At 40.3% G+C, this 144,179-nt stretch overlaps 1 protein-coding gene across 2 annotated transcripts; it reads left to right on the top strand.

Annotated features, from left to right (window-relative positions):
- The first annotated feature begins 25,739 nt into the window (after positions 1 to 25,739).
- On the top strand, positions 25,740 to 136,733 carry plcb3.L (phospholipase C beta 3 L homeolog). 2 transcript variants are annotated; one of them, NM_001087700.2, is made up of 33 exons: positions 25,740 to 25,920; positions 67,138 to 67,215; positions 83,633 to 83,701; positions 94,348 to 94,488; positions 94,598 to 94,677; positions 95,510 to 95,563; positions 96,346 to 96,421; positions 98,077 to 98,177; positions 99,719 to 99,885; positions 100,166 to 100,312; positions 100,651 to 100,808; positions 101,500 to 101,582; positions 101,696 to 101,780; positions 103,598 to 103,778; positions 104,009 to 104,113; positions 104,905 to 104,969; positions 105,182 to 105,278; positions 106,743 to 106,827; positions 107,366 to 107,490; positions 109,928 to 110,082; positions 110,235 to 110,396; positions 110,910 to 111,009; positions 113,106 to 113,210; positions 113,476 to 113,567; positions 113,868 to 113,985; positions 121,012 to 121,047; positions 121,240 to 121,447; positions 122,705 to 122,828; positions 123,209 to 123,285; positions 132,562 to 132,651; positions 132,777 to 132,834; positions 134,243 to 134,329; positions 135,726 to 136,186. In NM_001087700.2, the coding sequence occupies exons 1-33, from the start codon at positions 25,822 to 25,824 to the stop codon at positions 135,948 to 135,950; spliced, it is 3,633 nt and encodes a 1,210-aa protein (NP_001081169.2). In that variant the 5' UTR covers positions 25,740 to 25,821; the 3' UTR covers positions 135,951 to 136,186. The 2 variants fall into 2 exon arrangements, with proteins under 2 accessions (NP_001081169.2, XP_041445109.1); XM_041589175.1 differs by lacking the exon at positions 25,740 to 25,920 and adding an exon at positions 41,935 to 42,121 and having other exon boundaries at positions 135,726 to 136,733.
- Positions 136,734 to 144,179: the final 7,446 nt, after the last annotated feature.

The raw sequence follows: 144,179 nt of genomic DNA, 5'->3' as shown, positions 1-144,179 counted from the left end.
AGAGTGATCCAACACTTCCTCAATTTGTTTTATTATGAAGTGAGAATTCTGGTACTTAAAGTCCCTCTGCTTACCAGAGAATCTGTGCACCACCCACTATACACACTATGGAAAGCAGAAGGATTTCAATCCGAGAATCCTCACAAATTGAGAAAGGAGCTGCATTACACTTAGGGGCACATTTATCAATATTCTAATTTCAAATTCATTTGAGTTTTTTTTAGCTTACATGAATTAGATTTTACTCGAAATTCAAATATTCCATTATTTATTATAAAAATGGAATATCTTAAACTCAGACAAATTTTACAGAGTCGAAAACTCACATCGAATTAGAATTGAATACGATCAAACTCAAATCGAGTTTTTTCTCTGAAAAAAACTTGAATGTCAGGAAGGCTACATCAATCTCCAAATTGCCCACTGGACCTAGGCACGTTTAAGAACTTCGAATAAGAACTTTTTAAAAAACTTGAATCGAGTTTGGATAATTCCCTAGTGGAATTTGACAGTTTTTACCGTTAAAAAAATTTGAAAATTCAATTTAGAATTTTTAATTGAATCCTTAATAAATCTGCCCCCCACGGGATGTTGACAAACGGTTTGTCAGAGTAAAATAGTTTCCTTTCGATATTTGGAATCAAGTATGAAGACCATGTAGTGTTTATGTATCTCTTCTATATAAGCACAACGTAAAGGAGAATTCAACCGTAAAGTAAAAAAACCCTACCGCCCTACCCAACAAAGACCCCCCTCTCTCCTCTCCCCCCAGCCAGCTGCTACCCCTGGGCAAAGGAATCCTGCTCTTTCCACCTGCCCTATGGCCATGGCTGGATACACTTACCCCTCAGTGCAGATTCAGGGCATCTGAGTTCACGCCAGCCATATTCTTCTCTTCAATAATCTTCAGGAAGTAAGTGCCGGGGGGGAGGAGGGAGGGGTTCTATGTAGGGTAGGTTTTTTTTTTTACTTTACTGTTGAATTCTCCTTTAATGAGCTCATATAAAAAATGGGAGCATATATTCCCTTTAAGTAGATGAAGTAAATTATCATAGAATCACAAGTGATACAGATTCTAAAGCTGTGCTGCAATGTTTAGCTGTATTCCATGCCAGTTTTCTATGTACCTATAAGGAATGCACAGATAAATTATGTATAATAGTAATGTACACCAACACAACATGTTGGGAATAAGGTGCACATAATTTACATGTGGCAATGTGGCTTAATCATGGGAAAATGTGGTTATGTCTTGTCCAATATAGAGTGTTTTACATGCGGTGAACCCCATTCTTCTGGATTGAAATGAATTTTGTGCTTTGTCTCACACAGGATAGGTGATTACCCATGGGTGACAAAGAAGTACTTTTGTCATTGCCCCAAATGGTAAATTGGCCTGCATTTGTCATTTTACCCCTTTATTAAATAGGGTGCAACTGTAGACATAAATGTTACCAAACCCTGGAATTAGTGCCATTCAATAGTTCGACTTGCTGGTTGCATCAAATGGACACTGCACAATTATTTATGCCCATTAAATTGTACTCTAATAAATTAAAATTGGGGCATGGCAAGTATTATGCAATTTTACTTGAACGGTCACCAGAACTTGCCCTTGCTTTGCTAAATGTTGAGTGTATATAATACCAAGGTGAGCAATTTGCGATTAACGCAACCCAACAGTGATACTGGAAATCTTGGAGAAATGCTTCATTATGAATAAAACACATGGCAGCTTTCCTCTGAAAATTACACTTTACGCAGTGTAGCATGATCATAAATGAGCCTTCAGAACTTTCAAAATACATTGGTTATTCTTGCAAGTTTATTAAATGCCAGAGTTTTATAGTTTTTACATAACCTACATGCCTCATTGGCCTCAAAGCTCCATGTGCTCAGTGATCACCTCCAAAAAATGTCATAGTTTTAGAGAAACCATTTGATTATCAATCATTAATATATCATAGAATTGTAGATGCCAAGCTTTGCCAGTGAAGGCGTGTCCCAGTGATATAGGAAGAAGGTAAGATGGTAGGGAAGTCCCAAGGAAGTTAATGTTGAATGCCATTTTGGTGGAGGTCCCCAAAACTTCTCCCTTCATCAGGGCCAGAACTAAGGTAGTCAGAGTAGGCATGTGCCTAGGGCGCAAAGCTGGGGAGCCGCCAAGGGTTGCCATCTGACCGGTATTTTACCGGCCTGGCTGGTAAAAATAATTATTGGGGCGCCAGGCACGTACCACTCTGTCACCTACCCCATGTCCGGTTCCCTCAATCCCTGGCTCCATTCTTTCTGCCTGGTGCACATGCGAGCAGTAATTATGAGCATGCGCATGTCCAGCCGGCACAGGGACCAGCCAGGTTGTCTAGGGAGCTTGGCTGGCCTGGCCCGGCTCTGCCCTTCATAGTGTTTTTGTACCATAACAAATGTGTGTTCGTTTTGGAGATCTCTCCCTGAGAAAAGGCTCCTGTGGAGGAGAATCTTCATGTAAAGTATAATGCATTGATCAGAAGGGGACACTTTTTCCAAGCAACCAAGCACAGAGGTACCAACCTATAAAAAATCTGACCAGAAGTAATTGTACAGCGTTTATACACATTTACTAGTTAGGCATGAGACAATGGAATGTTGATTGATCCATTCCCTTTTTAGTATGCATTTACCATAGGGCTATTGTTCTCAGAATAGGTGACTTTTATTCAGCATTGAAACATCTCAAAATTGTCTTGAGTCAGGTCCTGTCGGCTCTAGAACCATGGACCTTATCTTAACAAGCCTGTGCTCCTCCTGGTTTAGGTACAGGAGGCTTTTGTGGGTGCAGTATTGTAGTTAATAAGACTTTTTCCGCCTCTTCCTGCTTTTGCTCACAACTGAAAGCTCAACAGGTCCAGCTGCAGGCAATTACCGAGTTAAGAGGTTATTTAAGGCTGCCTCTTCCTGTTCCCAAGGGCTGGATTATTAAATTATTAGCTCTTGTTCCATTGAGTCTTGAGCCCTGGCCTAAGTGTATGATGAAATCTACCCGTGTGGCAGAGGGAATCAGATTCCAGTCCTGTCAATGTGCACAACAGGGAATCAAACCTATGCATTCTCCTGCAGTATTTTTTAGCTTACAGACAGAAAACATGGCTGTGTACTTATCCTGTTTTGGGGTTTGACCCCTGACCTCTTATTAGTTGCTATTTCTCCCTCCTGCCTGACTATTTCTCCCTCCTAGCCTGACTATTTATCTTGCTATTGTCTGTCACTTGCCCTAATCTCTTGCCTACATAACAAGCTTGCTATTGTCGGCCACCAACTTGACCTCCTGCCCGCCTAACAGACTCTATTGTCTGCCGCATGCTTTGATGTCCTGTTCTGATCTCCTGTCTGCCTAACCAACTTGTTGTTGTCTGCTGCCTTCCCTGAGCTCTTGCCTGCCTATCGGACTTGCTGTTGTCTGTTGCCTGCCCTGATCTTTTGAATAGCTAACCAACATGCTATTGTCTAACACCTGCCTAACTGATTTATTATTGTCTACCGCCTGCTCTGATCTCCTGTCGACCTAACTGACTTTCTATTGTCTACTGCCTGCCCTGATCTCTTTCTTGCCCAACTCACTTATTATTGCCAGCTGCCTCCCTGATCTCCTGCCTGTACAGACTATTTATTGCCTGGTGTCTAATTTTACCATTGGCCAATTTGCCTTCTAGTGCCATATCTTTATTGTGTTTATCATGTCTTAATCTGTTTGCCTATTTATTGCTTTTCTCTGGGTCTTCATCAAGCTCCAGATCCTCTCTGGGCAATACATGGGCAATACATGGCATAGTATCCTACCTACCAGTCCCACATCTGTTGTTCATCCTGACAAAGATGGTATAAAATCAGAGCCCTAATTAGAAGCATGGCCCTTCTCTTTATTCTACCATAAACACTATATGCAATGGGTTTGGCACTTACGGATTCATTAGTTCCAGACTAAACTGAATCATAGGTTAAAGAATAGGGGTTAAAGACATTCTAAATGCCATAGGACCTGGGAGTATAGTATATGTCATTGCTGCCTTGACAACTATGCAGTTTCAGTATATACCGTGGAACCAGTTGTCTTCTCAAAGTTCTATGGGTTCCCTAAAAATATTTTGTTGTGGGGCAGATTAACCTTTAATCACATTATTGATATGATAATGTGTGTGTGTGAATGAGTGTGTGAAGATAAAACCTGCACTACAATAGCTGATATTACAGTTACAGGCTTCTGACTTTGCTATTGGACTTTTGCCAGAATCTGCCTGTTCCCCAGTACCAGCTCCCTAATTCAACTGAACAGACTTGATTTAGCCATCAAATAGCTGGGGGCAATGTTGGGATCACCGGATTGTTTGGCCCCTGGGCCAATAACCTCATCATAATGGGGCCTACTGCAACCCGAGGGGAAGTGACTGATTCAACTATGTTTACAGGGGACCCAAATTTTTTTTTAAAATCCTATTTTATCACATTAGTCAAGCAAAATGAACTTTATTTACACTATATAAATTATTTGAATCTTGCTTCCTTCAGTCTGGGAATTCAAAATTTTAGCAAACAGGCAGGAGCCATTTTGTGCACAATGTTATTAAGGCAAGTCTTGTATCATCTCAGAATCTTGTTTGTGCACCACAATGGGGGACCTGATGTCCATCCCCATGCCCTGGCTACACAATTAAATGGTAAAGAGAACGGGGGAATGTGTGGAGAGCAGTGACATCTAGGAAGTGCTGAATGGAAAGTGAAAGTAATTGTCTGCCTCGCCTCTATGCCCAAGGCATAGAGAACTGGCAGACAATATTTGATTGACAGATGAGATTTTTAAATGATCTTACAACAGCTATGAATGCTTTAATAAAAAATAGAAATTGGATTTCATGTTTACTTTGAAAAGGACTTTTACTATACAGATTTTGGTGTCTGGGTGACAGGTCCACTTGAATGCCAATGCTCTATAAGGGTAGGGGCACACGGCGCGATTTCGCCGCGATTCTGCGCTAAGCGAGTTGTCGCTGCGTTTTTTAAGCCGAAATAGCTTTGCTAACTTTGGCGCTGGCGTCAATGCAAATCGCGGCGAAATCGCTGCGCTAATTCACACGCGGCGATTCGTTTTCTATTGTCGTCCGAAGTTGCCTCGCTGGGCGTTTCCGGGCGACAGTAGAAAAAGAATCGCCGCGTGTGAATTAGCGCAGCGATTTCGCCGCGATTTGCATTGACGCCAGCGCCAAAGTTAGCAAAGCTATTTCGGCTTAAAAAACGCAGCGACAACTCGCCCAGCGCAGAATCGCGGCGAAATCGCGCCGTGTGCCCCTAGCCTAAATAAAATGCCCATATTCAGCACCTGGGTTCTAGAGCCCTACAAAGCACTGCTTCAAGAGAAATAGCAACAGATGAATCTGCCATTTCTTACTCTGCTGTTTTATGGCTGAAGCGTAGCTGGGCTTTTTTCCAAGCCTCACAATGAATACATTTGATCTTTAACTAATTAAAGATGCAGCTCTAATTAAGTCCGTTGGTGCTGGCAATTAGATTTTTTTTCTTTGTCAAATTAAAATTCCTCATCTAATTTAGGGCAGCTGGCAGTTCAAGAAGAAGTGCCATGTTCATTTTTAGTGTGAACTAACAACGGAAATGGTTTCACAATAAATAAATATAATTGTATATCGCCAGAGACTGTCCCACTGGAGGCTGATGGGTATGTCTCCTACTGCATCACAGGATAGGTAAAACTCCATGACTATCTGTGCTTCAGTTGTACTGACTGAGTATCATAGTAATATGGATTCTGTTCAGGGGACAGTGATACAATAATATGGAGAGATGAGCAAGTAGTCACTAGAGGGGCTGGAGTAGAAAAGACTCAGTTGGAACCTTCTGGATTAAAACATCATTTTACTGAGATTTTTTAGACCTAAAAAGAAAAATCAGGGGAAAAAACCTACATGGGGGTTCTCAGCCTGCAAGCATCTAGATATTGTTAACTTTTTACCTAGGTCCCAACTATAAATAAATGACACAACTACAAAATAAAAAGCATTCTTCTTAGCACTGAATTATGCTGTCTGATTTAATTTGTTAATAAGGCTTTGTTGTTAAACTGTATTTCACCCTAGGGGCCTATTTTATGCTGGAAGCCCAGTGCAAATATAATACAGATCAAAATTCTGATTTTTTTTTGTCCTAAAGCTGAATTTAAACAAGCTGTAAAACAAAAAGGAGCCAATTAACCCGTCTGTTTTCAGAGTGTGTGATAAAACTGGAGAACTTGGAGGACACATGCACCATTTAAAAAAAATTCCCAGCTCAGGACCCCAGCACTGCAAGGCAGCAATGCTTACCAGTGAGAAACGTTGCAACCCCTTCCAGGTTCTCAAACCTGTCTTTAATCTTTCCATCTCCACCTTCACATAGTGACACGTGCCTTATATATATGCCGCCTTATCTAAGCTTGGTGTGTACTTCCTTTTACCTAAAAATATTTTTACCAAAGTGCCCCAGACTCCTTGCTTGTTTTCAGTTTTGATATTTTGAACTTATTCTGATAATTTATACTGATTTGTTTAATTTCTAATTGTCTGGATTTTCCTGGACAACTTTAATGAATATTGTATATTCAGCCAAATCCTGGGAACAGGTGAAGACCTGTGTGTGCATAATCTTTCCAACAGTTGCTTTCTAAATCTCAGCGGTAATATGTCGGAACTTTTTAACAGCACAGCAGATTATTTCTCTAAACAAAATTTAGGCATCTAAAAGTTTCTTTCCTTCATGTGACAAACATGAAATGTGTCCTTCAAAACATTTATTCTTTGGGGAATTTTCTGTGACAACAGCTCTTATGAGTAATTTTTACTTCTGGAACAAAAGAAGAAGTGACCATGCACAATGCCATTGCTTGAATGTAAAGGTGCAGTCCAGCCACACAATGAACAGAGGCAGAAAATTAGAACAGTGATCCCCAACCAGTAGCTTGTGAGCAACATGTTGCTCTCCAACCCCTTAGATGTTGCTCTCAGGGTCCTCAAAGCAGGTGCTTATTTTTGAATTCCAAGCTTGAAGTATAGTGCCAAGCAGAGCCTCTTGTAGGCTGCCTACAAGAGCAGGAGTGCCCATACTTTACTAATGCGAGGTCTACTTTAAGTGATTTTGTGCCATTATGATCTACATCCATAAAACCATAGTTAGCATTCTGTTCCATGGAAAATATTACTCAAATATTGATATATGAGAAAATGTAAATTGCTATATTTAACAAATAACTATTTCTCATGTAACCTTAAAGGGATTGTTCACCTTCAAACAACTAGTTGGTTTCAGATAGATCACCAGAAAAAATGACTTTTTCCAATTGCTTTCTATTTCCAATGTGTGACTGTTTTTCTAATATTGAAGTGTAAAATTTCATTTTTCACCTTCTAAAGCAGTTCTGGGGAGGGGGGGACGTTGACCCCCTAAACTGTACTAAAATGATACATTTACTTGATACATTTCTTATCTTTGTCCCTTCTGAGCAGAATGTTGATACAATAGTTGCTAACATTCCAGAGATACTGCTGAGAAATGTATCAATTAAATGTTGCAGAACTGTTACCGTTTAGAATCTGAACCTGAATTACTGAGCTGCCAGACTCAAACACCAGAGACAGGAACTTTAAACATTAAACTTAGATTTTGGAAAAAATAGTAAAAAATTAAATAATGGAAAGTAATTGAAAAAAAGTGTTTGGAAGGTGAACGACCCCCTTTAATGTAATAAATATCTGAATGAAAAGCATGAGACAGGAGGGTGATTTAGACAAGCCTTTTGTTGACAGTGTCTTGAAATCTACTGATCACCAGCTGAAGGTCTACTGGTAGATCCCGATGTACCTTTTGGGCACCCCTGACATAGGGGCTACCAAATAGCCAATCATAGACCTTATTTTGGCACCTTATTTTTCATGCTTGTGTTGCTTTAGTCCAGGGGTGTCCAAACTTTTGGCTCGCCGGGCCACATTGGAAAAAGAAAAATTGTCTGGGGCCACACATGAAATACACAAACATTTTTGATTTGTAAAAGTAAAGGAAATACACAGAAAATAACTACGTCAGTTGGATAACCAGATGGAGCTATACACTGGAATATGGGACACCTGGATATTAAATAGACATATTATTATATTATTATTACTAACTGGGCAATGGGCAGAGTCCCCCCTCCTCCTATTTCCTCGGGAACCAAGCGTTTCAAGCTGGGCCGCATTCATTTGCATCATGGGCCGCATGTGGCCCTCGGGCCGCAGTTTGGACACCCCTGCTTTAGTCTCTTCCTGTTTACGAGTATGTCATTTTGGCTTAATGATGTTTACAAGATTAGTATACATCAGAGAGAAAAGAACAAGGAATCATCAAAATTAGACAACAGGTTTGTTATTTTTTGCACTTTTCATATTTCTCAAAATCACCCCCTAACTTGCACATCACTCATATGCGTAGACTAAGGAGCACTTGGGGTATAGGACTACTATACTTACCAGCTGCCTGTGACAAGCATTAAAGGGATGGTTCACCTTTGATTTAATATTTAGAAGGTTTAGAATTTCCTATCCCTAGTAACGTTGTAATTGGTCTTTTTTTTATAGTTGTTGAATTGTTTGCCTTCATTTTATATCTTTTTCCAGCTTTCAAATGGGGTCGGTCACCCACCCTGGCAGCCAAAACACTATTGCACTGTGAGGTTACAATTTTAGTTAATTTAAAGGTGAACTACCTTTTTAAGTAAAGACAATTTTATTATGCCCCAGTGTGCTTATGTTAAATGCTGATATACTGTCAGAGACCCAGATGAATGAATCAAGGTGCATCTAGCATGCCTATCCCACCTCCAATGCACCCAGGCCACCCCCCAACCACATCCCTAATCTGCCCAGGACATGCCCTAAGGGTCCACACGAGCAGATTCAGGGAGATTAGTCACCCCAGCAACAAATCGTCTCTTCTTCGGGACGACAATCTCCCCAAACTGCCTTCCCCCTGCCCTCTACCGGCTAAAATGAAAATCGCCTGCGGCAATTCACACGCGGCGCTTCATTTTCCAAAGTTGCCCGAAGTTGCATCACGAGGAAGAATTTTCATTTTAGCCAACAGAGAGTAGGGGGAAGGCAGTTCGGGGAGATTGTTGCCCCGAAAAATAGGTGATTTGTTGCTGGGGCAACTGATCTCCCCGAACCTGCTTGTGTGGCCTGACCCTTATATGCTCTCTGCTCTGGATGTATTCCAGATTTTTGGAGAATTATTCAAAAATGTATTTTATACTGATACATCTTTGGATTTGTTTCACATAATGATGAAATTAACTCTAGTGTTTGAATGTGTTAATAATTGAAGAACAATTGCAAAACGTCCCAGGAAATTAGTATCCACAAGAATTTTTAGGGGGTTATTTAGCAAAAGTCAAATTTTAGCTCTCAAATGAACTTGAATTAATTCATAACTCGAATAGTTTCTAATTTAAGAAAAAACGTAAAAACTCAAATGTACAAAAACTAAATCTGTGTAGTCAGGACGAAAAGCTCAAATTGATTGTGTTTTCAGTTGGACAAAAACTCGAACCACTCAAATTTATCGAGCATCATGAAGGCTACAAATGATTCAAGGGACCTTTGCCATTAACTTCTACATGACCTTGACAGGTTTGAAATGGAGTATTTTTAGATTCAATTTATTTCCAGCTTCAGGGTAAAATACATCTTGAAAAATTCAAGATTTTTCCTCTAAAATGTGAGTTTTTATCGAAAAATACCTTGAAAACTAGATTTTTCGGGGGAAAAGACAACTCGACCTTTGATAAATCTGCCCCTTAATGTTAGGCACCGCACAATGTTAGGCACCTCTAAAATGTGAGTTTTTATCGAAAAATACCTTGAAAACTAGATTTTTCGGGGGAAAAGACAACTCGACCTTTGATAAATCTGCCCCTTAATGTTAGGCACCGCACAGTTTTTTTTGCATGTGCATTCAGCAGCGAAGAAGGAAGAAGCAGAAAGATTATTTTGTTTACTGGAAGCCAAGTAAAACCTCCAACCTAGAACTTGAGTACTAGAGTTGTTCAGTGACTTTCACAATATTTAATTATAGGGGGTAATGGCAGCAATATAGAGCTTCCATTCACAAGAAAAAATATATTTGATCATAACTGAAATTGTTTCGGGTGATTTCTGCTCATGGAAACATCTAAAATATCTATTAGAAGATGTGAAGGGCCTGGTGATTGGTCTTTCAGTGACTATTATGGCTGCTGCTATTATGATGTTGTTCATCCAAAAAGTGAAAAATGTACAGAAATTAATTCAGCACCATAAGAAAAAAAGAACCATGAAACTGATCCTGGTGTGTAGAGTAGCAAACTGATGTATTTCTTTGGTTCTTATGGTTGGTAAGAAAGGTTGACCGGACAAGTAGACAATATGCTATTCATTCAAATAATAAAATGTAATTTACCAGGAACTCCCTTTTGCCACCTTTTAAACTTTTCAATATTCCTTCGATATTTCATCTTTTCTCCCCTGCTCATATGTGCTATAGTGCAATAAAAAAATTAGTCCAATAAAAAACGATACGCGTGGAGCTGTCCTGATACAAATAATCATTCATGCATTTAATGGGGTCTTTGAGCTTTAAATTAACTTCTAGTATAATGTAGAGTAGAATTCTGAGACAATTTACCATTTGTCTCAAGTTTTAAGTAGTTTTTCAGTTATTTAGTTTTTTTTGTTCAACAGCTTGCCAGTTTGGATCTGGTTACAAAGATCCAATTTACCCTAGGAACCAGGCAGAGGTTTAATTGAGAGACTGGAATATGAATAGGACAGGGCCTGAATAGAAAGATAAATAGACAAAGTAACAATAACAAGCCTAAACTTATTGATGGTTTTCACTAGTCCTGTAATTGTTAATGACTTCAAGAAATATCACTTACAGTAACTTGCTCTGGCTTTTCCCATTTGGCACTTCCACTGTTTGTCTTTATTTAGCTCAACCACTGAACATTGCATCCAGCCGTCTGCTTTTTCTGTGCAGGTTCCAGCTGGGCCATTTTGACTTCATTTCGTTCTTCTGCTTCGGATCTTGACACAATTAAAATGGTCCTTATGTCCAGATTGTATTTTCTAGTTCAGCAAAGTCAGGCTTTTTCCATTTACTGGTTTTGTGCAAATTAGTATATTTAGCCACTGGGTCCAAAATATCCCTGTGAGGGCTGCATCAGGCCCAAGCTTCTCCAGGAGGATACCCCTGGTCAGTGGCGTAACTAGTTGTTACTGGGCCCCATAGCAAATTCAATTTAGGGCCCCAAAATATTTATAAATTGGCCTATTTTACCAAGATATATTAAAATTGCTAATTAATTAGGGTCTCACTGGGCCCCCTACACTCCTGGGCCCCTGCCCCTGGTCCTGCAGTGCTTCTAGTTTTCCATGTAGGGTTAGGTAGGAAGGCTTCAGGGTTGTATGCATTAAATATGGTGATATATTATGAAACCATTACAATTAGGGGCACATTCACCTAGGGTTGAATATCGAGGGTTAATTAACCCTCGATATTCGACCGTCGAAGTAAAATCCTTCTACCTCAAATATCGAAGTCGAAGGATTTTGCGCTATTCCTATGATCGAACGATCGAAGGGCTTTAATCCATCGATCGAAGGATATTCCTTCGATCAGGAAATTGTTAGGAAGCCTATGGGGACCTTCCCCATAGGCTAAAATTGGCCTCGGTAGGTTTTAGGTGGCGAACTAGGGGGTCGAAGAACTTTTAAAAGAATGGTCGAATAGTCGAACGATTTTTAGTTCGAAACGTTCGATTCGAAGTAGAAGGTCGTAGTCGAAGGTCAAAGTAGCCCATTCAATGGTCGAAGTAGCCATATTCGACCATTCAAAATTCAAACTTTTTTTCCTCTATTCCTTCACTCGAACTAAGTAAATGGGCCCCTGTGTATCTTCAACCTGTTGTTCTTCAGTTGTCCAACTAAAACTCCCAATATGCCCAGATACAACTACAGTTGTATGGGGTAAATACATTGGTGAATTTTTGAAAAAGGACCACAATTTATCACATTTCTCTTACAACAGTGTGTATTTACAATATTTAGTAAATATGAGATGTGTTGTGAAAATACACCTGATGAATTGACAAGAGCTTGCAGAACTGACAGAGTTAGACGAGGATAAAACATACACTTTAGTATATATGACCCATACTTGGAATTTACTACCTCAGATCTGGCTAATTCCTGTGACTCCTATAGGAGTATGAATAAATGTTTCAATTTCTAACCCCCATTTACGTAGGACAAAGGGTTGGGGCTAACCAGGAAGTAAGTGGGATTTCGGCAAGATGACAGAATCCGGACATAACTGTGACAGATCAGTAAAGTGGCCTGTTTTCTCTTATCTAATGTTGTAGGGTGTGCAATATAGTATTAGTAATTTTACTGCATACTATACAGACATGGGATCTATTATCCAGAAACGGTATCTCTGTAAACATGTGATAACTGTTCATTTGGTAGAAGATGAGATGGCCAGGCTCATTTTTCTAAATGGAGCTGTGTTTTTGTAGACAGAAGTGCCCGCTATGGCAACATTTAGCAACTAAATAGTATGTTATACTGGACATTTAGGTTTACTACTACCATGTTACAAATCCTCAATATATAATACTGCACATTTGTAGTTATCATAATTACAGTGTTGCAACCTACTCAGCATACTAATACTGTGTATGCTGTAGTTCATTATTTTTACAAGATGCAAGAAACTATTCAGTAAATACTGTTATAGAGTCTCAGCAAGTTTATACTATGCAATCTATAGTCTGCAACGACTCAGTATCTATCTTTGCGACTACTCCGTATATTTAATGTACATTAAGTATGCCATACTAAGACTATTCCCCATTTAATTTAAGTTATTCATTACTACCAGGTGCAATCACTCAGTGTGTAGGTATATGTGTATACAGGTATATATATATATATGCCAGTCCGAATATAAATAGATACCAAGGTGAGTTGACAGCACTCCAAGGAAGTTTTGAGGCAAAGGTTTCAGACAGTTTATTTGCTAAAAGCTTTGCCTCAAAACTTCCTTGGAGTGCTGTCAACTTACCTTGGTATCTATCTTGGTATATATATATATAGAAAGAGAGAGAGAGAGAGAGAGAGAGAGAGAGAGAGAGAGAGAGAGAGAGAGAGAGGAAGAGAGAGAGAGAGAGAGAGAGAGAGAGAGAGAGAGAGAGAGAGAGAGAGAGAGAGAGAGAGAGAGAGACTTAAAACACCAGTGTGCAGTTTGATTTCTGACAAAGTTCCCTGTGGGGGGCCGAAACGTTGAGCACCATGTGACAATTACTCATTATATGTACTCGTTATATGTACTGCATGAGTCGAATCATGAAGCATAAATGATATGTTTATGCAGTTATACGTCATTTTCTAAGGCTTATAAACACTGTACATGTGTAGGTACGAATTCACCAGCTCATTTTTACTGGGTGCAATGACTCAACTTTAAAACAATGTTCATATGGCAGTCCATCATTATTCCGGGTGCCCCTATTAATTGATAAAGGTGCACATGAAGTCATATTTTTACTAGATTGCAACCACTTAGTGCAACATGCATTCTGCAGTTAACAGGTCAATTTATGACAATTCTCAGTATGTACTGTGTAGAATAATTATGTGGCAACTACACAGTAGATTAATACTGTACATTTGCAGTTCTTCATTTTATCATGATGCAATGGCTCAATATAATGTACAGTCTATAAGCATGTTACTGGACATTCAGCAGTTATCATGGCAGATGTAACTATTCACTAATTTAAGCCATGCATTTTACTATACATTTACTATATATTACTACTGAACGCTGAATACATATATAAATTCTTGGCATATTAATTCCATGCAGGACCGCCATCAGAAATACGACAAAATTTCCTGGGCCCCCTGGGCTGCGCCCACCGCAAGCCTCACTTACAGGTCCGCCCTCCCCACCCAACAGGTTAGCCCCCCACCACACAGTAAAAAAACAAAAAAAAAAGTGGCTAGGGTTCCCACATGTTAATAAAAAATAAAAAGATATTGGTGGTCAGGGCCCCCATAAAAAAACATTTGTGGCCAGGGCCCCCCCAATAAAAAATATTTATGGCTAGGACCCTACATGAGAAAAAAAAATTGGTGGCCAGGCCCCCCCCCCACATTATAAGAAAATTGGTTGCCAGGGCCCCTTAAACGTCCAAGTCAGCAGCTCTCAGAAAGATGGGGGGCCTGGCTAATCAAGTAAGTGTGGCATGGCTGGGCCCCCTTACCCTCGGGCCCCCTACAACTCTCCCCCCTGTCCCCCCTGATGGCAGCCCTGATTCCATGCATTCATAGTTCTTGCACCATCTGATTATTATTAGGATTTTATTTCACAACTATCATTCTTAATACTGTAGTTCATTATTGCTGGTTTCTACAGTTTCACTAAATGCATTTCCCTTGTACTAGTACTGCATACTTGCAGCTCAGCATTATCATGTGTAACTAATTTAACAAAATTATTCATGTTTCTCCTTGATTCAGCATTCTCTGCAATGCATCCAACATGGTGCAGGTGACTTTTGTGCAGGAGAACTCTAATTGTGAACTATGCTGCTGTAAGTATCTATGCAAGGTGTTAATACTTTGGTATCTCTGCAATTAACTATTGTTACAGGTTGCATCTTGCACTTCGATGGTAAACACCATCAGTCATAATTCATTTTATAATGCTACAACTTAAGTAAACCAAGACATGGTAAATTCAGCATATTATTATGCGTTCTATTTCTGCAAGTAATCTCTTTCATATGCAGATTGCTATACCATGTAACAGTTCATTATAGATTCTGCTTGTAAGTTTAGCAGCTTGTTTCAGAAGCATATTCCAGTTTCAGCTGTTTAGTGTATCTGCTTAGAAGGTACTAAGAGTTGTAATATACAAGTCTATATTTCATGCAGGGTTCCCTGCATGGATTGATGGGGCATGTTACTACAATATTAAGGGTCATCATTAAACTCTGCTAACCCTGATAAAATAGCACAGATATCATATGTTTAGGCATTGCGAGTTAATTTACAAAAACAGTATCAATATTGTATATTGATCTTCTACATGTGTCTTCTGTGTTAGGTCTGATGTTTTTTTACAGTACCCTACTTAATATTGGGGTGTTGACATTACTTTACTGATTCTGCACATGTAAGCTACAGCTAATGTTCCAAACTAGTTTCTTCTCTTTTACCGTGGGTACCTCTATAAGCTCATTCAAAATGGTGCTGTAGGATAGCAAGTTATTTATCAGTATACCAGAAAAACTTCAATACCTTTAGTATGTATATTCTATCTTTTTACCTTTCAGCAGATTGATACTGAAGTATACATGCAAACGTGTCTTATTTTAGGCTACTTGCTTATGTTTTTTTGCCTTTATACTGTGCATTTTTTCTTTACAGCTCATTATTACAATTTTTCCAATGGGGCTGTACTCACACAGGCGTGTGTAGGTGCCAAACGCAGGTTGAGACGCAACATGCTGCATTTTTCCTGCGTTCGGCGCCTACACGCGCCTGTGTGAGTACAGCCCCATTGGAAAAAATGTAATGCGTCTATTCCTGCGCTCCCCTGCGGCTGAATGCAGAAAAACCGAACGCAGGGGAGCGCAGATAAAAACGCTTGTCAGTAAGAGCCCTAAAGTTCCTTTAACTAGCTCATCTACCCATTTCATTTAACTTGTAAGTATGGAAGGGTTCATCATCCATGCTACTAATAAGTATTTCAGATACTGAGTGGTGAGTATGTATTTGACCACAAAAATCTATAGACTGGTTGTTGTTAATAGGCAATGGTGTTGCTATGTACTGTAGGTCCTTTTTCTACAGTACAGCTGGTCTTTATTCTGGAATTATGCTGTTGATATTATGGTACAGTATAATTGTTACTGTGGGGTGTCATAGCCATGTTAGTATATCTCAGTGGTTGTAGAAATTAACTACTATAGATAATGGTGTTGCAGGTATTTCCCTCCCTAATATGTATACTGCTTGGGTATATCCCATTAGTACCCACTGCCATGTAAAGTACAGGAAAACGGAAAATCAAATCATACTTAATGAGATTTTTGTTTCCTGTACTCAAGCAAGGCAATGGGTACAAGTTTCCCAGCCCTAGTGGGGAGAGCTCTCTTGTTACAGCAAAAATAAGGATGGATAGGTGGGGCTGGAATTCAAATTTATGGACTGCTATGTCATTTTCTGTGACCAGGGACAAACCGATTAGTACCCACTGCCATGTGAAGTAACAGGAAAAGATCTTTCTGGAAAGTGGTTTTCTGGATAATATATCCCATGTCTGTATAGTATGCAGTCAGATTACTATATTGCATACCTTACAACATTAGATAAGAGAACACAGGCCACTTTACTGATCTGTCTGTTATGTCCAGATTTTGTCATCTTGACGGAATCCCACTTACTTCCTGGTTAGCCCCACCCCTATGTCCTACGTAAATTGGGGTAAGAAATTGAAAAATTTATTAATTCTCCTATAGGAGTTGGTGGAAAATTCCAAGTATGGGTCATATATACCAAAGTGTATGTTTTATCTTCGTCAGTTCTGCAAGCTCTTGTCAATTCATCAGGTGTATTTTCACAACACATCTCATATTTACTAAATATTGTAAATACACACTGTTGTAAGAGAAACGTGGTAAATTGTGGTACATTTTCAAAAAGTGTATTACCCCATACCAAAATCTAGTGATTTGATCGTATGATTTGATTTTCCATTTTATCTGTGCTCAAAGCTCTTCTGTGGGTACAGACCCATAGGAGAAACATGAATAGCATTTTAATTTACCATGACAGCGGAAATAATAAGGCTTTTTTCAAATGTCCAAATGATAAGTAAGTTGATAAACATCGCTGTTTGTGCAGAATAGCCAATGCCCATATATATATATATATATATATATATATATATATATATATATATATATATATATATATATATATATATATATATATATATATAACCAAAGGAATGGTGCACTCCGTAGACAAAATTAATACCTGGGTGCCAGCATGGGAAATAAGCAGTGAAAAAGGATTGCGGCACTCACAGGGTTTTAGTGAAAAAACAAAAAATGTTTTATTATTAAGCCTCAACGTTTCGATCCCCCACAGGGATCTTCGTCAGGAGATTGTTTTTGCTCCTGACGAAGATCCCTGTGGGGGATCGAAACGTTGAGGCTTAATAATAAAACATTTTTTGTTTTTTCACTAAAACCCTGTGAGTGCCGCAATCCTTTTTCACTATATATATATATATATATATATATATATATATATATATATATATATATTATATATATATATATTTTTTTTTTTTAAAGGGTAACTAAAACTCGGAATAAGCTTTTTTTTTTTCAAAAATCATTCATATTTTATAGCACAAAATGCAGCAAAATCTTACCTTCTGTGTTCCAATCGAATAGTTCTCCTTCTTCTTTTCTTTCCGGTGGGGTACGTGTGGAGGGCTTACCCTGTTGTACATTGCACCAGAGAACACGTAGACCACGTGCCTTGAAGAAAGATAACGGTGTCTGCTATAAATAGTGGACTTGTAAGAGGAAGGCCGGGTTGAAAGAACCCTGAAGGTAAGCAATTTGCTGCAAGGGGAACCTCTATCTTATGTGGCAAAAAGCTGCTGGCTGTGGAAAAGAGTACAATAGCCTGATACCATTATTTTCTTATATAGATAGATACAGCAGTTCTATACAAGAAAATAAATACGAGGCTTACAAGAAACTCACAAACAAGACTTTCACAATGAAACATGAGGATCTACAAAAAGAAAAGTCATTTAGAGCTCTAGTTGCCCTTTAAGGCGCATTTAGAAACAAAAAGAATGATAGAACAGTTAATCCTACTACTCAATTGGGAATCTGATTTATGAAATCTGAGGTTCGTGTACATGTGTCCATGTGTACACACAAAAACATATTCGTGTAAGCAAGGTGAGGCGAATTGTTCCCTTTTTAATGTGTATTCTCTATTTCACAATCGCTAACAAGGATAATTAATAGTGACTCACAAAGCATCCACCCACTCCTTGCAGCACCACTTCTACACCTCTGCTTTCTGGCCCCTCCTTCGGCCTATAAACCTTCTGATTAGCTGGCCAGATTTTGCAACATGTAGGCAGGCCCGAGCCTTGCAAGTGCTTCCCCTGTGTGACCAGGTTATAATGTGCATTAATGCACCCCTAGGGTCACACCCTCACCTCCTAATACTGTTGCTAAATAGGGGGGTGCTATGTTGAAGTGACTTTTTATCAACCCGCACATCACAAGTATGTTGCACTAAAAGGGCTACAAGTCTCTAACATTTCCCTAATGTCACACAAGGTGGCAGCACAAGAGCACAAGCCTGTTGTTTTTTTTCACCTGACTGCAAAACTACAACGTTTTTATTTTCTTCTTTTCAAGCCGCACCCAAGGTTCCCACCTGATCAGCATTTTTCTGGCCTAGACGGTAAAAATGATACAATAAAAAAAAAAAATGGTATCATAAGGAAAGAAAGATAATAAAAATGACAAGCATATACACACATCACTCTGCTTGCTAAATGTTTAGATAAAGAACATATTTATTCATTGAGTGCTTTCGAGGGATCTGGCAAGTTGGTGGCTTCATACCAAATTTACTGCAAATTCATCTATGTATGGAACCTGCCCCAAACTCATTGCTCAAAACTAGTCTCTTGTAACCGGCCATTTACTATTGGGTCACTATGATCAGCTGAGAGCCCCAAACCTTCCCAATGGGAGGCACATTTATCAAAGGTCAAATTTACGTGAGTTTTTAAAAACTCCCCTAAACTCCCATAAATTCAAAATTCGGGCCACTCGAAATGTATTAATAAAATCAAATTTTTAAAACTTGGATGAACTGAATCGACCCCAAAACTCGATTTGAGTTCTTTTCTCTGAAACAACTCGAATGTCAGGCTGCAAACAACTCCAAATCGATCCCTGGACCTTTCCCAATGACTTAAACAGCAATTCGGCAAGTTTTAGGTGGCGAATAGTCAAATTTGAGTTCTTAAAGGGCCAGAGTATGATAAATCTCGAAAATTTAATTCGAAGTTTTTATAAAAAAACTTGAATGAAATTTGAATAACTTCCTAGTTGAATTTGACAGTTGAACTGAGGTTGAACCTAATTAATCCATGCAATTTGGCTGCCCACGTGTGGTCAGCTTACACCAAGGAGTAAATCTTTGCTTGATCCTGTCACCCAGGTGGTGGGGTGAATCTGTCCTACCAGGCCTAGTGATCGGATTGCTTAAAGGGGTTGTTCACCTTTGAGGTAACTTTTAGTATGATAGTGATATTCTGAGACAATTTGCAAATTGTTTTTCATTTTTATTATTTGTGGTTTTCCAAGCTATTTAGCTTTTTATTCAACAGCTCTCCCAGTTTGCAATTTCAGAAGCTATCTGGTTGCTAGGGTTCAAAGTATCATAGCAAACATGCATTGATTTGAATAAGAGACTGGCTATCAATGGGAGAGGACCTGAGTAGAAAATGTAGCAATGACAATACATTTTTAGCTTTACAGAGCGTTTGTTTTTTAGATGGGATCAGCGACCCCCATTGGAAAGCTGTAAGGAGTCAGAAGAAGAAGGCAAATAATTAAAAAAACTATAAAAACATAATGGCCATTCTATAACATAGTAAAAGTTAACTTAAAGGTGAACCACCCCGTTAAGGGAGCCTAGGAATACCCATTGGAAGAGGACCGCATTCCAAGCCTGAAAATGTTCTTAGAGAAGTTTCCAGCCATACATGTACATACATACAAGCTGAAGAACACAGCAAATGGCATAGACCTCTGTCCCAGTCTCTCCTCTGACAATCAAACTATATGCCATAACAACAACACTCACACATATGTTTGTTAACATTTACATCAGGGCTGACCATAAGAGGCAATGCAGGGATTTTTTGATGCCTGCGTGTAGCCCCGGATATCATAATTTTAATATGATGTGTCACAGAACATGGCGTTTATTAGATATTTAGCCCACTATATGAAAACTCTATAACCAGGGAAATGTATAGCACACTCTACATAGTTGCCAGGCCAATAACAATTTCTAGAATGCTATAAAGCACCACCTTTGAAGTACATTGTGTAGGCAAAATGATCATGCCTGTCTCTAACTACAGATGTGCTGAGACAAGTTGAGGCAGAAGTTGAGTTGGATTTACTGTTGCCAGGTGCCTCTAGGTAACGGGGAGCAGGTTTAGCAAGTCCTGGATTCAGTTTAATAAAGGGTGACTTCCTGTTTCCTTATGTAAAGCTGCATTGCCCTAATGGCCCATTACATCTAATCTGGGTCCTCCAAATACATATGGAGGAGATGAATAACAGCTCGTTGTACACATTAGTGTTTTTCAGACAAACTTTTGTCAATGTTAAAGCAAAAATCAATATGGGAATGAACTGTAATACTGATGTATTACAGTACTCTGTACAACTGAGCAGGTAGTGCCTTGGTCCAGTGGGACAATCCTGGGCTAGGGGAATACCACTACCTCTAAACTGGGGCACTAACCTCATTAAAACTGGTTGTACATGGGTAGCTCCACTTGATAGCAACTCACCAAGTAAGCAGAAAGTTGTCCGGTTAGGCCACCCAAGTTCTAGGCCAAACCATACTGGCTCAATCGTAAGCCCCTGGATCACTTGGAGGAAGGGGTCTTTGCAGACCTGTTGACAGAGGACTAACCAATATGGTACGTTCTATACAAGATTTTCTACATTGCCATTATCTGCTGAGAGAGCCGAACCAGATACCGATACTGTATATGGTCTGGTTGAAGCTACGGTCTGCTCACTCACTAGCAATATACCTTGTGTTCTTATTGTGAACTCAATGGCTTTACTACTCCATGCTTTGATATGCATCCTCTAAAAGATGGATTTTCAACATTATGTGTTTTCACACAGTCACACAAGAGAAACACCATCCATACAGGTAAGTCCAATAAATCACAGAGGGCCAACAGGTCTGCAACTGTCGTCATAGTGGTGCTACTAAAGGATAGCTCTGTCCTGAATCTATCTGATTTATTGCCATTCTCTTGGGAACCTCTGACAGCTCTACTAGATACCCCACTCTTAAGGCTGGTGGCACACGCAAATAGGGTTGCCACCTTTCAATAAAATTTGCACCGGCCGGTGCTGGGGGAGGTAAAAAGGGTGGGGCTTGACGGGAAAGGGGCGGGATGTGACATCAAAAGGGACGGGTATGATGACAAAGGGGGCGGGGCCGCAGTGTGCGATTGGCCAAGCGGCGAAAAAAAGGTATGTTTTGAGCAGATTGGGCTGGGCCAAGGGCTTTAGTTAGGGATATTACAAATTTACCGGCAGCTACATTGCCGGTAAATTTGTAATACCAGCCCCGGCCTTGGCTGGTGTTTTACCGGCTAGGCCGGTAAAATACCGACCGGGTGGCAACCCTACACGCAAAGATTCGGGGGAGATTAGTCGCCCATCAACAAATCTTCTCTTCTTTGGGCAACTAATCTACCCATAATGCCTTCCCGTCGGCAAGAATACGAATCACCGGCAGGATGGCATACGAATCGTTTATTATCTCCGAAGTCGCTAAAAAGTTTCCTTGCGAGGCAACTTCAGGTGACTTCCGAAAACGAAGCGATATGTTTGCCATCCCGCTGGCAATTCAAATTCCAGACAAAACTTTGTATTTTTCCTAATATAAAGTGCTTAGTTAACTGTAAATTGTAAAGCTGGTTCATTCTGGCTACAAGAAGAGGGTTTTTTGGCTGTACAAGGTCAGACACAACCCATTGTTTATTTGTAGGTTTCTAGTTTACATACAATAGAGAAGAAATTCCTTGATAGTAGATAAAGAAAATGGGATGTGACAAAGGTGGAAACTTTGTGTCTAATTTACCAGACCCAGATTAGCAGAAACAAACTCCATGTTGTGATGAAATGCGCCCAGTTAATTATAGATTATTGGGCTGAATGATGGCACTGCATATGAGTTTAAAAGGGGAAGGCTATACACAGTCAGGCACTGACCATTTTGTATTTAAGGGCTGTGGCTATTTTGATAAATCTTACCAGATAACCTGAAAAAAGAGGGATGCTTTTAAAGATGGCCATACACAGGCTGATATAATCTGATGATCTGGCCCATGTATGGTGCCTTCCCAACTGCCTGCTGAAAATTAGGCAGATATATGTATGATAATTCTCAATAATGGGGTTGTTGATGGAGAGAATGATATTCTGAGATAAAGTGCAATTGGTTTTCATTGTTTATTAATTGTGGTTTTATATTTAGTTAACTTTTTATTCAGCTGCTTTCTTGTTTGGATTTTCAGAAATCTGGTTGCTAGGGTCCAAAATACCCTAGCAACCATGTATTGATTTGAATAAGAGACTAGAATATGAATAGGAGAGGACCTGAATAGAAAGATGAGCATTAAAAAGTAGCAATGACAATACACTTGTGGCCTTACAGAACATTTTTTTTTTAGTTGGGGGTCAGTGGCCCCCATTTGAAAGCTGGAAAGAGTCAGAAGAGGGCAAATAATTAAAAAACTATAGAAAAGAAAAAATGAAGGCCAACTAACTAAGTTGCTTAGAATTAGCCATTCTATAACATACTATAAACTACAGTAATTTGAGGATGAGCATGGCATAAAGCCAGCAGATCAGAAGAATAACTTGGTGAAATTCTAGAAAATCCAGCTAGAATTGATGAATTGTTGAACTCGTAGTGTTTCAGTAGGAAAAATAACATCAAATATGAAATTGTTTTAAAGTAATAAAAATATAATGCAGTGTTGCCCTGCATTGGTAAAACTGGTGTGTTTGCTTCAAAAACATTACTATTGTTTACATAAATAAGCTGCTGTGTAGCAATGGAGGCAGCCACTTAAAAGAGCAAAGGCTCAGGTTACACAGCAGATAAGCTCTATAGAACATAATGGTGTTATATGTTATCCACTATCTAACCAGTGCCATATATTCCTTTTTCAATTTTGCTGCACAGCATCTTGTTTATATGATTTATAGTAGTGTTTCTGAAGCAACCACATCAGTTTTACCAATGCAGGGTAGCACTACATGATATTTTCATTACTAAAACGCTTTCATTTTTTGTGTTACTGTTCCTTTAAATGCAATCACTGCAGCCGAATGGGAAGTACTATAGGTTGCCCTGATGCAATACGAGATTGTAGCTGGTTGCAAGTAACTCCTGAATATGAAGTGATCCCCGTCCTGGTAGCAGAATTAATGAATTGCAGCCAAAAGTATTAATGCTTAACCCGCCTATCAGGGTTGCCAGGTTGGATGATTTCTAGCCAAATTGGGCTACTAATTTAAAGTCCAGGTGGGTTTTGAAAGTACAAATTAGCCAAGGTGAGGATTTGGGCTACTTTTTGGGCCTTTGGCTGGTTTGACTTTGGAAACCAGCCAAAGTTTTTTCTTGCCCTAATGTGCCAAGCCTGTACCTCCCAATGCTTGTTGGGTAATGTAGTTTTTGTTTAACAATTTGCCGACTGTCAAGTTTAAAAAGACTACAATATCCAGCATGCAACGGGACAGACTTGTGTAAAAGTTGGGAGTTACCAGATTTTGGGCTCACATTTAATGGTAACTTTCTTCAATTTCAGACAATTTTGGGGTGGCCACCAAAATGTCTAGATGTTTAATTTTTTTACCAATATTTATTGTAATTGTATATGTATTTGGGCCTCATGGGGCCCCTATACCTAAAGGGCCCCCCCTCTGTAGTTATGCCCCTGGTAAAGGGGGCAAATCTTTTCCATTTTGCTCCATGGAAAATTGTGCCAATCGGAGAAAGTTTTGGGGTGGCCACCAAAATGTCTAGATGTTTAATTTTTTTACCAATATTTATTGTAATTGTATATGTATTTGGGCCTCATGGGGCCCCTATACCTAATGGGCCCCCCCTCTGTAGTTATGCCCCTGGTAAAGGGGGCAAATCTTTTCCATTTTGCTCCATGGAAAATTGTGCCAATCGGAGAAAGTTTTGGGGTGGCCACCAAAATGTCTAGATGTTTAATTTTTTTACCAATATTTATTGTAATTGTATATGTATTTGGGCCTCATGGAGCCCCTATACCTAATGGGCCCCCCTCTGTAGTTCTGCCCCTGGTAAAGGGGGCAAATCTTTTCCATTTTGCTCCATGGAAAATTGTGCCAATCGGAGAAAGTTGAAAACGGCGTATTTTCACATATATTTATTTATTTTTTAGACTTTTTTTTCATTGCACATGTGTTATTTTCAGTGTCGGACTGGCCCACCGGGATACCAGGAAAACTCCCGTGGGCCCAGGTGTCAGTGGGCCTCTTGCCTCTAACCATTTGGTCTATTTCATGGTCATTCCCTATTTATTTATGGGAAAAAAAAGAGGATTAATAATGGAAGAATAGAGTATAGTATGTAGAGGTAAAAGACTAGGAGAATAAAGAGTTTGAGTAAGGAGAGGAGGAACAGGCCCGGACTGGCAATCTGTGGTTTCTGGCAAATGCCAGAGGGGCTGCTATAATGTGCCAGAGAAAGACACTATTTAGTGGTCTGCTAGGACCTGTTTGGGTCTATTTGTACTTGGAATGTCAGGGGCATGGGTTCGGCCCACACATCATTACTGGTCAGGGCCTATTTTGACTCCCAGTTCAGACCTGAGGAGGAATAATTGTTTGGAAAGTGGGCCCATGGTCTAAGGTTTTCTGGTGGGCCCCTGGCATCCCAGTCCGACACTGGTTATTTTGGGCTACATTTTTGTAGCTGACTTTGGCTGGTTTTGAAAATAATACCTGGAACAGGGTTTGGGTGCTGGGAGTTGTAGCTGAAGGGCCCCTCAACTATTTCTTCCCTACAACTCCCACCACACCCTTCTTGGATGCCAAGTGTTAGAGCTTAACCAGTAAAAAAAAACTTATTTAGTAAACTAAAAGGGCATTTATCCTCAGAAACATTAAACTAAGAAGAGTAGGACATGAACAGGGCTGGCTTAATTGTAAATTCCACTGCCTATAATGGCTACAGGCAGAGGTCTGTGGAGGATCCATTGAGAATTAGGACACTGCTGGGTATACGTTACTTTGCACCCTGGTGTGTAGAGGTTGGTAGGTGCCTGGCATGGAGGCGCCCATTAATACGCATGACAGAGGGGGCACACATGTTACCTTGCACTGCTCATAGGGGTTGGTAGGTGCTGACGGGCTGGGAGGGGGCGTGGCCCGGGAGTGCGTAGGTAAGGAGCTGGTATGTGAGGAATGTGACAGGGCTGGATGCCGCCCGAGTCACTGGGCCTTACACAGGTGTGATGAGGGGAGGTGGCACTGCCGAGAGGCGCTAAATCTCAGCGCGGAGGATTGCTGTGTTACGGGACTCCGTCTGGAGCGGACAAGTTTATTTTGGGAGGGAGGGGGGTGGCTGGGTTTAACAGCTCCGGGCGCTCCTCTCTTCTCTTCATCCCACTTTACTATCCCTCCCTTCCCCTCCTTTAGCCGCCCATTCAGTCTCTCCTCCCTCACTGCCCTCCCCTTCTCACTCTCCTAGTTTCTCTCCACCCCCTCAGTCAGTCCCTGCTTCTCCCTCTCTCTCTTTCGCTGCCTCCTCCTCTTCCTCGTTATTTTGCCCCCCTAGTTGCCCCCTGCCCTGTTCCCCAAACATGGCGGGGGCACGGCCTGGGGTTCACTCTCTTCAACTGGAGCCCGTGAAAGTGCCGGAGACTCTTATCAAAGGGAGCAAGTTCATCAAGTGGGATGAGGTGAGACGAGGGGGGTAAAAGTTACAAAGTGGAGAGGGGAATGCTACTTATTGCTGGGGTGGGGATGGGGGGTTTCATTGACTCTCACTGACAAGAGATGGGCGCCGGAATGCTTATAGCTCTGTGGGGTATTTATAAGAGAGTGCCTGCAGTCTGAGCACAGACTGCTGGGTAATACATGAGCACAGACTGCTTGGTGGAATAGAGGCAATTGCTTAACCTAGGGGCTTCTGGGTATCTGCTGGCTGATACTTGTTCAGAAGCTGCAGATACTTCTTCTTGGGCTTCAGGGTATGTGCTGGGGAATTGTGGGGCTTTCTGTTGGGAAATGCATCTTTAGGGGCTTTCTATTGGGCTGTGCTTGTACAGAGGCTGCTGGGTAGAACTTGGTAGTTGGTTATCTGCAAGTTTTATAATTCAGAGGCTGCCTGGTATCTGTTTAGAAGGGGTGTGGGTATCTAGAGGGCAGTTTTGTTTCAGAGTGTTGTAGGTATCTGCCAGGCAAATCTTAAAAGGGGGTTGTTCACCTTTAAATTAACTTTTAGTATGATGCAGAAAGTGACATTTTGAAACAATTTGCAATTGACTTTCATTATTTAGCATGTGTGGTGTTTTGAGTTATTTAGCTTTTTTTATTCAGCAGCATTCCAGTTTGCAATTTCAGCAATCCAGTTGCTAGGGTGCAAATTACCCTAGCAACCACACACTGATTTGAATAAAAGAGGTCCTGAATAGAACGATGAGTAATAAAAAGTAGCAATAACAATAAATGTGTAGCCTTACAGGGCCTTTTTTTTTTTTTTTTTAAATAGGGTCAACGACCCCCATTTGAAAGCCGGAAAGAGTGAGAAGAAAAAGGCAAATTGAAAAAAAAGCTATACAAAATAAACAATGAAGACCAATTTAAAAGTTGCTTAGAACTGGTCATTCTATAACATACTAAAAGTTAAAGGAACAGTAACACCAAAAAAGGAAAGTTTTTTAAAGTAATGAAAATATCATGTAGTGTTGCCCTGCACTGGTAAAACCGATGTGTTTGCTTCAGAAACACTACTGTAGTTCATATAAACAAGCTGCTGTGTAGCAATGGTGGAAATTGAAAAAAGGCTATATGGCACAGGTTAAATAGTGGATAACAGATAACACCATTATGTTCTACAGAGCTTATCTGCTATCTGCTGTGTAACCTGAGCCTTTTCTCCTTTGAATGGCTGCCCCCGTTGCTACACATCAGCTTGTTTATATAAACAATAGTAGTGTTTCTGAAGCAAACACAGCAGTTTTACCAGTGCAGGGCTACACTGCATTATATTTTTATCACTTTAAAACAATTACATTTTTTGATGTTACTGGTCCTTTAACGTAAATGTGAACCGTCCATTTGAGGCTGTTGGCTATTAATGAAGGATTTATTTTAAGACTGCTGAATATCAGGGTAGTACTGGGATATTTTCTAGGTAATAATTGCTCAGATTGGTCTGGGTATCTGCAGGGCAGTACTTGTTTAGAGGCTCCTTGGTACCAGGGAAGTCATTTCTAGGTAATAACTTGCTCAGATTGATCTGGGTATCTACAGGGCAATACTTGTTTAGAGGCTGCTCTGTATCAGGGTAGTTCTGATGTTTTTTCTGGGTAATACTTTTTCAAAGGGTCTGGGAATCCACAGGACAGTGTTTGTTCAGAGTGTTATGGGTATCTGCATGGTAGTTCGTTTCTAGAGGGACCTGGGTCTCTATAGGGTAGTACTTTCCCAAAATGTTCTGGGTCAGGGCAATACTATATCTTTAGGGCACTGCTTGTCAACAGTGTTCTGGATATTGTCAAGGCAGCAAGGTAATTTTGCAGAGAGGTCTGAGTAATTGTCCTGGGGGTTCTGGGTATTGATAAGGCAGTATTTATACAGAGTGGAGAGGGCATCCACATTTTAGTACTTGTCCATAGTGTTCTAGGTATCTACAGGGCAGTATTTGTGCAGATGGTTCTGGGTATCTACAGGTTAATATTTGTGGAGAAGTTTCTAGGTATCTACAGGGTAGTATTTGTGCAGAGGTATCTGGGTATTTACAGGACAGTATTTGTGCAGAGGTATCTACAGGGTAATATTTGTGCAGAGGTATCTGGGTATCTACAGGGCAGTATTTGTGCAGAAGTTTCTGGGTATCTACAGGGTAATATTTGTGCAGAGGTATCTGGGTATCTACAGGGCAGTATTTGTGCAGCAGTTTCTGGGTATCTACAGGGCAGTATTTGTGCAGAGGTTTCTTTGTATCTATAGGGCAGTATTTGTGCAGAGGTATCTGGATATCTTTAGGGCAGTACTTGTCTGGAGGCTGCCAGGGTTCTGCTTGTTCAAAGGCTTCTGTGTATTATTTGCTCATTGGCTGCTGGGTATCTGCAGGTCGACACTTGTTTAGAGATTGCTGGGTATATGCAGGGTAACACTAAATCAATGTGCATGGTTAGGGGAATAAATTAGCAACTCTCTACTGGATAGCTCCAGGACAGTACTTAGTATCTGCAGGTTAGCAATGTTCAGGTGTATATACTTTAGTTCAGATTGAGTAGTTGCTGGGTATCTAATCGGCAGTACCTGACCTGATCATTGCCTACAGGCTATAATTGGGGTAGTACTTGGGTAGTACTTTTTGTGGTCCTGCAGAGTTAAAACAGGGCTGCCCACAGTAACCAGAAAGCAGATTAGTAGTGAGGCTAGATTTTTTTGTTACAGGTGAGGGATCTATTATCTGGAAAGGCACTACCCTCTACTTCATGTATATGCTTACAAGAAGCATTATTTGACGAGCTTATAGATACAGCTTTGAAAGTATTAGCATTTTGTTTGAAGGTACTTTGTCCAAAGGTGGCAGGAGTTCAAATCAGTTATGGAATTGGGCGTCCGTTAAAAATGTTTCAAACTATGTTGTAGATCTCTTTAATATACCTTAAAAATCATGGTTCTACGTTAAGTATACAGGTATGAGACCTGTTATCCAGAATAGTCAGGACCTGGGGTTTTCTGGATAACTGTATCTTCATACTTGGCCCTTGTTTAGTCAACCTTAATTGTATAAAAAAATCAGTGTGATCAAGTGATGATACAAGTGATGACTCCTGAAACACTGTTATAGCCTTTTTATAACCACACTTGATTTACAATATTTTAAAAATTAGATGTTTTATTTTGTACCAGTACTGGTTCCCATATTTTGTTACATGTTTATGTATTGTAAAAATGTGGTTATAACTCTATCTATGTTAGGCTTTCTTTCACTTTCATAGCTAAATCAGGCATTTCAATGTATTAATATACAGGTATAGGAGCCCTTATCCAGAAAGCGCCACATTACGGGAAGGCCATGTCCCATCAAATTCAAATAAATCAAATTTTTTTTAAAAAAGTTATCCTTTTCTCTGTAATAAAACAGTTCCTTGTATTTGTTGCTAACTAAAGGCTGGCCATAGACACAAAGATAAAGTTGTATAAAATAAAGGTTTGTACGATTTTTGGACCATGTGTGGATTCTCACGACATTTTCTGTACAATGGCGATTGGTCATTTAGTCGATCGGACAGGTTAGAAGCTTTCTGTCGGCTACTGATAAGATCTCTGCATGTATTGCCTATCTGACAATATCAATGGGTGACTCTCGCTACTATTTGAAATAACCTTCCTACTATTTCTGTCTGTCAATTCATGGCCAGAACATTGTCTGATATGTTCTTTTTACTACTTTATTTATTCTGAATGCTTAGTGGTAGGTCAGAAGATTTCAATGAACGATTGTTCGTCTGACTTTTGCATGTCTATAGCCATCTTTATAAATAATTAATCCTTATTGGAGGCAAACCAATCCTCTTGTGCTGCTTTAATGTTTAAACAACTTTTTAGTACACTTAAAGGGGTTGTTCACCTTCAATTCAGTTGTTTTTAGATTGTTCCCCAGGAAAAAATACTTTTTTCAATTAGTTTCCATTATTTATTTTTTAATGAAGTTTAATATCCCTGTCTCTGGTGATTGAGTCTGGCGGCTCAGTAATTCAGGTGCAGATTCCGAACTGTTACAATTTTGCAACATTTAGTTGATACATTTCTCAGCAGCATCTCTGGAGTATTAGCAACTATTGTATCAATTCTAACAACTGCCTATAAACTCAGAGATTCTGCTCAGCAGGGACAAAGAAAAGAAATGTAGCAACTAATTCTATCAATTTAGAACAGTTTACAGGGTCGGCGACACCCCCCAGAGTTGCTTCAGAAGTTGAACAATTACACTTAATACTTTAAAATTAGAAAAACGGTCACACATAGAAAATAGAAAGTCATTGGAAAAAGTAATTATTTCTGGTGATCTATCTGAAAACAACTAGTTGTTTGAAGGTGAACAACCACTTTAAGGTACTGTTTTATCGATACAGTAGTAAAAAAATTGAATAACTTCCTTAAAATGCAGTCTATGGGAGAAGTCCTTCCCGTAATTCTGAGCTTTATAAATAATGGGTTTTCGAATAATGCATCCCATACCAGTATTACCTTAATTGACCACCATACTGAGGTTCTAATCATATAAAGACCAAATTGACACATTTATTACTTCTGGATTGTAGAACCCTGGGCTGATTTATCTGAAGAGTAGCACTGGCCCAGAGAAAAATGCTAGCCAACCCTCCAGAAAAGGTTCTGGTAAATGGCAAACTAATTAAAATAGTTTGAGGTATGCAAAAAAAAAAATGTGATTATGAATCAAATATTGTTGACTTATATTGTTGAGAGCTTTGAAGTCACATGATTTTTTGGGTTCTGATTCACTTGATAAAGGGTTTTGAACCCGAAACATGTTGTGTTTACCACTGCCTGGAATAAAAAGTTGTTTGCAGTAATACTGCTGGAGTTCCTCTTCCTTCTCCTATACTTGGGTTCTGATTCTGTTTGCCGTATATAGTTCCTGCAAGAAGTGCTAGCAATCGGCCATATCCAGACCGAATCCTGCATTTGATACAATGAAAAACTAGTTAAATTTAAAAAAAAAAAAAAAAAAAAAAAAGTCATAAGCAGTCCTTTTGCGCAAGTTGCTTCCATTTGGCAGGTGAAGTTGCACTCAAAATCTGATATAGAATGGTGCACTGTGGGTTAAAAGAACTGTCGATGTGTTCATATATTATATATATATATATATATATATATATATATATATATATATATATATATATATACACATTGTATATATAAACTATTATCGTATATGTATACCAAGTGCACTATTCATTTAAATACCGTGTGAGTATATATAAATATTTATACAGTATAAAGTAGGGCTGAGGAACTGATGACTGCAGTCTTGATAGGAATATAATTCTAATATATCTTTGCACCCACAAACGTACACAAATGATGTGATGGACTCTTTTAAACGATGGACTGAATTGATCTTGTGCCTGTTTATACATGTCTGATATTTTAAGCACAAGGCATATGAGAACCAATGTTTATCACACTTTGCTGTGATGCATCTGCCAGAATCCCATCGCTCTTTTAAATACACCCAAAAGCCCAGCCCGAGGATCAACTTGGGTGATTTTCTTGGAAACATCAGTGTTTTTGGAGGTCTGTAAATTTATGACCAGCTAAGAAGGGCCCTGGCTAAATGTTGCTTCTCAAAGAGGGGCCTGAAATGAGAAATATTTAAAACCTCTGCTCTAGATAATAAATTCTTATACTAATGGCCACAGTAGATCTTGGTGTGCCGCAGGAAAAGCCATAGGGGGTTCATTTTGTGACCCCATTTTTTCTCTCGTTATCCCTGTGTCTCATATAATATAGAGATGGCTAGATACCTGTGGAAGACAGTGATCTGGGTTTCATATACTGTACATTTACACATATTTGAGCAGATAAGTTATGTTCCATTATTATTTTCTATAACTATAAACATCCTCTCGATCCAGTTCTCCTTCCTGTTCTGTCTTTAGCGAGTCCCTGTTCAGTACAAAGCTCAGCATGAGACCTGTTACAAAGGAGAAGTAAATGAGGTTGCTTTTTCATTTCATTCTTGAAACGGGTAGCCTATGAGCGAAAGTGTTATAAATCAGGGAAGCTGGACGACATTTAGGTGTAAATGACAGTCAGGCATGATTTGTTCTGCTCTGCCAGTGCCATAGAACCAAGCAACCTGTTTGTCAGTAACCTGCAAACTTCAGTCTTGTATTTCTTTAAAGGAGAAGAAAAATCCAAATCACTTGGGGAGGGGGGTGCCTGCCTCCATCGATTACAATAGCTTACCCGATAACCTGCGTTGGTGCACCTGTTTGCTGAACATTGCACCAGTCTGGGGTGTATCTGTAGGAGCCATCAATTAAGAAGTGGAAAAGGACCACTCCATGGTGCACCTACAGAAATACCCCAGGCCCATGCAGTTTTCAGCAAACAGGAGCACCTGCCAAGAGGATCAGGTAAGTGATTGTAATCACTGGGGCTTCCCAACATTTGGCACCCCCCCAGTGATTTTAACTTTTTTTTTATGATTGTGGTAATCTCTGCATCCCGCAGAAAAGGGAAGGAAGAAAACCAGGTAAAATTATGCAAGGAATGTGGGTCATGAAGATGTATGTTCTTTATGCATTCCTGCCAAATGGAGGATTGTATTCAGTGTTTAGATTATATACTCAGGCTAGCGGTAAACTGTCAGCATCAACAGATTTATATATCTGCTTTATTTGTAATCCTTTGTTGCAATTGTTTTTTTATATAAAATACGTAGCAATGATTTACTGCTGAATTTCATCATACATGTATACAATCAGTTTCTCTATGAAGGCAGGCTTGGCTTCTCAGTATGTTACATTCTTATATATGTTATGTATTTTTCTTTTTTAATGGAACTTTGGATACACTTTCTTTCTTCATTCTTTTGAGAGGCTTTTGCCCCCTGTTATTAAGACAGCACAATGGCTCAGTGGTCTACACTGCTACCTTTCAGCGCCGCCATCCTAGGTATATTGTTCTACCCCTGTCTCAACGCTGTTTACCAGGGACAGAAAAAAACTGCTCCAGGTAACTTAAGAGCCAAATTTCTGTTTTTAGAAGTTCCATTTCTTACTCATGTAATTGCTTTCTCATGTAGGGAGTCAGTTGTATTGTTGTTACCATTTAGAAGTGTGACTGACAAAGCTGGGTTTGCCAGATGCAAGGAAAACTCACTCTATCCAAATGGATAGTTTTGAATGTGAAGTTTTTGCCCCTTATATGCAGTGACAGCCATACTGCATTCAAGTGTGGCAGGGTCTTTGGCTGTTTTTTATGGGCTGGGTCCTTGGTTCCATTTAAAGCAAAACTTAACACTGGGACATACAGAAAATATTTGTCAATTACAAGCTTCTCATTTTGTGGCAGCAATTTGGGGAAAGTCCCAAGACAGAAAGTTAGGTCTTTACTGAATTGAATTGTTCAGATGGGAGTCCTGACCTCATCCCAACTGAGCCACTTGTTGGTTGAACTGGAACACAGACACAGAGCTAGGCCTGATTGCCAAAACTCACTAATGCTCTTGTGTCTAAATGGAAGCAAATCCCCCAAGAATGTTGAAGGCTATGGGCACACAGGCAGAAGGCTCTGGCTGTTGTCAGTCCACAATTTTTTCCAGGCTGAGCGAAGCAGATCTGCTCAATGCCACTTCCCCAATTGATTTGAATTCTATCAGCCTGGGTGCGCTCACACACAGCGGAGCTGAAGCTGAGATTAGCCCAAATATGCGAAAAGAGGCATCTCTGGTTGACCTCATCTTCAGCTCCACTGTGTGAGTACACCAGGGCTGCTTAGATTCAAATCAATGGAGTAGAGTTGCTTCTCTCAGCCTTCAAAAATACGCAGCCAGAACCTTCAGCCTGTGTGTCCATAGCCTTAACATCTGATGGAAAGCCTTCACATAGGAGTAGACACTATGGGGCAAATTCACTAACGTCTGAAAATCCGCCAGCGACAGCTTCGCTCACAGTGAAACACTTCACCAGGCATAGATTCGCCAGGACAATGCTAATTCACTAAAATCCAAAGTTGCGTCCAGGCACACTCTATTGCACTTCGCCTGGTCTGAGGTGGCGAAGACAAGTCTGGCGCAAGAGGTAACGTTCAGTAAAATCCGCATCTTAGTGAATTTGTGTAGTTACGTTCATTGGCCTGAGCGCAACTTTGCCAGGTGTAAGGGAGCGAATTACTGCTAGAGTCTATCTCCTTCGCCAGCGAAGTTACGCCTGCGACCGTTAGTAAATCAGCAAAGTCACACTGGTGAATTTTCGCCAGCGTTTGTCACTTCGTCCTTTAGTAAATTTGCTCCTATGATAGCAGTTAAGGAAGGTCAAACTTAGTATCATTCCTTATGGTTTCAGAATGAAGGCCACAGGTTGACAAGTCTGAATTATAGAATCATATTGCCCTTTGATTTGTGCCTCTGTCTTTCATTAATGTCCAGCTCCCCCTCTAGCTTTAACCCTGAGTCTTGGGAATCATTTTAATGGACATTAAACCCTTTCATGCAAAGATGTAGCAACACCACTGCTTAGTGACACTGTAATTATCTATTTAGTATGCATGTCAAATAAGTACGTTAGTGGTATATAGAACTTCTCGACCCGCACCCGACCCTAACCCGCACCTGTCCCGCCGTTCCCCTCTATTTAAAGACCCACAACCGACCCGCTGTAACATCATGAAAGGGGTGGGATGGGGGCAGGCACAGGTCTATAAATTTAGGGGCCAGACGCATGCAGTGCTAGGTTGCATGTGGGGAGAGCAGGCGAAGAGCTCAACCCAGACCCGCCCGCGACCTGAAGATTTTGTGCAGGAGCCGGCCCAAACCCGGCGGGTCCTGCAGGTTTCAGGCCGGCCTGCACATTACTACAGTACATCATATAAAGCCGTATAAAAACAAAAACACTCTTATCTTATGAAAAATTAATATCTAATGTTGTGCAGGAAATCCTCTCTATGTTCCAGGCAGCTTGCAGTCTATTTAGATATGACTGTTTGTTTTTACTTTGTTTGTTGTAGAGGTTATATTCGAGCCTTAATTGTGATGGGACGCAGGTAACTGCAAATGCAAGTAGGTCGATTTTAGTTCATCACTTTTTAATACACACATATACATATTTACAGAAGGCAGGGCAAGTCAAATTATGAATCTATTTGGAGCCAGATTTTTTAGGATCCTGTAAATTTTAACCTGTTCCTAAAAAATACTTTGAAGCTTTTGTTAATATATGGGATGTTGGAAGATGTAATTGAAAAACAATTGGTTTATCTCTGGTTCCAACTGTATATTTATAGTATAGTACTGTTATACTACTGATATACTATCCAGGAGCATGTTATCCTGAAAGCTCCAACATGCGGTGATTTTATTTCCCATAGAGTTCAATTTAAACATTGTTTTACTGATTTACTTTTTCTGATACGAACACTGTACGTCGTGCTTGGAGTTAAACAAGCTTGTATACTTGTGGGCTTTTAGCGAAACAATACTTTTTACTGTTAATGTTTTTACTAGCCCTAAGGTATTGTGCTACACCATTCTTATCTGGAAAACTGCAGGCCCTAATATTAATTTTGTTCCTGTTTCTGCTATATATTTGTAATGAGAGAGAAAACAAAACGGTCATTTATCCACAATGATTGCTCAGTCCGTGATTCGGACTTTCCTGCCCTTTGAACTTCCATATCTAGAAAAGCTGGTTCAAAGTCGAGAGCTAAGATTGCCATTCAGCTGGAAATCTCTAGGATATGTCAGATAAGTCAATAAGCCTGTGCTCGGCAACCTTATTCTCAGAGACTCGTCTGGTACCCCTACAGAAATTCACTCTCAAACTTTGCCTCTTGTGTTGACCTTCTTTTTCCAACATGCTAGAGAAATGTGTCCTTGCATCTCTGTTATTAGTATTATGGTTATTAAATGCGAATTATGGGAAGGCCAACTCCCAAATTATAAAAAAAAATAGCAAATTTTTAAAAATTATTTTCTTTTTCTCTATTTAAAAATAAAACATCAGCTTGTACTTGATCCCTAAAATGTAATTAATCCTTATTGGAGGCAAAACATTACTATTGGGTTAATTTGATATTTTAATTATTTTTAAGTCAAATTAAGATATGGAGATCCAGATTATGGAAAGATCCATTTTCTGGAACGCTCCAGGTCCCGGGAATTTTGGATTACATGTCCCATATCGCGTTATACAGAAAGCTCAGAATTACGGAAAAGCCATCTCCCATAGGCTCCATTTTATAGAAATATTCAAATATTCTCTGTAATAATAAAACAGCAGCTTGTACTTGATCGCTAAAATGTAATTAATCCTTATTGGAGGCAAAACATTACTATTGGGTTTATTTGATATTTCAATTATTTTTAAGTTAAATTATGATACGGAGATCCAGATTATGGAAAGATCCGTTATCTGGAACGCTCCAGGTCTCGGGAATTCTGGATAACATGTCCCATAACCCGTTTTCCAGAAAGCTCAGAATTAAAGAAGGGCTGTCTCCCATAGGCTCCATTTTGTACAAATAATCCAAAATTTTAAAAATATTTCCTTTTTCTCTGTAATAATAAAACAGTACCTTGTACTTGATCCAAACTAAGATATAATTGTTCCTTATTGGAAGCAGAACCAGCCTATTGGGTTTATTTAATAATTACATGATTTTCTAGTAGATTAAAGGTATGAAGATCCAAATTATGAAAAGATCCGTTATCCAGAAAACTCCAGGTCCCGAGCATTCTGGATAACAGGTCCCTACTAAATATTACCATAGTATACACAAGGATATGCAACTTATACATTTAGCTTGATTTTTTTAAATACTGTATTGAAGTTTTGGCATTTATATAAGTATAATTATACAGCACAACTGGTCACTCTGAAAAGAATGAATATAATGGATGTAACAAGACATGTGGATCAGAGCATTAGCCTGGTAGAGAACATAACATTATCCTCCTAATCTGATATTTAGCACAAAGACGGAACATTTGAGTGCTTTGAGGTACACTTGGTGGAAAAGTCAAACAAGCAGTGACATAGACAGAAACAATGTGTCTCTACTAATGCATATCTGAGAGTGTTTTTGGAGTGCTAACTGCATTTTAACCAAGCCAGATTGCATGGCATGACCTGCATCCATTGACGTTTATCGCAGCTGAATGCACGTTCTGGCTTGGGAGTGTTGGAACAATGTTGCGGCATATAATGGCTTTCTTCTGAAAAAACTGAGGTGGGACACATTGTCACATTCAACAGCAATGCAAATCACTTGCTATCTATTCCAGTCACTTCAATAGAAATATCCTCAAACTCTTATACGTTAAAGGGGTTGTTCACCTTTGAGTTAACTTTCAGTATGTATGTGGAGGGTGATATTCTGAGACAATTTGCAATTGTTTGCAATTTTTTATTATTTAAGGTTTTTGAGTTATTTCGCTTTTAATTCAGCAGCTCTTCAACTCCCATCCACGATTTTACCTTATTTACCAAAAAAATAACTCGAAAAAGTAATGTCGGTAAAAAACTGCATGAAATCAAAGGGAATTTTTCAAGCTTTACTCCTGAATTGCACAATTTTTTCCGTTTATCAGCCGAAAACCCCAAATTTTTCGGATTATTGGGCTAAACCCAGCGCAGACCACAATATCTTCAAATTGGGATAGGGACATATGACATTGACAGGTTTGAGATGCCGGGTTTTTGGATTCAGGCTTTTTGCAGCATCGGAGTATAATAAATCTCGAAAAATGCATGTTTTTTGTTTTCCACAAAAATTTTGAGTTTTTGCCCCAAAAAGCCCTACCAGAAAAAAATCAAGGTTTAGTAAATAACCCACTTAGTGTATCTTTGAGATGTTGGACAGGCGGAAGTCTGGATACATTTGGCCACAGTAGGTAGGGTACAGTATATGGTATATATTTAGATGGATTTTAGAGACACATAAAGACCTATGAATATATATATATATATATATACAGGTATGGGATCCATACCTGGAAACCCATTATCCAGAAAGTTACGGATTACGGAAAGGCTGTCTGCCATAGACTCCATTTTATCCAAATAATTCAGTTTTCTAAAAATAATTTCCTTTTTCTCTGTAATAGTAAAACAGTACCTTGTACTTGATCCCGACTGAGATATAATTAATCCCTATTGGAGCAAAAACCAGTCTATTCGGTTTATTTAATGTTTACATGATTTCCTAGTAGACTTAAGGTATAGAGATCCAAATTATGGAAAGATCTGTTATCCGGAAAACCCCAGGTCCCGAGCGTTCTGGATAACAGGTCCCAATCCTGTGTGTGTGTGTGTATACACACACACACACACGTACCCCCCCCCCCATATGTTCATATACCTGTGTGGAGAAACAGGATGTCTAATTGCAGGATTAAATTGTTTTTTATTGTTTTTGTATTGCTGTTGTCTGCAGGATTATTTCCTTTTGATTGTTGTGTTCATAAAAGTGTGTCAAATCGCTTCCTGCTCTGGAAAGATGCAAGTACACAAAATATTCACTTGCAAACACCAGAACTTGCCAACACCCAAACACTGAGATAAAAATGGAATTCTGCTTACACTATTCTCAGGAATAAATAAGTGAATGTGGGGTCAAGCATTAGGTCAAGTTAAGTTTTCCTCTGGACAATGACTAGGAAATAGCAATTTGAAATAAACCCAAATCCCAGAATATCCACAAAAGTTGTCATAGAAACCCTGATAGAGCAACCAGATGTGGCAATAAAAAAAAATAAAGCAAACAAACAAAAAAAGCATAATGAAAGGCTCAGCATTCAAGGCATGTACATGCAGGCATTCATAACCACAACTGAGACGCATTGTGATTGGTGACTATACTAATAAAAGCAACCATAGTGTTGCTCAAGTTAACTGCAGGTTCCTGTGTCAGATACGAAACCATTATGTTATATTTTTTCAATGTGGGATACAGGTAGATTGTGGTCGAGACATGCTGACCCACATTTAGCCCCCGCAAGCTGAACTGACATAAAGAAACTCATCATGCAACCCAAGAATATTTTTCTCTCCCTTTAGATAATGTAGGTGCCATTATGATGTCACTATAATTCAGAAGTGATGTCACTCTGATGGTACATAGACTCGGGATCAGAAAACAGTTTTCCACCCCATCCCCTTTTTTGATTAAATACTTGCCCTTTCCACATTCCTGTCATCACAAAAATTATACCCCTACCCCTAATATTTGATTAATGAGGAAACTGCTGGAAGGTAGTACAGGTATAGGATCTGTTATCCGGAAACCCATTATCCAGAAAGCTCCAAATTACGGAAAGACCATCTCCCATCGACTCCATTATAATCAAATGATTTCCTTTTTCCTTGAAGTAATGAAACAGTACCTTGTACTTATTCCCGATTAAGATATAATTAATCCTTATTGTATGCAAAAGAAACTTATTGGGTTTCATTTATGTTTAATTGGTGTTTTAGTAGACTTACAGTAAGTAAGTATGAAGGTCCAAATTATGGAAAGATCCCTTATTCGGAAAACCCCAGGTCTCGAGCATTCTGGATAACGGGTCCCATACCTATACTGGTATGGGACCTGTTATTCAGAATGCTTGGGAACCTGGAGTTTTTTGGATAATGGGTCCCTCCATAATTTGTATCTGCATACCTTAAAGGGGAACTATCGCAAAAATTAAAATGTAATATAGGCTTCAGCATACTGAAATAAGAAACTTTCTAAATACAAACAATTAAAAATTCTGTACCATTTCTGGAAGTTTATCTTCACTATCCCTCTCTCAGCATCTGTTTCTCTTCATTCTCTCTTCATGCAGGAGTTGGGTGTCTGATATTCATTGACAGTTATATCCAATATATCTTATAGGGGGTATCCCTTTCCTAGCAGATGAATTAGAGCTGACTCAAATAACTGATTCCAGTACAAACAATATCTAACAAAATAACTGCCTTTTGCACAGATTCTGCACGTAGAGAGACATGATGTCTGGTAATTTTAATAGAGTGAGCTCTACATCTAGGTAACTACAGAATTTTTAATTGATTGTGTTTACAAAGTTTCTTATTTCAGTATGCCGAAGCTTATATTACATTTTCATTTTAGCGATCGTTCCCCTTTAAGTTTACTAGAAAATTATGTAAACATTAAAGGGATACTGTCATGGGAAACATTTTTTTTTCTCAAAATTAATCAGTTAATAGCGCTGCTCCAGCAGAATTCTGCACTGAAATCCATTTCTCAAAAGAGCAAACAGATTTTTTTATATTCAATTTTTAAATCTGACATGGGGCTAGACATATAGTCAATTTCCCAACTGCCCCAAGTCATGTGACTTGTGCTCTGATAAACTTCAATCACTCTTTACTGCTGTACTGCAAGTTAGAGTGATATCACCCCCCTCCCTTTTCCACCCCAGCAGCCAAACAAAAGAACAATGGGAAGGTAACCAGATAGCAGCTCCCTAACACAAAATAACAGCTGCCTGGTAGATCTAAGAACAGCACTCAATAGTAAAAACCCATGTCCCACTGAGACACATTCAGTTACATTGAGAAGGAAAAACAGCCTGCCAGAAAGCATTTCTCTCCTAAAGTGCTGGCTATCTGGTTACCTTCCCATTGTTCTCCGATGACAGGATCCCTTTAAATAAAAACAATAGGCTGGTTTTGCTTTCAGTAAGGATTAATTATATCTTAGTTAAAGGCATACTGTCATGGGAAAAAAAAAATTTTTCAAAATGAATCAGTAAATAGTGCTGCTCCAGCAGAATTCTGCACTGAAATCCATTTCTCAAAAGAGCAAACAGATTTTTTTATATTCAATTTTGAAATCTGACATGGGGCTAAACATTTTGTCAATTTCCCAGCTGCCCCAGGTCATGTGACTTGTGCCTGCACTTTAGGAGAGAAATGCTTTTTGGCAGGCTGCTGTTTTTCCTTCTCAATGTAACTGAATGTGTCTCAGTGGGACATGAGATTTTACTATTGAGTGTTGTTCTTAGATCTACCAGGCAGCTGTTATCTTGTGTTAGGGAGCTGCTATCTGGTTACCTTCCCATTGTTCTTTTGTTTGGCTGCTGAGGGGGAAAAGGGAGGGGGTGATATCACTCCAACTTGCAGTACAGCAGTAAAGAGTGATTGAAGTTTATCAGAGCACAAGTTACATGACTTGGGGCAGCTGGGAAATTGACAATATGTCTAGCCCCATGTCAGATTTCAAAATTGAATATAAAAAAATCTGTTTGTTCTTTTGAGAAATGGATTGCAGTGCAGAATTCTGCTGGAGCAGCACTATTAACTGATTTATTTAGAAAAAAAATGTTTTTTCCCATGACAGTATCCCTTTAAGAGTACAAGGTTCTGTTTTATTATTACAGACAAAAAGGGAATTATTTTTTAAAATGTTGATTATTTGGATATATATTCTGAATAATAGGTTTCCTGCTAACTGATCCCATACGTGTATAGGCCAACTGTAGCTACAAATGCCCAACAGGTACTTTTAGCCTGTTCTTTAGGCAAACTTCTGTAACCTGGAGCTCTAAGGTGCTGGCATTTCTGGATGTTATAGTTCAGCAGCACGAGTAAAGCCTGAGATTGCAGATCCTTATATAAGATATGTTGAGAATAATTTGCAAGATATTCTGCTTTAACAAAGCACGCTGATGGAAAGGCATTCAATCAACTACAGAGTGACTGCTTTGTGTGTCTATATCTAATAGTTATAATATGCCAATGAGACACCTTACATTTTGATTCACTAAACTTTAGTGCATATTTTATAACTCGAGTTCACAAATGTTATTTTTTCCCAACACTAGTTATTTGTGAATTCCTTATCCTACCCTTATTATTCTACCTGCAAGAACAACACAACCATGCTGTGGGTCACAGACGGATTACTCCCGCTCCAACTAGTTGATTCCAGTGGAAGCGAGCAGTTTGCTATCCACCAATGAAGAAAACGAGACGGCTGAGTTGTTTGCAGGAGGCACACTCATAAACCACTCATATCTCAAAAACTGTTTTCACCTCTCTTTACAGGAATGATAAAGAATAAGAGGGCCTTTCATGGACCTTCTTGCTGCTGACAGGAAGTGAATTGTATGTGCTTGCTCAAAGAATGCATGAACAGCACATCTTTTGGTATCCTAAGGGGGTAAGAGAAGAGAATTCAGAAAGCTTGGCTTCTGCCTGTCAGTAAACCTTGCTCAGCTAGTTAACTGGGAAGGCTCTTTTTTAACATACTGCATTGTCAAGTGAAAAAACTACTGCACATGGATGTGCAAGTAATATGCCTTGGCTTTCTTTTTCTTAACAAGTCAAAATTTAGGGATTCCCTGTGTGTTTTGATAATTCCATGTGCACCAATATTCTTTACTTACGCGGGTTAGTATGCTATTGCCATAGCACTGGCATATACTATACCAAACTGCAGCAGAGACCACCCCACTACCCCAAGCTGAAACAGATACCATCCCGCCTTCTAAACAGTTATAAACTTTACAGTGAGCCAGTATCTATAAAAGTAGGATTCTGAAGCCAGTATGATTAAAGGAAGTAGCAAAAGAAACTCCAGTTCCAAATGGCTAACAGAGCCTGCACACCTGTTGGGGGAAAAAAAAATATATTCAACCTATGAGCACTAAGCCACCGGCACTGAGAAGGCGCTCCCGGCCTAGGCAGCCATGTTCAGTCACCAGGTGCCCCCTCACGGTTTAAAGAGTAACGACCAAACGATTGTTTCTCCCTATCCCTATACATTTTTTTAGCATTAGGTGCCCTTTAAACTGGGGAATCTATGAAATTAAAAGTAAATTCACATTCTATGTTCTGTCCCTATGAGCAAGGTCAAAATTAATCAGCAGTCCAATAAAAAAAATGAGCTGCTCCTGAATGCCTAGTAGGATGTAGTTGGTGGAAGGGAGGAGTTTGTTTACACAGAGGGCTTCTCAGTGTACAGCTGATTTATTTTGACATTGCTTGTAGGGACAGGAAGTAAAATGTGACTTCAGTTCCAGAATTTGCTTTTTTAATACAAGAGATAAAAAATAATACATTATAGCAATAGGCAAATATGTTCAGCCCAAGCTCTATTCATAAAACACAGGTATAAAGTTGCTTTAATAACATCATAAGAAAATGTCACCTAGTTGTCTTGCTGAGTAGCTTGCAGCATTTTGGTTGACTTCTCTCTGTCCTTAATTGCTACAAGAAATTGTGCACAAAGATTGTATGTGAGGGGATTGTGCTGGTGTGGTGAACCCGTATGATGACTAAGGGGGTTATTTATCAAAGGTCAAGTTTGTGAGGGTTTTTTTCTACCTCAAATAAACTGACAACTCGATTGCTTACTTATTTATGAAAAAACATAATGTAAAAAAACATCAATCAATGCAATCGGAGGAAAAATTTGAATAGCTCGAATCAATCGAGTTTTCCAGTGCAAACCACCGAAAAGCCCCCGAATCATGAAGGCTAAAAACATCTTCAAAATGGTTCAAAGGACCTCTGACATTGACTTCTACATGACCCCGACAGCTTCGGGGCATAGTAAATCTCAAAAAATTCGAGTTTTTTTTTTTATCCTGAAAAATTTGAGTTTTTACTGAAACAACCTTTTAAAAAATTTTTCTGGAAAAACACAACTCGAGCTTTAATAAATAACCCCTCAATGAAGCTCTTTCCCCGATATACCTACCTTGGTAGGTGGGAGGCTGATACGATCGTTTGGCCCTCATGCCAAATGATCGGATCACAACAACAATAAATGTAGGCTGTGAGATTTTTAAACCTGCCCCATCAATATTTGGCCAATATCGTTCGGTCTGATCCTTCAGGGAACCACATGCATGTCTCAATACGCTGCCAACTCGGCCCCTGTATTGCCACTTTTAGGGGCCGATTCACTAAGGGTCGAATATCGAGGGTTAATTAACCCTCGATATTCGACTAGGAATTAAAATACTTCGAATATCGAAGTCGAAGGATTTAGCGCAGATCGAAGGATAATTCCTTTGATCGAACGATAAAATCCGATTCGAAGGATTTTAAACCAATGATCGAAGGAATATCCTTCGATCAAAAAAAGTTAGCCAAGCCTATGGGGACCTTCCCCATAGGCTTACATTGACTTTGGTAGATTTTAGATTGCGAACTAGGGGGTCGAAGTTTTTTTTTTAAAGAGACAGTACTTCGACTATCGAATGGTCGAATAGTCGAACGATTTTTACTTCGAATCCTTCGATTCGTAGTCGAAGGTCGAAGTAGCCCATTCGATGGTCGAAGTAGCCCAAAAAAAACTTCGAAATTCAAAGTTTTTTACCTTCGAATCCTTCACTCGAAGTTAGTGAATCGGCCCCATAGTGTCTGTGCTCTAAAGGAAAGTCTGTCTTCTAGCTATATAATACCCAAATCGGGATACATTCTTTTTTGTAACTCCTACTGCATCTACAGAACATGGCTATTTTATATTTTATTGTATATTATTATTAATGTGCTCTCTTTATCTAATCTGCTTTGAGGTTTATGCAAGTGATGCACTGTTTTGCACTTGTGACATTAATTGTGCCACAGTTTAAATCCATTCCTTTAGCTTTTTTTTTTTCTTCTTTAACCATTAGCCATTTGGATTTTGTTCGCTGACAAACTTGACACTGTTATAAATATTTCCATTATCCTTTCATACACAATTTCTCTCAAAGTTCTCTGGTACGGGAAGGTGGATGACATACGTGAAGATGGTTTTCCTCTCAATGTTTGCAGCAATCATTCACATTGTTGTAAAGTATGTAACTGATACTAAGTAATGATATCTAGTGTATCTAAATGGCTTTACTTTATGTTGGAGATTATTTAAGGTCAAGTGCAGGATGCTGTGGTTGCACATAAGCTGAAAATGCAAGTACAGTCATGGGACCTGTTATCCAGAAAGCTGGGGTTTTCCAGATAAGGGATCTTCTTTCAATTTGGTTTCTCGAATATCTTAAGTCTATCTAAAATAATTTAAACATTAAATAAACCCAATAGGATTGTTTTGCCTCCATTAAGGATTAATTATATCTTAGTTGCGACCAAGTAAAAGCTACTGTTTATTTAATACAGAAAAAAAGGAAATAATTCAAAAATAAATTTGAGTTAATTGATTATAATGGAGTCTATGGGCAGAGCCGGGTCAAGCCAGGCAGGCGCCTAGGCAGCCTGCCTGGCAGAAACGGAACTAGAGGGGGGCGGGCCCTGGCGCAGGATGCGCAGGACGTGCAGCCGGGCCCCCGCCCCCCTCCGTACACCTGGAACTGGCCGGGAATATGCGCCGCAAAGCGGTGCGCGGACTCCGGGGGGCCCTGAGGGGGTGCGGGCCCTGGCCCGCTCGCACCCCCTGCTCCCCTGGTAGTTTCGACACTGCTACCTGGTTGCTGTGCCGTCTGGGTGCACGCATTTGTGCGAGCTAGGCAATTGTGGGCATGCACGAAAAGACATTCGTGCGCATGCGCAAAAAGACGTTCATGCGCGAATAGACGCTCGCGTGCATGCACAAATAGATCAAGTTCCGCAAATAGTGACCGGTCGGCAGAGAAGGGACCTGACTAAGGGTTGAAGTAAGTAGGTGCCTGGCGCCCCTCCACCTTTGCACCCTAGGCACGTGCCTACTCTGCCTAAGCATGGATAATGGATCCTGTAATTGTAACTGACACACAAGGGCCCATTTCAGATGGGAGAACCCCCTGCATTTATTGTGCCAATGTTTCGGTGTGTAAACCTTTCTCTGAGCAAAACAATACAGAAGGGGACAAGGTGTGCAGACGCATTGAATGTTTCAATTACAGGCAGTCCCTGGGTTACGTACGAGATAGGGTCTGTAGGTTTGTTCTTACGCTTAAGTTGTAAGTTGAAACGTATACATTTACTTATTGCATGCAACTTAAGGTGGCCATAGACGTAGAGATCTGCTTGTATGGCGATGTCGGTATTTTTTTCCAAAAAAGGTGGCAACCCTAGACACGGGCGGTCAGATTGTGGGACCGCATACACGCATAGATGCGGCCGCCATAAAACGGGTTTTCTTACCCTGCCCGATCGAGATCTGCCTGATTTTCGTGCAGATATCGATCGGGGAAGCCCGTGAGGTGGCCCCACACATGGGCCAATAAGCTGCAGACTGTCGACAGCTTTTATCGGCTCGTGTATGGGGGGCTTTAGACAGCTGTTTGTCGTAACATTGGGGGATTGAGGCAGGTGTTTTATTAAAGCTAAATGCTAATGAAGGCCAAGCAAACCACAGTACATTACTGTAATAGCCTTCGCTTGTAAGTGTAAGTTGTATGTAAGTTGGGTGTTTGTAACTCGAAGACTCCCTGTATCACATAAACGAGCATAGACTATTACAATCCCTTGTGGATGCAGCTCGCTGGACATTCTGGGTGGAAGTTGCAGTAATATCAAGCCAGAACCAAATAAGGGCTTATTTATAAACACTGGGCAAATTTTCTCCTGGGACACTAACAGCTCCCATTGTTCAACCTGCAGCTGAAAAAGGCCAATTGCTGATCGGTTGCTGTGAGTTACTGCCCAGGTGCAAATGTGCCCAGTATTTTTAAATGAGCCTTCATGAATAGTCATGGGTGAATTTGACCCGTTTCACTTCACTGAAACTTTGAGAAACTGTAAAAATTCAGAGAAATGCATTGGAGTCTGTGGGCAACAATTTTTTTTCACCCATTAGAGACTATGGGCGTCATTTTCGCTGCGAAACTTGGCGAAAATTTTTTGCTCATCACTACTTATGAGCTGGTACACCATTTGATTTGGTATATATATTAGATGACAGAGATAGACGAGCCAGTAGGTGAATTGCTCTAATGAAGTTTGTGGAACAATGTTAGTAATTACTGCTATACTTCCTTATGAGCCATCCTTGATGAATATTACCAGCAGCACTCAAAATCCATGAATTCCTCACCATGATAGTTAAACTTGAGATATCCAACCCAATGGCTTCCATCTGGTGCTGAAATATCAACCGTGTCCTGGTCATTATTGGCCCTTTAATAATGAATTGCAGAAATATACTCAATGTGTAAATTTTTAAGCGTTTGCAATTGCATGTGTTGTTGCTTATCTGTCTTATGCACGGTGGAACACTGTGTGGAACTGTACGTGGACTTCTGATGCATTGTTCCTACGTGTACATTCCTCCTGTATCTGTATTTCATTGTGAGTTTTGTGGCAGCACCAGTGAGTGTCTTGGTCAGAGTATTTTTGTAGATCTTGTTAAGTGACCTGCGCATTTCATAAATATTTTTTTCACATTATGAAAAACCAAATAAGGTAGTGAAGAAAGAGAGAGAGAGGGAGTGAACAGATAATAGGGAAGGGATTGTCAGAGGATGAGAGAGAAAAAGAGAAGTGAACAAAGGAGAAATTAAAGACTAAAGATAAGAGAATGAAGAGAACATAAAGAAATACTAGACAACAGCATCAGCGCATTCTCTATCCACGGAGAAACCATATAATGTGACATTAGCCAAATACTCGGCCAGTTTGGAAAGTCCTTGAAAAAGGACAAGATTTTTGTTAAGTTTAATGTAGTTCTGTTACACGGGCAACTTTCCAAATATGTGCACGTCCAAGTATTTTCTCCTTTTGAAACGGATGTCATGCCTCTAGGGAGCTTTCTCTGGGGGTTCCCGGAATTGATACACACCCGGTAGTCACTGTATCTAACACAGCAATTACAGTTAGGCCCATAAATCTTTGGTCAGAGACAATTTTTTTCTAATTTTGGTTCTGTACATTACCACAATTAATTTTAAATGAAACAACTCAGATGCAGTTGAACTGCAGACTTTCAGATTTAATTCAGTGGGCTGAACAAAAAGATTGCATAAAAATGTGAGGAACTAAAGCTTTTTTTTTTCCACTTCATTTCAGGGGCTCAAAAGTAATTAGACAAATTAAAAAACTGAAAATAAAATGTTCATTTCTAATACTTGGTTGAAAACCCTTTGCTGGCAATGGCAGCCTGAAGTCTTGAACTCATGGACATCACCAGATTCTGGTTTTCCTCCTTTTTAATGCCCTGCCAAGCCTTTATTGCAGCAACTTTCTGTTGCTGTTTGTTTGTGGGCCTTTCTGTCCGAAGTTTAGTCTTCAACAAGTGAAATGCAGCTCATTTGGGTTCAGATCAGGTGACTGACTTGTCCATTCAAGAATATTCCACTTATTTGCTTTAATAAACTCCTGGGTTGCTTTGGCTGTATGTTTTGGGTCATTGTCCATCTGTATTATGAAACGCCTCCCAATCAATTTGACTGCATTTAGCTGGATTTGAGCAGACAGTGTCTCTGAACACTGAATTAATTCGGCTGCTTCTGTCCTGTGTCACATCATGGATAAACACTAGTGTCCCAGCTCCACTGGCAGCCATGCACGCCCAAGCCATCACACTGCCTCCGCCATGTTTTATAGAGATGTGGTATGCTTTGGATCATGTGCTGTTCCACGTCTTCTCCACACTTTTTTCTTGCAATCATTCTGGTAGAGCTTGATCTTGGTTTCATCTGTCTAAAGAATGTTTGTGCCGGCTTTTTTATTTTTTTCAGCAAAGTCCAATCTAGCCTTTCTAGTCTTGATACTTATGAGTGGCTTGCACCTTGAAGTGCACCCTCTGTATTTCATGCAGTCTTCTCTTTATGGTAGACTTGGATATTGATACACCTACCTCCTGGAGTACGTTGTTCACTTGTTTGGCTGTTGTGAAGTGGTTTCTCTTCACCATGGAAATTATTCTGCGATCATCCACCACTGTTGTCTTCCGTGGACGTCCAGGTCTTTTTGCGTTGCTGAGTTCACCAGTGCTTTCTTTATTTCTCAGGATGTACCAAACTGTAGATTTTGCCATTCCTAATATTGTATCAATTTCTCGGATGGGTTTTTTCTGTTTTTCAGCTTAATGGAGAATTCAACCCCTCCTCCCTCCCCAGTGTTGCCCCTCCCCCCGACCTACCTCCCTCCCCGGGCAAATGCCCCTAACTTGTTACTGACCCCTCCGTGCAGTTCCTCTCCTGTTGAGTTCACGGCAGCCATGTTCACCCGTGCGCTCTTCTTCCTGTATTCGCCGGCATTTGGTGGCGCATGCGCAGTATTGGGATTTGCCGGTAATGAACTACTGCGCATGCGCTCGAAAGTCACAAAGTTCACGTTTTCCTTTTTCGGAAACTTCATGACTTTCGGCGCATCCGCAGTAGATCCTTACCGATAAATCCCTCTACTGCGCATGCACCACCAAATGCTGGCAAATACAGGAAGAAGAGCACACAGGCGAACATGGCTGCTGTAAACTCAACAGGGGAGGAACTGCATGGAGGGGTCTGTAACGCGTTAAGGGCATTTGCCTGGGGGGGGGGATTTTAGCGCCAAAGGGGTTGAATTCTCCTTTAAGAATGTTTCACCTGCATGGAGAGCTCCTTTGACCGCATGTTGTCTTCCACATACAAGCACCCCCCTTCAAATCAACTCCAGGGCTTTTTTTTTTTTATTTCAATAAATTTTTATTCTGTTAAACCACATTTGTATACAGAGTGCTTTTTAAACAGGATCATTTATATTTCCCATATCCATCTTACATAATAAACATAAAAAACAAATCCATAGAAAATTTTAACCTGTTGCCTGAGGTTAAGAGGGAAACCCCAACAACCCGGGACAAAACTTGGGTTCCATATATTGTCCCCCCCCTAAAAAAAAAAAAAAAAAAAAAAAAAAAAACCCACATGCCCGAAACCCCTAATGTAGTGTCCTGAATTAAAGCTAATAACTTCGTGAAAAGTTGTGATCCTTGTATAGTGCAAACCCGTGCCATAATACTGTCAATGATTAAAACCAGTGATGTTATATATAACCTAGAGCCGATTTATTGTGAAGAACAGTGCCCCCGCTACTAAAATACTCCAGGGCTTTTATCTGCTTCAATGATAATGATATAACAAAGGAATTGCCCACACCTGCCCATGAAATAGCCTTTGAGTCAATAGTCCAATTACTTTTGAGCCCCTGAAATTAAATGATTAAGTTAAAAAAGGCGTTTGTTCCTCACATTTGTATGCAATCTTTTTGTTCAACCCACTGAATTAAAGCTGAAAGTCTGCAGTTCAACTGCATTTGAGTTGTTTCATTTAAAATTCATTGTTGTAATGTACAGAACCAACATTAGTAAGAAAGCTGTCTCTGACTCTGTCCAAAGATCTATGGGCCTAAAGGTGGCCATACACAGGCCGATAAAAGCTGCCGACAGAGCGTGTCCACAGCTTATTGGCCCGTGTATGGGGCCCCCCGACGGGCTTCACCGATTGAGATCTGGCCGAAAGTCGGCCAGATCTCGATTGGATGGGACAAAAAATCCCGTCGGATCGCGGCCGCATCTATTTGTTGATGCGGTCCCGCGATCCGACCGCCCGTTAGGCATCGTTAGGATCCGATCGTTGGGCCCTAGGGCCCACGATCAGATCAGCCTGATATTGCCCACCTCAAGGTGGGCATAGCGGAGGGAGATCCGCTCGTTTGGCGACATCGCCAAACGAGCGGATCTCTCCATGTATGGCCACCTTAACTGTGGTAAGTGGTAGGTTAGCTGTCAAACAGACTGCAGTTTTTGTCTTGTTGTCCTTCCATATTGAGCTCATGGGACACTGTAGATCTAATATGTAATCCTCACTGCCAATTTATGAGAGATATTCTCATTATATGGGGTTTTTTTTTTTTTTAAGAAAGCTTTTACTTTCATTTTAGACCTGTTTATCGTTTTGTGTAAATCTTGTAAACGTTGTGTAAAACATTGGCTCTACAGCCCAAATCCAACTTGAATGTCTGCCCGCCTTGGCAATACACAATTTTTGTCAGTGGCAAGTAACTGCATTTGTTTGCATTTTAAAAACCTATTTAATTCAAAACACATGACTTTGTGCCTTTATGTCATCATGGAACTCTCTGATAACTTTTAATATCCTTATATTTCATATTAGGAGTACATTATCCCTGTATAAATAGTTTAGGGGCAGCAATCATTTTACTGTAATTCTTATTTCCCATGCTGTGTTTTGACAGGTGCAGCCTCCTCAGGAATAAAAGAGATGTTCTAAACACCATTGTATGCTTGTATAGCCACTTCCCAATCAGTTTAATGGGGATTTTGCTGCCTAGTTGGTGGTGTGGTAAGGCAGGGAGAAGCTCTCACTTCTATGGCACAAGGGAATTCCTTGCTTACAGAGCCACTGTCTCATTGGTGATGTCTTCCTCAGCCAAATGAATTATTGAGGTCACAGATAGCAAGCACATTGACTGCTGTAGTTCTGCCTTGCTTATACAGGTATAGGATCCATAATCCGGAAAACAATTACCCAAAAAGCTCTGAATTACATAATGTCTCCCATAGACCCATTTTTAAAAATGATTACCTTTTTCACTGTAATAATAAAACAGTACCTTGTACTTGATCCCAGCTAAGATATAATAAATCCTAATTGGATACAGAACAATCATATTAGGTTTAATGTATGTTTAGATGATTTTTATTTGACTTAAAGTATGGATATCCAAATTACAGAAAGATCACTTATCCGAAAACACCAGATCCCGAGCATTCTGGATAACAGGTCCCATATCTGTATTACACAGCTCATTATTATTATTTTTCTTTTGTCTGTAATTATCTGACCGTGTCTGAACCTCACTAAGGTGCATAAATCCATATTGGGTTTGTTTAATGTTACTGTAGAATTAAGGTGCAGTGATGCAAATTGCTGAAAACCCATTATCAAGAAAGCCCCAGGTCCCATGCATTCCTTTCCTGTACTTTTTAACTGAGATGGAATTCCCAAGAATATAGACTCACTTCTTGCAACTTGAGCATTGGAATACTAAGAAATATCAGGTATCCAGCAAGGAGTGCCCTTCAGTATTGCAAAACATTACATTACCCCATGTCCAAATAAACAGATTAACTATCTTTCAGAGGATACACTAAAGGTGGCCATAGACGTAAAGATCCGCTTGTTTGAAGTGGGCGATATCTGGCTGATCTGATCGTGGGCCCTAGGGCCTAATGATCGGATCATAATGGATCTGATACTGGTGGTCGGATCTCGGTACTGCATTGATGGCACACACACTGGCCAATAAGCTGCGGACTCTGTAGCTTTGACCGGCCCGTGTATGGGGGCCTTTATTAGTTTCCACTGAAACTTTCTATAGCAACAGTTACATTTTATTTTTGGCAGACGTGTTGATTTTATTATCTATTTTATGCAGAGAATTAATCTGCAGAGGGGTAGAGTCATTACATAATTTCTCAGTTTTATTATAATGTATTGTATTATACAAGGGCCATGAACATTCTGTACAAAATATCCTTATAATACAAAAAAGCCATCAATATCTTGTAAATTATATCCTTATAAACGGTGAGTAGTGATGTCATTTCTGTCACATGACTCACTGAAACTTGTTTATTATAATGAATAATGTACCACCTGTTGCAAAATATGAGGATATTAGAAGTTACCTTGGAGTTCCATGACCTTCGGCCTCGTGTTTTTATATGGTCATGAAAGTCCTCGGTAACTTATGACATAGTGAATAAAGTTCCCCCTCTTGTAAAATATAAGGATATTATAAGTTACCGAGGAGTTTCATGACCATATAAAAACACGAGGCCGAGGTAACTTCTAATATCCTCATATTTTACAACTGGGGGTACTTTATTTATTATAATACACAAATTTTAGTGAGTCATGTGACAGAAATGACATCACTACTCACCGTTTATAAGGATATAATTTACGGGATATTCATGTCTTTTGTGTATTATATCCTTATAATTTACAAGAGGGGCTACTTTATTCACTATATAATACATATCCTGTAAATGATCTCTTTATAAAAGGTGCTTAGTGATGTAATTTGTCACATGACTCACATACATTTGTGTGTTGTAATAAATAATGCACCCCTATTGTAAAATATGAAATTAATAGAAGTTTTTTAGGGGTTCTGTGGCCTGTATTAAAGCACTTGGCCTTTGGCCCCATGCCTTTATATGGTCATAGATCTCCTCTGATATCCTCGTTTTACAATATGTGCTAATTGATCAGGCCCAGATTTGTGGCAAGAACACAAAGGGCCGGATGGCATACATTAAGGGGTGGCATGCCACCCAGTCGCACAGAAATCTGCTCGTTTACTGGAGCACTAGGGTCTCCAGTAAAAAAATAGGATGCGATCCTGTGGGAGGGAGGGATCAATGGAGGACACTGGCCTCCGGGATCCTTCAGGAGAAATTAGGCCCTGTTAGTGATGTCATCTGTTATCATTTGTTCTTCGTGATGTAATTTCTATCACATCACTCACTGAAAAGATGATGCTTTTTATTTTAACAACTATATTCCTTCAAATAGACTTTGGGATAGAGTAGTGGCATTCTACACTTGGCTCAGAAAGATGGTACATTTTGTAGGCTTCTATGGTTGTCTTCAGTCTTTTGATAGGTAAAGTAATTGAATATGGAATCATGCTGTGCTGGAATGTGAAACGGGTTAACAGGGCATTGTTTGAACAAAGCAAGCTCTCACTCCCTGAACAAGGAGAACAAGGTTGGCTGTGCAGGACGCTTGTTGGAAAACATTTAAATGGATACCAGCACAAAAACATGCCCAGCGTCCCATTTATTATACATAAAGTAAAAAAATAAACTTAATGGTTATAGCCCATTGTGCTCAATGGGAGACAGCTGGGTAGTTTTGGTTGCTTCCCTGCTGACTAAATTGTATAGTGGAGTATTGATGTTTCAAAATGGATTTTGTACTGAATATCTGTGACTTTTTTACTTCATTGCACCCATTTGTTTTGCTTCAAAGCTGATCAGGGCCTGCCCAAGTGATAACTGCCCCAAAAGATATCTATTGGTGCATTGATCCTGTCCATGCTTAACCGGCCTGCAGGTGACCTCGCTGTATATGAAAAGATATCAAAGTGTATGGCCAGCATAAGTCATAATTCTTTCACTCTCATTAAATTAGCCACAAGCATTCCAAGCAGCAGTAGTTCAGTAATGTTAACGGCATACAGGCATTTAGGCTGCTGCCCTCAATAAGCAACTGAAATGAAAAGACTAATGGTACTGTATCTCACAAAGCAGCAGTTCTGTCATGCTTTGTGGCTGAGAAGCAAGCTGTATTTTGCACATACGAGTAAATACTATCTGAAATCCGCTATTTAGGTTACTGCAGGATGTTGAGCATTTAACAGGATTAATTAGCAGTGTGACTGCGCTTAGAAAGCCTAGTAAGCCAAAGCACTTAAAATATGTAATTTTATGGAATGTCGATAGATATATTTAGTAATGAAATCCATGGGAAGCAATTAGAAGACCACAAGAAAAAAAAACTAAAAATAAGGGACATTTTGGGTTGATGCCATCCCTATAAGTAATTCTCTGCAAGGTTTGGCAGTGGCTGTTTAAATCCGTGCTTTCTGTTGTGGGTTTCTCTGCGGGGCACAAGGTTAATCAAATTAGGGGATTATCTGCTTCTGATCAGCACTCATACTAATGGGATTAAAATCATTCCACCGAATCCACCCTGCGCTCTTTTACAATCCCCGAAGCACCCAATGTATAGTCATTTCATCCACTGCAGCCTTTTGGCAATACCTTGTTACATCAGCTGGCACTTGGCTTCCATTACGTTCACATTGGGCTTGCAACTGCACCTCTCAACCGTCTCCCCAAGCTACGTAGTCCTTCTTTTCCACTGCCCTTTCACTGCGTGGGAGATTGTTTCCTTTTCTGTCTGTGAACTATGAAAATATGCATGACAAAAGCCAGCACATTATAAACTCAGTGTGTTGCAGCGAAAAAGGTAATAGAACAAATTAGGGCTAAGGGAAGAAAGTGCTGTATAGGGAGAAGTTCAACACAAGAGTACAGGTTTAAAACCCGTTATCCAGAATGTTCAGAACCTGAGGTTTTCCGGATAATGAGTCTTTCCGTAATTTGGATATCCAGACCTTAAGTCTACTAAAAAATAATTTAAACATTAATTAAACCTAATAGGATTGTTTTGCCTCAAATAAGAGCAGTTATATCTTAATCGGGATCAAGTACAAGGTACTGTTATTATTACAGAGAAAAATGAATTGCTTTTAAAAATGTTACTTATTTGATAAAAATGGAGTCTATGAAAGATGGCCTTCCTGTAATTCGGAACATTCTGGATAATGGGTTTCTGGAGAACAGATCCCATACCTGTACTGCATATGTATTACGCCATAGTTTTTAAAATCTGAAACCTTTAGATTAACTTTTAGTATGTTATAGAATGGCCAATAATAAGCAACTTTTCAATTGGTCTGTATTATTAATTTTTTTTTATAGTTTTTTTCTTCTTCTGACTCTTTCCAGCTTTCAAATGGGGGTCACTGACCCCATCTAAAAAACAAACGCTCTGTAAGGCGACACATGTATTGTTATTGTTATTCAGACCCTCTCCTAATTATATTCCAGTCTCTTATTGAAATTAGCACATGGTTGCTAAGGTCATTTGGACCGTAGCTACCAGATTGCTGAAATTGCAAACTGGAGAGCAGCTGAATACAAAGCTAAATAACTCAAAAACCACAAATAGTAAAAAAAAGAAAACCAATTGCAAAATGTATCAGAATATTACTCTCTACGTCATACTAAAATTTAACTCAAAGGTGAACAATTCCTTTATGGTCGACATATATTTACCGCTACTCTGCAACATGTGACCAGTCAGCTTATGGTCCAAAGAAGCGGATACCCTAAAAGTGGTCATACATATGTATGGCCACCTTCCTATTCCCATTTATTTGTGGCAGCAGCCAGAATGATCAGAATTGCTGGTCTTCTTCACTTTCTTATCTGCCGATGAACCATAGACTCCCTGGCAAGGAGAATCGGCCGATTATACTCTCAAACATGTTCAATCAGCTGTGATTCAACAGGATCTTGAATGATTGGTTGAAACAGCCCCTCTAACTCACCATGCTTATCCAGATGGACCAAATCTGGGGTTGGAATGTGTTGCCCTGGGTAAATGCTAGTTACAGGGCTTTCTGTGCTCCCTGTAGAGCAGGGCAATTTCTAGGCAATTTGGCTTCCAGGGTAAAGCTCCCCATAGACGCGACGATTCTTCTTGCCGAACGACCGATTTTAGGGAAGCCCGACCAATTATCGTGTGGTTAGTGGTATTCGAACGATCATACATCTTACGATTTTTCGGCCGACATCTGTCGGGAAATTGATCGGCCAGGTCAAAAAATCTTTGTCGGTCCCAGTGCAATCTCTCTATGTTTGCAGGGCCAAGCAGGCAGCTCCCCTTTGTTTTCCTGGTAAATTGGTCTTTTTAGTTGATGGTAAATTCATACGATCGTACGATCGTTCTGAGAAGATCGTGGTCTCACGATCAGGATCTGATCTTTTAAAAATCTCAACATCTATGGCCAGCTTAATGCTGGGAGACATTATTATGCAGAGTTTATGCATCACACAGTAAGGAGGGTATTTTGCACCCTAAGTGAACCTGTAGTATATTTCACTGCATACCTGTGTGCATTCAAAGAATCCATTACATCACAACCTGCCTAAGACAATATGGTGCATCACAGCCCCACCCCAGTGTTCTATTGTACAGCATCCACCTGTGATCTGAAACTGTAGCACATCACGACATTACCTCCTTAAATGCCATAGATTATGAAATCTAAGGAGCTGTCCTCTTACAGTCCTCTTTACTGGTTTCTTGCTTTGGAAACAGCTGCAATCTACATTTGGGTGCTATGCATTAGATTCCACATTTGCAGTTTTCTTGTTTGGTATAAGGGAAATGTGCATTGCTAGCCAGGCCACTAATGGTCCAGCATGAGGCCACTGTTTCTGGTTTCCTTTTTGGTCTAAGGTAAAAGCTTATTACCCAGCCACTGTGAAATGCCAAGTTTCAAATTCACATATATTATCCTTGTTTGTTTCTGTTTAATTAATGTAGCTATATTATTTTTCTGTTTCATTGTATCCACTTAGTTTTTGTGTTACTTTCTCAGGACGCCTAAGCTGCCATTATCATTTTGGCTACCATTGTCTTCCAGGCTGGCTGACCAAAAATTTCTTTATGACATCCCTCCACGTTCCTGTTGTGTTGCTAAATAATGTGATGCGTTCTTTGACCAGACAATAATATTTGTAATATTCAGATATTTGTAATTTTTGTGTTAGCTTCTACATCTGACCTTTTAAGACCTTTTATATTTATTTTGTCCAGTTTGTTATTTTCCTACCCTCTCTGTTTCATGCTCAGTCATTCTTTTTTGTACCTCTCCTTGCCCCGCTTGGCTTGTTTCATTCTCTTCTTCTGCCATTTTGTGCATATTATCCCTCTTTCTGTGTTTTATTCTACATTTGCGTTTCTTTCTCTCTTCCATGTTCCATATTTCACCCTTTCACCAGTTGTATTTGTCTCCTTGTTTGTCTTCTCTATATGCTACTTTCAATTTTTGTTATTGGGCAAACGTAAACCCAAAAGTGCCAGTGTATTATATTGCAGAGTCTCCCAAAATGTGTGGCTAAAGAAGAGTACAGTGTCGAACCCCCAAGGGTTCAGCACTTTTCATAACTACACCGTCTCCTGAACCCCTGCCTCATATATATGTAGCTTTATTTATTTATTTTGTAGTTTGTATGCCACTCTCCTCTTGGTGTTTCAACTGTCTGTATTTGCACATGTGCCAGTGGATTGGGGCAGCACACACATTACTACATGACAGTAGATGTTTATGCCAGAGAGTATGTGCTGGATGCCTATGCTCCTGGGGAGAACCAGAGCACTTGGGGGGCACCTCAAGCAGAAAAAAAAAAAAAGAATAGTGGACAGTACCCATATTTTCCTACAATCAAGAAAAGGTTTGGCATTGATTCCAAACCATGGCTGTTTTTGAAGACCATAATTAGCCTATGATTGTGTCCTAGTGACACGAAACGCTTCAGACATGAGATGATTGTATAAATAAAGTACCTATTTTCTATCGTCAAACCTTGGTCTGATCTATACATGAGTTACCAGTGTGCCCTGCACCTACATTTACTTTTTGTTTTTGAAGACCATGCCCACGTTAACATCATTGGTTATAATTACAGGTGCTCATATTTAAAACATTGTGCAGCTTTAGTCTTCTGTAAATATGGCTTTGTGCATGGTGCCCTGCTTTGCCGTCTTGCCCAGTTTTTTTAATGAACGGTTCCTGTTGGCTGCAGTACAGTGGAACCAGACACCGTGGGATTTTTCAAGCATGGCTTTATATAAGCAGACATGAGTGACTGAGTTTCGGGTGTGCATGTTCCCTGTGATTGTTAAATGTAATTCAAATTTCTGCATCCTTGGCAATTAGTACATAATGGATAATTACAGTGGTATAATTTGAACAAACGACCAGTATTGCAGCCAAGAGATTGTTGCCCCATTATGTTGCTGTATGTCAGGGATGGGCAATTTGCCCAAGTCTGTTACGTCTCCTCTTCTTATTCTCTGTTGCTCCTTCTCTTGCTTCTCCCTCTCTGCTGCCTGTTCACACTTTGGTGCTTCTGGTTAAGCATCGGTCACAACATGATGTGAGAGACAGCTTACAAACTAACCTCCTTCTCCACCTGTTTGTCAGATTCTTCCCCTGTATCTATGTAATAGTGTTACTTACTAAGAAATGGCCATGTAGTTTAGTACTAACTGATCATTTTACTCCCCCAAAAATAAATATATATAAATACAGGGTTAAGCTGGCCATAGACGCAAAGATCAGATCATTCGAATCCTCGATCGGACTTCCCCATCTCCAGACCTGTCACTAACCTTTCAGAGCAAATTAAGTGAAAAGAACAGATCAGCCGTTGTTCTGCCCCCTACAGCAATCGTATGAAAGTTATGTCCGACAAAAGCTAGTGACAGTCTCCCACTATAAATCGTCCGATCTACAATGCATGCAGAGTTATTATCGGCAGCCGGCAGAAATCTTTTAACCTGGCCGATCGACCGAACGACGGATTTCCATGGGACGAAAAATGTCGGGACTCTCCACACACGGACCGAAAATCTTACGAATCCTCAATTTGTACGATTGGATCTTTGCGTCTATGGCCAGCTTTAGACAATCTTTCAGTGGGCCCCAGCAGAGGACAACTTTCATCATGCATTTATTATTTTTACCAAAGCTCTATATAACACCTATTACATTTACCACTGTCTACTTTTAATTGCTTGTGAGAGTGGGCCCCAGAGTCAGGTTATCTGTTAATCCCTAGGAGACCCAGTCCAACACTTATATAGTGAAAAGGGTTAAATGTGCTAACGGTATTTTAGTCTTTTTATCTACAAATTTCCTCTTAGACAATAACAGGGCTATTTGAGATAAGATACAAAGGCTGTGTAACACTGTCTAGCTTTAAGAATGCTTACTGATGTGGAGTGGGAGGGATGATCAGTAATTTAACCGTTTCCTTTTTTACCAGATTTAAACTGGTGATACTTGTTTGGCAGGTATTAGGATGTATCAGGTCAGAGCCTGTAAAGATAGACATGACAAAATATAAAGAAAAAGTGGGTGGATAGGGTGAATGCAGAATGTTGGGGTTGTATTCAAAGGACGTCTGTACACTTGCTATTCATAGCATGTTATATATGATTGTTTGTAGGTAGTGCAAGGCCAGTAACTGATATTTGGAATTACATTCTTATTCAGGTATACGTTCACTTTGTAACGCTGTTCAAATAAGGACATTAAAGGAAAAGTGCATCACATAACTAGTTCACTTTTTAGGACAGAGACACGCTGCAATTAGAGGAGATTAGTCACCTGGCTAGAATGTAAATCGCCGTCGGGAATGGGACTTGGAGCACTTTGTTTTTTCGAAGTCGCCCGAAGTTTCCTCGTAAGGCGACTTTGGAAAATGAAGCACTCTGAGTGCCATCCCACCCGGCGGGAAGGCAGTGGAGACAGTTCAGGGAGATTAGTCGCCCCGAAGAAGAGGAGATTTGTCACCGGGCGACGAATCTCCCTGAATTGCATCGTGCGTCTCTGCCCTTGGAATTTACTTTAATCTGTTTTAAGCACCCATTCATAGTGCTATGTTTATTTGAGTCAGATGCTCAGCTAATATATGTTGAGGTATTTTCTATCTATCTCAAAGCTTTTTACATGGACCACACCCAATCCAAATCCTTCACACCATATGACTTTCAAAGTACTAGACCTTTGAAGTAGCCAAATGTTTATACAGATGATGGCGAGTTAAGGTCTGAATTTGGTTCACTATCTGGCTAAAGGCATAATTTACAAAAAGTGCGCAATCTGTCTTTTTTTTCTGTCGGCTAACGATAATATTTTTTAAACTGCCCCGACATTTTTCAACCATGTCGATCGGTTGTTCGATCAGACAAGTTAGAAGATTTCTGTTGGTTAACGATAATATTTCTGCATGTATGACTGACCATATCAATGGGAGACTGTCAATACTATTTGTCCAACATAACTTTCCTTCTATTGCGTCTGTCAATTAATGGCCACAACATTGTGTGATTTGTTCTCTTTACTACTTTATCTGAATGGTTAGTTGCAGGTTGGAAGATTGGAACAGACCCATGTTCGTCCATCAAATGGCTATAATCTGGACGTCTATGACCAGCTTTAGGGACAGGGTTGAGCTCCACATCCTAAGGCTGCGCTCTGCAGTTCAACTTGTTTGGTCTGGTCACATTCACCAAAGCATACATCAATATATTCTGAGGCCCAATCAACATCAATAAGGAAAACAAACGGCCCTCGTGAGTAGTGAGAAATATCATGGTGCTTGTTGAGGGACTACTCAGGGAATGTTGTTCTAAAACTGCTGCATTCACCAGGAAATGATGGTATTAGCCCACCTAGACTAAGCATGAAAAACACCCATCTTTGCCTGTCACTGCATTGAATGCTACTGAAGCACCCTGTTGAATGCACACATAGCAATGACAGGTGGACTTCAGCGACAAAATGCTCAAGGGAACATTTAGGGCAACAGCAGATGGCGAGCTTTGTTACACATGGGAAATCTTTTCTCCCACTGCTGACACAGCACCCAAAAATACACCCCCATTAATTAGAATCGCTGCATGTAGAACATTTTATATGCGGTAATCCCTGGTAGTGGTGCAAAAAAATGCCTTAATGACTAACCAACCCACTTCTCTGCACGCACAGTATGTGCACATGATGCACACAAAAGATCATTTTTGCACACAGGGAACATTGTTGGCAGGGTTTGAAAAATCCCACTGTATGAGGGTGGTCAGAAGGCTGCACGTGCTATTGTAAGTAAGACAGCTTAACTGAGGCAAAGTAAATAGAGACGCTGAACTTCCAAGCAATATTGATTTATGAAATCTGAACCTCTAAGGGCAATGACACCCTGAACGGTTTTCTTTGCAAAAAAAAAAAAACACGTGAGAATGAGGGCAGAATTCACAAAACTGTAGTCAGCCTGAAATTTGAGTTAAAGTGGAGTAAACTTTCTGTTTATGACAGAAAATAATCTAAATCACAAACAGTAATTTAACACCATAGAATATGGGAATGCTGTATTTTTACAGGATGGATTTTGGATACGTTAGTTCCCCTGCACCTTACCCTTCAGTGACATCACTAGACATATCCTGTCTCCTCCTGTGATGTCTTCGGGTATATCTTGCCTTTCTGATGTCATCATGGGTTGTGGGGTCGGATACATACATAATAGCTCGGGGGGAACAATGCAGTTCCTGAAGGTGTGAGATTGGGGCAGGGAAATGGATCTCTCATGCTGTGCTAAATTGCATGCCTTCAGTCCATAAGGGTAAGGTCACACCTGGAGATTCGGGGAGATTTAGTTGCTTGGCGACTAATTGCCTCTTCTTTGGGGCGACTAATCTCCCCGAATGGCTTCCCCTCGTCTTCCCCGCCTGCTATAATGAAAAAAACGCCCGGCTGCATGGCTGGGCGACTAAATCTCCCCGAATCTCCAGGTGTGACCGTACCCTAATGAGCAACAATGAGCTTGTGAGTTGGCTACAAGCTGAGCAGCTAAATGAGAACCTCAAGAAAAACACTATGATAAAATTTGACCAGGTTGCTGGTTTTGGTCACAGGAATGTGTCTTGCGTCTGCTACTGACATGAGCGATGAGAAATATGTTTTCTTTCTAATAGATGGTGCCTCCTGGCCAGGAAGTGTGGACAATTAGCAGTAAATGTGTATTATAAGCAGTGTTGTTCATACTGAGCTTCTAAGGTCAGGTGTATTTTCAGTTCAGTGGGTATATTTTGTGAATATTGATGTGCAGCCTTTCCTGGTAACAGTTTGTGCTTGGTTGCCACGTGAAATTGTGATTCCCACTAGCAATGTGCGACCTACACAAAATATTTGCAGGCAGGTCTGGGTTGAGCTCTTCTGCTTTTCCCACCACAACTTAGCACTGCCAGCTTCCGGTGCCTAAATTTAAACACTCGCGGCCGCCCTTTTGTGATGTCACTGCGGGCGGTCTATAAATAGAGCGGGAACTGTGGGCCAGGCCGTAGGCGGTTTGGGAGGGTCCGGGTGCGGGTTGAGAAATTCCCTCGACCCCCACTAATTCGCACCACTGTTCCGCTTAAAGGGATTGTTCATCTTCCAAATACTTTTTCCAGTTGGTTTCAGATCGTTCACCAGAAATAAAGAATTTTTTATTTATTTTTAAATCTTTTAAGTTTAATTTTCCCATCTGGTGTTTCAGTGTGGCAGTTCAATAATTCAAGTGCTGCTTCTGAACTGTTACAGTTTATTATATTAGTTGATACATTTCTCATCAGCATCTGTGGAATATAAGCAACTATTGTATCAATTATAACAGCTGCCTTTAAAGAGGTGGTTCGCCTTTTAGGTAGCTTTTAGTATGTTATAGAATAGATAATTCAAAGCTACTTTTCAATTGATTTTCATTTTATTTTTTTATTTGCCTTTTTCTTTTGAATCTTTGTAGCTTTCAAATGGGCGTGCCTGACCCCTTCTAAATATCAATGCTCTGTAAGATTACAAATGTATTGTTATTGCTACTTTTTATTACTCGTCTTTCTATTCAGGCCTCTCCTATTCATATTCCAGTCTCTTATTCAAATCAATGCATGGTTGTTAGGCTAATTTGGACCCTAGCTACCAGATTGCTAACAATGCAAATTGAAGAGCTGCTGAATAAAAAACGAAATAATTAAAAAACCTTAAATAATAAAAAATGAGAACTAATTTCAAATTGTCTCAGAATATCAAAAAACCCCCTTTAATGAGAAAACCCCCTTTAATGAAACTCTCGAATTTTGTTCAGCAGGGACAGAGATAAGAATTGTATCAACTGATGTATCAATTAAAGGTGGCCATAGACTCAAAGATCCGCTCGTTTGGTGACATCGCCAAATGAACGGATCTTTCCCGGCTATGCCACTAACTGCATGGCTATATCGGGGGTAACACGAACGTTCGGCCGTATGGCCGAACGATTGAATTACGATGCGCCAAGGGGCTCCGACGGGTCGGTCGGGTAAAAATCCAACCCGTGGCCAGATATCGATCGGGAAGACCCGTCGGAAGCCCCCATACACGGGCAGATAAGCTGTCAAATCGGTCCAAACGACCGATATCGGCAGCTTTATCTGCCCGTGTATGGCCACCTTAAGAGCTGCTTCAGAAAGGCATAAGAAGATGAAAATGGAATGTTTTAAACTTATATATATATTAAAAAAAGTCACAAATAGAAAATAGAAGGTAATTGAAAAAAGTCTTTATTTTTGGTGAATTAACTGAAACCAACTGAACTGAAAAACGTGTTGGACAGAATAAAGTGTTAAAAAGAATATTTATTCTCTGTCATTGACACCTGCAGTCCACATTTGTTTGGTGTGCCACGTTTCTATAGAATCTTAATATTCACGTGTAAGTAACATACTGGTAAGCGAAACAAAGCCAGTATGAAACATTTGGAGAATTTTGTGCTGACTCGAGTGAGTTTTATCCGGTGTTTCTGTTATGTGGTTAGTCATCTGTAGAATCAAAGTTCTGCCTTGAGACTGCAATACTTGCATCTTTGTAAGTGTGAGAATTTACTTAAAAGCAAAACCTATGAACTGTGTTCAAAGTATCAACAAAAATCATGTCAAACAATCCCTCTAAATAGGTTAGTGATCAGCTAAAATGTGGTGTTAACTTAAAGGACAAAGCCCTGTATGAACATCTTTGCTTTTCAAAGCAAAGTAACAGTGTTAACCATTGTTTTCAAGCAAAGTAAACACCTTAGTGCATCATAAATCATAATAACTTTAATGTTTTTTGATGCCGTACAACATAAAACAGTATGGCAGCTTGGATGAAATAGGTTGGAAGTAAGAGGTGAACTTGAGCTGTACACACATAAATCTGCTTGTTTGCCTACTTGACTGAATGAGCAGATCATTACCTAACTCAGCTAGACATGTGGCGGAGAAGCAAGGGTTGCTTAGCAGCCAATCACAGTTTTATTAATTGAGTGGGCATTTACCATAATGTCACCCCACAATCTTATTGATGTTCCCCAGAATCCCAGTGTCTGAGTGCAAAGATTTTTAATAACCCAAAATACAATCAGTGCATCAATTTACGTCCAAAGTTTGCAACCAAATTTTGTTGGGTTGTTTCGGCAGTGTTGTTTTCTGATTATTCATACCGTTCTTTAATTGCTACTCTGAGTTGGGTCAAAGTCCCACATGTTGTGCACTCTAGTACAGAGCTATATTTTGCACCCATGTTTCAGTTTTAACCTTGTACACTGTGACCGCTCCTATAATACATATCACACTAAAATGGCCACATTTTATAACTACAAAAGCACAGTTGAAATCACCTGTGTATGGGATTTTTCAGAAAATGCCTCCTGGATTTGTGCTTTGCACCATTATAAAGTTTGATAAATGAGTTGTGGTTTATTTCCGTCTCCGCACGTGGGATGCATAGACCCAAATCTTCTAAAATCCTTTTATTTAAAAAGGACAAAACCTCTTCATACCAATTATTCTAGATATGCTTAAATTGCTCTTCTGAATACTTTGGGGATTTACCTAAATTATTTACAACTTTTTTGAAATGTTTAATGGCTTAAGTAGCTTTCTGGCTGCTAAGGCTCAGCAGCTGTCCTGGAAGGCTGATGTGAAGGTGGATATTTGCAAATCTACTGCTCTTCTTCCCAAGAGTTTTTAGCACAACGGAAGGGATGGTTTCCTTTTGGTACATTATATCTAACTGTGTAAGTGACCCTTTCATTTTGGATCATGTTTGTCCTGTCAGACATGGAGTTAATACTTGCACTCACTATGGGAGAAATGTTTGGATAAAAACAGCAGTAATGGACAATGAAAGTCCATTAAACCTTTTGAAACTGTGCTGCCCCCCCCACCCACACACACAGACGTCGTCTTACTCCCACACCTCTTGAACCAATTCCCCAGAGGCTGCCTTTTCCACTGTACCAGATCCAGAAATGCAAAGCATCTTGCAGAGGTATTGCCCACCTTGTCTAGCTGTGAAACATCTGGAGACCAGGCTTCCTGGCAGCCATCTGGGTAATTGAGATAATGGGCATCCTAGTCTGGTGCCCCTTTGAACTGGGAAGGTTGTAGTTAAGTACAGGCCCTGATTTATTATTGTTGCAGGATTATTGGTTTTGTTTTTTTTTATCCTGTTGAGAGATATACTATTCTATATTGGTTAATTGCCAGAAGACAGGCTGTACCCTTTGGAATTAACTCTTGGGTAGGATGGAGGTGAGGCAGTTTCTTGTGTAACACATTTAAGGGGTTATGGTTTAAGAGATTGCATGTAAGAAAGCAACTTTTACAGTTACTTAAATTTAATTTATAGATTTGTAGGGGAAGGGTCACATTAATGTCCTTTATAAATGTATAAGCAAGACAATTAGGAAAATTGTGTGGCATAGGGTGGGCTTATGCTCGCCAATCCTCCATGGTATCTGACCAGTTGGGTCCCAGTACAAAAGAATGGAAAATGCAGAACTGTGTCTGGCCACCTTCGTTCAGACAAATAATTGTAACCGGAGGTAGTAAGGAGTAGCTGTGGATGCTCTTTACTTTATTGTATGCTGTTCTGCATCTGCCAACATGGGGCATCAGCAGATACAATTTTCACTTACGACAGATCATTTGTGATCCAACAGGATTGCAGGATGTATTCTTATGGATGATGTGATCCTTTCGTTATTTTATATGGTTCAGAGTTAAGCACCTGAGGAAGGACCACTGGGCCCGAAACATGTTGTGCAAATTTTTTATAAATAAATCACTGAATCAGCAATTGGTTCTCCAGAGTCCTATTTAAGAATTAGGATTGCAGGATGGCCTGCCTAAACTGTTCCCCAAACGTGCATCCATGCCTAGACTATGATCAAAATCAGCTAACAATTTTGGATGTGTATGGCCAATTTTAGTGTAATATAATATAATCGTGATGATGTATCCCAAGGGTTAGTTAAAGTTTAACTTTCCAGCCTTCCTCAAGTCAAAGTCAACCTGTCTTGTCCTAGTTTAATATAATGACATTTTGAACATTGAAATAGCCTTGTATTTGTTGATTTCACAGACAAAGGCACGTCAGCATCAATTAGTCTCTATAGGCGTTATTTACTAAAAGGTGCAAAGTTTGCTACAGATCTAGTCACCTACAGCAGGTAGTCACCAATCAGCAGCTTTTACTCTTGAATAATGTGTTTATTACACTGTGGTGAGTGCTGATGTCTTATTATGTGTTGCCAAATTCACATAACTGTGAAGATCCATGCAGTGCAATGTCCAGCAAGCATGCCTTCCACATGTCTTTCTCTTCCACACACCTACATATTTGCCCTAAATCTCTGCTATGTGTCTCGTTTTAGAGGCTGAGTTATATTTGTGTTACTGAAGTTTATTTGAAATTGTAATCTCCTCTGTACATGGATTTCAGTAGTGATTTTGTTGCAGCTTATCATGTCCATTAGAAATATAAACAAATCTTATCTGGCTTTCCGTGACACTAAACCACTTTAATATTTTCTTCTAGGAGTCCAGCAGCAAATCCCTGGTTACTCTGCGTGTGGATACAATGGGGTTTTATCTTTACTGGACCTGTCCAAATATGGTGAGTATGGAAAATAAACAACAGAGTGGGAACAGCGAAAGGATGTCATGGAGCAAAGAGTTTGCAAAGAAAAAGCCATGGGCGGAAAATGTATTGGTCTATTGGGTGAACCAGTTCTTGCTACCGTTTTGTACCTGCATTCACAAAAAAAGTTCGGTTTTGCACACTGTTGAACAGTTACTTTATCAGAATGGTGGTGGAGATTGAGCAATTACTAAATTATGCGTAAGCATGTAGACATCTGCTGTATGCCCAGACGTTGGTTCTTAAACACAGCTTCACACACACACCAACTGAGGCCATCACTCCAAGCAACTTTCAGGGGTATTCCCCTTTTTAATATTAAAAAGTCAATATGATCAGACAAAGTGCATACTGTGCAAATAGTGCTGCGCATATAGTGTTTTCAGGGCTGCTGATTCCCATCCTTTAGGTGCAATTTTATACACAGTTTCACGATTAAAAGGGAAAATATATTATGCTGGCCATGCATGCCCAAGTTTGGTTGAGGTGTTTGTTCAGTTTCAGCTATAGAGGCTAACATGGGGAGGCACATTTATTACAAATTGAATTTCGAATTTCATTTTTTTTAAACTCCATTTAATTCAATTTCTAAAACTCTGACTAATATTTTCGACCCGAAATCAAATTCAATTAGAATTCGACTAAACTTGATTCGAGTTTTTTCTCCAAAAAAAAACTTGAATGTCAGCATGGCGACCAACAGCATAAAACGGGTCACTGGACTTCTCCCATTGACTTATACATGAACTCGGCAGGTTTTAGGTGGCAAATAATCGAGTATGATAAATCTTGAAAATCAAATTCAAATTAAAACTCAAATCGAGTTTTGATAATTCACAATTTGAGAGTTTTGACCGTAATTTTTTTTTCGAAAATTCGTATTATCAATTCGACCCTTAATAAATCTGCCCCTTGATGTTCCCCTATCCCATACTATATATATATATTGGTACAGGTTTAATACGGTTAAAGATGGATTTTAAAATGTGTTATTTATTATGAAATGTGACTTTAAGGCTAGGGCCACACGGGGCCAAAATCAGCTAGCTGAAATGCATTGGCTGATTTCAGCCCTACCATGGGTAGTAGCTTCTTTTTCTTCTGCATTTGTAAGCTTTGAATCGGCTGGGCACAAACAGACTTGGTGGATTTTAGAAAAGAACATCTAGTGTCTGCGTTTTGAGCAGAAATCCACTGAAGTCTGTTCTCGCCAAGCCAATTCAATGCGGAAAAGAGAGATTACTGCCTGTGTTAGGGCTGAAATCAACCAATATATTTTAGCTATCTGATTTTGGCCACCATGTGGCCCTAGCTTATGGCTATGGGCACACAGGCTGAAGGCTCCAACTGTTCTAAGCCTGTGTATTTTAGCAGGTTGAGAGAAGCAGATCTGCTCCTTACCCATGCTTATCTGCTCCCTGCTCTGAATCTGATCAGCTTGCGTACGCACACACACAGCAGAGCCCAAATACTGGAAAGGAGGCATCTCCGGGCTGACCTCAGCTTCAGCTCCGCTGCATGTGTCTGCACACAGGCTGATCTCAGATTCAAATTAATGGAGTGGGGGCAAGGAGCAGATCTGCTTCTCTCAGCCTGCAAAAATACGAAGGCTGACATCAGCTGGAGCCTTCAGCCTGTGAGCCTAAATGCCAAATGAATGTTTCTTGCCATTAACTTAATCAGCATCTGTCTGTTACTGTGCAAGCATGTTGAATTTTGGCCCAAAGCTTTGCTCAAAGTGCCATGTCTTACTCTAGCCTATGTCTGCAACTAAACAGTAGTTTCTGTGTTTAATTGATTTTCCTTCTAGTTGTCAGATATGGGGGTGGTTCATGAAATTCCATTTGGAATCTCTTGGAACAGGGTATGTTAATTGACTTATTTGCACATCTTCAAAAATAGATCTGTTTTGATCTATTTTTGTTGTATTGTTGTATTTTCTAAAATCTGGTGAGTTGGTATTGTACCAAAAGGGACATCAGGGGAGCTTAACATCCAATCCACATAAAACACAGTAGAATATTTATGGCAACTAGGGTTGCCACCTTTTCTAGCAATACCGGCCTTCCTATATATATATATATATATATATATATATATATATATATATATTTTTTTTTCACAATTAATTACATTGGGTTCAACCATAATTTTTACCGGCCAGGCCGGTAAAATACCGGCCAAGTGACAACCCTAATGGCAACCATGTGGCCTGCATGAGAGGGGGCTTAAGTGGGGAAATCCAGAAAATGCAGAAAATGCCATAGGCTACCACAGAGCTGGAAACAAAGGTCTTCGGCAGTTCTGACAGATTTCCAGTATCCTAGGAAGCCCAGACCGGAGTAAATATATACGGTGTAAGTGAAAGTGACTTGTTGTGGTTGAAAGTGGTTATTAGTTGTAAAGTGGAACAGAAAAGTTGATGGTAGGAGTGAAAGTATAATAGGTAGTACAACAGAAATGTTTGTGGTTGGAGTGAAAGTTACTGTGAAATGAATAAGGGAAGTTAAACAGAAATGTTTGGAGAGAAAAAGTGGAATACAATGGAATGTTAATCGGTATACCAGGTTACCAATGCAGACCTGACAGAATTTTACAACCTGCCTGATTTCTGACCAGGTATTGATTGTGCAGCCATCAGGAGGCCTCCACACACAAGCCAGTAAGCTACCAACTCTGTCTGGAGGGCTATGTAATGTATGGGAGGAAGTGAAATAACATTGCTTGTATACAGCGCTGTATGTATAGGTCCTCAAGTGCCTACATGGTAAAAACAGCTCTGCTGGTTTAGGGGGAAGTGAGAGGTGAGGCGGAATGAAGAACATAACTATCAAGTGGTACTAAAATATGAGTGTTGATGGAAAAGACATGATTAAAGGGGAACTATCTCGAAAATAAAAAATTAATATTAGCTTCAGCATACTGAAATAAAACTCTAAATACAACCAATTAAAAATTCTGCACCGTTTTGAAATAACCAAGTTTATCTTTACTATCCCTCTCTCTGCATCTGTTTCTCCTGATTATGTCTTCTTTCAGGAGTTGGGTGTCAGATGAATGATCTAATATATCTGATAGGGGGTTCCTTTTGCCTAGAAGATGTATTGGAGCTCTCTCTATTAAAATCCCCAGAAATCCTGTCTCTCTACATGCAGAATTTGTGCAAAAGGCAGTTATATTGTTTGATTTTGTTTGTACTGGAATCTGCTCTAATAATATTAGGAAATAAACAGTACAGAATTTTTTATTGTTTGCATTTAGAAAGTTTTTTTTATTTCAGAATGAGGAAGCTTGTATTAATTTTTCATTTTTGCAATAGTTCCCCTTTAAGTAATATAACAGAAATGTTATTAGCCTTTCTAGCACCAGCATATTCTACAGCAGTATACAGTGCCATATAGGGGAGTTGCCACAACTTATACACACACACATATACTAGGGTCACTAGAGCCAGTAACATGTATGCTTCTGTTTTTGAGAAAACTGGAGGTTGTTTTCAGAAATCAACATAGACTTAGGACCACTGCCAAAATGGGGGCAAATGAGTAATGAGACATGGACAAGAAGGGAAGTGTTTTTGTCAAAATTATTAGAGAGGATGGAGTATAAATATGTAGTGTGTGTGAGGATGAAACAAAATTGTATGCTCAGATGTATGAACTAAACTGGGAGTGGTTAGCACTGGTGCCTTTCAGCTCTAGGCTCCTGATTTTGATTTAGCCAGGACTCTTATCTGCATGGAGATTTTATGTTATTCCCATGTCCTCGTGGCTTTCCTCCTGGGGGATTCAGATTTCCTTCCTTGTTGCAAAAACATAGAGGACGTTTTTGATTGTTGAGTGTTTGTGAGCACCAAACTTTCATAACCTGCCAAATTTTGTAAAATGAACATGGTAATTAGGGGGTGTGGCCACAAAATAGGCATGGTCAAAAAATTGCCACGCTGCGTGCAGCTACTTTTTTGTGCCTCTTTTTATTTCCAAAATGTTGGGAGTTATGCTATTCTTTTTGGTGCAGCTGCTCTGCAGCGACTGACGGTACATGTATCAGCATATCAGCATGCACTCTTTGCACTTCTGCATATTAACTGCCACCTCTGAACCTAGCCCAAAGTCCCCATGTCAATAGGTTCAACTTTCCTGTCCATTGTGGTGAGATGCAGTATTTCAGAACCACTTGTTCTTTATCAAGGCAGGTTTTACAATGGAAGTGGAGAAGGGGACAGCAAAAATAGAGAGAAGCCTCTGTAAAGCATTGAATACTAAGTTAAAGATAATAATAATAATGAGTTGGGGGAAATGAACATAAATTTTAAGGAAGAGCAGGAGCGATGTTTAAGACAGGAATAGAACAGACATTTATGGGGTCATTGACTGAAACAATAAAGTCAACATTAGATACCAAAGGGGAAAGAAAAGTATGATTTGTGTGAGAACTGAAAAGAAAAAGAAAATAGATATATATGTCTTGTGTGGAACATAACAATAACGGAGAACTGAAATAAAATGTATGTAGTGGGGGTGAAGCAGAAATTAGAGGAAATAACTGAAATGAATGGAAGATAAACATAAATGGGTGGATGGGGACAGCGTAAATAAATGGAGAAAGGATGAGATACAGATGAGGGCAGAGAAAGATCTGCATTTACACCGTCACTGCTTTGGCCTGCTCATTCTTTCTCTTATCTTGTAACTGTTCCAAAAATTCTTGGTTATCTTGTTCTTGCAGCTGTGATCACACCCTATCCTTTTCTGTGTCAGAAACGGTTCTCCCTACATTCACACAAAATGTGTTCCTTCTTTTACAGGCTCTCCAAATAAGCTTTGTTAGCACAGTGACTTTCAGTTGCTCTACTGTGTATTGTAAGGCTAGTGACACACTGGGCTGCTTCTTGGCCTACATATAAGTACAGGCCGGAAAAACCCCTCTGTTTGCATCCGCTTGTGCGTCTCTGCAATAACAAGCAAGGCACCGGCTTGGATGTGGATTTCAATGTCAAACTCTGTACTTGTGCGTTTCTTTGCACACCGGAATCCACTCCTATTTCAGCATTGTGGATGATGTATTGCCTGTCAGTGCAGAGACACCCATGTGTTGGGGGCATAGGGGCATTGATTAGACTGGTCAGACTAAAGCTGGCCATAGACGCAACGATCCGATCATACGAATCGTGGATTCGTACAATTTTCGGACCGTGTGTGGAGAGTCCCGACATTTTTCGTCAGGCGGAGATCGGTCGTTTGGTCGATCGGACAGGTTAGAAAATTTCTGTCGGCTGACGATAATATCTCTGTGTGTATTGCCGATCATATGATTTTCAGTGGGAGACTGTCACTAGCTTTGTCAGACATAAATATTGTACGATTGCTGTCAGGGGCAGAACATCGGCTGATCTGTTCTTTTACTACTTTATTTGGCCGGAATGGTAAGACTTTGATCTGAATGGTTAGTGGCAGGTCGGGAGATGGGAAAGTCCGATTGTACGTTGATTCGTACAATCGGAACTTTGCGTCTATGGCCATCTTAAGTACATGAGGCTGTTTCTCTGCTTGCATTTCTATGCAGCTAATGCAAGCAGATCCACTCCCTCCTGTAAGTGCACTGATGCATGGTGTTGGCCTCTGTGCTCACGGAGCAGATTTTGGTGCAAAAATACATACTTTTGCATTTACATGTTAAATTTCACTCCATGGGGTATATTTATCGAAGAATGAATTCTGAGACCACCACAGTCCGCTAGAGTGAAAGTCTGCCACTCTCCATTAATTTCTATGGGATTTTTGAAAGTATTTATCAATGGGTGAAAGTTCACTCTTTGACAAATACACCTTTAAAAATGCCATAGAAATGGATTGAAAGAGGCAGTATTTCACTCTAGTGGACTGGGCGATCTTTAACTTCACTCTTTGATAAATATACCCCCATGTGTCTAGACATGCCAAATATATGACTTTATCAAGGAGCCAATCAACTTGGATCCCCTTTTTCTCCACCTGCATTTTTATGCAGGTGGAAAAACAGACTTGTGTGCCATTAGCTGTAGGTTCATTGCCGGTGCAAATGGTGCCAGTGCTTGAGAAAAACACTAGCATGTACAGTATTGACTTGCTGCTAAATGTGGTGCCTGAGTCTAGGGTCTAGTGTCTATGGATCTGAAGCTAGGTTAAAGAACTGGTGTGTATGACTTTATAGCTTGGTAAAAAGACCTGTATATCTAGACATTATCCACTTTATGCACATTATGCAAAAATAAACGCAAGATGGTGGGAGTAGACCCACGTTTCTGCAGATATGAGGAACTCCCTAAAACTGTACACACGCTATATATAGATGACCTATTATGCATTTGGCAGGGAGATGACGTGAGTTTTGCGGCCTTTGTTTAGGAGTCAAATCAGAATAAATTAAATCTAAGATCTACAAGTGACTATAGGGAAGAAACAATTGAATTTGTGGATGTAAAATTGTCAGCAGTAGGTAAAGAAATACAAACAACCATCCCTGTAGTGGGAATATCCTACTACATGCGTCCTCCTGTCACATAAAAATTTGATTGGTGGAATACCCGTTGGGCAGTTCCTGAGACTTCGGAGGAACTGCTCCACTGATAAAGCCTTTCAGGAGCAGGCAGGCAGATGATATGAATGAGATATTTCTGGATCGAGGATCTGGAAATAAAACTGTGAATAGGGCCTATCAGATGGCCAAAAAAACGGATAGGAACCAATTATTAGATGTAAGTAAATCAGGTAAAAAACAGGAAGTGGCATTAGAGAGGGTTCCGTTTGTAACCAGATATAGTAAGCAGCGTTATGCAATTAAGAGATACTTACCCGTTCTATATGCAGATGATGACTTTCATAAAATATCAAAGTCGGGTCTAAATAGTGTCCCTAGACAATCCCACACATAGAAGGATTTATTGTCACCAAGTATGTTCAAAGAAAAAAGGAAAGAGGATGGAATAGGCAATATGAGCTCATTGGGGGCTAAAGGGAGTTATAAATGCGGCAGCTGTAAGTGCATAACTTGTCAGCACATAAAATATCTAAGGAATTTAGGTCAACTGTAACCAGCTATACAATAAGGGATTACATAAATTGTAATATGTCTACAGTGATCTATTTGGTAACATGCCTGAAGTGCCAAAAGCAATACGTGGGATGTACAAGTAGAACGTTAAAGGAACGGGTAGGGGAACATCTTTAAAAAAATTAAGAATCCACAAGCTGTTGAAAATAGTAATATAACGAGACATTTTGCACAGTGTAATGGAAGTAACATATCTTATTGTTCTGTACAAGGGATTGAAAGAGTGAGATTAGGAGTTAGAGGGGAAAATACTCCTTTTGTGGTACTAACTGTTTTAAATGTCTTAATCAGGATGTAAATGCACTTTAGAAATTTTGACAAATTTTGCTATTGAAGTATACTAAATGTGGGCATACTAAAAAGTAAAAAGATCTTAATTAAATATATGTGTATAAATGGTTGCTTTGACATCAGAATGTGATGTGGCAATGTGTGATTGGTTTTAAAGTACTAAGGGAGGGATCTTTTTGGTTTCAAATATTGGGGTTAAATTGAACATTGTGAATGCCTATGAATAAGTAGCAGTGGGTATGAAACACGTAAGGCGGAACATCGATTGGTCTGTATGCCTACTCTTTTAATTCTATGTTATATAATGACTTTTTAACTTTATTGTAGAGTTTTTGGGATATAATTTTCGTATATGCCATTAGCTGTTGGTTCATCGCCGGTGCTTATGGTGCCAGTGCTTGAGAAAAACACTAGTATGTATTGACTTGCTGCTAAATGTGGTGCCTGAGTCTAGCATCTAGTGTCTATGGACCTGAAGCTAGGTTAAAGAACTGGTGTGTATGACTTTATTGCTTGATAAAAGACCTGTATAGCTAGACATTATGCACTTTGGCAAAAATAATATAAATGCAAGTAAGACACTAACTGGCAGTGTGTTGGGAGTTTCCTTAACTGAGAAGGATTTCTGGGTAGTGTCATTCTGTGGCCACTAAAGCAAATAAAGTACTATCTTGCACATAAAAGGGCAATAACTCAAGGGATGAAAACATAATTATGCCTCTTTATAGGTCCCTGGTAAGGCCTCACCTGGAATATACAGTGCAGTTTTGGATGCCAGTCCTTAAGAGGGATATAAATGAGCTGGAGAAAGTGCAGAGACGTGCAATTAAACTGGTTAGAGGGATGTAAGACTTAAATTATAAGGGTAGACTGTCAAGGTGGGGATTGTTTTCTCTTTACAAGTATATTAGAGGACATTATAGATAAATAGCAGGGGACCTTTTTACCCATAAAGAGGAATACCCTTCAGACTAGAATAAAAGAACTTTCATTTGAAGCAACGTAGATGGTTCTTTACAGTGAGGTTGTGGAATGGACTGCCGGGTGATGTTGTGATGGCTGATTCAGTTAATGCCTTTAAGAGTGGCTTGGATAATTTCTTGAAAAGACATAATATCAAAGGCTATTGTAATACTAAACTCTATAGTTAGTATAGATATGGGCATATATAATTTATGTGAAGGTATAGAGGGGGTGTGTATGGATGCTTGGTTTCATTTGGAGGGGTTGAACTTGATGGGCTTTGTCTTTTTTCAATATGATTTACAAATGGGCCAAGTTCATAAGGAGGGGCACATGTTTAGTTTTGAATGCCAGGTTATATAGTTCAAAATTAGTTGGTGGGACTGTTTAAGTAAAGTTGACCACATTTTCCCACAACAGTTGTTATACAGATGGTCGCATTTAGAAGTGGACTGAATTCTTGTATGCAGCTCCTTACACATACAGAGGCAAAGTTTCATATTTTTCCTATGGTCAAAGTCTTAAAATTCTTAAATCCATGGAGATATGTATCTGCACATTCACTTAAACATGGAATTTACACAGTCAGACATCTGTGTATAGTCGCTGATTGTTTGTTTGTTGTGTGCAGAGATGCACATTACCAGCGGTATGATCAATGAACCTTTATGATGGAACAGTCATGGTATATATATATATATATATATATATATATATATATATATATATATATATATATATATATATATATATATATATATATATATATATATATATATATATATATATATATATATATATATATATATATATCTATATATATCTTTATATTTATATATATACAGTATATATATTTGATTTCATTAGCACAAGTGCTGATATAGTTGATTACATTGATATTTAGTAATATGTAGCATCTGTAATAATAGGACTAAATAAATAAGGGTGACTAAATGCAATATGTAGTGGTTGTAATAATAGGACTAAATACATAAGGGTGGCTAAACATTGTGTCTATAAGTGTTTAAGTAGTTTACCTTTGACTGCAGAGATGCACATTACCAGCTGTACGATCAATGAACCTTATGATGTTCATGGCTGTGGACAGGAAATTATTGTAATATATATATATATATATATATATATATATATATATATATATATATATATATATATATATATATATATATATATATATATATATATATTGTTGATTTCATTAGCACAAGTGCTGATATAGTTGTACATGGATATTAAGTAATATGTAGCAGCTGTAATAATAGGACTAAATAAATAAGGGTGGCTAAATGCAATATGTAGCGGTTGTAATAATAGGACTAAATACATAAGGATGGCTAAATGCACTGGCAATTAATCTAAAGCCTGAATAACCCAAATCTGGGTGGTGCTATGGCTGGAAATCAATTAGTAGAAATTTAACTTTTGGTCACCAACGCAATGACCAAACACAGAAGCCATAAATGCAGCACTCTCCAGGGTACCTTTAAGCATTTTTTTCATAAGCATAAACGAATCGCATTTAACACAATAAAAACACATAATACTTTTACCATCAATAGAATTTATAGTGGGAGCACAAAAAATTGTCATACCAGCACCCAAGCTTTTTTTTTTTTTTTTGATATATGTAGAAAACAAGTAAGCTTATCTTAACTTATAAATGTATAAATTAGTTAATTTTTCATAATATGTCCAGTCACCCACAATCACATGATGTCCAGATAAAGCGCATTCGCTAGTAATTGGGCACATTGTGTCTCAGTATGTGGGAGTTGTAGTTGCAACCAATTAAATCCAAAGGCACAATTCCAACTGGACAGTGAAACAATTGATTTCCGTGCAGTTTGAACAAATAATATATAAGCGAATTAAGCCTCCATTAGAGTGGCTGGTTCAAAGTTCAATTTTAGTCAGCACTGTATCATCATCATACTCACGGACAAACTTTTTCTCCACACATAGCCTCATTGGCATCCAAGGACCTGCAAGCACAGGCTTCCATGAATGTTGACTGATAAAAAAAAGTTGGTGGAAGTCCCTGGCTAAATATCAGTCTCAATAATTATAGCATAATCTCTGGCTAGAATTTTGCTGGTATTATTTACACACTTCCACAGTGGTCAGCCAGTTGGCTCCTGCTTTAAGTCTGACATGTATAAGCAGGAAATTAAACTGATTTAAGGAGCTCTCTACTGATTCAGAAATCAGAATGATGCACTATGCAAATATTGCCTCCATTGGAAAAATAGATACTGAGGGTGCTGCCTGTATATCCTGACATCCAAGGACCACAGCGTTCATAAATAAATACATGTATTATACTTCACCATAAATACAGGCAGATCTTTACTTGTGTGGCCACCTTTAGGTTCCCCATCAGCGTATATACACAGTCGTATGAAAACGTTTGGGAACCCCTCTCAGCCTGCATAATAATTTACTCCACTTTCAGCAAAAAAGATAACAGTGATATGTCTTTGATTTCCCAGGAACATCTGAGTTCTGGGGGTTTTTTTGAACAAAGATTTTTAGTGAAGCAGTATTCAGTTGTATGAGATTAAATCAAATATGAAAAAATGGCTGTGCAAACATTTGGGTACCCTTGAAATTTTGCTAATTTAAATGGAAGGCCACAGGCACAGTTGCTGTAAAACCCAGGTCTGGCAGGCCAAGAAAAATACAGGAGCAGCATATGCGGAGGATTGTAAGAAATGTTACAGACAACCCAAAGATCATCTCCAAAGACCTGCAAGAACATCTTGCTGCAGATGGTGTATCTGTTCATCGTTCTACAATTCAGCACAATTTGCACAAAGAACATCTGTATGGCAGGGTGATGAGAAAGAAGCCCTTTCTGCACTCACGCATCAAACAGAGTCGCCTGTTGTATGCAAAAGCTCATTTAAACAAGCCACAGTCATTTTGGAACAAAGTGCTTTGGACTGATGAGACAAAAATGGAGTTAGTTGGTCATAACAAAAAGCGCTATGCATGGTGGAAGAAGTCCACCGCATTCCAAGAAAAACACTTGCTACCTACTGTCAAATTTAGTGGAGGTAACATCATGCTGTGGGACTGTGTGGCTAGTTCAGGGACTGGCCATTGTTAAAGTCGAGGGTCAGATGAATTCAACCTAATAACAATAATTCTTCAGGATAATGTTCAAGCATCAGTCACAAAGTTGAAGTTACGCAGGAGTTGGATATTCCAACAAGACCCTAAACACACTTCGAAATCTACAAAGGCATTTATGCAGAGGGAGAAGTACAGTATTCTGGAATGGCCGTCACAGTCCCCGACTTGAATATCATCGAAAATCTATGGGATGATTTGAAGCAGGCTGTCCATGCTCGGCAGCCATCAAATTTAACTGAACTGGAGAGATTTTGTATGGACAAATGGTCAAAAATACCGCCATCCAGAAATCAGACAAGTATTGATGTAATATCTCTGTTGGGGTGCCCAAATTTATGCACCTGTCTAGTTTTGTTATGATGCATATTTCATATTTTCGGTTAATCCAATAAACTTTATGTCACTGCTGAAGCATTACTGTTTCCATAAGGCATGTTATATATTAAAAGGAAGTTGCTAATTTAAAAGCTCAGCCAATGATAAACAAAACTCCAAAGAGTTCCCAAACTTTTTCATATGACTATAAATATATATATATATTATCCCAAAAATGTGTCGGCACTCACGACAAGTCACTGAACATAGCAAACCAAAAATGTAGAAAGCCGCACTCACAGGACTTAGAAATCAATTCACTATAATTTATTGTAGGCAGGCATACTGACGTTTCGCTGAACACCAGCCTTTCTCAAAGGTTGGTGTTCAGCCGATAAGGTCAGTTTAGTATAATACATAATATGGTAACATTCTACTAACAAATTGGGTATTTGTTGCCAAGAAATAGTGTATTTTTAGGTTCGGATAAACAGTTCTTCACTCTGCATGCCCCCTGAATCCAACCATGATTTCTCTCTTCTATGTTTCTCACTCTGTTATTATTTTTTCTCACGCATCTGGATTTCTCTGCCTGAGTCTTGACCACCCCTCCTCCACATCTGGATACCGGATGGCCACTCACCCCCTACTTTTCCCACGGCCCTCTAAACTCCTCCTCCTTTTTTCTTTACCTTTACTTTCCCATATTGTAGCTGCTCTCTCTTTACTATCAGGTCTCCCCATCTGTTAACCTTTCCCACAACTTCACTTCTTCTCTCACATATGCATCCACTCTCTTCTCTAGTTTTTCAAAATCCTTTTCTTTGCTCTCCTCAGCCTTCTTCATATACTCCTTTACCCCTGCTTGTTCAGGCCTGTCTTTTTCGTTTATCTTCTTTCTTTATTTCTTTCCTATTTAGTTTCTACTTCCTTTTTCTCCCACACATCCCTTCTCTTCCTTCTCCCTCTCCCTCCCTCTATCTCTGTCTTCAGATTAAGGGCTCAGCGGAAGTTGGGAAGGAGGGGGTGGGGGGGAAACAAGTGTTTACATTTTTTATGTTCACTCTGTTCTCCCCTTGCTATGCTGGATCTGCTCCTCCACCCTAAACAGAAAGGCTGTGTGTCTATGTGTCTGTACAGTTGTGCAATTAACTGAACACATTCACTCTTTGTAAACACAAACATCAACCTAGCTGAACCATTTCACTAATGAAAATAAGTATGAAGATCCAGCACGAGTAAAATAAATAAATATTTTTCTTTGCTGTTATTTCTCCAAACTCAAGTATTTTGTTTGCCAACATGTAGGAGCAAGTATGAAAGGCATGAGAGTACTCCTGCACCATCACACACCTACACATGGTCTAAACTTTGCACTTTGTTTAAATATGCACTCAAAATAAATTGATTATCTGGAACATAATTTTTTTAAAGTAGGATCGGGAAATGAGCAGATCTCTCCCAGATATGCCCACATTGAGGTGGGCGATATCAGGCTGATTGGATCATAATGCATCTGATACGGGCGGTCGGATCCCGGGACTGCATACTCTCACAGATCCGATTGGATTTTTTAACCTGCCCAATTGAGATCTGGCCGACTTTCGGGGAAGCCAGTCGGGTGGCCCCACACGCGGGCCAATAAGCTGCCGTCTCGGTCTGTCGGGAGCTTTTATCAGCCCGTGTATATGGGGCATTTACAGTGAAGTCTCAGGAACCCAGGGAAAGGCTTAGCACCATAAACAGAAGGGCCACAAATAGTACAACTACTGTACTATCCTCTTACCTGCAAAAGTAGAGCCCTGTTTATTTTAATTATCAAAATTAGCAGCCTTTGAGCAGCTTATTATCCGGGGCTTTTCAGCGGACTGGTCATTCGATTTATGAGCTCCTCAGAAGTTCTTCGGGATCAGGAAGTAACAGGGAACACTAAAGCAAAACTGGCTTCAAATTCTTGTTTAGTGCCAGAAATAACAGAAACCATAGACATTTTTTAATTAAAACAATAGGCAAAAAGCATGTTCAGCACATGTATTTACTGATCTCATGTTGAAAAAAAAGGGAGTAAATTGTCTCTTTAAGGTCCGCTCTTTTGGTGAGGTCGCCAAACCTCATCAATGTGTCGCTGCAGTCCTTGCCAAAAGAGGGTTTTCAATTCTGCCCGATAGATATTTGGCCAATGTTCGGCCAGATATCTGATGGGTAAAGGCAGTTGGGTAGGGCCCATAAGATAAGCTGCGACTCAGTCTAAACAGACCACATTGCTAAATATGTCTGTGTATGGCCAGCTTTAAAGTTATATCACTGTGGACAGCTTAACTTGTATTCTGGCAAATCTTTTGTGGGGGATTTGATATGCAGCAGAAAAAAATACAACAATAATCTTATTACCACTGAAGCAAAATGTTACAGTCCAAGGTGAATACCACAGATAAAAAAATCTGGCATTCCCCATGCATCATTTGTGATGAAATAGGTTTTTTCATGTGATTTATTGAACAGATAAAACAGTCACTGAACTTCCTGCTGTTTCCTTGTGTAGTGAAAGGTTGCCTCATTCTCCGTGTGGCTGATCATAATTGCTGAAGGCAGATGCAAGTGCAATCATGTGAAATGGCTCAGCAGGGGAAAGAACAGGATTGCAGAGGGGCACGTCCATCTTTATGCTGCACCCAAATTATCATTTTCTATGTAAAAGCAAAGTCTAAGTATCCTGACGAAGAGGAGTTCGTACTGGTGGTCCACAAGTGCCAGAAAGAGTCTGCTCCATATTTCTTGTATTTCAAATATTTTATTGAAGTTTTACCATAAAACAAGCCGAATTTAAAATACAGCTTGTTAAGATGCAGTCACAAAAACATGCGGTATATATCGCATACTATAAACAGAAGTATTTATATAGATATTGATATATACCCAGTGGACATAAATGAAACAAAAAAGAAATGACCAATGTTTCCATAAATTTGCGTATATTTAGATATGAAGGAACCCGCTGTTGGTCTTAAAGCCGTAACAAGGCGGGATTTAAAGTTGACCCTGCTCTGTAGACTGCACTTCGTTCAGTTTTTGTTTTGGGTCAATCAGAATAGTTTTTGCAATGTAGCTGATTCTAGTGTCCTAAGTAATCCTGAGTGCAGCTACACAGAATTGAGATTGGCTCGAAAAATGCAAACACATTTTTGGGCCAATCGTTGCTTTGAAAGTAAGATAGAAGTCTGTATGCCTCATGGCACTGTGCCCGTAGGCTAATGGGACTTGAGGGTTTTAAAGTGGACCTGTCATCCAGACACAAAAAGCTGTATAACAAAAGTCCTTTTCAAATTAAACATGAAATCCAATTTCTTTTTTTTTAATTAAGCATTCGTAACTGTTGTAAGTGCATTTAAAAATCTCAGCTGTCCATCAAATATTGTCTGCCCCTCCTCTATGCCTTGGACATAGAGGCAGGGTAGACAATTACTTTCACTTTTCATTCAGCACTTCCTAGATGTCACTGCTCTCCACACATTCCTCCGTTCTCTTCACCGTTTAATTGTGTAACCAGGGCATGGGATAGACATCGGGTCCCCCATTCTGGTGCACAAACAAGATTCTGAGATGATGCAAGGCTTGCCTTAATAACCGTGTCAACAAAATGGCTCCTGCCTGCTTGCTATAATTAATGAATTCCAAGAGTGAAGGAAACAAGAGTCAAATCATTTATATAGTGTAATTTAAGTTCACTTTGCTTGACTGTGATTAAGCAGGATTTAGAATAATTTTTTTGGGTGAAGGGTCTCCTTTAATGAAACATTTTTTAAAATTCAGCTTTTGCCGTTAATACGCCAGTATGGCAACAAGTGGATTTAATCAATTTCTCAAACAGGCAACCCAACATGCCTTGTACCTGTTCATTGTGAATCCATGCTCCCTATATCCTGCTGTTTAAGCATTATGTTTGTATCACTACCCATTTCATGATGCCTCGCTACATTAAACATTATGTACAGGCCTGTTGCCATTTTAGACAATGTGGCGGATCTCAGCTAAGTGTACCAGCTACTGGGTAGACTCTTGTTCTTAATGTTTATGGATTAAGTACTGGTGTATAGGCTCCTTGTTCACAGTATGTCTATACTGGCGGATGTCAGTTCCTATACACGCAGCAATAATGCTTCAAAGAAAAGAGTTCCTTACATGTACTCGGTTGAACTAGTTCTATCTCAATTTCAACTGAATCATTTCCATTTTTGGAATGACGAGATTATGCTTCCTACCCACACACCTAAAAAGGAGCAAATTTATATAAAAGGTGCTAGAGCTTTAAAACCAAATTCAGCTAGGCGAAGCTGTGCAAATGGTTGCAGCTTTATGGGACCCACTTTGAAAATAAAGTGACACTTTGTCAGCATTGCAGTAATATTGCACCGAGTTTGCAGTTTTTTTTTATGTAGCTGAATACAGAATGCTCTACAAAAGAAGTGAGAAATACTGAACCAAATCCCATTATGTGTATTTGAATTTTTGCCATTGCTTCAACTTGCTGTTACCACTGAATTTTTAATAATTTGATCCTTCTTCCTTCTTTCCACAGGAGGTTGATATTTTGGATATCAGCGTAATAAGAGACACCCGGACAGGAAAATATGCGAAAATTCCAAAGGTAAAGACAAAGAGGATTGAGATTTATAATCACATGTAAAAAATGAGGTCTATATGTACTACAGGGATTGAAGGAGGACTTTCCAAATTAAGGCACAACCTATACACAAGGTTGTACAGTTAAATCTGTGAAGCAGGCCAGTCCCTGTATGGAAAATCTGTTTGGCATATGACTCACACTGGCCACTTGGCGATACATGCCTAGATTTGGTTTTATGGTTTGGACGATTTCAACCATATTGTTTTTGAACAGTGATCACTGTTTAAATACCACTATGACCTCTAGGGTGATCTGTTCTTTTATTTACAAAGTGCCTAATCATTATGATGGTTTAAAGTGGAAAGACCTTGCTCATCCTTAACCCAAATAGTGTACTTTTCCCTTTATATTCACATTGCAACCTACTCATAATGTTGCACAATGCAGAATAGTCATATTGTTGCAAAATATAGCCTGCTTTTGGTGTCACATACCAAGAGAATGGTGTATTCAGTGCAGTTTAAGGCACTAGTTAATATTAAGGTTATTAAGCTGGGAAAATGCAGAAATGTGCAACTTAAGGTGGCCATACACAGGGCAAAAGGTGTACACTCCAGCAGATGGAGCCACAGGCCACAAGGATGGAGAGCATACAAAAGTCCAACCATAATTTGGACAACTTTCTGTTGTTCAGATAATTCAACTCCTCATCTGCAGATGCAGATGCACCATACATTGCTTAATAGTAGGGATGCAGCGAATCCAGTATTCAACCACGATTTTTAGTGGGATTCAGATTTGGCTGAATCCAAGTGCCTGACCAAACCAAATCTGAATCCAAAAAATCACATTACTTTTCATCACATAAACAAGGAAGTCAAAAGTTTTTTTAACCATGTGCTGCGCACATGTTTCTGTCGGAGGGCCCCACGCAGCTGCTGTCTGTCGGCAGCTTTTATTGGCCCGTGTATGGCCACCTTAAGCTGAAAGCATGCTTAAAATTCAGTGTCCCATTGCAGGGAAAAATCAATCTCCATATGAGACTGGTATCATTCTACTGGCATCCACCATACCCAGACATAATAAAATGTGATTGATCACTCCCGAGAATATGTTTCCAGTGTTTCATAGTCCATTGGCAGCAACCTTTACACCACTGTAACTAGGCAGAGAACACAGTGATATTATTGTGTTATTGAGTGGCTGCTCCCTAATAAACAACACCATGCTCCTAGGAAATCATTTTTGTGTTGACTCCAGAGACAGAAACCTGGCAGTGAGTATTCCAACTGTGAACATGAGATTTTAGTAGGGGCGTCTATATACTGGACTATGACTATTGTGTATGTGAGAGACAAGGCATACTTATTTACAGCCTAAAGGCAATGTATTGAAACAAGTGATGGGCAAATTGCAGGTATAGCGGGAAATGATAGGGGCTGTGGTGTAGGATGACATGAAGGGCGTTTGCTTTACAGTGTAATGGGGGAAGCTGGCATTGTGCAGAGGGAGCCGGAGATGAGAGGTGTTTGTTCTGCAGAATGGTTGCTAGAGAGATGAAGTGGGGGCTAGATGGATGGAGGTGTCATGTATCCAGGAGAAAGGTTAAATGAATTAAGAAGAATGTGCTCTTGTATGCTGAGGTGGGGGAAAGTGCTCTTGTCATAAGCAATGGGGAGGAGACGAAGGCATGGTGTTGTGTAGTTGATGTTTATAAAAGGGATGGGAATGAGGAAAGTGCTAGTATATAGTGAGGGGCAATTACCCAAGGTAATTAATAGCAAAGGAGGTACGGGTATAGGATCTATCATCCGGATGATTGGAATCTGGAGTTATCCGAAATTGCAAACTAGAGAGCTGCTGAATAAAAAGCTAAATAACTCAAAAACCACAAATAATAAAAAATTGCAAATTGTCTCAGAATATCACTAACAAACTACATCATACTAAAAGTAAATTTTAAGGTGAACAACCCCTTTAAGTCTGCTAAAAAAAAGCATTCAAACGTTAAATAAATATTATTGCCTTGCAGTTTAGTTACCCTCAAGTACAAGTTACTGGTTTATCGTTACAGAGGAAAAAGAAGTAATTTGTAAAAATTACAATTATTTGCTTACAAGGGACTGCATGGGAGATAGCCTTCCTGTAATTTGGAGCTTTCTGGATAATAGGTTGCCAGATAAGTGATCAAATTGTCAACAGCATGTATATTGCATTCATGGTTGATGTATAATATTGTGGGTGAATTGAAGACCCATTTGCCATATTCTTTGTGCAGTATTGCTGGTTTTTAGGGACATCAGTTTTCAGATGCTAAATTCAAGGCAAGGTGCTGCTGCTTGCATGATGTTTCAGGCATGCACGGTTGCTACTAGAACCTCTGCACACATGAATACTGTGAAATACATTATAACTGGTGTCCGTAGGAACCATCTAGCAACATGCAGGTGCAGTGCTGTATTTGCCAATTGTACACTTCCCTTGTGCCTTATGAAAAGCTTGGCCGAGTATAAGAGCAGGGGCACACAAAGCTACTGGGGGAGATTAGCAGCCCAGTAACAAATCGCTTCTAGGGGCAACTAATCTCCCCGAACTGCCTCACGAGGAAACTTCGGAAGACAAAGCGCTCTGAGTGGCATCCCGCCAGCGAGGAGGAAGTTCGGGGAGATTAGTCGCCCGAAGAAGAATCGGTTTGACGCAAACGAAGCTACTGGGGGAGATTAATTGCCCAGTGACAAATCACTTCTTCTTCTGGCGACTAATCTCACCAAACTGCTTCCTCGGCGGCTAGAATCTTAATTGCTCCTGGGATGGCACTCGGAGTGCTTTGTTTTCCGAAGTCACACGAAATTGCCTTTCGATGAAACTGCGGACAACTTTGGAAAACAAAGCGTTCCAAGTGCCATCCCACTGGCGATTTAGATTCTAGCCGGCGGGAAGGCAGTTCGTGGAGATTCGTTGCCTGATGAAGAACCAGTTTGTCGCCGGGCGACTAATCTCCCCGAGTAGCTTCTCCCCCAGTGGCCTAAGAACAAGAACATAGACTATGGTGTTTACCCCATTTATTCTGCCAGTAAAATCACAATTGATAAGGGGACGTTTGACTGCAGTTTTTATTGTTGGATCAAGTAACCAGTTCCTAGTCTTTAGAGGCGAGATGTCATATTTTAGAATTGGCCTGGTCTAGGGCAACCATTGTCTCACATACTATAAATTGTAAACTACAAGTTCATGTGAAATATAGATTTGTGTGGGTACATGTATGAGACCTGTTATCCAGAATGCTTGGGAACGGGGGGTTTCCGGATAATGGATCTTTCTGTAATTTGGATCTCCATACCTTGTCTACTAGAAAATAATATAAACATCAAATAAACCCAATAGGCTGGTTTTGCTTCCAATAAGGATTAATTATATCTTAGTTGGGATCAAGTACAAGCGACTGCTTTATTATTACAGAGAAAAGGGAAATCATTTTTTAAAATTTTAATTATTTGGATAAAATGGAGTCCATTCGAGACGGCCTTTCCAAAATTTGGAGCTTTCTGGATAATGGGTTTCTGGATAATGGATCACATACCTGTAAATGTTTTGGAATACCATCCCTGCTTTTGAAGTGCAAATCACTTACATAAAGGAAAGTAAAGGTAATTAAAGGGGTTGTTTGCCTTTACATAAACATTTAGTATGATCTAGAAATTGATATTCTGACACAATTTGCAAGGGACATACTTACTGTATCTGAGCTCTCCAGATTGGAATTGTAACAGCTTTTAAGTTGCTAGGGTCCAATTTACCCTAGCACCCTGGTGGTGGTTTGAATGAGAGACTGGTTGATGGATAGGATAGGGCCTGAACAGAAAGACAAGTGATAAAAAGCAAATTAACAATAACATTTTAGCCTCACAAAGCAATCGTTTTAGTTTATGGGGTCAGTGACCCCCCAACTGAAAGCTGGAAAGGGGCAGAAGACATAGACAAACCATTCAAAAACAATAAAGAACAAAGAATTGTTGAAAAGTTGCTAAGAATCATATATATAGCATACTAAGAGGATAAACATTTGCCGTGTCTAGTAACCCATAGCAACCAGACATCTGTTTTCAACCAACTGACCAGTAAATGACTGGTTGCTATAGGTTACTAGGCAACTTGCAAACTTAAGACTATTTATTACATGACATTACTTAAAGTTCACCTTTATTTAAAGGCAGCAACAATTTACCTCAACATAATGAGTGGCACTTCCTTCTAGGTCATCTTCCCTAATTGCTTCAAATACCTTCTCGCCTACCTTAACTAGCATGTCTGCATTTGTGGAAGGTGATTCTCTTTTTCATATAGCAAGCAAACAATCGAGCTTTAGGGCAGAGACACACGTGGAGATTCGGGGAGATTCATTCGCCCGGCGACAAATCACCTCTTCTTCAGGCGACTAATCTCCCCGAACTGCCTCATGAGGAAACTTCGGGCAACTTCGGAAAATGAAGTGCTCCGAGTGCTATCCCGCCGTCGATTTAGATTCTAGCCCGTGGGAAGGCATTGCGGGGAGATGTGTCTCTGCCCTTGAAGGAAAACTATACTATGCTTCATGTAAATAAACCATTTTCATAATAATATACTGTTCTAGTAGTATGTGCCATTGGGTAATCATAAATAGAAAATTGCCCCCGTGAATCGTACGATTCACTGTGCACACAGTGCACTTCTTAGGTCACATGAGCCAATTAACAGACAGAGTTGAGTCTTTTGCTTCAACACTTCTTCCTGTTACAGTTGTGTAGAGTTGTAGTATTTCCGGTCAGGTGATCTCTGAGGCAGCACACAGACCATCACGAAATGGGGGTTCAAGGCAAGAGATCTAAAAGGGCAAGATTTACTTAAATATATATATTCCAGTTTGATAAGAAACTATCTGTTGCTTAAATATTCATTTTAGGGTATAGTTTTCCTTCAAGGGGAATTGGATAATACTAAAAAGCATTGGTTAAACCCATTGGGAGAACCTACTTTAAAAAGTAGTATTTAATCCAGGGGGTAAGCTGGGCACAGTTATGGGTTTAGAACTGATATATATATATATATATATATATAGATAGATAGATAGATAGATAGATAGATAGATAGATAGAGATATATATATATACACACACAGTATATGATCATTTTAAATCCTTGGAACTGACTCAAAAAATATGAATGACTTCACACAGAGTTTTAATCATCACTACTAATCACTGGATGCCAACAGAATGCCATACCAGAAGCCCGAGGCTTGCGCCCTGCCACACAATAACAAACACTTGTAATTTCGAGATATAAAAAAACTGTACCTATTAAAAAGCCCCTGTGTTTATAGCTCATAGCTCCATAGATGTCTCTAGACATCAGAGCCGCTTAGCAAGCACGCAGCAATAATGCTTCAAAGAAAAGAGTTCCTTACATGTACTGGGTTGAACTAGTTCTATCTCAATTTCAAATGAATCATTTCCATTTTTGGAATGACGGGATTATGTTTCAATTCCAACCCACAAACCTAAAAAGGAGCAGATTTATATAAAAGGTGCTAGAGCTTTAAAACCAAATTCAGCTAGGAGAAGCCGTGGAAATGGTTGCAGCTTTATGGGACCCACTTTGAAAATAAAGTGACACTGACACAGAATCAGAAAATTCTGGGAGATTTATGGTGAGGATTCAGCACTGAAACCAACTGTAGAATCAGTGTGTGGTGCTGTTTTAGTACTGCCGCATACCTTCCAACTATCGCAGGACACTCCCGATTTTGACAGCTCAACCCGCAGTCCCAGATTTGTTACTGAAATGTCCTGACTTTCTCTTTGATTGCTGCACAATTGCACTGAACAGCCAGAAAAAGATACAAAGTTTCTAACGTAAATGGCTTTTGGCCCAGAAGATACTTTTGTAACAATGTAAGATAAGCAGGTCTCTTGGGAGAACATAGACTCACGGCTTAAAGGGCAAGTCACCTTCATTAGCACAACTGTAATAACACATAAACTTTCATAACCTGCCAAATTTTGTAAAATGGACATGGTAATTAGAGGGCTTGGTCACAAAATGGGGGTGGTCAAAAAATTGCCGCACGTATCTTTCCAAATCTTTTTGTCCCTCTTTCTATTTACAAAATGGTATGGGAAGTATGCTGCCTTCGTGGCTGCATGCAGCTGTTGATGGGTATCCTGGTGTTGTACATTCTCCCAAAGTAAACCTTTAGTGGGTGTCATATTAACTACCCCATACCTAAAGCTGTACATACACCTCAAGATTTGCTTATTTGGCAGGGTTGCTAAATGAGTAGATCTTTGCCTGTTATGAGAAGCTATGTGCTGGGCAATATCGGGCTAATAGTTTGGTCATATATACAGTAAAGGTAGCCATACACGATAAGATTCGCTCGTTTGGCGACCTCGCCAAATAATCAGATTTTTCCCCGATATGCCCACCAAATGCAGGGTGATATTGGGTTGATCCAAATGGTCGGCCCTAGGGCCAAACAATCAAATTTCAGCAAAGAGAATGGGCGCAGACGGATCATAGGACCAAATCAACTAGCCGTTACGTTCTTTTATCTCAGGAAAAATTAAACCTGTCCAGTCGATAGCCTAATTTTTGGCCTAATATCGATCTGTGAGACCCGTCTGAAGCCCCCACACACTGGCAGATATGCTGCAGAATCAGTCTAAAGGACCAATATCTGCCCGTGTATGGCCACCTAAAGTCATATATATTGAAGTTATAGATTGTCTCTCTGCTGTCTCCTCCTGAATGTCACAGCGCCACCTGAAACTGAACCTTTCAAAAACAGAACTCCATATTTCCTCCAAGATCTTCCCCTGTCGCTCAGTTATCACTCACAGTAAACAACACTACCTTAAACCCCCCCACAGTTGCGACTCTTACCGCCCCATATCCCTCCTAAACTGTGATATTAAATTATTTGCAAAAATACTTGCAAACAGACTGAAGCGGACTGTGAGGGGAGTAGTTCACCCAGATCAAACGGGCTTCATGCCTAATAATGCCACAGATATAAATATCAGACGACTATTCAATAATCTGGAGACTAATCATGAAAATAAAGGTAACAGAATTATAGTATCACTCGACACCGCCAAAGCCTTTGATACTGTTTCATGGCCTTATCTCTGGGAAGTTCTTCGATTGTTTGGCTTTGGGTATCGCTTTGTCACCTGGGTTAAGGCTTTGTACCGACATCCCTCAACTAGAATATCAGTAAATGGTATGCTCTCTGACCCATTTACACTTCATCGGGGCACAAGGCAAGGTTGCCCTTTATCTCCCCTTCTCTTCTCCCTAGCTATTGAACCTTTGGCTATACTAATCCGTAACTCACCCACCATAATAGGGTTTCAGGTTGGTAAATTGATGGAAAAAGTATCACTATATGCCGACGACATGCTACTGTATCTGGCCAACTCCAGGGGGGCACTAGACTCTGCACTAAACTTGGTGGAAGAATTTGGAAATTACTCTGGATTGAGAATTAATCAAACTAAGTCGGTAATTTTCCCTGTTGACCAACTCCCTGTTGATCAGACACTTAATATAGGCCAACTAAAGGTGGTGCACTCTTTCAAATACTTGGGGGTTATAGTTACACGAAACTGCAAAGATTATGAGGAAACTAATCTTAAACCCATAGTTAGAGCTTTATCCACAAAGATTGATATCTGGGAACAACTTCCCCTCACCTTACCTGGTAGAGTAAATCTCTTTAAAATGGTATTTCTCCCCAAGTTTCTATACGCCCTGCACAACTCTCCGATAACCCCGCGATCCCACTGGTTCAATTACATCGACAGAATAATTAGAAGATTCCTTTGGGCTGGGGAACACCCCCGTCTCAATTTCAGGATTCTACAAGCCCCAGTTACACGTGGGGGTTTGGCCCTACCTAACCTAAAAATGTATTTTCTAGCTAGTCAATTGACATACGCACACTGGTGGTTATCCCCCCACCTTGACAATACCTCCATTATTCTAGAGGCAAATATAATGGGATCACTAGAAGCCTTGGCCAACCTCCCATACCGGGGACCTCCAACACTCCAAGCCTGTACTACTCCAATGTTAACTGTGATCGCAGCCTTTCAAAAGGCTCTTAAACTAGCACAAGGGCGGGCTTTGGTGTGGTCCAAATGGGAACCCTTATGGGGTAACAAGTCTCTGCCCCATTTTTCCTCTCTCCCTGACATTAATGTATGGGCCTCGCGGGGCATCAAAATGTTGTGTGATATTGTATGGGAAGGAGAGATAAAACAATTCCAGGCCCTCAAAGATACTTACCATTTACCCCAATCCATGTTCTTCAGATACCTCCAGCTATCTCATGCCTTCCAAGCACAATTCCCGAACAGGCCGATAACTACTCTAGAGACTACTCTAGAAATTTACCTCAGGAGAGAAGACCTCACCAAACCCCTATCCCGCCTATATACTATCCTAGGGCAGACCTCCCAAGACCCCCTGGCAAAAACTTTTGCGAAATGGAAAAGAGATATTCCAAACCCGACTGAGGATTTATGGGAGGAGGCTCTGAAACAAATACCTGACTTAACAATATCCTTAAATGACAGGTATATTCAAATAAAATTCCTCAATCGGGTGTACCTTACCCCATATAGACTCTCGAAAATATTCCCCCAGACGTCTGATGTTTGTATTAAGCGTGAACAAGAAATTGGTTCCTACATGCATGTGTTTTGGCATTGCCCACTAATCCAGTCATTTTGGAGAAATGTTGTACACTATATATCTGATGTCCTTGATTTACCAAGAATACTATCGCCCCTGATATGCCTTCTCGGAGTTGAAGAAGACATGGACATCAATAACCACATTAGACTGTGTTATCTTCAACTTCTTTATTACGCAAAGAAAGCCATTCTCCTAAACTGGAAAGCTACTGGCCCACCATCGTTAACCTTCTGGCGAAATCTTATAAATAACTCATTGTCTAACCAAAAACTGACATATCTTGCCAGAGGTTGCCCCCAGAAGTTTGATGCAGTTTGGGGCACTTGGGTATCATTTCATGACGAGAACAATACTACTATTGTCATTTAACATAACCAACTTTGACATGTGATGAATAATTGTATGAACATCCTTCTCCTCTCCCTGCTCCACTTTTTCTTCTTTCTTTCTTTTCCTGCTTTCTTCTCTCTAAATCGCTGTTTTGTGTTAACCTAAAATGCAAAAATAAAAACTTTAAAAAAAAAAAACAACACTACCTTTCATTCCACCACACAGGCACGCTGCCTAGGAGTTATCTTAGACTCGCATCTGTCTTTTTCACCACACAATCAAACACTTTCAAAATCTTGTCGTATTCAACTGCGCAACATTGCCCGAATACGACCATATCTCAGTTCAGAATCAACTAAAACACTGATTCAGTCTCTCATCATCTCCCACCTTGATTACTGCAACCTACTCCTCGCAGGTATTCCAACAAGTCACCTTCCACAACTCCAATCTGTTCTAAACGCGGCCGCTAGACTTATTCATCTATCTCACCGCTCAACATCAGCTTCTCCCATATGTATGTCCCTTCACTGGCTCCCAATCCCCTCTAGAATCAAATTCAAATTACTAACACTCACATTCAAGGCCCTTAATAATGAAGCCCCTCCCTATATTTCATCTCTGATCTCAAAATACACTCCTTCACGAAACCTTCTCTCTGCTTCTGATCTTTGCCTCGTTTCTCCTCTCATCACTTCTGCCCATTCTTGTCTATAAGACTTCTCTCGGGCTTCTGCTTTTCTCTGGAACTCTGCCTCGAGCTGTCAGACATTCTCCTTCTTTCCAAACTTTCAAGCGCTCCTTAAAGACCCACCTGTTTAAAGAAGCTTATTCAATGTACCTTAATTAATCAATCATTGCTGTATCATAAATCACAAAATTGTTTCTAAAATCCGAATGTCTCAATTGTACCCTAACTCTAATTTGTAGGGCCCGCTAACCCTATTGTACTCTGTAACCCTTGTTTGTTATCCACCATTTATTCCCTATTTGTTATAACTAAGGTAAAGCACTGCGTACCTTGTCGGCGCTATATAAATAAATGATGATGATGATGATATATGAGGATCTGTTGGCGATGCAAAAATGTGACATGTTTTTTTAAAAATGTAAATGGGATTAGATGACACAATGTAAACTGTATCAAACACACACACATGCAGATTGCTACAGTTCTTTTGACCTTAAGTAGAGCATACATTTACAGAAAGTGTTATCTGACCTGTTTAGCAGGTGAGCAGGGCATGAGCAAATGTGGAACGGAGATGTGTCATGTCTTTCTCTTTGATCAGCTCTGAGCCAATGATGAACAGATCAGTGCTATTTGGCTTTTCTGCTAAAAGGCCACAGTAGCTGTAGGTTGATTAGCATAATCCTTTGCATGTATAATACTGCAAATACTTAGGATTGATTTGCTGTGTCTACACTGACTCTTATTTTCCCCTTTTATGCCACAATCACTCCTCGCTGTATTTTGAAGGATAGCTGTGATGCTGGTTCCATCTGCTGGGCATCCATATAATGACAATGAACTATTAGAACTTAAAAAAATTAAAACTGACTGATCTAATCTCCTTTTTTTCCCTCAATATTTTTAGGATACAAAAATGAGGGAGATTTTGGGATTCACAGGCCCAGAGCAGCGCCCTGAGGATAAGCTTGTTACAGTGGTATATGGCAATGATATTGTGAATATCAGCTTCCTCAACTTTATGGCTGTGCAAGAAGATACAGCAAAGGTGAGAGCTTGCAAAGGGAGACGGGGGGAAACTCATCATGTACCCAAAACTTCAGAGGAAGGAAATACTGTCAACCCAAAGTAATTGTTGAGTTTTTCTTTCCTTTTAGATTTGGACAGAAGAGCTTTTTAAATTGGCACATAATATTCTGGCACAGAACTCATCTCGGAACACCTTCCTGCAGAAAGCGTAAGTCTGTTACCTGCACCCATCACTTTCTCTTAGGCTGACAGCACACAGTGCCTTTTAGCAGATCTGCTCCCTTATGCACCTCTGCTCAGCTACATGAAGCAGAGCCGACCGGGGATCGGCCCGAAAACACGAAAGCAAGCAGCCCAACCCTACTCCACTCCAATTTATTTAGCCAAGCGGAGGCGGAAGTTGCACTTATCAGTGCAGTTTTACTGAGGTTCGTAAGGGAATGAACCTACATCTCTCGGCCTGCAAAAAGAAAATGCAGGTTGAGAGCTGCAGAGCCAGCGCTCCACGTGCCTCAGTCCTAACTCACAAGAAAAGGGAATGCTCCTTCTTGGTTGCTTTGCTTCCCGGAGTGCATGCATTCTGTGGATTATCACAATTCTGCTCCCAGTTGCATGACAGTTTGCATCGTGTTTCAAATATATCCTGTACAAAGGGTTGCCTCCTTTTCTGGAAAGAAATACAGGCCTTCCTATATTCTGGCTGCTTTTTCCTATTAATAACATTGGCATCAAGCATCATTTTTACCGGCCAGGCTGGTAAAATTCCGGCCAGATGGCATCCCTACCTGTACAGTATCCCTCTTGCATTGTGTCCCTGTGTGAGGTATATAGTACACTTATCTTCTATAGAGTTCCTCACCAATATGCTCGGATGGTTACTTTTCCTCTAGCATAGCGCCTCATCTTTCATCATCACCTATATTGGTTCCTTCTATTTGATGAATATTAAACATGACATGACCGTTTTTGCCATATAAAACCTGACCTTTCGATATTTTTTCTTCTTCTCCACAATATAACTTCTGTTTTGTTTTATTCAGATACACCAAACTAAAGCTGCAAGTGAATCAAGATGGACGAATTCCAGTTAAGAAGTAATGGGAAAAAAAGTCTACCTTTTTGTCTGTTTTTATATTATATGTTTATGTGGGCTCTTTGAAGCAATACATATGCATAACCTTTACCCTTTGCATTATTTATAGTTATTTATAATGTTTCCACAGTGTTGATAAATGGTGAGGAAATTCTAAATATTGACATAGGAAGGGCCTAGTATATATATATATATATATATATATATATATATATATATATATATATATATATATATTTGTATGTGCATATTGGAGGGTAGGGGATGCATGGGAGGTATCTGAAATTGCTGAGGAGCCAGACACATAATTGACATGCTGTTTGCTGAGCTTCTGATGATTATTATTACTATCACAATGGCACCATTTCTTTTATCAGTTTTACTTTTCCTATTATTAGGGTACTGTCACACTGGGAAATTCGGGGATATTTATTCCCCACGGCGACTAATCGCCTCTTCTTTTGGGCGTCTAATCTCCCCGAACTGCTTCCCCCTGTCTTCCGCCTGCTAGAATGAAAAATTGCCTGCGGCGTGGCACTCGCGGCGATTCATTTTCCGAAGTTGCCTCACAAGGAAACTTCGGGAGACTTCAGAAAACGAAGCGCCGCAGGTGATTTTTCATTCTAGCAGGCTGAAGACAGGGGGAAGCAGTTCGGGGAGATTAGTTACCCCAAAGAAGAGGCGATTAGTCGCGGGGCGACTACATCTCCCTGAATCTCCCAGTGTGACCTTACCCTTATGTACTGCCTATCCCTCTCACTGTCATTGTCCCTTGCTTTTCAGTATCCTAAAGATGTTTGCAGCTGATAAGAAAAGAGTGGAAACAGCACTGGAATCTTGTGGCTTGAACTTTAACAGGGTAAAACTAATGCTTACATAGTTCTTCATCTTCTGAAGCCAAGTCATTGGGAAGTTTCCCCCTACACTGCCATCCCAGAGATCTCTGGTCAGAGCCCTTGTCGCCTCAACACAAAGCATAGATTCAAGGGAAATTATAACCAAGTATTTTCAAAGGGCATGTAAAGGCAAAAACATTAAATCCCATTTGTATTCTATTTAATGAAAAAGAAACCTATCTCCAATATTCTTTAAATAAAAAATGTGTACTGTTTTTATAAGAAACCTGACTGTATGCAGTGAAATTCTCCCTTCATTTACTGCTGTGGATAGGAATTGTCAGACGTTCACGAACTGCTCTGCAGGGAACAAATCATACTTATGAACAGCAGGGGGAGCCCCCGCCTTACTTCCCAGCCATGCAGAACTCAAGCAGCTTTGTTTGTTTCCCTGTAGAGCAGTCGGCAACTTGTATTAGATTTTATTTTGGCTTTACAACCCCTTTACTGTTTCCAACTCCAGCTGCAGGGACAAAGATCATGGTGCCAGATTTAAACAGATAAACTGGGATTCTATTTGGAGGATTATTTTGCAACAGTCACTGATTCCGCAGAGTTGGAGAAAGTTTGTATTAAACAATACAAAAACTATAAAATCCACATTAGATTACATGACAACACAGGACCCAGTGCAGTCTGCCTATTCTGATTTTTAATCAGTCTCGCTGTATCGGCTTCTGGCAGATATTATTTGACGTGCTGTTTTGATAATTTATGACGATCCCTAAGCAGCCCAGATCACACTGAGCATGTGCACAGTCTTGGTCTTGCAAAGATGTTGAACAAAGTTACAAGATGGTGACCCCCTGTGGCCAACTTGAAAGCATAAATCATTTGTTTTATTAGGCTTGTGGTGCAGTAAGTTCATGTTTATGTTTAGTATACAAAATACAGCATTTCATGCCTTACTCTATTTTAGACGTTACTTCCCCTTTAAAGAAGCCTTGCCTCTCACGCCACCACCCTGTTATGGAGGTACATAAGGCACTACCTCTTGGGATATATAGGGAACAGCTTTGCATCATTTGTATATTTCCATTAGTATGCTTAAGAGTTTTCTAGCCTATACTTTAAAGGGGTGGTTCACCTTTTAGTTAACTTGTAGTATGTCATAAAATTGTTAACTCTAAGCAACTTTTCAATTGGCCTTTTTCTTCTCACTTCCAGCTTCAGATAGGGGTCACTGACCCCAACTTAAAACAAATGCTCTGTAAGGCTACATATTTATTATTATTTACTCATTACTTTTACAAAACATAACTTGTTTTTATTTTCAGGCCCTCTTCTATTCATATTCAAGTATCTTATTTAAATCAGTTTGTCATTTGAACCCTAGCAACCAGATTGCTGCAATTGCAAACTGTAGCTGCTGAATAAAAAGCTAAATACCTGAAAAATAAAACAAAATGAAAACCAATTGCAAACTGTCTCAGAATATCACTCTCTACATAATACTTTAATGTTCTCTATTCTGCCACAAATAAAAAATGTCACCTAACCAGTAGTGTACCTTGGCCTCTAAGAAGTAAAATATTCCTTCACTGGGTCCCATACATAGGCCCATATCACATGTCCTCTGTGACTTTTACCTTAAATAACTTTTGTCTTAATTTTTTAGGGGGATTCTATTAAACCAGAGGAATTTACACTAGATATTTTCGAACGCTTCCTGAACAAGCTGTGTCTGCGTCCAGATATTGATAAGATCCTTCTAGAACTGTGAGAAATCAGATTTATTACTCTTTTTTATTGCATAGTATATTAGGCTTATTAAACAAAACGTAATCACGTGTCTTGCAATGTATTTAACAGGATTGAATTTTTGTTATCTAGAAATAAGGTAAAAACAGGAAAAATTGGTAAGGCACAGAAATGGGAAAAGGAGGAGGCATAGAAAGCAAAGGAATGGAAGAGAGGAAAGGCCATGGGAAGCAGGAGAGGGGGGGAGAATGCTCAAAGATCAGGATAGGAACAAAGAAGAAGAAGAAGACTAGACTGGGGACAGACAGGAAGTAGGGGGAAAGAATACACAGGTTGCATGGAGTTGCTGGAGAAGACTAAAGGTGGCCATACATGGGCAGATAAAGCTGCCGATATCGGTCGTTTGGACCAATTTGACAGCTTATCTGCCCGTGTATGGGGGCTTCCGACGGGTCTTCCCGATCAATATCTGGCCACGATATCGATCGGGAAGGTTGGATTTTTACCCGACCGACTCGTCGGAGCCCCTTGGCGAATCGTAATTCGATCATTCGGCCATACAGCCGAACGTTTGAATTACCCCCGATATAGCCATGCAGTTAGTGGCATATCGGGGAAAGATCCGCTCATTTGGCGATGTCGCCAAATGAACGGATCTTTGAGTCTATGGCCACCTTTAGGCTAGAAGGTGGCCATACACCGGCAGATTTGTCCCTTCAGACTGAGTCGGCAGCTTATTAAAAAATTGTCCGTATATGGTTTAAAAATCCAACTGGGGCGAGAATTGCATTGGCTCATTGATGCGGCCCTCGTGACATTCCCTAGGGCCAGACAAACCGATAAGCCTGCTATTGCTTACCTCATCGTGGGCATATTGGGCAAAGTTTCTCTTGTAGTGAGCAGATCGTCTACTGTAGGGCCAGCTTTAGTTTGTTGAGGTAAGGACATTTTCAGGAAGATATTGGCTGCTTCCAAGAATTTTCACATACCATTTGTATTGCATTCTTTATTTAATTTAATCACAGGTAAACACAGTAATAGCTGACCATGTGCCAGTAGATCAGCTTGTTTAGTGAAGGGTGACATATGCACTGTGTTATAACCTGCAACAAAATATATATATACATGCATGTAACGTTTACAATTTGTAATGAAAGGTGCAGGATTTGGTATCCGGAAACCAGATATCCAGAAAGCTCCAAATTATGGGAAAGCCATTGCTATAGAACTAATTTTAAAAACAAATAAAAGCAAGTTATTTGCATTTTCTCTAGAATAATCAAAGAATGCTCTTTACTTGTTCCTAACGAAGCTCCTCGAATCCACATTGATGGGAAAATAATAATATTGAGTTTATTTAATCTTTAAATTAATTTTAGTAGATTTAGGGAATGTTAATCCAAATGATGGTAAATGTTGAAACTCTAACTTGGAAAACTTCAGGTCCTTTAGGTGCTTTAGATCTGATATCTGTGGCAATTAGTTTGAGTATGGATCAACTTTTGTTCTTTCATCCTTGTCTCAGCAGCACTTGCTAATTTGTACATTTGTTTTGTCAGTGGAGCCAAAGGGAAGCCATATCTGACTCTGGAGCAACTAATGGACTTCCTAAATCAGAAACAAAGGGACCCCCGGCTCAATGAGATTCTTTTCCCTCCACTAAAAAGAGACCAAGTGCGGCAGCTCATTGAGAAGTATGAGCCCAACAGGCAGTTCCTGGACAGAGGTAAGTGAGTGCAAGGCAAATATTTATTCAATTGGAATGGGATGATAGGCAAGTGTGATAGGAAATAGAAACTATAGCAGTTTTACCATTTGCTTTATTTTTTCTCTAAAATTCCAAATGTTTTTCCATAAATTATTCTGCATAGGTAGACAAATGTATCTGCATTTCAGTTTGGCCCTTGGGCTATCTGCCATGGACCTTAAAACAATCTTTATGATAACTGTATCTCTATCCTCAATGCTGTTAACTATTTTTCACTTATGTCTCTATGTCACTCTAGACCAGATGTCGATGGAAGGTTTCAGCCGCTTTTTAGGTGGGCATGAGAACAGCATTGTTCCCCCGGAGATCCTTGATCTAAGTGATGATATGAACCAGCCGCTCAGCAGCTACTTTATTAACTCCTCCCATAACACCTACCTCACAGGTGAGTCACCAGTATCGAAAGGCCACAGCCAATGGTCACAGGAAAGATCGCAATTGTAATGTGTACAGCCACCTTTATATTTGTAAAACAATCTGAGGAACTGATAAATATGTATAGGAAAATGACAAGTTGGTCAGGAGACAGGAGCAGAAGGATGTAGGGAAAATGTAGTTGTTAAGGGTGACTGTGATACTGCATCTGAACAATTAACAGAAGTGCATTTAAGTCTGAAAACCAAATGCATGAGTGGACAAGCTAGTGGCATAAATTAAACATGAATATTTCTTACATAATCTAACTTTTTGTTCCGTTTTTCCCCCCACATGTCACTGTTCCAGCTGGCCAGCTAACTGGAAATTCATCAGTGGAGATGTACAGGCAAGTGCTGTTGACTGGCTGCCGCTGTATTGAGCTAGATTGCTGGAAGGGTCGTCCGCAGGATGAAGAACCATTCATAACCCATGGATTCACTATGACCACCGAAATTCCTTTTAAGGTAACGTAAGCATACATTGTCTTGTCTGAAGAGTAATCCAATTGTAATCGTCTGCTTGGTTAGTTCTGTTAAATTTTTTTTTTTTTGCAAGTAACTATGGATCAGAAAATATATTCTTCTAATGATGTTTTTGGAACCCATGTGCAGGCTGGGGACAAACACAATTCCATGGTGGATTACCTCTAGCCTGTAGGCCTATAGCCAGACAGCTATGCTTTGTATTAAGCGGGAATATACTGTGCTAAAACTGACAATCTCTGCCGTCATGTAGGTGATGGAAATTCCTAAGTCTGTTGTGGCCAATTAAATACTACCATGCATTTTTCAGTTATTCATATGTGCAAACCTTTGCTTTCATATCATTGCCTTGTTTAGATGTGCTGTATCAAGATACAATACTCTCTTAAATGTATGCAGTTATGTCACTTGGAAAAATGAACCTGCTGTTTGTTGTCTGCATAGCACACATCAGTTTCTCTGCCCCAGATTTTGGGCAGAAAAAAAAAATTCAGCTGTAATTAACTATAATGGGAATCAGTCTGTACCAGTGTCTTAAGAAAGATTTCCATTATAGTCAAGGACAGAAGGCGCAGGGTGAAGAAGTCAGTGTGTGTCACGAAACTTCTGGGTTTGTATTTTTGTCATCATTCTGATGTCCTTGTTCTCTGATCCATATTTCTCTCTCATACAGGAAGTAATTGAAGCAATAGCAGAAAGTGCCTTTAAAACATCGCCGTTCCCAGTCATTTTGTCATTTGAAAATCATGTTGACTCGTAAGGTTTTTTTTCTTCCTTATTTGGTAACACCTCTGTTTACGTATCTTTTTAAGTGATAATTATTATATATATGTGTGTGTGTTTCTTTTTTCCTGCAAACCTTTCTAAAGTTCAAAGCAGCAAGCAAAGATGGCCGAGTACTGCAGGAACATCTTCGGAGATGCGTTGTTAATAGACCCGCTGGAGAAGTATCCTGTGAGCATGCAATTGCTTTATTTCCTTGCATAATATACTTCTGTTGGTGTATTTGTTCCTGTTGGACACTTCTTAAACATGACCAGCCCACCTATTTCTTTATCATTACGTTATCTTTCTGCCTTACTTTCTCACTTTTGTATGAAGCCACCCGTTTGTCTCTCTTAAACTTTTATTCTACCATTCATATTTACCTTCACCTATCAAATTACTTAACGGGATACTGTCATGGGAAAGTTTTTTTCAAAATGTATCAGTTAATAGTGCTGCTCCAGCAGAACTCTGCACTGAATTCCATTTCTCAAACAGATATTTTTATATTTAATTTTGAAATCTGACATGGGGCTAGACATATTGTCAGTTTCCCAGCTTCCCCCAGTCATGTGATTTTACTGTTACTGCTGTACTGCAAGTTGGAGTGGTATCACACCCTCCCTCCCCCCCCCCCCAGCAGCCTAATAACAGAACAATGGGAAGGTAACCAGATAGCAGCTCCCAAGCACAAGATAACAGCTCCCTAGTAGATCTAAAGCTGGCCACAGACGCAAAGATCCGATCGTACAAATCAATGTACGATCGGACTTTCCCATCTCCCGACTGCCACTAACCATTCAGATCAAAGTCTTACCATTCCGATCAAATAAAGTAGTTAAAGAACAGATCAGCCGATGTTCTGCCCCTGACAGCAATCGTACGATAGACAAAGCTAGTGACAGTCTCCCACTGAAAATCAAACGATCGGCAATACACGCAGAGATATTACCTACAGCCGACAGAAATTTTCTAACCGGTCCAATCGACCAAACGACCGATCTCCGCCGGACGAAAAATGTCGGGACTCTCCACACACGTTCCGAAAATTAGATCTTTGCGTCTATGGCCAGCTTAAGAACAGCACTCGATAATAAAAACCCAGGTCCCACTGTGTCACATTCACATTTACATTGAGTAGTAGAAACAACAAAAGCCGATGACCTACACACCAATATTACAACTAAAAAAAAATACACTTACTGGTTCAGGAATTAAATTTTATATTGTAGAGTGAATTATTTGCAATGTAAACAGTGTCATTTAGAAAAAAAATACACATCGTAAAAATCACGACAGAATCCCTTTAAGGGAATTGTAGTAAGGAAATAAAAAGACACTAAACTGTAGTGAATGTTCAATAAAACAGTTTCACAGATCGTCTTTGATTTTTAGATATTTGTAAGTTTATAAATTTGACATTTCATGCTCCGAGTTGCTGACAGATTTCACCTGCAGGAAGATTCCAGAAGAAGTCAGCAAATTCCAGGGCACTTGTTTTGGAATGACATCACTTTCAGCACTCAGCATTAATAATAGCAATATCACCTGATTCACTTGGTGCCAGTCAGTAATTACTATTGATGCATCCTGCTACAGGAACCCTGTAATTATGGACAGGTTCAGGCTGATGGTAATTCCAGGGTTGCCCTGTGTGCTTTTATTTACATGTAATTCATCAAAGCAGACTGAAGTTGTGCAATGGCTCTTGCTACAGGTTGTAAAGGAGCCAGTATGGATACAAGTAACTCTCGATATAGTGTCAATGCTCTCCTAGTTTTGCATCCATTATAGGATCGTAGTTATAGCAATAAGGTCCCTTTTACGCACGCACTTACCGGTACTTTTTATGTCCTTTATGAATTATGCCCATGTTGATTTAAAATACCCCAACCTATCTACAACCCATGCTGCACTTCTATCACCCAGTTGATGTCTTTGAACTTCTCTTGAATGTTAAAACTTCTTTCATCTCACAGCATCTCTCTCTTTGTACTTTCCTTCAGCTCCAGCCTGGAGTTGCACTTCCTAGTCCCCAGGAACTTATGGGTAAGATCCTAGTGAAGAATAAAAAAAGACACAAAGTGGCAGTAAAAGGCCCAGAAGGCAGTGTAAAAAGAAGGGTCAGCGAACAAACCTCCAATACTTACAGTGACTCATCCAGTGTTTGCGAGTCTTCTGCTACAGGTTTGTGTAAAGGCTAGACACATCGGCCATTTCAATTGATGACATTTTTTTGTATAACCTGTACATAATTGTGTGGGTGTGCACTGCGGGAAAATTATATATGGTCTGTGAGTAGAATGACAAGAGTGTATGTCAGTGTTATACAAGATCATGTTTGTTTTTTCTGTTTTTCTGCAAAATACTATTTATGACACAGTCCCTAAGTGTCAACACAAGTGTTTCATGTGCAGGTCTACCACCTTCAGAATCAGCTGATGTTTCATTGACACTTTCCAATGGGGATGAAAAAATCGAGGAGAAACCCCCTAAATATACAGAGCCACGGAAATCGATTGGTGAGATAATCATATTTGTTCTGAGAAGTTTGTTAGTGTTTCTTCTAGGGATGCACTATTCTGATTCAGCCAATCCCCCGAATCCTTTGCAAAAGATTTGGCCGAATACCGAACTGAATCCTAATTTGCAGATGCAAATTAGGGGTGGGAAGGGGAAAACATTTTTTACTTCCTTGTTTTGTGACAAAAGGTTACGCGATTTCCCTCCCTGCCCCTAATTTGCATATGCAAATTAGGATTCAGATTCGGTTCAGGCAGCTAGAAGGATTCAGCCAAATCCGAATCTTGCTGAAAAAGGCCAAATCCCAAACTGAATCCTGGATTCGGGGGATCCCTAGTTTCTTCTACTTTATTTACATGAAATATAATACAGGTTTGTGACCTGTTATCCAGAATGCTCGGGACCTGGGGTTTTCCTTCATGCCTTAAGTCTACTAGAAATTCATTTAAACATTAAATAAACCCAATAGGCTGGTTTTGCTTCCAATAAGGATTAATTATATCTTAGTTGGGATAAAGTACAAGCTACTGTTTTATTATTACAGAGAAAAAGGAAATCATTGTTAAAAATTCGGATTATTTGGATAAAATGGAGTCTATGGGAGACAGCCATTCCGTAATTCGGAGCTTTCTGGATATCGGGTTTCCAGATAAGGGATCCTATACCTGTACTATATTTATTAGTGTCTGTACGGTTTCCTTTTATCTCCCCAACTGTTCATTTGTCTCTTTCTCATGATTTAGCTACTGCTACTGTCACCTTTTCCATGTCTCACACATTCTCTTCTCAGATCATGATGCTTATAGTGAGGAGGAAGAAGAAGAAGAGCCGTCAGATCCCAAGAAATCTGATGAGGTACGGTTACACCAGCTTGGGTGCCACTGAACTCAGTGATATCTGCTACAGATCTGGGATCTATTATCAGAATTCTTTACATCTGGAGTTTTGTGCAGACACGGTGTAGCTTTAATTTGAAGCAGCATGCCTTGTGATAACTAAAAACGTTATTTGACCCAACAAGATCCCATACTTGTACTTAAAAATGTCTACACTTCCTTTCATTGCAGGGTACAGCAAGTAGTGAGGTGAATGCCACAGAGGAGATGTCCACACTTGTGAATTATGTAGAACCTGTTAAGTTCAAGTCATTTGATGCGGCCAAAAGTGAGTAAGGGTGAAGGCAAAGAAAAGGGTGCATCAGAGAGGCTTGTAATAATAATAATAATAATAATGTAATAATAAAGTGGAAAAGGCTCATACATGGGTGCTATCAATTAAGCATTTAAGAGAGGAATGGAATTGGGAATGGGAAAGGAATTAGACATAAAAACGGTACTATTTGACTTTAAATAGGGCAAAGTCTTTTTATTCGTATTGGACTTATTTCAACTTATTATGAAGAATGAAATATTTTCACTTGAAAAGTGGTATGTGCATAATGCACCTATTCATAGAACTGTTCAATATTTGTGTTTATTGTTTTGTTAGACGCGGTTGAAAAATCTATCAACAGAAATAAGTGTAACTATAATTACTTTTTCATTCAGCTGCATTAAGCAAATCTTGAAAGCAATTCTAATCTAGTTTGAATGATTCACAGTGATATAAGATGTCTGAGCTTTTTATTACAGGGAGTTCATAGTTCATGGCCCAGAGTAAGTGCTCATATTTGCCACAAGCAGTTTTTTTCTCCATCAGTAGCAATTCTTATTTATTGTTGATTGTCAGCCAAAGCCATGGTTGAATAGATTTGCAAATGCCATTTGTGTAGGTTCTATATTTATGGTGATTCATGTTATCCACAAGGGGAAGCAGTGTCCTAAATTTTGCAGTGTTTTTTAGCCTCTACATTTAGCGACTTTCTGTAGTTGCACTGACAGGCACAGCTTTGCCCGAGTGTGGCTAAGCTGAGCAGAAATCGGCCTGAAAAATGCAAAAGCAGGCATTTCAGGCCAATCTCATCTCCAAATAGCCACACTCAGGAGCAATACACTTCTCTCCGCCTAAATAAAATCCGCAGGAGGAGAAAAGTGCTTAATATACAACATTCGCCTTTGCCAGGGGCGTAACTACAGAGGAAGCAACCCTGCGGCTGCAGGGGGGCCCGGGAGGTATAGGGGGCCCATGAGGCCCAAATAAAGAGAAATTCCAACATATATATTGGTAAAACAGGACAACCTCTGGATATGTTTGGGGCCCTAAAATGAATTTGCTGTGGGGCCCATTAATATCTAGTTACACCACTGGCCTTTGCCCTAACACAGTCACAGACAAAGTCTGACTCTCAGGAGCTGCCGTATTTACACCTGCATGATTTTTTTTATGTCAATGAGGATGAAGATAAGTTAATTAATTAATGAAGCCATTTTGTGGTGTTTGATTCTTTAAAGGAAGATAACTGTAAGATAACTGATCTTTGATAAATGTATATGGTCTTTTTTTTATATTTATTTTTGTTTCTCTTTTCTTTCTTCAATATACTGTTGGATCTCTTTGCGCCTTCATCGATACCTGAATCCTTTAATTTTCTTATGATGTTTCTCACATCTTTAATAACTATCCCCTTAGTCCATTCCTGCTTGTCCCATATCCTTGTGCCTTAATGTTATCTTTCTTCCTGTCTCCCAGAAAGAAATAAGTATTATGAGATGTCCTCATTTGTTGAAACCAAGGCATTGGAGCAGCTCACTAAATCCCCAATGGAATTTGTGGAGTATCCTTACTATCGCATATGCACAATACAATCTTTCATGCTATTCCATCTGCCTCAAGGGCAGCCGAAGCATCCTCTCTCTTCTCTTATAATAGCCTGCAAACTGTTTATACTGTTGCTGTTTCCAAGTCTCTTTTAACACTTGTTTATTTCTTTCTTTAAATTCTATAAACTTTTTCTAAATGATTAAATTCAAAATATCCTGCCCTTCACTGCCTTTTATCTCTTCTCCCTCTTAATGAGTTTGTGCAGTTGCTTCTTACATGCCATAATCAATTCATTTTAACTGTGCACAATTTCTGGATATTTTATTATCCCTTTTCCATGACTCTTGCTTATCCTTTTTATTCACTGTTCTCCATTGAAATGTTATACACTTTCAGTCTCCTACACCTCAGCCTTTCTTTTGTATGCTCTAGTCCCTGTTGCCCTACATGTTTCACTTAACACTCTTTCCAATATAAATATATGAATTTATTTTTTTACTTTTTCCATCATCCTTCTTGCATGTTTCTCCCTGACCTCCTCTTGCTCTCAGATATAACAAGAAGCAGCTCAGCCGTATTTACCCAAAAGGAACTCGGGTAGATTCCTCAAATTACATGCCCCAGCTCTTCTGGAATGCAGGATGTCAAATGGTGGCTTTGAACTTTCAAACGCTGGGTAAGTCATGCTCCTTAGTAATACTCTGAGCATTACACTTGGTACAGTAAGCTCTTCCCTATTTCCTATTACCGGGTGTCCTTCTTGCCAAAGGGAATCTATTCATTCAAATGATACAAGCAAGGTTTTTGTAAGTTACCTAAAGGCCTGGAGCTTACATGAAGTTTTGGCCGGGTTCAGGCAGAAACCACGGCAGTTGAAAAAAAATTTATTGCCACATTCCATATGAGGGCATGGCAAAACCTATGCATAAGGTTTATGCTTCCTGTGACTAGTTGGCTTATGCTGAGAAATATTCACATTGATGATGTTGGATATTTTATCTACTGCTGTTTTCTGCATGTGTGTGCCATAAGTCTAAGTTCTTTATAGAGGTTACTTCCTGGATACATTAATTCTTTTACATTTTGTCAAGTTGGTATATCAACAGCAATCTGGTTGCTAGGGTGGTATTAGGGTTAGTGTCTTATTTAGACTGGGATATGAATAGTTGAGGGACTGAATAGGAAGTTAAGAAATAAAAATGAGTAATTAAAAAAAGAAGTAGTAGCCTCACAGAGCAATAGTTTAGGCTACTGGAATCAGTGCTCCCCATATGAAAGCTGGAAAGAGGCAGAAGAAAAAGACAAATCATTTAAAAAAACTATACAAAATAAATATTGAAGACCAATTACAAAGTTAACCAGTCTATAACATACTAATAGTAAACTTGAAGGTCAACCACCCGCATAAGTAAATGGCTCTCTTAAACCAGAGCTTATTGGGCCTTGCACCTAATGAGCAAAGACAGTTGTACAGGGAGTGCAGTTATGTGCAAGCGATAGCTCTATGGTGCACAAATAGGTAGCATTAGACAAAAAGCCCATCTTTCTCTGCAGTTAATGTATGGTACATAGTTACATCGTTAAATTGGGTTGAAAAAAGACAAAGTCCATCAAGTTCAGCCCCTTCAAATGAAAACTTAGCATCCATGCACACACCCCTCTCTACTCAGATAAATTATATATACCAACTCTAGAATTTAGTATCACAATAGCCTTTGATATTATGTCTGTCCAAGAAATCATCCAAGCCACTCTTAAAGGCATTAACAGAATCAGCATCACAACATCACCCGGCAGTGCATTCCACAACCTCACTGTCCTGACTGTGAAGAACCACCTATGTTGTTTCAAATGAAAGTTCTTTTCTTCTAGTCTGAAGGGGTGGCCTCTGGTACTGTGATCCTCTTTATGGGTAAAAAAAAAAAGTCCCCTGCTATTTGTCTATAATGTCCTCTAATGTACTTGTAAAGTGTAATCATGTCCCCTTGTAAACACCTTTTTTTCCATAGAAAACAACCCCAACCTTGACAGTCTTCCCTCATAATTCTTCCATCTCTCTAACCAGTTTAGTTGCACTTAGTCTCTGCACTCTCTCCAGCTCATTTATATCCCTCTTAAGAACTGGAGTCCAAAACTGCACTGCATCCTCCAGATGAGGCCTCACCAGGGACCTATAAAGAGGCATAATTATGTTTTCATCCCTTGGGTTTATGCCTTTTTTATGCAAGACAGAACTTTGCATTTGCTTTAGTGGCCACAGAATGACACTGACCAGAATTAGTAAAGCACTCCGTATCTTGACAGCACTGTATAAATAAATGATGATGAAATGAATGATGAAGACAACTTATCTACAAAAACCCCAATATCCTTCTCATTTAAGGAAACTCCCAACACACTGCCATTTAGTGTATAACTTGCATTTATATTATTTTTGCCAAAGTGCTTAAGCTTGCATTTATCAACATTGAACCTCATTTTCCAGTTTGCTGCCCAGTTTCCCAATTTAGACAAATAATTAGCAGAAACAAAATGGACTCTGCTGACATGGTCATGAACAAAGTTCCCTGTAAACAAGGAAGTACATTTCTGTTGGCTCACAGATGCCCAGACAATCAGTTCATTCTTCAGTGTAGCACAAATAGCTTGAGTTATACTAGGCCTTTCTTCAGAACCCCCAACCGTCCGTTTTACACATACAGAGGCCATGCCAGAGCCTTAATGTACAGTGAAATAAAACGCGCACTACTCAGCAAAGCATGCAAGGCTTAGATCAACTGCAAAATTGCTGCTGTTCTGTTAGGGAAATGATAATAAGAAATTGGAGCCATTCATTTTTGGCAGCTCAAGAGGCAGCACCATATTTGTCCCTGCTGTGGCACTCACCTGAAAGTGCTTGTGTGAGTTCTTATTGGTCATGTGACAAGTACTTTCAGGTATTTGCCATAGCAGGCAATGAGGGCCATTTGATGCCAGTTAAGAGTCAATAGTAACCATAACGTTTCATCGACTTTAACGCCTTTAATGTAACTTGGTAGATATGTTTCCTCCTGTTGTTTTTAAGCTGCCATTGTGATAACCCATACATCTTACATCACACCTGTCTTGTTTAGATCTTCCAATGCAGCTGAATGTGGGCATTTTTGAGTATAATAGACGCAGTGGTTACCTCCTCAAACCGGAATTCATGTGCAGGACAGACAAGCATTTTGATCCTTTTACTGAAAATATCGTCGATGGAATTGTCGCAAATACGGTTAAAATCAAGGTAAGTGCGGGTCGACAAAAAGGTCTTCCCTGGAAATCTTTAAACACATTTGGGTGTCTGTAGTGTGGTTAGGCACATGTATTTGTATCCTGATTCATAGGGAGTTAATGACTTGGCTCTTTTTATATTATATTTTTGTATCTGTCCTATAGATTATATCAGGGCAGTTCCTATCTGAAAAGCGAGTAGGCATATTCGTAGAGGTCGATATGTTTGGTCTGCCAGTTGATACCAAGAGGAAATTTCGCACAAAAACATCCCAAGGAAACTCATTTAATCCTGTCTGGGATGAAGAGCCATTTATTTTGCCTAAGGTAAGTACTTCTTGCGCTTTGCCTCTGACACTTTGTTTCTGACCTCCGACTATTCAATGTCTTAATCTGTTAGATTCTTTCTTATAGCCTGAAATAGTTTTCTTTAATTTTCCCTCTCTGCTCGAATCTTTCACCTCTACCACCTCCTATATATATCTAGCATTCAATTCAGAATTCAGCCAAGATTCTGCCTTTTTCAGCTGGATTTGGATTCAGCGAATCCAAGTGCCTGGCCGAACCGAATCCGAATCCAAAAAAATGACGACTTTTCATCACACAAAGAAGGAAGTCAAAAATGTTTTGCTCTTTTTTTTTTAACTCTCTTTCCCCCTTGTTTCCCTAATTTACATATGCAATTTAGGGTTACGATTTGCTTCGGTATTCGGGCGAATCTTTCAAAAGGATTCGCGATTCGGACAAATCCTTAAATGGTGTATTCGGTGCATCCATAATCATTAGCTATTTTGTCATTGTGCCTTTATGTTCCCCCTATTCTCTTTTATTTACACCCAGGTTGTACTCCCCACACTTGCCACTCTCCGCATTGCTGTCTTTGAAGAAGGTGGAAAGTTTGTAGGTCATCGAATCCTGCCTGTCTCAGCTATCCGACCAGGTTAGTATGGAAAGTAGAAGGAATTAATCTACTGGATATTAGAGTAAATGCAAGAGATCTGGAGTGGGCAGAGGATACTAGAGAGTGGTGCTTTCCACAATTGGTTTGGACAGGTGAGGGCATGTCTGATTGGCTTGGGTTTATGAGCAGATCATGGTATGATAAATATATTTCCCTAAAGACTGTTGTGAGACATGCAGAAATACAATTGCTATATTGTGATAAGGCATGATAGACCTCCATGCTCCTTTTCTTGCTCAAAAATGTTACAAAATACAATTTTTTTATTTTAGCAGTTTGCGACATTTTCAGAAGGTAAAGACTCCATTAATATAGACTTAAGGGCTATGACATGAGGACATTTCCTCTCCATGTGGGCCACAAAGTGGCTGAAAATACCTGCCTCCCCGCAGCCATTTGAATTACTGAATTTTATTGGCAGTGATTCCATTGGATATGGAGTGACAGGGATTTTTGTGAGCTTTGTCACTTGTGGGAGAGGAGATTCCCAATGGGCAACAAAGAGCAATGCCTCATAAGATTAATTTATGTTGAAATACAGATTTCTTCTATGCTGCAGATGTTAAAATGTTTTCATTGGTGCAGAAGTCCTGGATTTTTGTATTTTTTTTTGTCTGCTGTTTGTGGATAGAGATCAAGACCTGGTTTGATCCAGCGGTGCACTATCCAATCATTGTGCGGTTATTCGGTCATGATTTTTATGATGTCGTTTTTATTTCTAAAATACACTGTTTACACTGCAAATAATTCACTCTACAATATAAAATTTCATTCCTGAACCAGCAAGAGCAGGGGTCCCCAACCTTTTTTTACTCGTGAGCCACATTCAAATGTAAAAAGAGTTGGGGAGCAACACAAGCATAAAAAAGTTCCTTGGGTGCCAAATAAAGGCTGTGAGTGTCTATTTGGTAGCCCTTATGTGCACTGGCAGCCTACAGGAGGCTCTGCTTGGCACTATAGTTAGTTTTTTATGCAATTAAAACTTACTTCCAAGCCTGGAATTCAAAAATATGCACCTGGTTTGAGGACACTGAGAGCAACATCCAAGGGGTTGGAGAGCAACATGTTGCTCACGAGCTACTGGTTGGGGATCACTGAGCAAGAGTATTCTGTTCTTCTATCTACCAGGGAGCTGTTATCTTGTGTTAAGGAGCTGCTATCTAGTTACCTTCCCATTGTTCTGTTGTTAGGCTGCTGGGGGGGTGGGTGGGGGTGATATCACTCCAACTCGCAGTACAGCAGTAAAGAGTGAGTGAAGTTTATCAGAGCACAAGTCACGTGACTGGGGGAAGCTGGGAAACTGACAATATGTCTAGCCCCATGTCAGATTTCAAAATTTAATATAAAAAAAGTCTTGTGTGCTCTTTTGAGAAACGGATTACAGTGCAGAATTCTGCTGGAGCAGCACTATTAACTGATGTGTTTAGAAAAAATTCTAAACAAAAAAAAAGTCATGTGTCGCACACTCCAGGAAAGAAGAATTGTAAATCAGAAATTGACACGAGGATAAGGCAGAAATAAAATAATTCCTTTACACTGTTGATAATAAAGAATGCAGAGCTGCAGGGGTGGGCATCTCTCTGTTACAACCATGCTCAGGCCCAGGCTGACAGTTTGTGGATTCTGGAAAATGCCAGAGGGACTGCTGTAAGATGCCATAGACAGTCACTTTTTATTAGGCTGGTGGGGGCTGTTTGGGCCTCTGTGGACTTGAAATTCCAAGGCCTGTTTTGAATCCCAGCCCAGACCATGGGCTCTAGGATGGGAAGGCTTGGCCATTACACTATACCCCTAGAGCATGAAGGGCCACAAATTCATACCCTTAATACTCGTTTACACTGTACACTGAATCCAGGACACTGTTGTGCTCTACACCTTGCCCATCTAGCACAAGATGCAGAACACATCAATGGTGGGTGCCAAGCAGCACTGAAGGCATCCCCTATCTCATCATTTAGGCGCACAAGGTAGAGGGTGGGATAGGGGACCCCTATGTGTCGCCCCAGGTAAATATTTTCATTGTTGCTTGTAAAACCCTCCATCATGTAGATTTTTGTCTCTCTTTTCTTTAACAGGATATCACTACATTTGCCTTAGAAATGAGCTTAACCAGCCTGTCTGTCTCCCAGCGCTGCTTGTTTACACTGAAGTAAATGATTATATTCCTGATGACCACCAGGGTATGTGCCTTTCACACTTTTCATTTTGTTGCATGAAGCCTGACCTGTGTTTATACTCCTGAGTCTTCTGTACTTGTGAATTCTGGAATCTCTGCCATTTTGTTTCCTTGGTGAACATCCTAGCCATTCTGATCTAGATCGGTCCATGACTGAACTGCTTTTTTTTTTTTTTAAATGTGAGCAAAGTATAGAGCCAAACCCTGGCAAGTTATGATCTCTGCCTCTCAGACTCGGCTCAGTATGACTTTTGTTTTCTTTCTCACAGGCTATGCGAATGCCTTAACTAACCCCATCAAGCACATCAGCCTCATGGACCAAAGGGCAAAGCAACTGGCAGCTCTAATGGGAGAGAATGAGGTAAGGACACTGGCCTAATGCACACCTGTGCATGTACTTCACCGCCAGCGGCATGGCACTCGCGGCACTTCGTTTTCCGAAGTCGTCTGAAGTTTCCTCGTGAGGCAACGTCGGAAAACGAAGCACAGTGAGTGCCATCCCGCTGGCGATTTTTCATTGTAGCTGGTGGGAAGGCAGTGGAAAGCAGTTCGGGGACATTGTCGCCCAGAAGAAGAGGCGATTAGTCGATGGGCGACTAAATCTCCCCGACCTTACCCTAAAGCCAGATATGTGACACTAACGTTGTGTTTGTACTCGCAGCAACCATTCAACAAAGACAAGATTGATTGGGATCCAATATCAAAGCCCCCAATAAGATCCCGCGATGATACCCCAGAGAAGATTAAAATACCCATTATTCCTGTGCCTTCCCCACCAGGTAGGTGGCCATTTCTGCTGCCTGGGTTGTCTCTATTTGCGTGTCTCTCTTGTGTACTCTTTTATTAAGGGCCACCCAAGTCAAAGATTTCATCTTGCCTTAAAGGAATTGTTCAGTATAAAAATAAAAATTGGGTAAATAGGCTGTGCAAAATAAAAAAAATTTCAATATAGTTTGTTAGCCAAAAATGTAATGTATAAATAATGGAGTGACTTAATGTGTGACATAATAACCAGCACACTACTTCCTGCTTTGCAGCTCTCTTGGTTTTCACTGGTTACCAAGCAGTAGCCAATCAGTGACTTGAGGGGGGCACACGAATCATAACTGTTGCTACTGAATGCTAAGGATCAATTGCAAACTCACTGAACAGTTATGTCCCATGTGGCCCCCCTTAAAGTCGATGACTAACTCAGAGTTAGAGAGCTGAAAAGCAGGAAGTAGTTCTGTTATGTTAGACATCCAGTCACTCCAGCCTTTAAATATTACATATTTGGCTAACTAACTATATCAGAAACATTTTTTATTTTGCACAGCCTATCTATTTAGCAAGTTTTTATTTTTACACTGAACTGTTCATCTAAGTCTTAAGTGCCACTGAAATAATATTACCAAACCAACATTTTTAATACAAAATTAGGTTTATTCTGAATTTTTATTGGAAACGTAATGTATCTGGTGGCTTGGTAAATTGGTAATTGGCTTGGTAAATTACCCCCCAGCCAAAGGGATCTGGTTATCTGCCGTCTCCATCTCGTTCATCTCCAGTAGTTCGGGCTCTTCTTGTACCACTTGCAGAATTGCTTGTGCTTAAAATGTCAAAAGTAATCAATTTTTGGGTTCTGTTATTTTCTGTTATGTTAGACATTCAGTCACTCCAGCCTTTATATATAACATTTTTGGCTAACTATATTAGAAACAGTTTTTATTTTGCACAGGCTATTTACCCCGTTTTTATTTTTACACTGAACTGTTCCTTTAAGTCGTAAGTGCCACTGGAATAATATAATCAAACCAACATTCCTATGAGGTTTTTAAAAATTCTGAGATAAATCAACAGTTTCAATGTCCGTTCTTAAAGGGGCAGTATACATCATTGTACACATTTACTCACATAAATACTAATGCTGCCATTGATTTCTGCCTATCCTCTAAAAGAATACCTCCTGGGTTTAGTTAGTTTAAATAAGGATACTGAGCCTCTATATGAATGCCCCCTCCCATCGGCCTGTTGTTGTGACTGTTTTGGCTTACAGATAAGCAGAAGCCTATTATGCAGTGGGCTTATCTGTGCGCTGGTAATCGAATTATCTGCCTCACAAGAGCCATGATGGTAAAAAACGCAGAGCAATTGTCAATGGTAAAACATGCATCTTGTAGTAGCCTTGCGAGGCAACTTCAGGCTACGATGCAACACATATGTTTTGCCCCCAGCAATTTACATGAATCCCGCTGGCCACCCATGCTTAAACCTCTTCAACACGGGAGACAAAACGTCCCATCTGCCATTACCCCCTCAGGTGAAAAATGGTATAATCTTCCACTAAACCGTCTGTGGATCCTTATCCGGATTGCTAGATTTTGATAAAAGGAAAATATGCCTTCTTGTAAGTAGTGATTATGTTACAAAGTATAATGATCATTGTGCAATTATAGCAATCTCAATTAAATTCTATTGCCTCACTGCACAGGAACAAACAAAACAAATATATGCAGACTAATAACAGAGATGTTCTTACAGCAGCACAGCTCTCCCTTTGCATCGGTGCTTTCAATATAATGGCCCGCTGACATTTCAGCAGTTTGCTCTCTCGTTTATTAATCATTTATTCATCCCCAGTCATTTATTCATCCCAAAATCGTGCCCCTTAGGACTCCTGCGCTGAGAACTCATGTCTGTGGGATATGTGCAGCCTGTGCTTTGCACTTTCAGCTGAATTCAGCATACGCTGCAAAATGTATTGATACGGGTACAGTGTAGCGCTGCTCATAATGCCTGTGGGTAAAGTACAAGACACCACAGCATGTTGCAGCTATTGGCTCCCAGTAGAGTCCTGGGCGGAACCAATTTATAAGACCCGAAGCCTGCGACCCCAACCGCAACCCACACTTTTATCCACTTTGATCCGCTACTTTAAAAGGAGTAAAATATAGACAATATTACATAAGATAAGAAGTTTAGATTAGACCCGCAACCCAACCCGCGGATATACCCGCACCTGAAAATCCTCCCCTCGTTCCACAGGGTGCTCGCTTTTTTGCGGGTAACCTGTGGGTACTAGACCCGCTGCAGGTCTCTAGCTCCCAGTAGTTTACATGTCTAAATGATGCTCAGATATCTCCCCCTCATAAATATAGTTCTGCATTACACAGTCAGCTGTGAATTCATGGGAAAATCACAGGCTTTGTTTGGGATGTAAAAAAAAAACATTGCTTTGGAACCCATTTATTTACTTTGCACTTAGTACATTAAGCTGGTTTCAGACTGAAGTAATTTGGGTCCACAAGGCAACTGAACCTCTAGGGACCCCGTAGACCTTCCCACACCCCTACAGGCCCAGACTGGCAATCTGTGGTTTCTGGCAAATGCCAGAGGGGCTGCTGTAAGCTCTATAGACCAGAGTTCCTCATCAGGTCAGGTATCCGCAGAATACCTGCAAAGTGGTCAGGTTTGGGGCAGAAAGACTCCAATTCCCTGACCATGAGGGCAGTTTGGAGGCACCCACGCCGCTTGTAGGTCTCTCCGGAGTGATGTTATGTATATCCACTGGTGATGTCACTTCCAGTTTGCATGGGTCCCTTGTGAGGGGGGTTGTGGGTAGGTTTGAATTAGGGATGCACCGAACCCACTATTTGGGATTCGGCTGAACCCCCGAATCCTTTCTGAAAGATTCAGCCGAATACCGAACCGAATACGAACCCTTATTTGCATATGCTAATTAGGGGTAGGAAGGGGAAAACATTTTTTTACTTCTTGCTTTATGACAAAAAGTCACACGATTTCCATCCCCACCCCTAATTTGCATATGCAAATTAGGATTCAGTTCGGCTGGGCAGAAGGATTCGGCCGAATCCGAATCCTGCTGAAAAAGGCAGAATCCTGGCCGAATCCCAAATCGAATCCTGGATTCAGTGCATCACTAGTTTGAATAGCAAGGACAGGGTATTTGATAGCAGGCCATCGTGTCCAGGTTGGGTTGTGAGTAGGGTTGCCACCTATTCTGGAAATAAATACCGACCTTCCTATATATTTATCTTTTTTCCATATTAAGAACATTGGAATCAACCATCATTTTTACCGGCTAGGCCATAAAAATACCGGCCAGGTGGCAACCCTAGTTGTGAGTGGTTCCTGGGTTGGGCATAAGTTGGAGCCCATTATTAAAGGAGAACTAAACCCCCCCCCCCCGTTAATCAAAAATCCCCATCCCCTTCCATCCATTGGCCCCCTCAATGCTTTCTCCCTCTTTAGTAAGTCATGTAACGTGGCATAATTATGCAGAGGAGCTCTCCGGCGCCATCTTCGGATACTCTTCTTTTCCTTCGTCAATCTTCGGAGCTTTCCGCATAGTAAGCACAAATACCAGAATGGTCCTAACTGCGTATGCGCGAAAAAAGCTCCGTGCCGGCGCTCACTTCCGCGAGGAACCAGAAGATACAGAAGATGGTGTCTGAGAGCTCCGCTGTGCTATTCTGCATAAATATGCCAAGGTACATGATAGGGACACTTTTTACACTGAGTTACTAAGGAGGGAGAAAGCAGTGAGGGGGGCCAATGGAAGGAAGGGGTTGGGGATTTTTGATTAATGGGGGGTTTAGTTCTCCTTTAAGTGCCCCTGGGGTACAAAAAGAGTATGGCCCATGGAGATGTGAAATTTTTAACTTCAACTAATAAATACAGTCTTTTTATTTCATTCTTTTAGTCCTGGGAGTGCAGGGTAGCCCTATTTTTCTTTTCTTTGTATACTGGGCATAGGTCTGCCCAACTAGACCTGCACAGGACTCTACTGCAGACAGTATTTATTGGGCCTGTGGTGAGATATTTGGGCCTCTGTGCATTAAAATGCCAGTCCAGACTCTCTATATTCTCTATATTTTTTTGTCCAAGGTTTTTTTTTCTGAACTGTGTTGAATCCAGTAGGAGATTTATTCTGATATAGATTAATCTATCTCTCTCTCTCTCTCTCTCTCTCTCTCTCTCTCTCTCTCTCTCTCTCTCTCTCTCTCTCTCTCTCTCTCTCTCTCTATTTAAAGGGAAACAACCATTTAAATAAGAAAGCATGTTTAGATTGCCATACCATAATTTTTATGGTTTCCAAATGATTAAACATCTCTTTCTATCTCGTACTTGGCTCATTTTTTATTTGGTACATTTGTATTCAGGCCCTCTACTTTTCCTGACAGCTGCACAATAAATACATTAAAAATCTCCCATCATTCCTAACTGGCCCTAATCCCATCCTAAGCAGCTCTTTAGAACACCTTCAATCCATCCAATCCCCATCTCCATTGCATCACTCCTCCCCCTTCTATTTCTCACCAGTAAAAGACTATAATAAAGGTGGCGACTCTACATGTGAAGGCAGAATAAGAATAGACTGTGCCATGAAATCATAATAAAAAGCGGGTATGATTTAATAACGATTGTATAATTAAATGTTGTCATATGGAAAATAGTGAGGCTGCCAGCTTTTGCTGGAAGTCAGTTCCCAGATGATATGCATCTTTTCCGTCTTAACGCGTGACTTGTTCAGACTACCATCGTTAATACAAAATTAGGTTTATTCAGAATTTTTATTGGAAATGTAATGTATCTTGTGCCTTGGTATATTACCCCCCAGTCACAGGGATCTGGTTATCTGCCGTCTCCATCTCTTTCATCTCCAGTAGTTCGGGCGCTTCTTGTACCACTTGCAGAATTGCTTGTGCTTAAAATGTCAAAAGTAATCAAGTTCTTTCTTCTCTGTTAGATGAGCCTCAGCCGCGCACTTCCACTGATAACACTTCTGTGAAGACTCATCGGATCATTTCTTTAGCTTTTATCCTGTATCTGAGAGTTTTGCTTAAATCTGTGTCTTTGCACTAAATTCTATGTTTCCTCCGTCACTGAGTTTGTTAGTAATTTCTTCTGCTCACGCCTCTAGCACTTGAGCTCTTTGCCCGGTTATCCCACGTCTGTTAACCTCTGCAGGACCACTATTAGAAATCACGGGGCCCCGTACAACAAAATTATCGGGGCCCCCCAAGCCCCACCCCATATCCCGCCCACTCCACACAACAGTTTTTTTTTAAAAAAAAAAATTTGTGCCAGGGCCCCTCTTACAAGTTAAAAAAAAAATTGGGGCCCCAAAGAATATTTTAAAACAAAAAACATTGTGGCAGGGGCCTATAGAGTATTAAAATTATACATTGGTGGCCAGGGGATTACAAAAACAAAAACACACATTGGTGTTCAGTAGAATTGAACTTGTGGCTTCAGGACTTCAACTTCGCCTCTTTTTGTGACTTTGGGTCTTTTCGCCGCTTCAGGTCTTCAATTTCGGCTGTTTTCGTGACTTTTCACCGCTTTAGGAGTTCGGCTTTTTGTGGCTTCGGGTCTTTTCGCTGCTTCGGGAGTTCGGCTGTTTTCGTGTCTTCGGGTCTTTTTTTGCCGATTCGGGACTTTGACTTCCGCATTTTGGCTGATTGTGACTTCGGAAATGGCCGCACAGCTTCGGCGCTGGCAAGGGGGGCCCGGCTCTTTCAAAAGTGACGCACTGACGGGGCCCCCTTTCGGTCCCAGGACACCTGTACCCCCCTGTCCCCCCCTGATGGCAGCCCTGACCCTCTGAGCCAATTGTGCTGTACCCATGCTAGCATCACACTCTTGCCTTTGTGTAGCATTCATCATCAAGCAGTTGGGACATGTTTGCCAGCTCAGAATGTGCTTATTTTAAGGCAACTGGACCAGAAAAAATGGTTTAAAATCCAGGAAAATGGAAAATCAGGGAAATGTATTATGCATAATATATAGTGGGACCACAAAACGACAATGTAAAATGAGGGGAAACTTAAAATCAGTTGATGTAAAGTTGAGGTTTCCCTGTATTACATTCAGGCCTGCCTTCTTTATATTTTCCTTTGGTCATTTCTACTATCATTGAATAAATAACAGGACAGCCCCTTCTGTTCAGGTGGGAGCCTGACCGAAAAGCCAAAGTTGAATTTACTCATTTAGGAAGCATCTTCTGACTCTTATCTGCTCAATTCTCACACTGAGTGACGGAACTAGCAGAAGATGCTTCCTGCATCAGTATCCATTCAGTCTAACACCTATATGGAAAAAACAGCAAGGGCTCTCCTCTTGCACCATTATGGTTTTCAGTGTAAAAACAGCTAATATCATTAAAGTATAATGACTGTAAATGTCAAAAGTGCAGCAGTGTCACCGCTTTGTTGCAGAGATTCTAGCAATGTGTTCAGGAGCAGAGAATTTGTCTCACATGATTGGAAGTTGCCTCCAGGGGGAAACAACCCATTGATAAATAAACCCTTTAATCTGAAAGGCTCATTTACATTGAACTCATTACTGCTGGGAAGACATTTGTCTGATGGAAAGAGAAGGATACATCTTCTGATGAGGGGGGGTGGGAGGAATACTTTAGGGATGCACCTAATCCACTATTTTGGATTCGTCCGAACCCCCGAATCCTTTGCGAAAGATTCGGCCGAATACCGAACTGAATCCGAAGGGGAAAACATTTTTTACTTCCTTGTTTTTTGATAAAAAGTCCTGCGATTTCCCTCCCAGACTCTAATTTGCATATGCAAATTAGGATTCGGGTTCGGTTCGGCTGGGCAGAAGGATTCGGTTGTGGTACCCTGAGTTTGTGGATTTGTAGGTACTGAACTTTCCAAGCAATCATTATCCATGGACGATTCTCTCTGGGACCCTCTGTGTTTATTATTAGATGTTTTCTGATACTTTAAAATGTGTGTCCCAGTCTCTGCTGTTTATTTCATATTATTTTTCTCTTTCTCACACAGCGCAACGAGATGACCACATTGCCAGTGTGCTGACAGGTAATAGTGTGGGGGCAGATATTGGGTATTTGTTGGCAGAATGGACTCCAAACAACGTGAATAGCAACACTTACATGATGTTATATTACTGTGTTGTAGAACTGTACATCTCCACGTATACAAGTAGCATTAAACACATACAATGAATGTCCGCACCAGTACAACCTCTCACGCATTGTCCCTACTCCGCAGACATACAAGCCCCCACCATGGAAGAGCTGAAATCTCAAAAGAGCTTTGAGAAATTGATTTGCCGCCAGTACCGAGAACTGCGTCAACTACGCCGCAAGCACCTGCGCAAGGTGTCGTCTCTGTGCAAGGAGCAGAGCACTTGGGTGACACCTCTGCAGAGTCTTCGCAGGAGGAAGCCATTTGGAAGAAGCCATAGAGGAGTGTCTGGGTGAGTAACATAACAGGATGGTAAGAGATTAAAGGAACAGTTCTGTGTAAAAATAAAAATTGAGTAAATAGATAGGCTGTGCAATAGTTAGTTAGCCAAAAATGTAATGTATAAAAGCTGGATGTCTAACATAATAGCCAGAACACTACTTAATGCTTTTCAGCTCTCTAACTCTGAGTTAGTCAGCGACTTGAAGGGGGCCACATGGGACATAACTGTTCAGTGAGTTTGTAATTGTTCCTCAGCATTCAGCTCAGATTCAAAAGCAACAGATATGACCCATGTGGCCCCCCTCAAGTCACTGATTGGTTCCTGGTAACCAATCAGTGAAACCAAGATAGCTGCAAAGCAGGAAGTCGTATTCTGGTTATTATGTTAGCCATCCAGTCTTTATACATTACATTTTCGCCTTACTAACTATATTAGAATTTTTTTTTTTTTTTTGCCCAACCTATCTATTTACAAGTTTTATTTTTATACTGATCTATTCCTTTAAATGGCATGTAATTGTATCCCCCCGTTTAGTGCTTGGTGCTCTACAGAAAGGTGCAACGCATTGAAGATTATTGTAGAGGTGATTGTTAATCATTATGGAGAACACCAAGTACTAGTTATTCATTGAGACTGATTATAAGTAAGGACAGTGTAATGCAGTGGCACCATAGGGAATTGTGTGTATTATGGTGTGTGGCATCATGTGTTATATTATCAGGCTGGATGCAGTACAGGGGGTGCCATTCAGATTGTGCCTTATATTGTAGAGAAAATTGGGATAGTTTTATAAAGCTCAGGCTGCCTTCATGAACATTAAAAATGTGTCATAATCTAACTGGATCAATGAAGGCAAACAAGGTTTACAAATGGCATCGCACTGGCTACACAATCATCCTGTGAATATAGTTGTGCAGGAGCCTACAATATAGGAGCTGGGGTTTTGTTTGTATTCTGTGTATGAATCTCCAGCTCTATACTGCCTTAGCATATTAACTACTAAATCCATGCACCATGGTTACTTGCACAGCATGTTTCCTCTCTACGGGGCGAGCAATATACAGTATGTGCTGTGTGTTCATTTTATGTGCATTGCCTAAATTAATTAGTGCCATGCTTCATAATAAGTGCCATCCTGGATCTACTGGGCCTTCATTTGTCCCCTGCAGGAAGAACTGCTTTGGCTGATACAAAAATTCTATCAAAGTGATAGTTAAGCACAGTGAGGACCAAAAATTCCTGAACTCCATGTTTTTTTCCCTGCAGGGCAGATCAGGATGCTGAGCAGAAGTTAATGGATATGCAGCGGGACCAACAAAAACGTCTCCTGGAACTAAGGGAAATTCAACATGAGCAGGAACGCAAACTGAAACACAGCCACTTACTGCAGGTATATATCCATGTGCCCATTAGTGTTTTCAAAGAGCGTCTGCTTGGGTTTGGGCATATACCATAGAGCAGTGATCCCCAACCAGTGACTCATGAGCAACATTTTGCTCTCCAACCCCTTGGATGTTGCTCCCAGTGGCCTCAAAGCAGGTGCTTATTTTTGTATTCCAGGCTTGGAGGCAAGCAGAGCCTCAATGTAGGCTGCCACTTCACATAGGGGGCTACCAATAGTCAATCACAGCCCATAATGGGCTTGTTTATATGAACTATAGTAGTGTTTCTGAAGCAAACACATCAGTTTTATCAGTGCAGGGCAACAGTGCATGATATTTTCACTACTTTAAAACACTTTAAAGTTTTTATTTATGCTAATTTTCTTAGGCTGTTCAGAAGCTCCAGGAAGTGGCCATTTCCTATCATTCCACTCAACTCAAGAAGTTAAAGGAAATCAATGAAAAGTAAGTGTCTATGAGCAGCGCGTTTCATTCTTTATTTGGGAATGCTAGCAAGTGGGTGACAGAGGTCAGAAGCTGGAATTCTGGGTTAGAGGCAGGGACGGATTACCCGCTAGGTGCCCTAGGCACCTGCCTAAGGTCCGCTTAGCTCTAGGGGCCAGCTGACCGGCCACCACGGTGGGCAGACGTCATCGCGCGTGACTAAGGTTGCCACCTTTTGTGGAGAAAAATACCGGCCTTCATATATGTTTATCTTTTTTCCCTATTAATAACATTGGGATCAACTGCAGTTGGTGCCCAAACTTCATCTTGTTAGGAACTCCCAGTTCTCTCTAAACCTTGTGGCCTATTTAGTGGTGGGACTGTGACTGGCTTGTGAGGGGGGAGGAGGGGGCAGTCAGGCCAGACTGTGCTGTAGCCATTTGAAAGTGATCTGGGGGTAAAATTGAAAAGGGTCTGTGGGGCAGTGGGTGTGGGACTATTGAACTGTTGCAGGGAGTGAGGGAGGGAGGCAGACAGAACTGAGAAAAAAAACCACAACCCCCCCCCAAAAAAAAACTTACAAAAAACTACAAAAAATTATTTGGGGGCAAAGTAATCTGTAAAGGGTCTATGGGAGTGGGACTGTGCAAAACTGTAATAACTGGAAAAAAAACCAGAAATTTGTTCAAACTTTCATAACCTGCCAAATTTTGTAAAATAAACATGGTAATTAGGGGGTGTGGCCACAAAAGCGGGCTTGGTCAAAAAGATTTTGCCGCGCTACGTGCACCAACTTTTGTGTCCCTCTTTCTAATTCCAAAATGCTGGGAGGTTTGCGCTAGCATAGCAGTGCTTCTTTTACAACTGGAACTTTAGGTGGGGGGCAGAAGCATTACCTTGCCTAGGGCCCTGTTTAGTCTTAATCCGGCTCTGTTGGAGGACAATGAAATAAAGGTAAGGTGGGTAGAGGCCACATATACAAACCAAAAGAAACATAGAATAATGGACTGGATTAGAAAAGGCCGCACAATACTCTGTATTTAGACAGATAACAGCAGGTGTGTGTGCAGATGCACAGACATTATATAGTGAATAAAGTAGCCCCTCTTATAAAATATAAGTATATTATAAGTTACCGAGGAGTTTCATGACCATAGAAAAGCACGAGGCTGATGGAACTCCAAGGTAACTTCTAATATCCTCATATTTTGCAACAGGGGGTACTTTATTTATTATAATACACAAGTTTCAGTGAGTCATGTGACAGAAATGACATCATTAAGCTCCAATTATAACCGATGACATCACTAATCACTGTTTATAAGGATATCATTTACGAGATATTTGTGGCTCTTGTGTATTACAGTCGAACCTCAATTTTACATCCCGTGATTCAAAGTTTTCCCTTATATTACATTGTTGTTTTTTGGTTCCAACTGTATGTTATGCAAAATACATTTCCCTGATTTTACATTTTCCTGGATTTTACACCATTTTTTCTGGTCCCCTGAAAAACGTAAAAAGGGGGTTCTTCTGTATATAGAAATACACAGGGCCGTACAGACATATGCCGTGTGCAACAAAAGAATACAGGTCTTGCTAAAGAGAAGGAAAGTGATATTCACTAGGGGTGCCAATTTGTTAGGTTCCTACTACTGAATACAATCACTTTGTACCCCAGCTGGTAAAGCCCAGAATATGTATCCCACAAAATAAAAAATGTTTCTAATATAGTCAGTTAGCCAAAAATGTAATGTATAAAGGCTGGAGTGACTGGAGGTCTAACAGAACAGAACACTACTTCCTGCTTTGTAGCTCTTTAACTCTGAGTTAGTCAGTGACTTAGTTAGTCATGTGCCCCCCCTCAAGTCACTGATTGGTCACTCCCTGGTAACCAGAGGAACACCAAGAGATCAAGTAGTGTTCTGGTTATTATTTTAGACCTCCAGCTAACTAACTATATTAGAAACATTTTTTATTTTGCACAGCCTATTTATTTACCCAGTTTTTATTTTTACACTGAACTGTTCCTTTAAAGGAGAAACAAACCCTTATTTAAAAAAAAACTATCCCCCCCCCCCGCAAATGTACCTAACTCTTTACTTACCCCTCCTAGCAGATTCTGTCCAAAGGAGTTCACTGGCGCCATCTTCAGCCGCTTCGGAATGAGACTGGCGCTTCGGCAATTTTCGTGAGTTTGGGCGTATTTGCAGTTGTTGAGAAAATTTCTCCAACTGCGCATACGCTGCTTTGCCGGGTTCATTCCGAAGATTTCTGAAGAGAAGAAGATGGCTGGCGTGAACTCCACTGGACACAATCTGCACCGAGGGGTAAGTAAAACGTTAGGGGCATTTGCCCGGAGTAACGCTTAGGCTGGGGGGGGGTTTGTTTCTCCTTTAAAGAACAGGAGCATTGCCCTGTTCCCTGCCCTGTGTTGCCTAAATATTAATGGCACCTACCTATTAATGGCACCTAAATATTAATAGCACCTAAATATTAATGGCACCTACTTATTAATGGCACCTACTTATTAATGGCACCTAAATATTAATGGCACCTAAATATTAATAGCACCTAAATATTAATGGCACCTACTTATTGATGGCACCTACTTATTAATGGCACCTACCTATTAATGGCACCTAAATATTAATGGCACCTACCTAATAATGGCACCTACCTATTAATAGCACCTAAATATTAATGGCACCTACTTATTAATGGCACCTACTTATTAATGGCACCTACCTATTAATGGCACTTACGTATTAATAGCACCTAAATATTAATGGCACCTACCTATTTATGGCACCTACCTATTAATGGCACCTGAATATTAATGGCACATACCTATTAAAGGCACCTTAATATTAATGGCACCTACCTATTAATGGCACCTAAATATTAATGGCACCTACCTATTAATGGCACCTAAATATTAATGGAACCTACCTATTAATGGCACCTACCTATTAATGGCACCTACCTATTAATGGCACCTACCTATTAATGGCACCTACCTATTAATGGCACCTACCTATTAATGGCACCTACCTATTAATGGCACCTACCTATTAATGGCACCTACCTATTAATGGCACCTACCTATTTATGGCACCTACCTATTAATGGCACCTAAATATTAATGGCACCTACCTATTAACGGGACCTAAATATTAATGGCACCTAAATATTAATGGCACCTACCTATTAATGGCACCTACCTATTAATGGCACCTAAATATTAATGGCACCTAAATATTAATGGCACCTAGCTGTTAATGGCACCTACCTATTAGGGGTGGTTCACCTCTAAGGTAACTTTTAGTATGTTATCAAACTGCAAGTTCTACTTTTTAATTGAGTATTTGAATTATTTCTTCTAAATCTTTGCAGCTTTCAAATGGGCGTCGCTGACCCCTTCTAAAAAACAAATGCTCTGTAAAGCTACACATGTATTGTTATTGTCAGGCTTACCGGTGTGATCCAGGCGGAGAAGGAGCTGGAGCTGAAGATCTTGAACTCACAAGCGCCTCACACAACCACTACCCACCTGGGATGGAACAGGGAGCAGGGTTGTGGAGAGTAGCCAATGAGACTATCAAACGCGGTACAGAGGATAAGGCAAGGCCGTAGTCAGGAAGTCCGAGGTCAGGGCAGGCAGCGAGGTTCGTAACGATAAGACAAGCAGAAGAGTCGAGGCAGGCAGCAGAAATCGTAGTCCAGGTTCAGGCAGGGTCACAACAGGCAATTCAAGTAGTAAGAGATGCTAGGGTTTCAGTAATAAACCTAATAACCAGGCAATGCCTGTTAGTCTGAATCTGGTTTAAATGCATATCTTTTGGCGCCAAACTAGCGTCCTCACGCTGACGTCGCGGAACTGACGCCAGCGCGTCCGTCATAGGCGTTTCCGCCTACGTCCCTGCGCCCGCGACCGTCGTCACCGCGTCAGCGACCGTCGCCGGCGTCCGCGTCACGCGCCGGCGCGCATTACCGCGCCTGCGCCGAACGGAACGCATGCGTACGTTCTTACATTGCCCCCCATCAAGGAGCGGCCTCAGGACGCGACAACCAGCAGGCTTACCAGGATAGGTTCCATGAAATCTGTCCAACAACTCAGGAGCGTGGATGTTGGATGCCGGTTCCCAAGAATTTTCTTCCGGACCATAACCCTTCCACCTCACCAGGTACTGGAGCCGTTTGCCTCTTAATCTGGAATCCAGGATCTCTTCCACCTCAAATTCCTCTTGACCGTCAACCACCACGGGAAGCGGTGGAGGAGCCGAACGCCCAGGAAATCGGAACATCGAGACTGGTTTTAAAAGAGCAGCATGAAATACAGGATGTATTTTCCAGGATGCTGGAAGTTTAAGCTGGAAGGCCACAGGATTGACTTGGCGGATGATAGAAAAAGGACCCAGGAAACGTTGACCCAACTTCCTACTGGGACAAGAAAGCTTAAGGTTAACAGTTGATAACCACACACGGTCACCCACCTTGAACTCTGGGTCGCCTCTCCGCCTCCGATCAGCGTAAGTCTTGAAATTTTGTTGCGCCTTCCTCATGTTTTCTTGGAGCCTTTGAAAATTATTCGATAGAAAAGTTAATCTGTCCTTGACAGCGGGAACTAAAATATCAGAAACAATGGCAGAGGGAAAAGTTACTGGATGAAGACCATAATTTGCGAAAAAAGGGGACTGATTAATTGATGAGTGATGGGAATTATTATAGGCAAACTCCGCAAAAGGAAGAAGATTGACCCAATCGTCTTGGAGGTAAGAAGAATAACATCTCAGGTATTGCTCGAGAGTTTGATTAGTTCGCTCGGTCTGGCCATTGGACTGAGGATGAAACGCAGAGGAAAGAGACACCGAAATCTTGAGTGCTTTGCACAATGATTTCCAGAACTGTGATGTAAATTGTGGTCCCCGATCCGACACTACTTCATCTGGAAGGCCATGGAGTCTTACCACTTCTTTAATGAAGGTATCGGCAGTCTCGGAGGCGGAGGGAAGTTTTGGTAGAGATTTAAAATGTGCCATCTTAGTTAAACGATCAACAAAAACAACAATGGTGGAACAATCACAGGACAATGGTAAATCGGAAATGAAGTCCAAAGAAACTGATCCCCATGGACGGGAAGGCACTGGCAGAGGTTGAAGAAGACCAATAGGCTTAGAGTGAGATCTAGAACAAATTTCACATGAAGCAACAAATTTAAAACAGTCCTTAGCCATCCCAGGCCACCAAAATAATCTCTTGGCCAAGACAATAGTTTTCTTTATACCTGGATGACCTGCCAATTTAGAATCATGACTATTTTTAAGAACCTCCAAACGCATTGATTCTGGGACAAAAATCTTGCCTTGATGAAAAAGAAGACCTTCCTTAGGCAGTAACGATGGTTCAGAAATGTTTAAAGAAGCGTCCTTAATTCTATCCACCAGGGTCGGTTGAAGCAGAAGAAAGTTATTTGAATTTAGAATTGTCTCAGGAGCCAAGGAAACCTCGTTTTCAGAAGAAAACATTCGAGATAAAGCATCTGCTTTAACGTTTTTTGATCCAGGTCGGTAAGTAAGATGAAAATTGAATCTCATAAAAAATAACGCCCATCTTGCTTGTCTGGGTCTAAGCCGTGTAGCTGAACGTAAATATTCCAGATTCCTGTGATCAGTAAAAATGAGAATCGGATGTTTAGACCCTTCGAGGAGGTACCTCCATTCTTCAAGTGCCAGCTTGGTAGCGAGTAATTCACGGTCAGCCACATCGTAATTACACTCACTCTTGGCCAGTTTACGAGAAAAGAAGGCAACAGGATGAAGATCCTCTTGAAACCCAGTTCTCTGAGACAACACAGCACCCACCGCAAGTTCTGAAGCATCTACCTCCAGAATGAAAGGAAGGGAAACGTCAGGATGGTGAAGAATTGGACCTGAAGTGAAGAGTGTCTTCAATTTCTCAAAAGCCTCCTGAGCCTGAGAAGACCAAACAAACTTTTGATTATTGCGCGTCAGTTCAGTGATTGGAAGAATGACTTGAGAAAATTTTTTTTATAAATTTTCTATAAAAATTTGCAAAGCCGATAAAACGTTGAACGGCCTTCTTAGAAGATGGAATCGGCCAATTAAGAATTGCAGAAATCTTCCTTGAGTCCATCTGAATACCCTGAGGAGAAATACAGAACCCCAAAAAATCTACAGATGATTGTTCAAACACACATTTCTCAACTTTAGCATATAACTGATGAGTGCGTAGATGGGCCAGAACCTTCTTCACATGAACTCTGTGTTCTTCCAAAGAATTAGAATATCATCTAAATAAATGATGACAAATATATCGAGGAAGTCCCTGAAAACGTTGTTAACAAAATGTTGAAAAGTTGCGGGAGCGTTGCAGAGACCAAAGGGCATGACCAGGTATTCAAAATGCCCGTAACGAGTACGAAAAGCTGTCTTCCATTCATCGCCCTCTGTTATTCGGACCAAATTGTAAGCGCCCCGAAGATCCAATTTAGAAAAGATCTTAGCCTCCGCCAATCGTTGAAATAGTTCAGGAATGAGAGGAAGTGGGTAACGATTCTTAACTGTGATCTTGTTCAAATCCCGGTAGTCTATACACGGCCTTAATGAATGGTCTTTCTTCTCGACAAAGAAAATCCCAGCTCCTGCTGGAGAAGAAGACTGTCTAATAAACCCTTTAGCCAAATTTTCATCTAAATAAGAACGAAGTTCCACAAGTTCTGACTCGGATAAAGGGTAAACTCGACCAAACGGAATCTGGGCCCCAGGAAGAAGATTAATAGGGCAATCATAAATGCGATGAGGGGGTAACTTGTCAGCCCCTTTCTTATTGAAAACGTCCAAAAACTCCCAATAAGCCTGAGGAAGAAGTTCATGAATTTCCGAAGTAGGGGATAAAAAACAGACCCTCTTTGAAGAAGAAATACAACGAGAAGAGCAGAAATTTGAAAGAAATTTTCTTCACCGGTAGCCCAATTGATGGATGGGTTGTGCTTCTGTAACCAAGGTAATCCCAGAATAACGGGGAATAAAGGAGAAGACACAACATCAAAGTTCATCATTTCAGCGTGCCCTTTATTCAACAAAACAAAAAGAGAGACGGTCTCTTGCACCACAGGGCCTGAGGTAATCAGAGACCCGTCAGCCACCCGGAGAGCTACGGGATTCTTCTTGGCTTGGAGCGGAATCTGGAACCGTAGTGCTACTCTATTGTCCAGAAAGCATCCGCTGGCCCCAGAGTCAAGGATTGCTTGGAGTTCTACCCGTTGGTCTCCCCACTGTAAAGACAAAGAGACTGTCAGGAGAGGCACAGGAACATGGCAGGGAGTGAAGTCTTTTTCGAGCAACTTCTTACCCGCTGGGCGGACCGGACAACCCCGAAGCAGATGGCCTGCTTGTCCACAGTAAAGACAGAGATTCAGTCTGCGGCGTCTGAGGCGTTCCTCCGGAGATAAAGCAGATTTAATAGCACCGATCTGCATAGGCTCTGGGGCTGTACTGAAGACAGGCGGAGGCACGGCATCCGAACCGGAGGAGGAGCAGATGGTAACATCCAGGTTTGAGATGAAAGACCCGCTTTCTCCGCTTTTTCTTCCTCTCTACGCTCTCGGAGCCTCTGATCAAGCTGAATAGCGAGGAGGATGAGGTCTTCCAAACTGTCCGGAATGCCAGTACGGGCCAATTCGTTCTTCAACTCAGAAGAAAGTCCGAAGCGGTATTGGTTTTTTAGTGCGGCAGGGTTCCATTCTGTGTCATCTGCCCATTGCCAGAACTCCAAAGTATAATCCTCAGCAGGACGGACCCCTTGCTTCAGGGAACGTAAGGCAGCCTCAGCAGTAGCGACTCTGTGGGGATCATCGAAAATGACCGCCATTGCGTCAAAAAAGGAATCCACCGAAGCCAAGACTGGACTGTGGCGGTCCATGAGACGAAAGGCCCAGGTCTGTGGTTCTCCCTTGAGAAAAGAGATAATAACCCCGACCCGGGTTTGCTCAGTAGGATAGGTGTGGGGCTTTAAGGAGAACAGCAGCTTGCAGTTGCTCCTGAAATTCCGAAACAGCTTCCGGTCTCCGGCAAACTTCTCTGGGAAAGCCACCTTGGGTTCAGAGATCTCCGATGTGATGACTTGAACCTCTGTTGGTGCAGGAGGAGTGGCAGCAGAAGTGGAAGGGAGAGCCGCTGGCAGATGAGATCTGATATGCTCCTGTAGCTGAGCATATCCACTTTGCAGCTCCCGGACCGCTTGCGTCAGAGAGGACAGCTGCTGGGTTAGGACAGCAAACGGAGAGGCCCCTTCAGCTGGATCCATTTTGGGCCTGGTTATACTGTCAGGCTTACCGGTGTGATCCAGGCGGAGAAGGAGCTGGAGCTGAAGATCTTGAACTCACAAGCGCCTCACACAACCACTACCCACCTGGGATGGAACAGGGAGCAGGGTTGTGGAGAGTAGCCAATGAGACTATCAAACGCAGTACAGAGGATAAGGCAAGGCCGTAGTCAGGAAGTCCGAGGTCAGGGCAGGCAGCGAGGTTCGTAACGATAAGACAAGCAGAAGAGTCGAGGCAGGCAGCAGAAATCGTAGTCCAGGTTCAGGCAGGGTCACAACAGGCAATTCAAGTAGTAAGAGATGCTAGGGTTTCAGTAATAAACCTAATAACCAGGCAATGCATGTTAGTCTGAATCTGGTTTAAATGCATATCTTTTGGCGCCAAACTAGCGTCCTCACGCTGACGTCGCGGAACTGACGCCAGCGCGTCCGTCATAGGCGTTTCCGCCTACGTCCCTGCGACCGTCGCCACCGCGTCAGCAACCGTCGCTGGCGTCCGCGTCATGCGCCGGCGCGCATTACCACGCCTGCGTCGAACGGAACACATGCGTACGTTCTTACAGTTATTGCTACTTTTTAATTACTCATCTTTCTATTCAGGCCTCTCCTATTCATATTCCAGTCTCTTATTTAAATCAATGCACTAGGCAATTTGGACCCCAGCAACTAGATTGCTGAAATTGCAAACTGGAGAGCTGCTGAATAAAAAGCTAAATAGCTCAAAAAGCACAAATAATAAAAAATTAAAACCAATTGCAAATTGTCTCAGAATATCACTCTCTACATCATACTATCTCAAAGGTGAACAACCCCTTTAATGTATTAATGTCAAGCAGCTATATAAGAAACCTGTGGCTATGATTGGATACACATTCTGTATAAGCCAGAGAGTAAATTATTGAAAGGGACCTGAGGCACTTCAAGCTCTGAACCCTCATTATTCCTCCGCAGGGAGAAGAAAGAGCTGCAGAAGATCCTGGACAGAAAAAGACATAACAGCATTACAGAGGCCAAGTCACGGGAGCGGCAGAAAAAGGACGTGTGAGTTCTCAATGTACTTCCAATATACAAGCCTTACTCTGTATTCTGCTTTAGCTTCACTCCATCCTCTTATCCTCTTGCTTTATCCAGTCCATTAATAACTCTTGTCTTTTCTCCCCCCACAGGGAACTGACAGAAATTAACAGGCGGCACATTAACGAGTCCGTAAGCTCCATACGAAGGGTGAGCTCCTACATGTGCAAAATGATGAATGGCAGTTTGTGTATCAAGGCGGCAGTTAGCTGGTGCTACATGCAGTCATTACTGTATCACGAGCTTTAGTACTAAAATGTGACATTGTGGACAGAACTGTAACTCACACAAAGAACCAACAGATCTACCCCCGCCCTCTGGCATCTGTTTGGCACATTCAGTTTCTTCCCGTCCTTCTGCCTAGCAACCATTGGGATAATGTGTTATGTAAGGTGACAGTTTATTAACGGGTATCAGACAGTCAGTAGATCCACACAGATACAACGATGTGATGCAGTGAGACGTGTGCAGATCATTAGTAGCACTAATTCATTATTAGTACATACCTTGTAGGCAACGCATGACAACACAATTGTTCTGCCTACAAAGATGTGCAATTAAGCATTAATGTGTAGGATATTATAAATGACACAAATGTAATAAAAGGCACTAAGTTTGTCCCGGAGCAGTAACCCATAGCAACCAATAAGATGTTGCTTTAAAACAGGTGACCAGTAAATGTTAACTGTTGATTGGTTGCTATGGGTTACTGCTCCTGGGCAAACTTAGTACCTTTTATTACATAACGCCCAATGACTCCCGACTTGTCGCCTTCACCTCACCGTGATTCGCTCGTGGTAATAAGGATGTGACACTGATTTACTTACATTACGGGAAAGTTTATTGTTGGTTCTAAATCAGCTGTGTCGGTGCTGGCCAGGGCCCCACAGTCCTGTCTCGCTGTAACGCAACTTTAACTCACAGATCTGGAGAAATGGTTTATATATTTATATATATATATATATATATATATATATATATATATATATATATATATATATATATAGAGGTCTTTAAAGGGGAACTGTCATACCTATCAAAAAATTATAGTGATTGAACAATTTGACTTCAGCTTCTGCCTCATTTACTCACCGGCAGTCAAGAAACGATTCTTCCGTTTTTGTTACTTTCTTTTACTTGTCTTTCTATTCAGACCCTTTCCTATTCATCTTCCAGTTTGGCATTCAGACCACTGCCTGGTTGCTAGGGTAGATTGGGCCCTAGCAATCAGAAAACGTATGTAATTCCAAGCACTCACCAGCAGCCAAGAAAAAAATCTTCTTTTTGTTACTTTCTATTACTTGTCTTTCTATTCAGACCCTCTCCTATTCATCTTTCAGTTTGTCATTTCAACCACCGCTGGTTGCTAGGGTAGATTGGGCCCTAGCAACCAATTAACTTTAGTAATTCCAAGCAGAAAAGCTGCTGCCCATAACCAGTTGAAGACATAAAATAAAATGCTCTGCAAGTGAAAACCATAATGAGCTTATGATATACTGTAGCCTAGTGATTGATGATGATGATGATATCCAGTTAATTCTGTGTCTGTTTCTCTCAGCTGGAAGAGGCCCAGAAAAGGCGTCAGGAGAAGCTGCAGACGGCTCACCAGGAAACATTGCAAAGGATAAAGGATGAGGAACCAAAGGTCAGAATTAACCTTATAGGCACCATGATACACTGATACTGTCAGGTTTCCTACTTGCACCTTATTATCTCTCCTCCCCTTATGTTGACGTGACTCCCATGTTTCCTTGTAGCCTCTGTATCTGACCTCTCGTCCAATAAAAAAACATCTTGTGCATTTGTGGAGGAGTGAGTGGGAGGGGCTGTCTGTTCCTCATTGGCAAACCAGCCAATCATAAGCATCTGTAAAGGAAATGGGTCCCAGGGGGCATGTTAATGTTTTTAAAGGGAAACTAAAATAGAATAATGCTAGAAATGCTGTATGTTGTATACTAAATATAAACATGAACTTACTGCACCACAAGCCTAATCAAACAAATGATTTATGCTTTCAAATTTGGCCACATGGGGTCGCCATCTTGTAACTTTGTTAAACATCTTTGCAAGACCAAGACTGTGCACATGCTCAGTGTGATCTGGGCTTCTTAGGGATCGTCATAAATTATTAAAACAGCACAAGTCAAATAATATCTGCCAGAAGCCGATACAGCGAGACTGATTAATAATCCGAATAGGCAGACTGCACTGGGTCCTGTGTTGTCATGTAATCTAATGTGGATTTTATAATTTTTGTATTGTTTAATATAAACGTTCTCCAATTCTCCAGAACCAGTGGCTGCAGCAAAATAATCCTTCAATGAGAATCCCAGTATTATCTGTTCCATGATCTTTGTCCCTGCAGCTGGAGTTGGAAACAGTAAAGAGGATGTAAAGGTCAAAAATAGAATACCATTTTTACTTTATTAACGGAAAAAAAAAAACCTATCCACAATAATAAACGTGTTTTTATAAGAAATCTGACTGTGTGCAGTGAAATTCCCCCCGATCATTTACTTGCTCTGACAGCTGCAGATATGAATCTCTACAAAGTCGTCGGCTGCTCTACAGGGAAACAAACAAAGCTGCTCGATTTCTGAGAAATCCCTCCTTTTGAAGGTATGATCATTTCCCTGCAGAGCAGTCAGGGACCATCTGAAGTTTCCTATCCACAACTGTCAGAGCAAGTAAAACAAAGGGGGAATTTCACTGCATACAGTCAGGTTTCTTATAAAAACTGTAGACATTTTTTAATGAAAGCATATTGGAGACAGGTTTCTTTTTCATTGAAGAAAGTAAAAATGGGATTTTTTGCTTTTACATTCCTTTTTAATATAAAAGAGGGCTGCTTACATTTTTGTTTTATAGTGTTTTCCCATACCCACCTTGTGGGTCCTCTGAATCTTCTTTGCACCCTCTTTTTTAACAGAGACTTGTCAACACCAGTCCATAGACATTGGTCAGGATCATCGGGTACTGAAACTCACATCGACATTTATTTTTTTTCCATCTCAACCCCCATTTTTTGTTTTTTTTCCCAGCTGCAGGCACAGTTAGATGAAGCATGCCAGGCTGAGTTCTGCCAGCTACCCCAAGAAGTCCGCCGTTACCTGCAGGAAGATGGTTGGGTTGGAAGTGGTTCAGGTCCCCCCTCATCTTCGCACAGCAGCCCACCCTCAATCACCCGGAGCTGGGGGTCGGAGTCTGGCGAAAAAGATTCTCTTCATTCCCCGGGAGATTCAAGTGATGAAGCCACCAGGCTCTGACCCCCCACCCCCTAAAAATATAGAAATAAACTTTTTTACTTTCAGAAGCTAATCTTGGAATCCAATAGTATACAGGGTACTGATAAAATAAGAATTACCCAGGATGCACCTGTGTACAAGAGCACCTCATAATCAGAGGGTCACAGGAGCTAGCACTCCACACAAAGAATCCAGATCTCCCCTGCTCAGTGCCCCCAAATCTGATCCATTCAGCGTCTGTGTATTCTGTGTCGTCACTGATGTGAGGAGAGGAAAGTGGACATGGTACCTGAGTGAGTGAGCGTGTGAGTGAGAGTGTGAGTGTGAACTCTATGATGCAGAACACTATGGGACAAGAAGTACTGAGCGACCCGCGAACAGAAACTGTAGCTAAAATATAAACTGCTTCTATATTACAGAGTATTTTGCAACATTGGCAAATATATATATATTTATTTAAAGGGATACTGTCGTCAGAGTAAAAGTGTTTACTTATATCAGAAATATGTTTTATATTTGTGTAAAAGTAGTGTAGTTTGGGAAAAACTGAAAAAAAAAAGTCTAGTTATGTTTGTGCTTTGTGGCAGTTTCTACTTCCTTACTGGTAAATAACAGCAGTACTCTGTTGCTTTAAGGCAGATATTCTAGATACACACTGAGGGCTAGCGCATTCCTATCACATGATGCAGATCAGGATGAGTTAAAGGGATTCTGTCATGATTTTTATGATGTTGTTTTTATTTCTAAATTACACTGTTTATACTGCAAATAATTTACTGTATAATATAAAACTTTATTCCTGAACCAGCAAGTGTATTTTTTAAGTTGTAATATTGGTGTGTATTCAGCCATCTCAGGTCATTTTGCCTGGTCATGTGCTTTCAGAAAGAGCCAGCACTTTAGGATGGAACTGCTTTCTGGCAGGCTGTTGTTTCTCCTAATCAATGGAACTGAATGTGTTGCAGTGGGACCTGGATTTTACTGTTGAGTGCTGTTCTTAGATCTACCAGGGAGCTGTTATCTTGTGTCAGGAAGCTGTTATCTGGTTACCTTCCCATTGTTCTTTTGTTAAACTGCTGGGGGGGGTGATATCACTCCAACTTGCAGTACAGCAGTAAAGAGTGACTGAAGTTTATCAGAGTCACATGACTGGGGCAGCTGGGAAACTGACAATATGTCTAGCCCAATGTCAGATTTTAAAATTTAATATAAAAACATCTGTTTGCTCTTTCGAGAAATGGATTTCAGTGCAGAATTCTGCTGGAGCAGCACTACTAACTGATGCGTTTTGAAAAAAACTTTTTTTCCCATGACAGTATCCCTTTAAGCTTAATCTAAAGGGTTCATTTACTGCAGTGCTGCCCTTTGTCAATTGCAGACATGTATTTCAACTTCTGAAATCCACAAATCCACGATATCTTATACTGCATTATTAGTGGCTAAAGCACAAGGGGCATTTTGGCTGTTGCTGCCCTCTAATGGAGATGGCTCAAATGCACCGTACTGAATGCACACAGAGTGGGGATGTTTTAGCTTCAAAGTCCAGAGACTGTCATTCAGAAGAAAAGGGAGTGAGGACAGGAGGAGAGGGGGCTGCCGCAGTTTTCCTGCTGGGGACAGCGGCGGACAGAATGCACCATGTGCCATAGACCTGAAGCTGAAAAAAGAATATTAAAAATAGTGGTAGTATCCCTTTAAAGGGGTGGTTCACGTTTAGGGCAGAGACACACGCTCAAATTTGGGCCAGCAACAAATCTCCTCTTTTTCAGGGCGACTAATCTCCTCGAACTGCCTGCCGCCGGCTAGAATCTAAATCACCGACGGGATGGCAATCGGAGCGCTTAGTTTTCCGAAGTCCGCAAAGTTTCCACTTCGTAAAACGAATCGCTCCGAGTGCCTTCCCGCCAGTGATTAAGATTCTAGCTGGCGGGAGGCAGTTCGGGGAGATTAGTGGGCCCCCCGAAGAAGAGATTTATCGCCGGGCGACTAAATCTCCCCGAATCTGAGCGTGTATCTGCCATTATGGTAACTTTTATTGTGTTATAGAATGGCCAATTCTAAGCAATTTTTCAATTGCTTTTCATTATTTATGTTTTATAGTTTTTCTTCTGACTTTTTGCAGCTTTCAAATGGAGCGTTGCTGACTCCCTTCTAGAAAACAAATGCTCTGTAAGGCTACAAATGTATTGTTATTACTTGTTATTACTGATCCTTCTATTCAGGCCTCTTCTATTCATATTCCAGTCTCTTATTCAAATCAATGCATGATTGCTAGGGGAATTTGGACCCTAGCAACCAGATTGCCGAAATTGCAAACTGGAGAGCTGCTGAATAAAAAGCTAAATAACTCAAAAACCTTCAGTAGTAAAAAATGAAAACCAATTGCAAATTGTCTAAGAATATCACTCTCTACATCATACTACGTCATCTCAAAGGTGAACAACCCCTTTAACAGCCACCTCTGCTTTATCTGTACCCTTTACCTTCTTTACTTTGACTTTACACAGAAGCTCCAGTGCTGATACTTTACTAATGTGTGGCCACCTTTCTGGTTTTCCCTTGGGATTTATAAAACATAAGGTGAGTCTGGTTATAAAGGCTGCAAAGCAAGTTTGGAAGAAATAACTGACTATACAGTGAAAGCCAGTGATGATTTTTAATGTAACTAAAGCCAATGACGGTTCCTTATCTCTCTCTCATCCTGAGGAAGGTTCGGTTCTTAGAGTAACATATGGATTTGTAATATATGAAATGGAGAATTGGTACTGACTGATGGCACCTCCTTGCTTGGTATTGCCCTCTCCTTTGTATGGCTGGCACTGCACGTGTGTGTGTGTGTATGTGTCACTGTTACTTATCCTATTATATGTATTTTTTATTCACATTTTATTTCTTCAGTAAAATGATCAAAGATCAAACTGATTCGTCCTGTTTTCCTTTTCTTATAATTGGCTGAACAGATATGTACTATGTGGCCCTCCTTCAAGTCGCTGACTAACTCAGAGTTAGAGAGCAGAAAAGCAGGAGGTAGTGTTCTGGCTATTATGTTAGACATCCAATCACTCCAGCCTTCTTTATACTTGTAAAGTGTAATCATGTCCCCTCGCAAGCGCCTTTTTTCCAGAGAAAACAACCCCAACCTTGACAGTCTACCCTCTTAATTTAAGTCTTCCATCCCTCTAACCAGTTTAGTTGCACTTAGTCTCTGCACTCTCTCCAGCTCATTTATATCCCTCTTAAAGGAATAGTTCAATGTGAAAATAAAAACTGGGTAAATAGATAGGCTGTGCAAAATAAAAAATGTTTCTATTTCTATTTCTATTTAGCCAGTTTTTATTTTTACACTGAACAATTCCTTTAAGGACTGGAGTCCAAAACTGAACTGCATACTCCAGATGAGGCCTCACCAGGGACCTATAAAGAGGCATAATTATGTTTTCATCCCTTGAGTTAATGCCCTTTTTTATGCAAGACAGAACTTTATTTGCTTTAGTAGCCACAGAATGACACTGCCCAGAATTAGACAACTTGTTATCTACAAAAACCCCTAGATCCTTCTCATTTAAGGAAACTCCCAACACACTGACATTTAGTGTATAACTTACATTTATATTCACATTAGAAGAAAGGATTCCTTCATACTTTACCATGATTTTCTTTTCCTGCAGATTTGATCTGGAGGCCAAAATGGCTGAAGACATGAAAGCCTTAAGCTCCAGTGGTAAATGCCATCACTGGAGCAAGTGCTTTAACTGGAGGCTTAATCCTCATAGCCTCATTAAAGAATCTGCTTACCAAGGGGCCCAGAGCAAAGGTCTTCCTTATTATAATCATTTTTGACACAACTTACAAGAGCTCATACTAAACCCCATCACAAGGCTAGATTGCAGGAACTGTGAGGTTGTAAACATCCATATCTTGCAGAGAGTTATATTTGTGGATTCTGGCAGCCTTGATTTTTTAACCTTGACCTCTCAATCTAGTCTTAGGCTGACTGTGAGCCAAGTAGTAGAACATCCTCTGTATTAGAAGATCCCGTTGAGACTTATTGATTGTGTATAGCAAACCTCTTTAAACCATGACCTGCTAATCCAGTCCAGTGTTATGGCTATGACCTACATCCTGGACCTCTGAATATATTCGAATTAGAAGGGAAAGACATAAGCCCAGAGGCCTATCCATCACTTGAGCTTGGTAACATGGAGAAGAAAAGCTGTTTGCCTTCTACGGGTTGTCCATCAAGTCTATATGAGGTTTCCCAGATATGGCATCTGCTGAAATGTTTCTTTGTTCAAACCCATTCCAATGGATCTAACCTCTCCTGTTGATTTGCCACTCCTAGCATATGGACTGCAGTTACTGTAGTGTATATCAATGAACTTTTCTAATGCAAAGTCTATAATTGGTTCCAACTCTTCCATCATGATTCTGATTCCAGTGCTCCCTTGATGTTTTATACGTATATGAAGCATGTGATGGGCAGTCTGCCCTAATACACACTGCTTCTCCCATCAAATTTTTTCAAAGGGCTGTAAAGATTCTGAGATTGCTTTTGCATCCATTGGATTGGAAGGTATCTTCCTTCTTCCCTGAGGTCATCTTCCCTGGAGAAGACGCACAACCTCGACCTGTGCCTGAGTCATCTGGTTCTACTATTGGCATACCCTGTTGCAGATTTGTCAAGACTCATCCATCAATGCAGCTAAACTCATACTACAGAGGATGGGAATATTCTGATTTTGACTACAATCCTGGTGTTGGCCTTAACCCTGATTTAAGAAAAGGTGCTGAGCTGGTCTCATCCTCCTTACCATGCTCTCTAAGCTGAATGTTGAACTGAGAGTACCTAAAAATCTCATGACATTTCTGGCCGACAGTCAACTTGCACCGTTCTTGACATTCTGACACCATCTTTATCATTGTCTATGCCATTCTCCCAAAGGAGTGCAACTACTACTAGTACCTTCTCGAAGGTCCTTGGGGATTTTGATAACCACGTTTTGCTCAAGGTGTACCAATTTGTAAAAAGATTGTTTGGCGACCTCTGATCCAAGAAAGGATCCAAGTGTGACTTGCACATCAGCACTGATAGAGCACGCCTTGGTGAGACAACATGGAATCTTCTGTGATGAATTTATAACAAAGCTTCTAAAGCTGGCCATTGACGCATACATCAGACAAAATTACGATTCGTATGATTTTCAGACGGTGTGTGGATATAGCCTAATAATCTGCACTTCTGTGGCCAGCTTTATTCCTCTCCATGGAGGTTTACAGGTGGATGCAGCTTCCCCCCTCTCTGTAGATCTTATCGTTTTATAAGCAAGATCTTGAGGGTGTCTTTGGGGACACATGAATATATTTAGTACTTTTTTTTTTTTTTAGCCAGTGAGCTTACCTAATTGGGGACTCCCATTGAAACATAAAGGACAGCATTTTTCTTGGCAGCCGGTTCTATTTTCTGATAAAACATGCCAGCAAAATACTTATGCAGTGTAAACACTCCTAAAGGAATCAGCGATGGAAATGAAGTCCTGCAAATAGCAGAAATTGATGCCATGAAAGCGCCTTATGGAACCCAGTTCTGATCTTCTACACATCCCAACTGAGATGCAGTAGGATGGCATCAGTGGAGTCGTATCATCAGGCAGAGGAAGGAGGACTTGGCAATACAATTCCTGGAATCTGCAAGGACCACAGTGAGCACCAAAAAAGAAAATGAAGGCATCCAACTAGCAGTGATATTCAGCTCAAGAAAACCTCGACCCCTAAGAACCTGCACCCGACCCTAAGCTGCCGTGAGCTCCTACTTATATATAAAAATAAGTGCGTCCGGCGGAAGTGGGGCACTGGGAGGTTGCAAAATGTCTGCAGTAATCAACCCAAACCCGTCCGACCCACGTGTCCCGTAGGCTTTGGGTTGACCCGCACAGGTCTAGACTGAGAATTAAAATAGGCCCTGCCATTTCAGGTACACAGAGGCCCAAACAGTCCCCCACCAGCCCACTAAATACTGACTTTCTATGGCACCTTATAGCAGCCCCTCTGGCATTTGTCAGAACCCACAGATTGCCAGTCCGGGCCTGGACCCGCACATCACTACCAACTAGGTCTGCAGAAGATAAAAATGACAGTGGGTAGGGGATGCTCTGTGCTCTATAAAAATTTTGGTTTGGTTAGGTCGGTAGAGGATTAACTCATTTTGAAATCTCACCAGTAGGGAAACATATGGGGCCCATTCACTAAGTTCGAGTGAAGGAATAGAGGAAAAGTAGTTTGAATTTCGAATGTTTTTTTTGGCTACTTCATCTCTGTATTGTGGAAACTCAATAAAGAAACACATTTGGAATGAGAAATCTCAATAGACTTGGCTTTTCCTTTACAGACACACACACACTAAGATCCATTCACGGTGCTATTGAGGTGGATAAAAGACACAATCAGATTTCCATCCTCGCTGCTTGATTGGAATGAATAGCAATTAAAATTGACAGCCGTATATATATTTATATATATATATATATAAATATATATACATCTCCTGTAATCTACTGCTGGCTCCTTACATTTGCTCTTTCATCTCATCTGCTCTATGCTGTTTTACAAGATCAAAAAGCCGAACAGAATAAAGGGTTAAAGGGGAAGCATCATGTTGGGAATTTTAATAGAATGAATGTTACTAAGGTTCAATTTCCATTCCTGTGTTTATATCAGGGACACTAAGCACTGAATCTGATCACTTGTTTGTATATTATTTATATTTGAGGAGAAAATAAAAAGATGCATTTCCATAGCTGTACTATATTTTACTCTAAAGTCTATTTATTCCAAGGATTAGTGTTTTTTCAGCAGCACAAAATGGATCAGGTGACCCTGTTCTGCTGCTCCCTAGGTAAGATCAGTGCAGGACAGTATCATTACTTTAAGTGACAAATCAGTGACAAATCAGTGACATTTTTAGGATCCCAGGTATGGGATCCGTTATCCAGAAACCCGTTGTCCAGAAAGCTTCAAATTACAGAAAGGCTGTCTCCCATAGACTACATTTTATCCACATAATCTAAATTTTTAAAAAATGGTTTTAGTTTTTCTCTGTAATAATAAAACAGTATCTTGTACTTGATCCCAACTAAGATATAATTAATCCTTATTGGAATCAAAACCAGACTGTTGGGGTTATTTAATGTTTACATGATTTCCTAGTAGACTTAAGGTATGAAGATCCAAATTATAGAAAGATCCGTTATCCGGAAAACACCAGGTCTTGAGCATTCTGGATAACAGGTCCCATACCTATATTTGGATAAAATGGAGTCTATGGGAGATGGCTATAAGTAAATCAGAGCTTTCCAGATAACGGGTTTCCGGATAACTGATCCCATACCTGTACTTGTATGGCGGCTCACTGATACGAACCTGGATATCAGGGGATTAGACTTGATATGGTGCATCGGCAGATGTGGAAGCTGCAGCTCTTCTTCAGTTGCTGCTGTTTTGATCTTATTGCTGTTTTCCTGAACGATCAGAACAATAGAAAACTGTCCATATCATGTATCATACAGTATCCTCACGATTCAGTTGGATGGCACCGTTGTACACAGAGTTCTCTTTAGGAAAGTTTCAGAGGTAGTCAAAAGGTTTTACCATCAAAAAAAACAAACCCACAGGAGGGTGGAGCCGAGGAGGATATATAGTGAATAAAGTTCCCCCCTTCTAAAATATAAGGATATTATAAGTAGGGATGCACCGAATCCTTCGCAAAAGATTCGGCCAAATACCGAACCGAATCCTAATTTACATATACAAATTAGGGGTGGGTAGGGGAAAATATTTTTTATTTCCTTGTTTTGTGACAAAAAGTCATGTGATTTCCCTCCCCATCCCTAATTTGCATATGCTAATTAGGATTTGGCCGAATCCTACGGGAAAAAGACAGAATCCATGCCGAATCCCGGATTCGGTGCATCCCTATTTATAAGTTACTGAAGAGTTCCATGACCACATAAAAGCACAAGGCAGAGTTTTTTTATACAGGTCATGGAACTCCGAGGTGACTTCTAATATCATCGTGAACTTTATTTATTAAAATACAGTGAGTCAGGTGACAGGAACGACATCACTAAGCTCCAAGTATAACCAATGACATCACTAAGCACCGTTGTTTATAAGGATATCATTTACAGGATATTCATGGCTCTTGTGTATTATAAAAGGAGACCAGTCACAAAAATCAGTTTAGTTGTCCAACAA

The sequence above is a fragment of the Xenopus laevis genome, chromosome 4L (genome assembly GCF_017654675.1).
Source record: "Xenopus laevis strain J_2021 chromosome 4L, Xenopus_laevis_v10.1, whole genome shotgun sequence".
In the NCBI taxonomy this organism is placed as follows: domain Eukaryota; kingdom Metazoa; phylum Chordata; class Amphibia; order Anura; family Pipidae; genus Xenopus; species Xenopus laevis.
This window is presented reverse-complemented; position numbering and strand designations above follow the sequence as displayed.

Bases quoted from the DNA above. Each gene is read 5' to 3' on its own strand.
- plcb3.L (NM_001087700.2), top strand. From the start codon at position 25,822: ATGGCGGGGGCACGGCCTGGGGTTCACTCTCTTCAACTGGAGCCCGTG. The intron at 110,083-110,234 runs GTAAGTGCGGGT...TCTGTCCTATAG, and splicing joins CAAATACGGTTAAAATCAAG to ATTATATCAGGGCAGTTCCT. The intron at 113,568-113,867 runs GTAAGGACACTG...TTGTACTCGCAG, and splicing joins CTCTAATGGGAGAGAATGAG to CAACCATTCAACAAAGACAA.